Source organism: Nyctibius grandis, chromosome 2 (assembly GCF_013368605.1).
Source record: "Nyctibius grandis isolate bNycGra1 chromosome 2, bNycGra1.pri, whole genome shotgun sequence".
Lineage (NCBI taxonomy): Eukaryota > Metazoa > Chordata > Aves > Nyctibiiformes > Nyctibiidae > Nyctibius > Nyctibius grandis.
This window is the reverse complement of record NC_090659.1, coordinates 95,700,720-95,809,595: the sequence shown is the minus strand read 5'-3', so window position 1 is coordinate 95,809,595 and position 108,876 is coordinate 95,700,720. Positions and strand designations below refer to the sequence as shown.

General features: G+C 42.8%; 2 protein-coding genes across 2 annotated transcripts; both read left to right on the top strand.

Annotated features, from left to right (window-relative positions):
- The first annotated feature begins 2,281 nt into the window (after positions 1-2,281).
- SPRYD7 (SPRY domain containing 7) lies at positions 2,282-13,519 on the top strand. The gene is made up of 5 exons (XM_068425297.1): positions 2,282-2,408; positions 3,739-3,855; positions 6,893-7,059; positions 8,708-8,810; positions 12,302-13,519. The coding sequence occupies exons 1-5, from the start codon at positions 2,303-2,305 to the stop codon at positions 12,397-12,399; spliced, it is 591 nt and encodes a 196-aa protein (XP_068281398.1). The 5' UTR covers positions 2,282-2,302; the 3' UTR covers positions 12,400-13,519.
- Positions 13,520-47,408: 33,889 nt separating this feature from the next.
- Positions 47,409-103,154, top strand: KPNA3 (karyopherin subunit alpha 3). Its single transcript, XM_068419977.1, has 17 exons — positions 47,409-47,638; positions 66,739-66,783; positions 82,166-82,255; positions 82,459-82,488; positions 82,583-82,635; positions 82,721-82,816; positions 85,130-85,215; positions 88,179-88,265; positions 88,659-88,828; positions 91,621-91,665; positions 94,245-94,376; positions 95,551-95,679; positions 97,503-97,607; positions 97,732-97,803; positions 97,901-98,063; positions 99,017-99,111; positions 100,574-103,154. Exons 1-17 carry the CDS (start codon positions 47,555-47,557, stop codon positions 100,670-100,672), a joined length of 1,581 nt encoding a protein of 526 aa, XP_068276078.1. The 5' UTR covers positions 47,409-47,554; the 3' UTR covers positions 100,673-103,154.
- The last annotated feature ends 5,722 nt before the right edge of the window (positions 103,155-108,876 follow it).

Sequence of the window (108,876 nt, the reverse complement as noted above, 5' to 3'; positions counted from 1 at the left end):
GTCAATGTGCTCCAAAGCAGCATTGGCAACTTTTCCAAGCTGTGGCATGCACTTTACTGCACAAGTGCTGCAGTCTGCTGGCCTGTCAAACCAGCCTCTCAAGTTAAGAAAGTAGTGGAGCAGGAAACTGGCAGGAAGGCACGGCCAGCCACTGCTCCCCAAAGGCCCATCCGCTTGAGTCCAACTGATTTGGAAATGCTGACTTCATGTGGCGAGATGCGTTTGTATTCCCAGTGCTCATTTTGGGGAAGAAAGGACTTACTGAGGCACAGAGAAAAAAAAATGGGATGGGGAGTAATTTGGAGGTTGAGTCTCTTTCTAACGTTTTTGTTTTTAACTACATTAACATTTCTCATTTAGCATTTACTGTAACAAACCCACAGCGTGTGACAGACAATAAAAATCCCGCAGTGACTTAAATGGGACTAATTATGTGAACAACAAGCTACCAATGAGAATCATGATGCCCTCCATACGACAGAAATAAACATCAGTTTCCACCTAATATTTACTTCTTAGAAGTTCAAGACTAATCCCATTTGGCATATTTTAAGGAAGTGAGCTCTTGACCCCAAATGTTTATGGGCTGTAACAGTAAGTCCAATAAAAGAAAGGAAGCATATTTTAAAGTTGCTCTTAAAATCAGATTGGTTTTAGGCACAATTTTGAGAAAGACGGCGGTTCACCTCATGTTTCAAGTAAAGGGGTAAGTGTGACTGATACAGCCCATCCAGACCAATAAGATATTTCTTGCTATGAAGATTTCTTTTAACAAGGGTTTTTGAATATCTGCTTAACACACCCCCCTCCCCAAGGCAGAGCACGTTGTACCACATGGGTTACATTAGTTGCATCATATTATATACTGTAATAAAATGTTAAGGGAACTTTCTAGGTGAAATGCCACGAAATAAGATACCAGCTGAAAATTATGAGAAACAACAATTTCATCCCACATTGGTTTGGAAATAAATAAGCCTTTAAATACAAGTATTTAGATTATCTGCTGTCTGCAAAACATTCTAGATCAGCAGTTCACGGCACAACATTTATTGGATATTTTTCTGTAGATAAATAAAAATGTAAAGTAGATACAGGTGGGCTTCTATAGCCATATTATCACTATTTACTATATTAGTTGGAGCTCAGTTTGCGGCCCCTGTTCTGGATGCTGTGTACTGTAGGGACAGCTCTAGGGCTTTTGCTAAAGGAACACTTGTGTAGCCCAAAGGCCACAAGTCAAGCTACAGCTTTTTCAATTCCATGACATTCTGCCTCTATGAAAGGGTCACAAAGCTGGTCCCAAAGTGTGCTTTGCAATAAAATGCTAAGTGCGATGATAGCATGCTGGATTTTCACTGTAGCAGTCTTTACAGTTGGGTTTGGCCAGTCCTGAGTAAATCAGGAAACACCACTCTACCAAAGCTTTTGAGCAGATGAGAAAACACTTCAGAAGCAAATGGGACCCAAAAAGTTCAGAGTTAAGACTCACTAGCCGGACAGGTCTGGAAGATGAGGAGAAAGGGTGGCTCATAGGGAGCAAACGGCATGGAGGCAGGCGGAGAGCCCCTGGGCAGGAGAGGCGGCCGTCCCTGCCGGGCCCTGTTGTGTGAACCTTTCACTTCAGAGAGTCCTGTCTCTTTTGACTTTTCCGAGAAAGTATTTTTTAAAAAAAAGAAGGGAAAAAATAAAAAAAAAAAAAAAAAGAAGGAAAGAAGATAAATGGGGCTCTTGTTACTTGGAGCCAGGAATAACTGACCAGTAAATTTCCACGGAGGAGTCCCCACACGGCCCAGCACTGTGAAGTTGGTTGATGTGATACCTACCATTTGCCCATCATGATCAGCGTCCTCTTTTTTATATATATGAAAAAACCGTCCCGTATATATAAATAGATATATGAACTGCCGTTTCGGCGGCTGCCTGCTGAGGCTGCGGGCGCCGGCCGAGTGCGGGGCCGCCTCACGCCACCGCCACATCCACACGCGGTTCCTCAGCTCTGGAGGAGAAGCAGCACGGTTCCGGCTGCACTCGTTTTAATTTTAATTTTCACTTCCTGAGGAAAGATGGGGGGTTTTAATGGGATTTTTTTAGACCGTAGTGGATTTCCCGACACGGCGCTGCCCGCCATGTCCCGCCGCCTCCCGCCATGTCGCGCCGGGGCTGGCAGCGGGGAAGAGACACCCGCCCGCTGCGCCGCGGGGCGCCACCTCCCGCCCGCCAGGGGGCGCTGCCCCCGGCCTCGCTCCCCGCCTGCCCCCTCTGGCCGCCGGTGCGTCTGCGCGGCGCGGTCCGGCCAGTCATGGCCGCCTCCGTGTTCTGCTGCTTGTCCTGCTGCAGGGATGGCGGCGCCGGGCACATCCCGCTGAAGGAGATGCCGGCGGTGCATCTCGACACGCAGCGCATGGGTAAGCGGGGCGGGCGCCGGTCTTCTCTCCCTCCACCGCGAGCCGCCCGTGACAGGCCGGGGCCGGGGCCGGGGCCGGGCGGGCGGAGGCTGAGGGGCGGCTCGCCGGCGGGGAGGCCGCAGGCCCGTGAGGGGGGCGGGTGGCCGGGGTTGCGTGTCCCCGGGACGCTGTCGGCGGGAAGCTTGTGGGGCTGGGGGGTGGTTTTAATACGGCGTAATCGTACCGGCCGGAGGGGGAACGTGCGCCTGCCCTTAAAGTTTATCCTCGGTTCTCTCAGTGAAGCGCGCGGGAAAGTCGCTTTTTGGCCACTTCATTAGAAGGATTTGGCAGTTTTCAGGAAGAAAATCTCACTTTGATTTAAGTTCACTTGAAGCTGATTAGCAGAATGAGTATGTAGGGGTGTGCCTCAGTCTCAGAGAGGATGTCTGAGGGGAGAGGGCTGCCTGAGGGGGGCTGAAGGTCTTGGCCAGGTTAGTCGAGGGATGGTGGTTCAGAGCAGAGGGGATGAGTTACAGCAGTGAAGACGCAGGAGACAAGCCATACGGAGTCTTGTCCGTCCTGCTCTTTGAGCGTCATCCTTGGGATGAGCTAGCCACAAAACCATGCCCAGGCTTTGTTGAGGAGAGAAGTGATCTGGGTCAGCTGCAGCATTGCCAGGGAAAGCACTAGGAGGAAGGCGGTGTGGCCGATCCAGGGTCCCGTACTCAAGTGCAATTATTAGCCTGGTTTTATTCAGTCGTATTGGTGGACCTTGACTGTCTTCCATATTCTTGCCCATGACAACAGTACCTAAAGATGAAGTCTCCCACTGGAGAAGGAAAACTTAGCAGAGGTTTTTTTGCTCTCTGTATGGGCAGGCATGTTTCTAATGAAAGGATTTTTTCAGAGAATAATGGAACACCTTGCAATGCCATCAAACATTTCTACCTGATCTGCCTTTCCTTCTCTTTGCAGAATTTTCTCCAGTGTATAGAGACAGGGTACAGGGCTTTGGTCTCACAGTGAACCCTTTCTGACTAAATTGTAAGTTATGCTTCTGATGTGACTGAGAAGTTGTAATCAGCATGATGTTGTAAGACCCAAGAGGCGAAATTAGAGCAGCGTATAGATTTTAAATAAATAAACCCTAGTTGAAAGATGAACTAGCCTGTAAACAGTATTCCATTTCTTACTTCAAAGCATGGCCCATCATCATAATTCTTACAGACTAATGAAGCTCTTACTTGGGGCTGAAAGAACAAAAACTGTTCTCAATGTATAGGACTTTTAAGGGCTACTTCCAGACTTCTAAAAATTTTTTGAAGTTTTGCGGATTTTTTTCTTCTTGCAGGAACAGATGTCGTCATTGTTAAAAATGGCAGAAGAATATGTGGCACGGGAGGCTGCTTAGCCAATGCACCTTTGCATCAGAACAAGAGCTATTTTGAGTTTAAAATCCAGTCCACAGGTTAGTCAGCAAAAATGTACAACTTTAAACTTGGAAGGTATGTCAGATTGCCTGCTGGTGGTCATACCTCGAATACTGAGCATATGCATCTTTCTAATTGCGTCCTTGAACTTGTGAACAGTGGAGAGTTTTATACGTTGTCATTGTGTAAAAGGAAATTTTTTTTTTTTTTTAATTATGGCTCTGAAATATTAAAAAGAATGGTGAGTATGTTACTAAAGGAGTCAAATGCTAAAGCACCATATTGTTTGTATGCTGTTGTATGCATGTTTTTCAGTTAGCATACTTTAGAAATGTTTTTTGGTAAATAAATGCTTATGACCACATAAACACTGTAGCTATGAAGTATTTTTTTAAAATAGCGCAGTTTATCCAGCAATATTTGTAGCTATTTGTCTACCTTCATTTCCTTTTAACATGCACTGTGTTTGCCCAAGTAAGGTTAAGAGTCCTTGTGCTACACTTTGCTCTTCAAATCAAACGTGCAGCACTTACTCCGACACTGCCTTATCAAGAGGAGCCTTTCAGCACCCCGTTCGTTATTTGTTTTGCACAGATCTAATGCAAGACAGCTCAAAGTGAATGAAATTTGAAAGCATTATGCTTTTACTAATACAGTCAGCTTCACTAGTACAGAGTGCACTCCAGGCTTGCCTGTATTCTAACATCAAAAATCAGCCTGTATTTTTAAAAACAACAGACACTGTGAAAATGAACCTGTTCTTTCCCTAAGTGTGTAGGGGGAGGGAAGAAGAAGGGAAGTGTTACTCCAGAGACAGGCCTTACAATACCAGCTGGAGCTTGAACCCAGCGCTTTTTGGGTAAGGGTTGTTTGCATTCAGTTGGATTGGAGTGCAGGCAGCGTGAACACAGATCTGTCCAAAACACCTTGCAGTCAAACCACTTGTTTAGTTTTAAACTACATGTAAAACCCAGCTCAGTCTTAATTTGGCGATTTTAGTATCCTTTCTGTTGAGGGAAGAATCTACTGCGGCTGTTGTTCATATATGGTCATTATTCACACAGACACAGTACCTGTGTTCTTATACTTCGAGAAACATAGGAAAAAAACTCTCCTGGTCTCTGTGAGCTGTGTCGCGTGTATGCCTGTGCCCGAAGACAGGAAAATTGTAGATCGCTTAGCTTAAAACTTTGGTTCCCAGAAGCGTCCTTGTGTGATCTATTAAGGGCCATCTATGGAGTCATCCTGACTATTGGAAAGTTTTCTGAAGTCTAATCTGAATCTTTTTCACACTCTTGTTCTTTTCATTCTGGGCATGTAAGTATTGAAATAAATTGTTCTGCAATTTTGTCTTTTGAAACTAGTTTTCTTATATTTTTGCCTCATTTTAGTCTTCTGTAGATTAAACAGTCCCAGTTTTTTCACTGTCTCCTTATAGATGATGTTTTTACAGTTTTGATTGGTTTTGTTGTTTCTTCTAGAGTATTCTAATTGACCTAATTTGTCTTGAAAGTGCTTAAAATGGACGCTCTGCTCTAGCTGCAGCAGCAGTAGACGTCCTTCATCTGCTGTACGTACAGTATATCTGCTTTGTACGTGCCATACATCCAGAAGTTTTTAACAACAGTAGGATACTGACTTATGCTCAGCATGTGGTCTGTGACAACCCCCAAATTATATTCTATGAACTGGTTGCCAAGCCACTGTTGTATTTGTGCCACCTACAATACCTACTTACCTACTGTTCTTTGTAATTCAGAGAAAGGAAATGCATTTTCCTTATTTCAGACCTCTTAACCAATTTGTCAGGATCATTTAAAACTTGAGGGGCCTCTAAAGAGCTTGCAGTCCTGTCAGGTTGGTATTGTTAGCATGTTTAATAAGCACATTGTCATGTTATCCAAGTCATTGATGTGAATATGGAACAGTATCTGACCTTGGGCATTCAATGCAAAACCTCAAACCCCACTTGAGTCATCTTTTTTGATTTGACAGGGTGCTACTGATGAGTAAGTAGTTCTGGAATACAGTTTTCTAACCAGTTGTGCATTGGCATTGCTGTAACTGTATAGACCACGTTTTTGTAATTTGACTGTTTCAATGTTGTACGAGTTTCACAAACATTACCACATCAAGATCTATCATATTTACAGTTTCTTCTTTTTCCCTAAGGCTAGTCTAACCAGCTGAAAAAGGAAATTGTGTTGTTCACAAATCCATGCTAGTTGGATTTATGTTTTGCATCCTCCTACATTCTCAGAGTTTGTTTCCAATATTTTTCTGGGAATAAAAGTTAAGCTAAGTGATTGCAATTCTCTGGGTCTTTCTTTTTCAGGATAGATACTGTTTATCTTCAGTCTCTTGTGACTGCTTGTACTGGGTCTGGCTGGGATGGAGTTAATTTTCTTCATAACGGCTCCTATGGTGCTGTATTTTAGATTTGTGACCAAAAAAATACTGATAACACACTAATGTTTGTTGCTGAACAATGTTTGCACAGCATCAAGGCCTTCTCTGTTTCTCAGTCTGCCCCCCTAGTGAATAAGATTGGGGGTGCACAAGAGGTTGGGAGGGAACACAACCAGGCGGATGACCCAAACTAACCAAAGAGATATTCCATGCCACGTAATGCCATGCTCAGCAACAAAAGAGGAGAGGGAGGGCATTTAGGAAGGTTAGCCATCTTTTTCTTGGGAATTGGCTGGGCATCAGTCTACCCGTGGGAGGTGGTGAGTGATTGCCATTGCATCACTTTGTTTTGTTTTGTTTCTTTCTTCCACTTCTCCTTTGTTTATTAAACAATTTTTATCTTTACCCATGATTTTTCTTAGTTTTGCTCTTCCTTTCCTCTTCCTTCGTCCCTCTGGGGACTGTGGGGGGAAGTGTGTGAGTGGCTGGGTGGTGCTTAACCACCTACCAGAGCTAACTCACAACAGTCCTGGTATTTCCAAGGCATATTCGCTGGTAGTAGTGCCATGGCACTAGTTAACAACACATTCTTCATGCTGTCCTGCTTCAGTCAGATAGTCTTCAAAATAATGGTTTTTTTTTCTTACCATTAATGTCACATTTTAGGGATTTGGGGTATTGGAGTTGCAACCCAGAAAGCAAACTTGAATCAGATTCCACTTGGTCGAGATGTGCATAGCCTGGTGATGAGGAATGATGGATCTCTCTACTACAACAATGAGGAGAAAAATAGACTACCAGCAAATAACCTTCCTCAGGAGGGCGATGTGGTGGTGAGTTTCTTAAGGCTTCTTTATCTTCCCCAGCTGTTCTCAGATTCCTCTTATTTACAGCCCTGTGGTCAGACTGACTGTTTAACTCAGATTGTTGGGCTTGCATCTCCCAGTTTGGAAAGAGCTGATCCAAACTCCTGTTGCGTTTGAACGGATCAGCAGCCTGGATATGAGTGAACTTCATTCTCAGCATTGATATGTTTCTGAATGAGGGACAGACTTTACCAGTGTTTGAAAAATAGCCTCTAATGCTCTGTTGCAGTCTGGTTGCTCTGTCTACCTGATGGATAACTCCCATCACGAGGATCATACATTGTTTGCGATGGACCTTCCTGAACAAATACTGTGCTGGAATGCTTTGCATAACTACGCACCATGCCCAGCTGGACTCACGATCCCATAGCTAACTGGTTAATTATTAGAAGGACAGAGCTGAGGAGAGAGAGGTCCTGGTTGATAAATGAATTGTATTTTTAGGCAAACTTTTGTAGGGAGGGAGAGATGCTCACTGGGAAAATGATTAAGAATGACAGCAAATGGAGAATCTAAAGATTTCTTGTACCTTACTATTCCAGGCTTCTTGAAATATCTTTAAGTGACTTTGAACAAAGGGTTGTGTTTTATTGCTGTTATTTTCTCAGTGTCCTGTTAGAGATTTATTTTCAAAAATACAGGGGAGCAATGCAATGAAATTTAAACCATTTATCACCACTACTTTTTCTTGCTGGGTAACCTTGCCTCTACATAGCAATGGTTAGAAATTTCATCTTTAGAAGTCCAAAAAGCTAAGGTTGACTCCTCCACCCTTTACCCTTAGATACTGTATTATTCTTTTAACCCCTTTCTGAAATTGTTTTTTTTTTTGAGGGTTGTAGGCTGTTTCAGGCTTTGGTCAACCTATGTAGTCTGAACAGCTTCCACTGATCACAAAAGAGTAGCCAATGTGTTACTTTGCAAACTCCCCAGTTTTCATAAATTTCAATTTATTTTGTTCTGTCACAAGCACAGGTTTCTGAAGTACTGACTGACAACACAGATTGTCACACTCAGCCATACCAAAACAGTGAGAAAAATAATTTAGCTACCAAATAAGTAATTTATTACCTTGCTAGTGTTTGCTTTCTGCTCTGTAGTCAGCATATTTATAGCGTTGTGTATGAAACCGTGGTCTGTTGCTGCTGGCAGAGTAAATGAGCTGAGAGAGGTTTCTGTATGGAAGTATGGACAGATAAACTTAATTCATAGCATCACTATTTATTAAAGTTATTTCCATGAGGCGATATAAACAAGAAGACTGCAAACTGCATAATATTCAAAATCTTTGAAAATTTTGTTTCTTTAACGTGGTGAAGAATAGTTTAGAAATTTGTTTTGTAAACTGTCCTTAGTAAGCATGCAGTATGCAGTACTGTGCTGCATCCGAATTGAGTGAGCGTTAAGGAATCCTGAGTATTTCAAAACACAAATGTCACTGGTCATTTATTAACTTCTAGTCCTTTGCAGGAATATTTCAAGTGAGGTTTTCTAGGATGCTGTGGTTTGCATAATGGTGTTAAAATTTGCCTGTGGCTAAGAAAGCTAAATTAAGTAGCAATCTTATGTGTATAAACTTGTTGATGCTTTTTTGTTAATTTTCTGTACTTTGTAGGGCATTACATATGACCATGTAGAATTAAATGTATATTTAAATGGGAAGAACATGCATTGTCCAGCTTCAGGAATCCGAGGGACTGTCTATCCAGTGGTTTATGGTAAGTCAGAGATTTTCAAACTGTTTCACAGTATGGACAATATTTTTGTACCAAGTTTGTCTTGGGCGCTATGTATTCTTCTCACTTAAATGGAACACACATCAATAATTTATTTTTGGCAACTACAACAATAAATTGCGTGAAAATACAAACCTAGGAAAATATAAAAGTATATTTTCACCTCATTTTTAATGCTGCTTAATAGCTAGGAAAAAAGTACCCCTTACTGACTACTTACAGTGTCCGCACACAAAAAGCTGGGGAGTTACTGCACTCAGACTAAAAATTGCCAGGTAAAAAAAACTGTGAAACAGATGAAAAAAAGAAAAACAACAAATTCAAACTAATGTAGACTTGTGGGGTAATCTGATTTATCTCTGAAGCTTGGTATTTATGCCTATTCATTTCACATACTTCAGAAATGCCTTCAGTGTTAAATATGAATAGGTACTGAATTGCTGTTTGTATTTTCTTACGGATTTAATAACTTTAACGTAGTACTAGAACAGCTGCTTGCTGTATAGTGGTACAGCTCTTTGCTGCTGTACCAAATTGATGCCCAGTTTTGAAATCCAACAATTGATGAGCGAATGGTGGGAGCTGTTTTCCCAGCAACCATCAATACAACACAGCAGTTCTGAACAGGAAACAAATACCGTATCCAATTAATCCCTGCATAGGCAGTTTAAGAAAGAGTTTATGAATTATAGAAGCTGGAATTTGGCCAAGACATGTGTTAACAATTTACTCTTCCAGAACTTGGTAGTGGTTTTGTACTTCCCAAGTAGTCGGAATTCTGTGTAACGCCTCATCTGAAAGGCAGCACTTCCCCTAGCTCAGTGCGTAATCAACGCTCCACTCTGGGTTGGCTTATAACTTACAGCAAATGATAGCTGCTCATTGGATTCCCTGTGTTACACCTACAGCCATCTCCCGTTTATCTTTATTCCTGTGTGAGCTTCATCTAAGTAGTAGCCTTTCCCAAAATCATTTAGTTCTTGAGATGCCATTAGCTATGTGATGTGGGTAATTTTTTAATTTCATCGTTGGTTCCTAATGAACTGTTGGCGTGTTCCCATTTATATCTTGATACATTTGTAATAATGAATTTTATGAACAGGAAGAAAATACTCTAGATGTGTTGTAGAGCCTTTGAAGTCTATAAGCATAGCTGAGGAATTATATCTTTCCAAGCTATTGGAGTGGAAATTGGTTTGTGTGGTCATTGTGGGATGTGTTCATAAGCCACATGATGGCGCTGCTAAAATGCTGTGGCCGACAGCGGCTGCCGGGCAGCACTGCGGGATCTCCGTGTGCGAAAGCCTTGAGCAGCAGACAGAGAGGTGCTGTGTGATAATTGACTGTTGCATCTTCCCTATATTTTGGAAATGGTGTTACGTAGCATGGAGCATGCAAGTTGCTTTCAGAAAACATTTGGTGGTATGTTAGCCTGCTGTAAATCATCTTTTTCTCTGACTAAAGAAGTTCCCTGCCTGGGGAATGCAGTGACCTTTTATTGCCAGGCTCTTATTATCATCTTCCACAAGTGGGCATAATTTCTTCATAATTATCATGTATCCTACCTACAGCTATAACAATTGCAGCCTGCAAATTGCTTTTGCATGGTACTCATTTGGTATAAACTTTAAACTATAAATGTCCTTAATTTAATGTGAACTTCTAGTCATGTGAAAGGATTTGACAATATAGAAGAGAGTTTCTTAAGCATTTACCCTATCCATAATTCGGACTGGAACTATAGATGTATTTTTAAAAGAAACATGATAGAGAAGGCAAACACGGTGTCAAGTATGAGAACGTATAACAGAAAAGTGAACTTAAAGATTGTTCCCTACAGCAAGCTGAACCTCAGGCGCTTTTGCTTAAGTGAGATGCAAACACTGCATAAGTACTACAGAACTGTACTGTCCTGGTTTGGCCCAAACCAGGCCAATTAGTCTTAGAGAAACCAAGGTCACTGCTAAATTCCTCACTGCTTACGAGTGAAGAGCCAAACGGGGGTCGCAGCTGCAGGGGGGAGCAGACAGGGCAGGTGACCCAAGATTGACCAACGAGGTATTCCATCCCACACACGTCATTCTCACTTTCCTATTTATCACTAACCCACTGCCTCCTGGAGGTGGGGCCCAGGAGGGAGGGGCCCTCCTGTCTCCCACTGATTGGTACCAGCTTTGCCAGTTTCCAGTTAAAAGCCTGCAGGTGTGATGGCAGGGAGCTATTGCATTTTGCCCTCTGCCCGTGCTGGGTGGAGCTATTGCATTTTCCCCTCTGCCCGTGCTGGGGGGAGGTACTGCCTTTTCCCCTCTGCCTGTGCTGGGGGAGCAACTCTGCCTGAGGAGGATTTCCAAGCTCTCAGTCTTGGCTTTGTATATATTTGTATATATTTGTATATATTTGATTATTTCTATTATTATTGTTATTATACTTTTTTTTCATTATTATAGTTTATTAAAACTGTTTTAACTTTCCAACCCATAAGTCTCTCTCCCTTTTCCCTTTCCCTTTCCCTTGGGGGGGGGGGGGAGAGGGTTAACAGAGAGCATCTGCCACCTGGTTAATAGCTGGCCCAGCTTTAAACCGTGACATGTACAAATATACTAATAGGAGTTTTAATGAGCCTAGGAGGGAAAAATTCCTATCTGGGCTCAGAGATATCTAAATTCCCACCCAGAATATGGAGATGAAGCTTTTCTATTTTGATCTAATGTTGCTAGTGTACCAGGTTCATCTTGGAAGAAGTTGTCTTTGAAAGAGATTTTGCTTTTCAGACTGGTTGGGTATTTCAGTTTGCTCATGTGATACATGAAAGCTTTGCTGTGAAAATCCTCAGCAGTTTATTTTTTATATTCTACATTGGAGGTAGTAACACTCGTGTCTCAAATTATGAAGGAAGTCCAAAACTGGGAGAGGTATTGTAAAAAACCATTAGCTTCCAACTGAAAGAAGCACTGTTTGTATCACATGCTAAAACAGATGGTCTGACACCAACCATTGCAGGCATCTGAAACCTTGTAAACCTCCAGAAAAATCATTGCAGACAGCTGACACTCCAGCAGAATTAGGAAGTGGACAGAGAAATATGCAGCTGAGGAGGTGACAGCCTTGCAATATGTATCTGGTAGTAATCTGTAGATTTCCAGAGAAGCAGGAGAAAATTTGGAGGGAATTGCCTGAAGCCCTGCTAACACTCCTGGTGAAATCAGAGGTAGCATTCTCATTGCCTTCACCAAGGACCATTACCAACTAAACTAAATAGCAGAAAAGAGAGATGATTTGCTGTCCTTGGGTATGTGTGTAGGGCTTTAGCAGATTTGTTGAAGAGATTTCTTTTAGTTGTATTGTATATATGTAATGGATGTATTGGAGAATATTGTTCATGGTTTGAGCATAGTATATAGCCTAGTAAAATGGTGTAATATAGGATCAAATTTCGTTCCTTCTCTAACTCCTTCTGTGGTTCTCTTCTGCAGTCGATGACAGTGCCATTCTGGATTGTCAGTTCAGTGAATTTTATCATACACCTCCACCAGGGTTTGAAAAGATCCTCTTTGAGCAGCAAATCTTCTGAATGTCTTCATACCGAAAATCTGCACCCTGCACTGTTACAAAAGCTTTGTCATCTTAAATTAAGCTTCACTGTACTTTTAGGAAACATATCTGTATTTTCAGTAAATATTTGTGACTGTCGTCTGCAGAATTAATATGTTAACTGCAACACGAGGTAACTGTGAATATGAGATTTCTGGCAATGTTTTGTGGTTGAAAATGAGTGTTTTGGGGCAGGGTTTTTCTCTGATTTGTACTTGATGCATAAGGAGACTAAGGGACATTATTGTCATCAGTATTACATTCAGTATTTTGAATAAACTGTAGCTCTGTAAAGCCAGTAGTTCTTATGCATACGATAGCTGCGGAGGTGGATAGTTCTCCTGATTTTTTTCCCCACTTTCTTCACACAGAATTTACATACTTTGTTTAAAGGAAACACTGTTTCTAGTCTGTGATTTGGAGTTGCGATGTCCCAATTGTGCACGGTGACTAATAATACAATGGCATAACTAGCAGCTAGATCCTTTTTATTGCAAGGTGTCATTTAATCCATTCCCTCAATCTTTGACTGGCAAATATAACTTACCTATTTCTCCTAACTTTTCATTTGCTTTTATTGTGACAAGTAATAGGACACTTTCTAGTAATACTTTTTTGTTGAACCTTAAAAAGTAAACCTCAAAAGTGTTTTTGAGGACTACCATGCTGTGTTACTCTGGTAGGAGAGTAAGTACAGGTCACTCAACTTGGGTATGCAAAGAGCCAGGTGAAGGGTATGAGATGTTATGGTGAAGCCTTACATCTAAACTGTAAATTAGATTATTCTTTTATGGAATAGTGTATTTAATTTCTTTGTGAATCATTTATAAATGATTAATGGCTAAGACATTGTTCTAAAATGTGATGCCCTTGAATATAAATTGTGAGATGCTTTTTTCCCCTCTTGTCATATTTAATATGCTTCCTAGAATAATTTTTATTGTAAAGAAAATCTTCATACTGGATGTTTGTTTTTTGGTTTTGGCTCTTCCTGGGTTAATGCATTTGCATAAATGAATGATTTTATTTAAATATTTTTAGAAATTGTCTGATTCTGAAATTTTCAAATACAAACAGCTTTCTCAAAGCCTTTCACCTTATGATTTTCTGCATCTGTTTCTTCATTCTGACCGGCTGGTGTTTTCCTTCATTTTAGCCTTGCTGTCACATAACAGTGTGGGGTAGAACTTTTCAGCCTGAAAGGAATGATGCCCTGGTCAGCATTATGGTACAAAGCTCAGGAGATTAGAGTTCAGTTTTATCATCTCCCCTTGAAATCTGCTCTGCTTTGGTGTGGTCAGATATGTAATCTCAGTTAAATGAAACATTCGTATGTTTTGTTTCAGTTTACCCAGTAGATGTTTTGAGCAGTTTCCCCAGTAGATGTGGGAGCAACTCTCCCTGCTAGGGCAGAGGCTTTTGTGGTGGGTTGACCCCTGCTGGATGCCAGGTGCCCACCAAAGCCGCTCTGTCACTCCTCTCCTCAGCTGGACAGGAGGGAGAAAATACAACAAAAGACTTGTGGGCCAAGATAAGGACAGGGAGAGATCACTCACCAATTACCGTCACGGGCAAACCAGACTCGACTTGGGGAAATTAATTTAATTTATTGCAAATCAAATCAGAGTAGGGTAATGAGAAATAAAACCAAATCCTCAAACACCTTCCCCCCACCTCTCCCTTCTTCCCAGGCTTAATTTCACTCCTGAATTCTGTTCCTCCTCCCCACTGGTGGCACAGGGGGATGAGGAATGGGGGTTGTAGTCAGTTCATCACATGTTGTCCCTGCCATTCCTTCCTCTTCAGGAGGAGGACTCCTCACACTCTTCCCCTGCTCCAGCATGGGGTCCCTCCCACAGGAGACAGTCCTCCATGAATTTGTCCAACATGAGTCCTTCCCACAGGCTGCAGTTCTTCACGAACTGCTCCAGCATGGATCCCTTCCATGGGGTGCAGTCCTTCAGGAACAGACTATTCCAGTGTGGGTCCCCCATGGGGTCACAAGTCCTGTCAGCAAACCTGCTCCAGCATGGGCTCCTCTCTCCACAGGGTCACAGGTCCTGCCAGGAGCCTGTTCCAGCATGGGCTTCCCATGGGGTCACAGCCTCCTTCAGGCATCCACCTGCTCCAGTGTGGGGTCCTCCACGGGCTGCAGGTGGATATCTACTCCACCGTTAACCTTCATGGGCTGCAGAGGGACAGCCTGCCTCACCATGGTCTTCCCCATGGACTGCAGAGGAATCTCTGCTCTAGTGCCTGGAGCACCTCCTCCCCCTCCTTCTTCACTGACCTTGGTGTCTGCAGAGTTGTTGCTCTCGCATATTCTCACTCCTCTCTTCCGCTGCAGGTGTGTTTTTCCCTTCTTGACTGTGTTATTGCAGATGGGCTACCACCATCACCGATGGGCTTGGCCTTGGTCAGCAGTGGGTCTGTGTTGCAGCCAGCTGGCATTGGCTCTATTGGACACAGGGGAAGCTTCTAGCAGCTTCTCACAGAAGCCACCCCTATAGCCCTCCTGCTATCAAAACCTTGCCACGCAAACCCAACACAGCTTCCACACAGACTGAACTTCAGATGGCCGATGCAGCCCTCCAAGTTCCAGGTTGCAGGGAGTGCCTGGGACCTCTCTGAGGCCAGGAGAGATGGCCTTCTGTCCTTCAGGAGGCGTGCTGTCTTGGAGAAGCTATGCTACCAAATGGAGGAGTTACAGGAGGAAGTGAGGAGGCTGCACCACATCAGAGAAGACGAAAGTGAGATAGACAGGATCTTCTATGAGATTTAACAGCTTGAAGAGCCTCAGACCCCACCTGCAACAGGGAAGCAGGCAGTGCCTACCTCATGCTATCAAGGTAAGCAAAACCTCTGGAGAAGGGGGAGGATGGAAGCTGGTGACTTCTGGCCTCAAAAGGAAGGTTCCTGCTCACCTAAGGGCTTACAACTGCAAAATAGATTCACTGCCCTCAAAGTTGAAGAAGAGCTAGATGTGCCTTCAAGCAAAGAACCTGGTCCACCTAACCCTAAACCATGCAAGGCTTACCAGGTATAAATGGTGAGTCATCATAATGGGTGACTCCCTGCTGCGGGGGACAGGGGCACCCATCTGTCAACCCAACTAATCATGTAGAGAGGTTTGCTACATTCTGGGGGCCAGGATCTGGGATATTGTGGAGGAACTACTGAAGGTCATCCAGCCCTCTGACTACAACCTCAAGCTATTACTCCATGTGGGCGCAAATGATACTGCCAGGGGAGACCTGGACAGTATCAAAAGCAAAGTGCCTGCAAGGCACCATTATGGAGAAATCCACCGACTTTTTTTAGGAAGTCAACATGCTGGGGTGCCTCTCTGAAGTGTCTGTAGACTAACACGCTTGGAATGGGGAATAAACATGATGAGCTAGATATCTGTGTGCAGTTGCAGGGCTACAATCTTACTGGGATCACGGAGACTTGGTGGGATGGTTCCCATGACTGAAGTGCTGTAGTGGAGGGATACAGGGTCTTTAGGAAGGACAGGATGAGAAGACAAGGAGGGGGAGTTGTCCTTTATGCAAGAGAGCAGCTGGGGTGCATGGAGCTCTGTCTGGGCATGGATGAGGAGCCAACTGAGATCAGTTTATGGGTTAGGATTAAAGAGAGGACAGTGGCTCTTTGCCACGAAAGACTACTGAGATGAAAGTGCTTCTTGTGGGATTATATTTCTCATGTTCCTGGGGAAAGGAGGAAGTATTTAAAGAAATTCTTATCACTTCATCTAACTGCATCCAGCAAACAACTTTTTTTGAAGTCTGCTGTGTTTAAGAATACTTAACAGTAAAAGCTGCTACCTTGAGCTTAATGTAGACTTGCTTTAAAATACAGAGAACGTTGTCTTCTTCAAAGCTGGTGTTTGAAATGGAAAACATTTTGGTAAATATCAAATATTCAAAATAGCTGCTAAATTCACAAAAAATATGAAAAGAGCCTGCTTTTATAGCTCTACATTGCTGATTTCTCATCTTAAACTGAGTAAGATGCATTTGTAATACCATGCACTGTAACTACACCTCTTATGATAAAAATCAGAAAACTTCTTGTTCTGTCACTGGTGACACAGGGAAACTGTATAACATAAGGGAGGGGGTGTGAATAAAAGATTATTATCATCTATTTATCAAAATGGAAAGAAAGCACAGTTTTCACCTGAAAATAAATTTTGTGATGATAGTTTGTAAGACAAGCAAGGGTACAGATACTTCCATTGCACGGGTAAGAAGATGGGCCACAGAAATAGAATGTGAATTAACCTGTGTCTCAGCATGTCATTTAAGCATCTGGCAATAAACCCAGGTGTTTTCCCAGATGTGTTCCCAATCCCAACTTCGCCCAGAGAAATGAGATGCAATACCTGTTTCTAAGAGTTGCACTAGAAAGTAATTTTCAGTTAAGGTTTAGCAATGTATTTGCTAGTAGCAAATTCATTTTAATAAGAATTAATCATGCTTCCCAGTGAAATGGTTGAGGTATTTCCACTAATTGTTTGTACCCAAATGTTTTCTTAATCTTTGAATGTTACCATTTGAACACCCTGTCTCTTTGAGTGCAAAACTTTGTATTGACTAATCCTGTATGTTTTCTGAGCCCTTTTGAGATTATGCTGTGGCAGCAAGAGATGAAGTCTGAGCCAGACCTCCTTTGTGCACCCACAAATGAATAGAACTGACAGGGCACATAATACAGGTTGCGTATAGATCAGTCGGGTTGTTATTTTTATAATACTGTAAATGTTTATGGTGCTTTGGGGATAGATGAAGTCAGGTAGTACTATTCCAAGGAGCTTAAAATCCTAACAAGATAATATAAAACTAGAAATACCTGTCAAGAATTGCTTGAAAAGGTCCTCTTCCACAAAAGAATCATGCCAGGACACGGTAATATAGATGCTCTGCAAAGAGAAACTTTGTGGTGTGCATTGGATCCCCTAAATCCCACTGAAGAGCAGTTCTACTCCCAAGCCTACAAAGAGCATTCAGAGATGACAGGACATGCTACTCAGGTGAAAATGTTCATGAGAATACAGACTTGCATGAGTATTCACGCTGTTTTTTCCTTTCTGCAGGCTTTCTTGGGAATGGTCTCCTGTGCATACAGCTGTGTGCAAAAAAAATAGAAGGAACAGGGTCCTAGTAATTGATGCGAATTTCTTGACCTTACGCGAGTTCTTAGATTATTTTTGCAGAACTCACATCTTTGGTATCAGTTTGTGTTGATGTTGCTTTGTACACTGACAACTGATCAAGCTCGTGGCTGAGATAATTTCTCACAGAGGTCCACAAGCAAATCAGCGAAACATAGATTCTTACACGTGTCTCTGAATCCAGGCTTTAAGGCCCAAGGATCTAGCTCCCCCCAAGAAACATAATGTGTTAAGAGCCAATGTTGCTTTTGGAAAGGGATTAACTATTACCTCTTGCTGTAGTTAGGAACCTGGTTACATAAACGTGCCCAAAACTATGCTGCTAACATATTTGCAGGAAGCTGTGATGGAAGATTTGGAATAAATCTGAATGCCAAATGATCCTCTTCACTTTTCCTTCCCCTACCTAGTTCTACAATAAAGTACTTTTCAGGTTGCTGACAACTTAGATATGGATTTCTAGACAAAAACTCAAGGGGTTAGGGAGAACTCTCAGATGTACAGTGGCAGACGTTTTGAGTGCTTCATGTAAGCTCTCTGTTGGGGCAAATCTTCGTGGCTTGAATGTTGGATTTTTGCAGGTTGAGTATTTGCAAGAACAAACAGGTGGTAGGGCCAGTTCCTTCCTGGCTTAGAATCATAGAATCATAGAATGGTTTGGGTTGGAAGGGACCTTAAAGATCACCTAGTTCCAACCCCCCTGCCATGGGCAGGGACACCTTCCACTAGACCATGTTACTCAAAGCCCCATCCAACCTGGCCTTGAACACTGCCAGGGAGGGGGCACCCACAACTTCTCTGGGCAACCTGTTCCAGTGTCTCACTACCCTCACAGGAAAGAATTTCTTCCTAATATCTAATCTAAATCTACCCTCTTTCAGTTTAAAACTGTTCCCCCTCGTCCTATCACTAAGCTTGTTCAAGAGCCTTTTTTTTCCTTTTATTTTTTTTTCCCCATCCAGACATTTTAGCTTTTCCTAGCCCCTTTTCTAGCCCTATGTTGAACCTAAGGAAGCCCACCTGATCTGGCTGCCAAGATGAGTCAGCAGAAGAGCTTTTTATCTCCCCATGTGGTCCAAATGTCTGACACTTCCAGGGAAGAGAAATAGTTGCTTAGACACTGGAATTTCCTTTGCTGCAGTCAAGAGTGGTGGGCTGGAGATTAAATGAGATGATTGAAAGAACATTCTCATGGGGAGTCATCTGCTAAAACACCAGAAATATGGTGTGAAGAGAAGTGCATAAATAAAACTAATGTCACTTTTCCCTAATTCCAGAGCATGTCAAGAAAAAAATTTATCTCTCTGTGTATATGTATTTAGGTTGCATTGTGCCTGCAATCTAATTCAAGATAATACAGGGAGAGCAGAAATAGAAGCCAAGTCACATCCATGGAAAACTCTGGCACGTTTAGCAGACAAGACAGTTCCTAGCTTCAAGAAACATGACGACTTGAGTCATTTTTCTTGGATGCACTCATTATATTGGCAAGCAGTACATGTTAAAATCCCCATTGTTGAGAAATCTAAATTCCGTTTTGCCTTAAAATATCTGTACTCAGTGTAAGATGGCTTATGACCTTTTCATAAGTGGAAAAGTATTACACTGAATAATGATTTCAGTAGATTGGTGAGGATTTTGTGTGGAAAAAATGCAGCTCTTGGCCAAAGTAAACTCTGGCAAAATTGAGATAAGCTGGTGGAAGTGGCTTGTTTCATATAAGTTGGTAGCATAACCAGATAAAGTCATCTTTTCCTGTATGTAGGATGAAAATAGTGCTTCCCACTTTGGGGGGACGTCAGGAGAATGCATCTAGGGAATACGAGGCAGCTGGGACCATGTTCATACTGCTCGTACCCTAACGCCTGTCACAACTCCATCTCTCCATTGTCTGAGGAATCAAGTCTGAACAGTCTGAATCACTCATGACTAATCTGAATGTAGTAGTTATAACTTCTAAATTAAGCTCCCTGAGTGGGGGGTGTGAACACACCTTCAGATGTTACAGTAAAGGGAGGGCCATCTAATTATCTTAAGAATCTATTTTGCCAGAGATTTCTTTAGGAGAGGATTTGGCTGCTTATAGCCTGTTTCCTCGCTTTTCATCTAATTCACCATCTTTTCTTCATCTGCTCTAAAGGCCCATTTTCCCACTAGTATTAAAACAAGCGATACGCCAGCCATTTATTTTTCCAGGCTGACAGTTCCCAAATTCTGGGAAACTTTGTCCCTACTTAAAAAGTGATGGTCAACATAATCCTGTCAGCTAAACCTCCTGCGGGAGACACATGTCACGCAGCAGAAGAGCTCTGCTGATGCTGCTTGAATCATTTCCTCAAACAGAGCGAGCAGTAGTGACAGATGGCCTTTTTTTCCAGTGTAACTCCACGTATTGCTGAAGCTTTTCCTTGTAGAGCCATGCTGGTTGGGGTAAGGAAGCAAACTGAGCTGCCTGGAGGCTTCTCAGCAGCATCAGCACATTGAAAATTGGGGCTCCAGGGAGAGGAGCCAGAGCTGCACCAAATGGTGAGGGCAAAACCAAAATCCACTGCATTTGCTGTGTTCACTGCTGCTGCTGTCCTGGTGGGGTGGGAAGGGAAGAGTCGGTGACTGTAACTGGTGGGAAAGCACACCTCTCCCGCTCCAGAAAGGCTCTGGTAGAGCTCTACCCTAAATATTTTAAACTGTCAAAAATGCTTGTAGCTGCATCGCTGTGCACTGCGTTCAGGAGGGTGTTACTCTGCTAAAAAAAAATTCCAGTTTTACTGAAATAGCTCTGTCCTCGCTAGACGTGCTTTGCAGGACAGCACTCCGCTATTGTGGCTCTGATGAAGCTGTCCTGTTGTGCAGATAGCCTTAACGCTGCCACTGCTATTTGTTCTCCTCTGTAGAATGGCAATCTTAACATCTCTGTTCCCTCACCCTTCGTCTTCATCCTAAGAGCCAGGGATGTCAGATCCATCCTGGGGACACGGCGAGATCCCCCAGGTTCGGCTGTCAATTTGGCTCTGCATCCGCTGCTCCACAATGAGCCTCCTGCTGAGGGGGGCTGTGGGGGAAGGTAGACTGTGACCTTGTGTAGCAACGAACCACTTAGCCATGCTTTATTGTTTAGTACCTTATTGTGGCTTTCAGGATTGCTCTGTAAGAAAGTAAGTTCCCTTTTAGGGCCATCTCTGTTTCTGCCCTTTGTTTCTCTTCCTTCCTTATTTTCCTGTCTCTGAATGCAGCGGCGCACATGATTTATACCAGTGCAAACCCTGTTGCCTTGACGTAGAAGGATCTGCAGCTGCTGGTGTTAGCCTGACTGGTGAATTGCTCGGTGGCTGGGGCTCCTCCTAGAGCCTGGAGCCATTTTGCATTAGAGTAAGTTACGCTGCAGCGGTCACTGCCCAGTTCCTCTCTCGATCTGTGCAATCTTGTCTTCACACGCAGTTGTGCTGGCCTGCAGCCAGGCTCCACTTCTTTGTGTCCCTGTGCTCCAGAAAATATATCTATATCTAACACATTCTCCTAGTTAGCTCGATGCCCTACCTAGTCACAGTGCTTTCACCTGGTCCTGGTCTCCGTATCCTCTGAGGTAAGGAATAAGCACAAGTCCTGATTTCTCAGCAAAACTGCTTTGACCGTATACAAAGATGCTACCATTGCAATGACTGAGGAGAGCTACAAGCAGGAGTCGTCAAAGCTGGACTGCAAGAAGGCTGAAAACAAAACCCTGAGGCAGCTGGCCTCCCACCCAGTTAGCCTCTTGCCCAGTGTGGGCTTCCTTTCCCTGTGCCATACTCATTTTCCCAGTCACATCAGGTTAAAATGAGGACAGCTTGCTCTAGAAACATGGTGACACAAATCCAGGCATGCCATAGCTGCGTTATGAAGCACATGATGTATTCTGATCCCATGAAGAATGCATTTAGACAACAGCATAAATCAAGAATCAATAAAAGTTCTAGACACAGTTTCTATTCAGTATGTCTCATCGAGGCCTTTTGTTGTTGTTTTAATCAGGGGAACTTTAGCAAGGCTTTTTATTTTCAATCTCTCTCTCTAAGTTTGAAAAAGGTGCCTTTTATCAGCAACCTTTATCTGTGCTATCTCCCAGTCTGTTACCAAAACCCATATTACAGCAATATACAAAGTCCTGAAAGCAGTGCCCTGCACAGCATAACGTTCAGGCACTAAAAATTATTTTGAAAATTGCCTAAAATGCATTGCAAACCAGCATTAATTGCATAAGGAACCTGGATGGTGCCATGAGGCAATGGTTGGTTGATGCCAGCTAGAGTCAACAACTGGCAGCAAGACTGCCTTTCCCCAAGTTGGAAAACTTGGGAAAGGCACCCGGAGTGTCAGGGGGTGCTGCTCCCCTAACTAGAGGTAAGATGTATTTGTTGAGTCACTCTTAGCCCGCAGTGTGGAATTGCCTGCAAAAGTTAAAACACACTCATTGGCTTATTTACACTGATGGCAGCACGTAAATCATGCGAAACCGTTCTACCAGGCTGTCAGCGGGGCAGGATCTGGCATATACTTGTCCACTCATTATACCTTTCACCCAGAGCATGGGTGGTTCTCGCTTAGGACATGGTGCCTGCAGGTAGCTCAGAGCATCCTGAATTGCTCTGACTCTCCTTTTAACTACCAGTAGCTGCCCCATGTTCTTTTAAATGATGTGAAGAAGACTTTTTTAAAAAAATAAAATGTCCATATTGGGTGAAGCCAAAAGTCTTCTCAGCCCAGCATGCAGCCTCCAGCACACTGTCCAACGGGAGCCATAAACACAGCAGCCAAAAGTGGATTTGAGGGGAAGACCACAGCAGACAGCAGGCGTGTGATGATGCTTTCCTGAATACCCTGTAATTATCCAGCACTTGTGTAGTGCAAATCACAAAACAAGTCTCAGCACGAGACCTGAGATGTAAAGTGACCACCTCACCCAGAGAAGCAGCTGGTTGTTAATGGATTGTCCTGGAGGCAGGTGGTTTGAAACTCAGCAAGCTGCAGAAGAGCCTGGTTACCCATGTCCGGGTCAAAAATTGTGAGTGCAGAGCCAAATTATAAATAAATAAATAGTGCAGGTAACATCGAAGAGGCATCACCACAGCATTTCCACCCCAGACTATCAGCAGTCAGCTATGATCCATGCAGCTTTCCAGAAAACATGACTCAGCCTGCAGCCCGTTCCCAAGGGAGTCTTTGGAAAAAGGTATTCAACAGTAGCAGAGGGAATAACTCTTTCAATCCCCATTCCTGGAAAACAGGCAAGGGCATATAGCACTTGGTGCAGTAATTTCAGGGTCTTTGGAAAGACTCAAGAAATATTTGCATAATTGTCTTCAAAGTCCACATTGGCACAAATAAGGGTGTCCATGCTCATCCTCTTCCTCGTGCTGGTACTAGGCTTCATAAAGTCTCATGAGCTGTCCAGACCAGCAACAGATTCAGCTGCAAAACACTGGGGAAAAGTACGTTCAGCAGTTATGCTGGCTCTGAGGGGAATGAGGAAAGAGAAAAATGTCTTTTTTTCTAGACAGAAGCCCAAAGCTCAGTCTGTACACTGCTTTTCTGTTGTTCAAGAAAAAGTCTACATGGTTTGGGAGAAGGGTGGAGTTTTCCTTCGAAACACAGAGGTGTAATTCAGAGTGGCATGCACATGTACTTTGGCTTAATAATGTATTTCCCCCTTTTTGGTGTACATAAGTTACACTGCTAATACTTTTTGGCTGGAATATCTGCTTCCATGCTTGGCGAGGAGAGAAAGAGGCATAAGGATTATACAGTACTAGAAGAATGAAAGTGAAACAACTTTTGTGCTTGGACGGGGCCTGAGTGTCTATCGGGAGCATCAGTACAATCTAGGAAATCTTTTACAGAGCTGCATGTTTCAGACTAATTCTAGGCTGTCAATCTGTAGCAGAGACAGCTTTTGAGATTTTTGGTAATTCCTTTTCTAAAACGTTTTGATGGAGCGAGGTCCTACAGTTGGAGGCATTTTTCTTTTCAATCTATTGAGAAAGTAAAATGTTCCTAATTCCAGTTCCAAGAAGCCTAGCTGTACGGCCACATCTTTCATCTCGAAAAGTGTGGCCAGCAGGTCGAGGGAGGTTATCCTGCCCCTCTACACTGCCCTAGTGAGGCCACACCTGGAGTACTGTGTCCAGTTCTGGGGCCCCCAGTTCAAGAAAGACAAGGAACTACTGGAGAGAGACCAGTGGAGGGCTACAAAGATGATCAGAGGACTGGAGCATCTTTCTTACGAGGAGAGGCTGAGGGAGCTGGGTCTGTTCAGCTTGGAGAAGAGGAGACCGAGAGGGGATCTTATCAATGCTTACAAATACCTTAAGGGTGGATGTCAAGAGGATGGGGCCAGACTCTTCTCAGTGGTGCCCAGTGACAGGACAAGGGGCAACGGGCACAAACTGAAACATGGGAAGTACCATCTGAATATGAGGAAAAACTTCTTTACTTTGAGGGTGCCAGAGCACTGGAACAGGCTGCCCAGGGAGGTTGTGGAGTCTCCTTCTCTGGAGATATTCAAAACCTGCCTGGACACAACCCTGTGCAACCTGCTCTGGGTGAACGTGCTTTGGCAGGGGGTTGGACTAGATGATGTCCAGAGGTCCCTTCCAATCCCAACCATTCTGTGATTCTGTGAAAAGGTGCAGGGGCAAGCTGCCCACCTTGCAGATTTGAAAAGTGACTGTGATAGGACATATAACGCATCCATCTGTCTTGTAAGCCACGTAAAATCATCTCTCCTTCACTGACAAGTACCTGGTTTTTTTCAGTGCATAGGTGAAAACAAACCAAAAACCACACAAAAAAGAGGGACTCAGATGCTGGCACAATTACACCCTTTAAAAAGCTTGTAAAACTTGGAAACAAAACTGATTATATTTTTTTCAGTATCGTTTGAACACTGGGGCTGTGAAGGATAAGGGAGGTTCCAGCTCTGTGGAGCACCTTCAGTCCTGTAGCTAGGAAGAGCTGATCTCGGTAATGACTTTCTGGACCCAGCATAGAGAATGGTCCTACTCCCCTCCTCAGGAGTCGCCCGTACGCCTGCAGATGACACCGAGCCTTTCTCCTGCACTGCAGGCAGAGGCCAGCTGCCTGCTTCTTCCTGCCAGCTTCACAAGGAGATGAGGAGCAACAGCACGGAGCAAGGGCTTGCTCCTTCTCCAGCACTTTACTACTATGTAAGCCTGCAGCAGCCAAACCACCTGAGGCCCCAGCTCTATCCATTCCTCGAGCATTGCTCCTCCCGTGCACATCTCCCTCCACTGCATCTCCTTGTGGGGCCACAGCAACATGTCCTACCGTGCATAAAGGCATTATTCTAAATAATTTTTAATAGCCATAAATAGTATTATGTAAAGATCTGTGGTGCCATTTGAATATGTAGCTGTTGAAATCTGATTTCTAATGCCATTAGTGATGTTAATGAAGAAGAAAAACTATTTTTTTTTAATTGCAGGAAACAAATAGTAATCCTGTCTGCTTTCTGATAGGCCATAAGACCCGGGAAAAAGAGTTATTAGCAACACTATTTGCATTTGCAAGAAGCATTTCTGTTTTTTTCCTGTATATTCTAATGAATTTTTCTAATGGCGGTAACCCCTTCGTAAATATCCCACAGTGTGGCAGCAGCATTTTAATCAGCAGGCTTTGGTGGAAAGTGAAATATCAAAATTAAGTGATAAGCTTGAGTATCAAGTGTTCTGGGGAATATTCTGTTTTGGGACAGGGTGACCTTCACAACCACTTTTTGAGATAAGCCTCATAAAAACCTTTTTAAAAACCTCTGCAAATGAAATGAGTTAATGTAACAGTCTGCAGGAGAGGACAGACTCGCAGTCAGATGGGAACGAAGGCCACGTGAGAGGAAATACAACTTAGCGGATGCTAATTCACACCTATAAACTACTGTGAGCAAAAGCAGCTGGGCTTGAATTCGCCATCCCTTTTCAACACAAAAAAAAAATTGCAGCAATATTGGCTTAATCACCCTTAGAGAAAGGCTCTCAGGGGGAACTGAACAGGGGCAGGGAGAGAAGAGGAGATCCAGGATTTAAGTCTAGCAGCACCAGGAAGTCTGGATACAGATGCCCAGAAAGGTGGTATTGCCTCTGCTTCTGCTCCCACCGATATTATGGTAGTGCAGCTGTGTGGCAGAGCACACTTGTCCTTCAGCAACGAAATGGCACGTAATCAGTGAGGAATCTTGCTAAAACTTTGTCTATTATTATTGTTGTTGTTACTGTTATTATTATTAATTATTATTATTATTTATTATTGGGGTTGCTCTCAGATAAACCTATGTTAAGCATGCCAACCTCTCCAGTGTGCACGCCCAGAGAACGCACTCAATGTTAATCTTAAGTGATACATTCCTGGGTGTGCTTTGAGTCTTCACACCAGTTTTTGCTTGGAAAGGAGCGGGACACTTGAGAGGGTCAAGCTGCAGCCTGCCCCAACCTTTCACAAAGTTTAGAGGAGTTGTGGTGCCGGGGTTCTTACCTCTGACGTGTAGATTGGCTCACCAACTCCTCTTCCCTCACAAAATCTGGCTCATCTTGGGCAGCAGTCAGTCCTTTCCATTTTGCCTTGCAAAATTCCCTGTAACGGCTTCAGAGCTTGGATGCAAACACGTTTGTTCGAAATGCAAAATGACAGCAGCAGATGCCTTTATAGGCAGCAAAAGGCTTCAAGAAGGGCAGAGTAAATAAACAGCAAAAATTAAATACATAATATTGCCGCACAGAGAGGAGCTTTCTCTTCAAAACGAAGCAATTAACATGTACAGACTCATTCTGCCGGGCTGGAAGGAAGCAGGAGGCACGTTATTTAAACGAATTGCCGTGTAGCCCGTGATTATCATTAGGATTCATTCAAACCCAGGCATTCAGTAAAGCTTCTGCTCTGTGGCTGGCTCCGGGCTGCCCCTCTATCAGTACCTATTGTTTCATAATCTCGCCATACTCGACATTTTTTTTATCCCAACCAAGTCTGCCTTGTTTATTACCCTCCCCAGTGACTAAGCTGAAGCGCGTTAACAATGCACGATTTCATTCGGCTCTTTTTCTCGTGTTAGCTGAGAGAGAGAGAGATGTCTTCTCCCCTAATTGCAGAGGATCTCTTCAGCTTTGCAATTTCTGTATCGAAAGCTTGTTTAGGGGAAGGCGCGAGGATATACATAAATCTGAGTACTCGCTGACAGGGGAGATAATTGCCCTCTCCCTCCAAGCATGGCAGAGCCCTCCTAAACAGCTCTGCACACACAAGTTTCTATGAGATGGGCAGGAACCCAGCATGTGGCTCAGCAGCCATGGGTTCTCTTCCTCCATCCCAGCCAGATGGTTTCCCCCTGCTAACAGCAGCCCAGCTCAGATGGGCTCTCCAGGGCCAGATCTGCCCGCTCCCAGCTGTGCTTTGCCCAGGCAGCTCCCATGTGGGGTCTGCAGTCGAGCGGGATGGGGATGTGCTGCCGAGGGCAGAGCTTGCCACTTGCACAGGCAACATCACCGCATGCTTCCTGCAGGGAACGCATCACTTTGGGGTGATTCCCCCTCTCCCTTGCGAGAAGATGGGGCTTGTTGAAAATATTTTCAGGTTTTTAATTTTTTTCTCCCTCTGTTCTGATTCAGAACAGAACCAACATCTTTTTGTTGCTTTGGGAGCTTGGACCTGACTGAGGGGGAATCTGGCTTCCCAAACATCACAGGGAGCAGCCTGGTCATCTCCAAGCAGCCCCAAACCTTGCATGGCCGCCTTCCCTGTGGCACCTCCGTGACACCTGCTGTGCTCGCAGCGTTCTGTGGCAGGTGGGTTGCAGCACCAGGAATCCCATCCCTGCCCAAGCCCCAGCATGCTTAAAGCTCCCTCAGTGTCTTCCCTCACCCTTTCTCCTCTTCCACGAATGTCTGCGCCTCCCAGCATGGGCTGAACACATCCAGCGCCCTGGCCACCCCACCGCATGGACATGTAGACTTGCCATCGCTCATCTCCCTCCTTCTGCCAGGAACACGCTGAAAAACCGCCCCTCCTTCCTGCAGAAAGCTGGACTGTCATCGTCCACAAAACCTCTGCATCTCTCCTATGGAAACCTCAAAATGGCGTTTTCAAGAGGAATTTGAAGCATCTCTTGGGGCGGATTAAACCGACTGGAGCTGGGTTGTGTTTTGACTTTCTGCACGCTGTGCTTCAAAGATGCACTCTTCCCACCTTCAAAGCCTCTCCACCCATGACTCAAAGGAAAGCGCAGCACTAGGTATATAAAATATAAAACGTAACATAAACAAATGCATATTCCATATATAACATGTCTATATAAACAAAAATTATATAGAATATACAAATCTATATATACACATGTAGAGCATTTCTATATTCCACATATATTAGTACTATATAATAACAAATACAAATCTATACTTCTATACTATGTCCATACATTGACATTTCTAAAGATATATTATGGTTATGCAATGTACTTGAGTCACTGTTTTTAGCTCAAATAAGATGTTTTTCAGACTAACCTTTCTCCCACATGTCCTTTAGCAATTGCAGGCCCAGGGCTTTGCTTTAGATCACATCCCTTATGCGAGGGGAGAAGGTGCTTCCTCAGTTTACCCCACTCACTGGTGCCTTGAGGCTGCCACGGGATGGGGATGAGGTGGGCTGCATCCTACCTGTTCCCAAGGGATCCCAAAGGGCTTCCTCCACCCTACATCCAAGCACCATCTCAAGGGCGGACACCCTCTGATGCTGTCCCCCTGCAGATTAGGGTAACCTTGTAGCAGCCCAGATCTGACCAAGACAGGAGGAGGACCACGTTCAGTGGGAGAAGAAGCTGCGCTCGGCGCGATGAACTGTGACCCAAAGCAGAACTCTGTGCCCCAGGCCCTCCACGGTGGGCTTGGCTGGGCTGCAGGTCACTGGCTCTTGTTGCTTCTGCTTTCTAAGCATGAGGTGCCTCGATGCCATGTCCCCAAGTCTGAATTCTCTCCAAGAGAATTCAGCAGCAGCTTGGGCAGGATTTTGAGGCTCACCACTCCAGATTTAGGTTTGGGAGCTGTGGCCTGAGCTAACCACAGCCGCTAAATCCTCCTGTGCAGTAGGACCTTGGTGTGGTGCCCCCCAAAGGTACCTTCCACTGCAAAGCAACTGCTGGGGTCTATGTGACCCCAAAGGGACCTGGGATTGTGTGCAGTGTGGCAGCTGGCCAGATGTGCTCACCCGTGTTAAATCAGCAAAAATGCTGAGTCGTGAGAATCAAAAATAAACCCAGGTATCTAAGAAGGGGTTTTACCTTCAGTTTGAGCCTTGAGAGCACAGCCAGCTGTGCTAACCCAGCCTTCCCATTCTAAGGCTGCTAGAATAAATACAGGCAGATGAAACACCTAAATAGAGAGTGAGAGAGGAAAACATAAGAACCAAAATAGCTACATTTTGCAATTTCTGTTTTCTGAAGCATACAGACATATTAACAAGGATGTCTTAAGTCTGTACTCCCTCCAGAAGGGGAAAGCCATAATAAAATATTAACAAAAGTGTCTTATCTTCACTGAATTTTGATTTGCCCACTCCTCATTTTCTCATCTATATCCCTTGTGAATTTTTAAGTTCATTTCCATATTTTCTGACATTTCTACACAACATCTGTAACTGAATTTCATAGCAATTAACTCCCCAGGACATCTCAGTTGTGGAAGGGAAGCCTGAGAAATAAGCTCAGGGCATTCCTCAAGATGGACATTGCACAGATAACGATTAATCATAATATGCATAATAATAAGGATAGTGATGGCTGTGTGAAGAGTAACATATGGCAAACGATAGTGTAAATATTCTTCACTCAGCCTTTTTGCTTTTTGTCTTGATGTTCGTTTTGCTTCTTGGAATGTCAATATTGAGAAAGAATTAACTGACAGATTAAATTACAAATCCATCAGTGCAGAAGTATTGTGTTATGCAATTAGGATGTAAAAAGATACAAATAAGTTCCTAGCTAGTTATTTTAAAATATTTAAAGTAAAACAGCAAATAGGCATTAAATCAAACACTCCAGTGCTGATTGACTGACATTAGCTTATCCGGGCTCGAAGAGATTTTTTTCTTCCTTGGATGAAACGAGCACTGCGATGTGGCGTTGCCGAAGCGGGGGTTGATTACGGTTTCTTTGGCACAACTGATGCCACCTGAGTTCAGCTTTCAGCTTCTCAAATTACCTGCGCAATCCTGACTCCCGTAAGGGATTAACCTGCTGCTCCATATCCCGACGTCTTGCTTGGGGCTGGCTGGCTCCTGGTGTGAAATCCACAGCCCTACACACTGCAGCGATGCCCCTCATACCTGCACAAACCCATCGGAGCTCACCTGACCCCGCGTCTTGCGAGCTGGCATGACCCAGTACGTCGGCTCAGGGTATCCATATTTTCCCCTAAGACCTGAGCACTGCCCGTCGTCTCCCTTTGCAGCAGGCCACAGCAGCGCCCTTTGGGGACAGGCATGTTGGCCCAAAACTGGCTGTCCCAGAGGGTCGGCCCTCATCCCTATCACGCTGGAGAGGACAGACAGCATTGTAAATCCTTGGGGTGGAGGTACCCAGCTCGGGGCTCCAGGGTGCAATGCTCTATTGCACCCAAATAACTGTGAATGGGAGGGGATGGGGGGACCAGTCATGGGAATAAGTGGGGCAGTGTGGGGCTGTAGCTGCCACCCCACCAAGCACTAAGTGACCCCTGTAACCATCAGCCAGGCAGGGGTTGCTCCAGGCTCCCTGCCATGGCAGAGGCTACGGAGACCCTCCTCCAGCTTAAACCAGACTCGCCTTCTCCAGCACAAGCCTGACGGGGACGTAAGCAGTTAAATCCCTGTGACTTGCACAGACAGAACATGATTTTAGACAGCCCTGCTCTCTCCTCCTCCTTTCTACCCTACAGCCTTAAGATCGTACAGTTTTGTTTCATTTCAACTTGGGTTTATTCAAAAGAAAAACACTCTCCAGCCAGTTTAAACAATTGTCAAATAACCTGCCATGATCAGGCAGAGAGGAAAAAAGTGGGGGAAAAAATACCCTGCCCTCCCCTGCCAAGCCACCTTCCAAGGCAATATCTGCTCCTCCAGCCAATTACAGGTGTCAGGTTGCCTCAGGATCCCTTGGTGATTTTATAGGATGATCCATCAAGGAAACACATTACACGACTCTGAGCTCATAGGTTTATCTGGGTGGCTGCCAGACACGTGCATGCAGAGATAACAGCCCAGGCCACAGCCCCTCCTCCCCCACTCATGGCAGGGTGACTTTGCTGGACACCTGGGATGGGCTTCATGGTCCATGTCTTGCCTGGAGACTTGCACAGCTGGAGCCTCTGCCGAGGCAGAGCTCCTGGCACTCATGGGGATAAAACCTTGGAGGTCACTTCAGAGGAGGAGGTGATGCTTTTTAGGGCAGCATCTAAGGAAAGATGTTAATCCATGGCAGCATGGAAGTTCTGGAGGAACCTGGGGAAGTTCTCAGCATGTAAGAGAGAGCATAGAGTTATCAGATTTCATTCTTTTGGAGAGAGGGGATAAAACTCAAAATGTGATAAAATGTCATTTTTGTATAACTTCACTTTTTGTCACCCAGAAGAGGCACAAAAATGCAGTAGCTTTTCTCCGCTTTCTTTCCCAGACACACTGATATTTGCTGTGCACCAGAAACAACCCTTGTGCTTCTGAGTCTTCCTTGTAAGCTCACCTAAAATCCAACGTTGTCAGCAGTTTCCCGTGTCCATCACCAGCAGACACTCAGCACACTGAAACAGTCATGCTGTTGTGCAACCGCTTTGGCATATAATTCAACGAGTGCTGCTGCTCATTTAACCTTTTCATCCTGCGTTGCGTCAAGACCCATGAATGCTTTTAAGAGGGTGACTCGCATCCCTCAGCAATTTCCAAGGACACTGTCTTCTCTTTAAAATAATGAATACGTGATTCATGGCCAATAATTTAATCGTTTATATGTGCTTCTCTGCTGGGTGGAGGATATTTAAAAAGTCTTTGGCCCCAGAGTATGTGCATCTGCGTTAAGAGGCTGAAGGTGATGGGCACAGCCTGTACCACCCACACTCGTTGCTCACATGGGCTGATGTGCAGTGGCTAAAGGAGACAATTTAATCTTTAATCTCGCTACTTTCTCCCCAGTTTAAATCAATACCAAAAGCAGAGGGGATACTCTTGTGATTTGGCTTAAATCCTCTTCTGATCTGGGTAAGCTGAGTTGAGATCAGGCATTTTTATGCCATAGCATGTGGTTTCTTACATATAACCCCATCATTTCAAGGACAGGTTGGAGAAAGGAAGGGAAGGCAAGGGAAAAGCAATAGTCCTGCAGCAATAAAGCCATCCCCACGTTTCCTGGGGAAACATGGGGCCCACCAGAGTGGTCCAAAAAAAAGTACACCAGTCAAACTTGCTGTGAAGAAGCCCAAGAGCAGCAAAACTGGCCACCGGTGCTCTTTACAGAACTTATGCCTGCTAAATCTAAAGATGAAGGATGATGCTTGGAAAATGAATTACTCAAGCCTTAACTGGGTTCTTTGCTCTCCCCTGAGTTGGCTCCCTGATGCTCAAGAAGAGATTTGTAGGACCAGGGCATGAGCTTTGCTGAATGCTGCAAGCAAAATACTGCAGGCGAGAATGATGCATACATAGGTGACAAGGAAGGATCCCTGGTGCCAACGAGTGCAAGGCAGATCATGGAGCAGAGCAGATGCCATGCCTTCAGAGCCAAACTGTAGTTAAAACTCAAGGGACAGTGTTCAGAAAGGGACTGACACGGCGTTACCCATTACTTGAAGAGTATGTAGGAGAGGAAAGGTGGCGGACAGTCTAGGTCTGAAGCAATTCGACTTGTAGCCCCTGCTTTGTTAGCAGTAGGCATCTGCTCTGGGTCCCTTCCCCAGGTTTTGGTTCCTCACAGGTGGGTTAAAAAGATGATTCCTTGAGCCATGGACAGGGCTGACACCTTGGGAAGTCGCTGCTGTAATAGACTGGTTTGGACCTACGCTTGTGACAGTTATCCAGGTTGCTGCTCGTGTTTCACATCCCCGTCACCGTGGTATCTTTCATCACTGTGAATGGCCTTTGCAGAGGTCTGCTGCCGATCTGCCAGAAATGCAACCTGGGCAGCAATTAAGGAGAGCTGATGAAAGACATCTGCCCTCTAATTCATTGTTTCACTTCTTGACATCCTTTTGAGGAATGAACTGAAATGTAGATGCTAAATAATACTCGCTATGAGAGATTTATTGCTATTTTAATGCTATAAGTAACTTCCAAAAACTACAGCTCCAAATAACATGTGTATATTGGTCAAATATATCTAAGATGTGAAGTTTTAATAGCTGCATTCATCTTCCTGAATTGCATTTCTACTAGATTTACAAAATACATTCATATTTCACTCTCTCCCTACCAATACAGGTTTCTAAAGATCTGCATAGAAATCTTATTATTTCTGCCTTAACTGTTAAATATAAAAGTTAAATGTAAAGGGAAGGTGAAGAATGAATGGCCTTCTTCCCTCCTCATAATCCACAAGGTTTTCCCCTCCAGCCTCAGGACCCCCACGTATATTCCCAGTGCTTCATATCACTCAAAAATGTAACTGTAATTATTAGCAAACCGCCACCAGCACCTAGCGAGAGTCCGGACAAAACCCCAAACATGTTAGTTACCAAGGTATTTACATCTGACTGCATCTCAGTCTTTTGAGCCTCTGTAGTAAGCAGAGATGTTTATTCTGGCACTTTCCCCGCAACATCCTACGAGGTTCCAGATATAACAACCATCAGTCAATGCAGGTTGAGCATATTTGGAGCAGAGAGACCCCCTGCACTGCTGTCATGGCTGTAACCTTAAATTAAAAAGCACAGTTATCTTTTGTAGCCTGGAGGACTGTTATCTCTTCAAATACAAGAAGCCCTATTCCTTTTACACTGATGGAGCAATGCCAGGGATTAACCATGTATGCTCTATACAACATTTTTTTGTATAGAGCATACAAAAATTTTGTTGTAATTTTTTTAAAATTAAAGTCTGTGGCACTGATATAATTAACTGAACTCTCACTTATTACCTGGAACGACAGAAATCTGTCAGTAATTTTGGGAGAGCCAGCGCCGATTTTCTGCCAGGGAAGGAATTCCCCGTAGCCAGGAGGTGGCTTTTAGTTTCTCTTCCACTTGGCCTCCCTCTTGTTTTAATACCAGCTTGCTGAGTGCTGACAAGGGACGTGGCAATGTGCAGAGCAGAGGGGGACGGCAGATCAGCATTTCATATAGCGATCAGCGCTCCCACCAAAGGGCGAGAGGGAGCGCGTGGGTCTGAAGGGGACCCACCCAGGAGTCCCTCCAAACAGGGGGCCCTGTCGCTATCGTTTTTCAAAGTGGATGAAGAAGTCTCTCAGGGTTTTGGGGTTTACCGCTGTTGTTTTTTCCTCCCTGCTTGTATTTACCTTGGCAGCAGGGGAAATACCGAGTCGCGTTGCTGCAGGTTGGCTGGAGGGCTTCTGAGAGGTCCCGGTGGTCTCTCACTTAGTAGCTGACCAAGGGCAGAAAAAATAGCCTGGGAAAAGAAAAAAAAAGTAAACCTCTCCCCCTCTGGATCCGTTCTCCAACCTGGTTCACCACCAGCCTGCCAGCCGCCCATACTGGCTCGTGGTGGGGGCCCTTGGGGAGCAGAACCAGCCCTCAAGGCTGGGCTGGCAGGGGGGATGCCGACCCAGAAGGTAATACCTCTCTCCTCACCTAAATAAATTGGTATAAAATATCAATTTCAGCTAAATTTTAGTAGCCACACCAGGCTGGCTGATACCCAGTTCAACTCAGCCAGATTTTACATCGACTGTGTTGGATCACCATAAAACTATCTCCAAACAAATGCTTACAAAAAGCTCCCTCCCCTCTCAGTTACTCCACACTCACATTTTTTGTTCGTGTTATGTTGTCATTGTCATGCTTCAGCTCAGGCAGAGCATTGCCAACACTCATGCTGTTTGAGGTTGCACTTTAAATTCACTACAGCTTGAGACAAACAGTGAAGTAGGAACTACAGTGCTTCTTATTAGTCCTCTCCTCTCCTCTCCTCTCCTCTCCTCTCCTCTCCTCTCCTCTCCCCTCCCCTCCCCTCCCTTCCCTTCCCCTCCCCTCCCCTCCCCTCCCTTCCCCTTCCCTCCCTTCTTCTCTCCTCTCCTCTCCTCTCCTCTCCTCTCCTCTCCTCTCCTCTCCTCTCCTCTCCTCTCCTCTCCAAATAGTGATGGACACCCACTGTGCTTCTGTACAGCACACAGAATCACAGAATCAACGAGGTTGGAAGAGACCTCAGGGATCATCGAGTCCAACCGTTGCCCTGACACCACCCTGTCAACTAGACCATGGCACTAAGTGCCATGTCCAGTCTTTTCTTAAACACATCCAGAGATGGTGACTCCACCACCTCCCTGGGCAGCCCATTCCAATGTCTAATAACCCTTTCTGAAAAGAAATTCTTCCTAATGTCCAACCTGAACCTCCCCTGGCGAAGCTTGAGGATGTGTCCTCTTGTCCTATCGCTAGCTGCCCAGGAGAAGAGGCCGACTCCCACTCCACTACAACCTCCCTTCAGGTAGTTGTAGACAGCAATAAGGTCACCTCTGAGCCTCCTCTTCTCCAGGCTAAACAACCCCAGCTCCCTCAGCCGTTCCTCGTAGGTCAGACCCTCCAGACCCTTCACCAGCTTGGTCGCCCTCCTCTGGACTCGCTCCAATACCTCAACATCTTTCTTGAAGTGCGGGGCCCAGAACTCTCCTCTCCTCTCCTCTCCTCTCCTCTCCTCTCCTCTCCTCTCCTCTCCTCTCCTCTCCTCTCCTCTCCTCTCCTCTCCTCTCCTCTCCTCTCCTCTCCTCTCCTCTCCTCTCCTCTCCTCTCCTCTCCTCTTTCTCCCCTCCTCTCCCCTTGCCTATTGTTTTCTTGCCTCTGCCTGCTTTTTCCTTTGCCTTGCCTTGCCTTGCCTTCCCCTTGCCTTGTCTTGCCTTGCCCTCCTTTCTTTTGCCTTGCCTTGACTTATTCTTCCCTTGCCCTGCCACTTAACTTTCTCCTTTTCCTTGCACTGATGCAGAAAAGCTGAAAAATCCCTCCCGGGCTCACCCTGAAGACAAAGCCAAACTCAGAAGTGGCTTAGCTCAACATCCACTACTGGAAAACAGCAGCTGGTGAGTCCGTTTCACCAGTGGGTTGGATGTCCCTGCCCTGGGATGACAGCATCTGTCGGTGGATGCCGGGGACAGGAACGGCAGTCGGCTCAGCGGTGCCTCAGGGCTGCAGCCAGATGCCCCATGCCTTGCTCGGAGGTGACAGACCCCGATCTCCTCTAGCAGGGCCCTGTCAAGTCTGGCATGGTGCCTGGCATAGTCCCATCCTGGCCAGTAAGCCGTGGGGCCTCGGTCACCTCAGACGAGTCCCACGGGGATGCACCGGGGTGCCCTTGTGCCAGCTGGCCTGCGACAGCCAAGGAAGGAGCTGAAGACACTTGCATTTAAGCAAGCTCGCTCACAGCTGGTGAGATGCCATTGTAGCAAGCGGTTGTCGTCACTCACTCTGCTGGTTGTGATTATAAAAAGAGACAATTTAGAGCTGAACAGCTCTGACTGGGAGCATTTCCCAGCTCCTGGCTCTGCGTGTGCTTCTCAGCCATTCTCTGGCTTTGCTCCGTGTCGTGCAGAGCCTGAAGTGTCTCAACCTGTGCAACATTAAGGGCTCCTGTCTGCAGCTCTGCAGCCTCCTCACCTCTCCGTGTCTCCCTCCCATGCTGCTGAGTTCTCTTGAGCCCCTGGGTGGTGGTTTTCCCTTGTCAGCCCATGTGGTTTTTGTCTTATTCTCATGGCTCTGCACCTGCAAGCCATGTTACAATGGTCTCCCATGAGAAGTGATGGCCACCATCGTAAGAATCACCTTCCTTTCCCACCTCTCTCCCTGTTCCTGGGCTGTTGCTCTCAGCTTCCATTAGGAGACCTGACAAAACGCACACACCACACAAAGCTTCACAAATAACCAGTGTGCCCCATCACCGTGTGCTCCCATCAGCACTAACAGCTTTGTAAGCAGGAACAACCAACAGAGAGTTTGAGGGGGTCAAAAAAAAAGAAAAATACATGTAGTTACCATAGGAAGTTTGTCTGCAGGGAGAGCACCCACGCCACCAGAGAGGATGCCCAGGGGAGGACACTCCTCTGGGGACCTCCTGTTCCTTCTCCTCCCAGTTAGGCATGCAGGCAATTTTCCTTTCCCTTCTGTTTCTCTACTTTTACTTTTTTGTCTTTCCCAAAAAACAGCTATTACCTCTGGAGTCAATGCACGCCACCAGCTACAGACCCCTGTGAATAAATGCGCAGGTCCATCTTTCCCAACTTCCTCTGCACAACAACCTGGGGGGGCTGCAGACAGCTGAGCACCAGCCTGCAAGCGAGCATCAAGGGCAAACAGTGCCTATCTTCCTGTGGGACACAGTGCTCACCAGCCCCTGGCACTCCTGCGTTGGGATCACACAGAGGGCAGGCTCCAGGAGTGATGCAGAGCTGGGCAACCAGGAGACAAGGTCCATGTGATACCTGGTGGCCTGCAGGAAGAGGTCCATCCAGGCACAGCCCTGCTGGAGCACCCTCACAGGACCAAATCAAGTCCCTCAGAAAGGCAGAGAGCTGTGAGCCTGTGTAGTTGATTCTTCCTTCATCGTACATTATCTTCAAACACTTAAGGCAGCATCAAAGATGAAAAAAAATTCTTGTTCTTAACCAAAACAAGTCACAAGGCTTCCTTTTTTGATTAACAGCTCCAGTCCAAAGGGGGAATACATGACTATACCAAACAAGGTTAGGATCCATTTTCCTGCCTCTCCTCTTCTGTGGCACCATTTCAGTGGTATTTTGCTGGGAAGAGCAACCCTAATAGGTTCCCTATGCATGTGAATCACATCAGGTATCATCATAAAGTCATTCAAAAGGAGGAATGCAGGCCTGCTTTAAAAAATGACAATGTAAAAATAGCACTCCCTCACTTGACACATCTGACCAAGTACAGCAGATTTCTACATGCACTTGGAAAATAGCTATTTACTTTCATGACTGAAACGAAACCCTTTCCCTGCAAGCACGCACCCATATGCTTAGCCTTACGCATGTGTGGTGTCTGGTTTATTCAGTCAAAATAGCTGCGCACATTGTTATTTTCAGGATTTGAGAAGCTATTGCCATGGGGACTGAAGATCCAAATAGATCCTGAGATCAAATCACAGGACGTTTTAAAATAAAATTGGCATTTCTGCCAATAATCATGTGAAACCACCTTCAATGTGTAAGTGGGGGGACTCGCTGCTTTGGTGACTTCTTACAAATTGAAGTTACTGAAACAAGAAGATTGTATGTTGTTCATAACAGCCTGGTACCAAATATATAATTATTTGCAAGTTTTAAATATCATAGAATCATAGAATGGTTTGGGTTGGAAGGGACCTTCAAAGATCACCTAGTTCCAACCCCCCTGTCATGGGCAGGGACACCTTTCCACTAGACCAGATTGCTCAAAGCCCCATCCAACCTGGCCTTGAACACTTCCAGGGAGGGGGCATCCACAACATCTCTGGGCAACCTGTGCCAGTGTCTCACCACCCTCACAGGACAGAATTTCTTCCTAATATCTCATCCAAATCTACCCTCTTTCAGTTTAAAACCATTACCTCTTGTCCTGTCACTACATGTCCTATGCAAAACATCTCCTAAAATGAGCAGGAGATGGTGGTGGTAGCCAGCTGTAGTGGGTCTGAGTTGGTACCAGAAGCATAGCTACACTTCAATTTTCTTCCATCAAGGTACACAAAGGGAAGGGTCTCTTGTTCCACATTCACATAGCACCTCATCTGTGACTTTCTCATCTCTGCAGCAAGACAAGCTATTATACAGAGAGAGAGAGAGAGAAAATAAATAAAAATACATATATATTTAAAAAACCTTATTCCGGAGTAGAAACTAAAACTTGTTTTGCAGAACAGAAGTTATTGGAATCTGCCTCTACTTCTGTATAATCTCTGCAGTGAAGCGATCTCAGGCTGTGCTATCAGCTCTGGCAAATTAAGTGATGTCAGGGCAGGTTAATACTTGGATATGAGAACATGAAAGAAAATCTGCCTTTCTGAGGATGCTGTAATCAGAGCTGCATTAACCAGGGACAGAGACAGCCTGCTCTGGCTGAGTGCGGGGAGGTGCTGGTTGCACAACATGCACACAGCGTGGAAATGCACGTTGCATTGCTGGGACCGAGGTGGGTGGGGGAACCAGAAGCCCCCCAGATCCACCTCAGTAAATCTTTGCCTTGTCTGTCACAATTATTTGCATTAAATTGTCTTTGCTTATACAAAAAGTTGTTAATCTGAGTTAGTGAAATCAGATCAAATCCAAGTGAAGGCTCCTGGTAACGTTTAAAAATGTGAGCACTAAAGATACTTTGGTGTCACTGCAACTCCACTTTGAGATACTTCTGCTAAAAAATGGCTACTTTCTGCAGTGCAGCTAAGTCCTGCAGCTCTCAGCAACTGAGAGTTCAGGAGAAAAAGTGTATTGCTAACATGTGCCAAAATCTGCTACGGGTCACTGTGCTTTGTGACAGTGTGGTGGGTTGACCCTGGCTCAACACCAGGTGCCCACCAAAGCCGCTCTATCACTCCCCTCCTCAGCTGGACAGGGGAGAGAAAAATATGACAAAAGGCTCATAGGTCAAGATAAGGACAGGGAGAGATCACTCACCAATTAACGTCATGAGCAAAACAGACTCGACTCAGGGAAATTAATTTAATTTATTGCAAATTAAATCAGAGTAGAGAAATAAATGAGATGATAGAGAAATAATGAGATAAAGAAATAATGAGAAATAAAACCAAATACTCAAACACCTTCCCCCCACCTCTCCCTTCTTCCCAGGCTCAACTTCATTCCTGATTTTCTCTGCCTTCTCCCTCCTGGTACCACAGGGGGACAGGGAATGATTGTTGCAGTCAGTTCATCACACGTTGTCTCTGCTGCTCCTTCCTCCTCGGACTCTTGCCCTGCTCCAGCACAGGGTCCCTCCCACAGGAGACAGTCCTCCATGAATTTCTCCAACATGAGTCCTTCCCACAGGCTGCAGTTCTTCACAAACTGCTCCAGTGTGGGTCCCTTCCATGGGGTGCAGTCCTTCAGGAACAGACTGCTCCAGTGTGGGTCCCCCACGGGGCCACAGGTCCTGCCAGGAGCCTGTTCCAGCATGGGCCTCCCATGGGGTCACAGCCTCCTTCGGGCATCCACCTGCTCCAGCGTGGGGTCCTCCACGGGCTGCAGGTGGGTATCTGCTCTACCATTAACTTCCATGGGCTGCAGAGGGACAGCCTGCCTCACCATGGTCTTCACCACGGGCTGCATCCTGAGTGGTGCAAGCCAATGTGTTATAACCCTGGGGGCATGGTGTAGGTAGCCCTGTGCCACCTGTATGATCACATGTGACCTCACACGTGTCCCTTCTGGCCAGGGAACCAGGCCCATCAGTCACAGTGCTAGGCTGTGCCGTTGCCACTGGGGGAACCCTGTTTTGGTGCATCCTCTGTGCAAAAGGCCTTGCACCACTAAAGATATTACCCAGGAGCATAGACTCTCCTCTCCTCTTTGCCATGACGTGGTACCCCACACCCTGTGACCAGCATGTTTAAAGGAGATCCTTATTACCCCTGCAGTTTCCCAAGTAGGATGACATTATTTACCTGGTCACAGACTACTTCTGCAGTTATCTCCCTCCCAGACATGCTTCCCTCTCACTGTCTCTACTACCGTATTCTGTGCATCCATAATGAAGAGAAGAAAGAAAACTCCCAATTATGCCAATTAAATTATCCACTTTGAAATATAAATTAAGACAGCCATCCTGCGGACAGTCACTCCCAGGTCCTCAGGGACCTTTCCTGTAAACTGCATCCCTTTGAAGTCTCCTTCAGGTGCAGCATGGTCTGCACCAGGGATTTCCTTGCCCTTTTTGGCTCTGGGGCTAGGCTTCAACCGGTGCATCTCTGGGCTGCCCATGCCAAAGGTTCTGGGCCATGGAGCAGACCACCCAGAGCTGTTCCTAGCAGAAAAACCAGCGAGCCCATCAGGTTTTGGTGTTTGTGGCAAAGGCCAGCACAGCCCAGCCTTCTGAGCACCTGCATTCCAAGGCCAAAGCCTAGGAGGTTGGTGGACCCATGGCTCTGCAAACAGTATCTCAAGAGCTTTGCTTGGATCAAAGCTCTGGGCAGGATGGCATTCTGGCTCCTGATTATCATCTGCCTTAAATTTGGGAAAGCTGTCCAGGCCCTGGTGTAAGTCTCCGTGATCCCTCTGGTTCTGCGGCAGCCTGGAGCTCAGACATCAGGAGAAAGGGATGCCTTCAGCTTCAGGTGGCTGCCCGGGCCCTGAGCACATCCCCCTTCTTCTGGGGCTTGGGCTGCCTGGGTCCGGGGCCAGCTTTGACAGTGCAGCTGCCTGGCCTTGAATCAAAGAGCTGTTTGAGAACAAGCTGTGAGGAGCCTTGGCGGGGACTCACTCCCCTTATCTCAAGAACTACTTTTAAGCAGGGCTCTTGCCCTTGGTCTCTGGCTGAGCTACATTGCAGCTATCCCTGTAGCTGGCCATATAACTCATCGGTCTGGACCCTGACATGACCTGGGACCTGCCTCATCACTATGGATTTGTCTGGTGATTGGGCTTTTGACTGTCCTCAGCTACCGTCACCCAACCAAGCTCTTATTGCTTGGGTACCGTGGCAGCAGGCCCTTGTCCATGAAGCTCCTACGCCATGCCCACCTTGCTGTCATCCTCAACCCCCAGCACACCTTCTTGTGTGGAGTTGCCTGACAGCAGGAAACAGCAGAAGATGAGGAATCGGTGTGTACTTACTCTGGGGTTTCTTGTGAGAATAGTGGAGGAGGAAAGTGATGCTCTGTCCCAGGAGGAGCTTCCTCTAATTCTCCTCCCGGTCAAAGCGTGGACAAAGATGCTGAGACAGCAACTTGGCTCAGACTGAACACAGAGGGCCTATGAATAACCAGAGGTTTTACGGTTCCTCCTTCACTAACAACATCCCCCAGATTCTGGAAATGCTAGCAGACCAGTCAGCTGCTCCCTCAATGCTTCTGTTCCTGGTTTACAGATAATGAGACATTTACAAATCCCAGCCCTGGGCTGTTCACCGGTTCTTCCAAAGCCAGCCTCACGACAGCTCCTTCACCGGCTCTTTGTGTTGCCCCCAGAAGCAACTTCTCCCAGCAGCAAGGGCAGCTCTCTGGGACTAGTCCTGGCACAGAAATATTGAGGTGAGTCCTCATTTCCCTGAGCCCTGCACCACACACCTCCTGACAGCCCAGTGGAGCTGTCTGTTTTTGCAAAGTGTCCTTGAGTGTGCTGCCTGTGGGTAGCAGGATATGGTGCACTGCTGCAGAGGGGTATTTAAGACTGCCAGGTCTGTTGAGACACTGTTGAAGGACTGGGAAAGGCCATTGGAGAGCCAAATTTGATGAGGTACATATCCCCACCACGGCCAGGGCAGGGTTTCCTTGTGTGCACCATCCTAGCCTGTGGCTGGAGTTTTCTGCCAAAAGAGCAGCTGTTTTCATCCCAGACTGGTGGCTGGCACAAGGTAAGCTGCCCCCAGGGTGGGTGACTGGAGGACCCAGACCCTGGCATGAAAGGAGCAAAGCAGCAACAGGACAGACATATGGTGACACCCATAACCTACTGCTTTGAAACTGGAGGACCATGCTGTATCCTGAGGGTATTCGGATGCCAAATTCATAGTGATGTGGTTCACTGAGCACTAATTTCTGCTGTAAATATAAGGAGTATTGTGGGTCAGACCAAAAGCCTGTCTTATTCAGTATTGCATCTCCAACAGTCACCAGTAAACAGATGTCTTAAGAAAAAGCATAAGAACAGGAAAAAAAGTGATGCTTCTTCCAGCACTTTCCCAGCTTCCAATTAGGGGTTTCCTAACCTGGGGGTGTGGATCTTTGTACACAGCAACTTTCCCTCAGTTCAAGAAGGACAGGGAACTGCTAGAGAGAGTCCAGCGCAGAGCCACGAAGATGATTAAGGGCGTGGAACATCTCTCTTATGAGGAAAGGCTGAGGGAGCTGGGTCTCTTTAGCTTAGAGAAGAGGAGACTGAGGGGTGACCTCATTAATGTTTATAAATATGTAAAGGGCATGTGTCATGAGGATGGAGCCAGGCTCTTCTCAGTGACATCCATTGACAGGACAAGGGGCAACGGGTGCAAGCTGGAACACAGGAGGTTCCACATAAATATGAGGAAAAACTTCTTTACAGTGAGGGTGACCGAACACTGGAACAGGCTGCCCAGAGAGGTTGTGGAGTTCTCTTCTCCGGAGACATTCAAAACCCGCCTGGACGCGTTCCTGTGTGACATGATCCAGGTAATCCTGCTCCGGCAGGGGGATTGGACTAGATGATCTTTCGAGGTCCCTTCCAATCCCTAACATTCTGTGATTCTGTGATTCCATGGGCTTCTCTTCAGTGGACTTACCTCACCTCTCCTTGAGTGCGTGTTACCTCTTAGCATCCACGGTATTTGATGGCAGCCTTTGACAAAGCCAGAGTCTTTACCAGGATTTACCTCACGTTCATTACTAAGCCTTAGCTACCATGAGGTAAGAACATAACTCTTTTCCTATGAAGACAAATTTTTACTTCAGTGATGGAGAGACCTGCAAACATGCATTAATAGTCTCAACGAAATGATACATGTATCTTAGGGGACAAGGAGTGTCAAAGGCATTGTTCGTAGGGGACTTTGCCTTAGCTTACTTATGCGTTACTCATCCCTTTTTGTCAGAGAGCAACACCTGATGAGACGCTGCTCAGCCGGTTGCTGGAGAGCTGTACGTACGGTGGGGAGAGCTGCAGATGATCCAGGCAGGAACCCTGGCTGCGCACATGTCTGAGCCTGCGCCAGTCACGCTGCTTCTCACAGACATGAGAAAGCAAAGTATGAAAGTCAGCGTCTGCTGGGAGTTAGAGAGCACACGGAATTTTGTAGGAAAAAGCTTTCTCTCGCTCTGCCAAGCCAATGGTAATACACAGTTACAGCTGTCATGCAACCCAAGTCAGAGATGCTTAGGCATCCCATTTTGAGGTTGGCAAGCACAACACGAGACCCGTGAGTGGTTTAGGTTAACTTAACAGCTTAAGTAACAATCCTTGTACCTTTCTGTCATTACAAGTTGCAAGATTTTACAGACTGTTCTTGACATGTGGTTTGTAGCCAAGTCAGCAGCGGTGGCTTAAGATGATACCACCTCACCAGCTGCCCCGCTCCTCTGCTGGGAAGGCATCCACACCTCTGTCACCCCACAGGTCTTGGCTTCAGCTGCTCGTGGCTGTGAATAGAGAGACCGAGGAGCTGACACGTTTTATTTGCCTCTCCTGCCTCGCCTTCTAACATCCACTAGCAGGGTGGGACTGATACCAGGTAGCACCTCAAAGCACTGCACCTAAATCTCCCCAGTCCTTCTTGGAGGGACTGCCAGCAAGAGCATGACTCAGGTTCATTATATTTCTTTTACATGCTGGTTTTCTTGCGGCTGTATTGACTGGTGGATATAGACAAAATCACTGGCTGCAAAAGAACAAGTGACTGACTACCACAGGGTGAGTGGCCTCTGACTCTGGAGCTGCAGGCAGGTTCCTGAGCTGGTCACGTGCACTTCCCAAAATATGGCAATATCACCTGCTGGGTTCATTTTGTTTTGCTGAAGCCAACAGGTCGTCCCAGAAACAAACACAGCTCAACTCTGTTCAGTAATGGCACACCTGAAGAGTTGTTATTGTGCCACGTCTTTGACTTATGAAGGATCTTTCCTCCTCATAGCTCTTTAAGCTACAAAGTTTATGTTGTCGGGGCACTGAAGGTACCCACAGACCTCACTGGTCCTAAGCGGCCTCTTTTCCTCCCCTTCACCCCTTCCCATCACCCAGGAGCCCCATTTCAGCCCAGCCAGGACATCAGTTTGCGCATCCAGACCAGGGCTGTGGTGGAGCTGGAGACTGGCACCACTGCAGCGTCACTGGGGCAGAGGGATGAAATGAAGTGCGAGGAGGCTGCTCAGGGCCAGTAAATCCTATTAGTGTGCTCAGGGTCCTGACATATATCTTGCAGGTCTTGGTGACAAGAACACATTGAGATGAAGCTCTTATAGTGAGGAAGAATGGCCACCCTGAACCACATGGTTTGTTCAGTTTTCAAAGCAGCAAAGTACTCATTCCTTATATTTTAGTAGTGTCTGTTAATTGCAGTGTCAAAAAGTAGTATTTGCTTAACTATATCAAAATGTTTTCTCTCTGAGTACATGCAATTTCAATTATCCAGTCAAGAGCTCCACCAAGAAGCTTTATTCAGGCAGTAAAACTAATCAAACTGCCATGTAGCTCTGTCTAAGAGGCATTCAATTCCTGAGTGTCTACTAAGACTAATGAAACGCACTACAGAAACTCTGAAAGGCTTATAGCATGGATAGGAAGAACTGGGAAAGAAAAGACATTGCCACTGTTGTATCTATAAATACGATCTGGTGGAATGGGTATAGATTAATGGATTAGTGAATTGAGTTGTCCCAGGCTGGAGACACTTTTATTTGCAAGTGTTCGTTTTACCTCACAGACTACACTGGATGGAGCTGAACAAAGCTCTTTTTTTTTCGCGGTAATGGTGAGCAACTACTCCAGAGGGTAACTGCAACACCCCTGCCTGGGAAAGATTGGATTTGCATTGCTCTGATGTCCTACCAGGCCTGAGTAAACCACAGCTGGCAGCTACGGCCACCTTCCCTGGTGGGTAAAACAAAGTTCTCAGCTACTGAATCTGCTTTAGCAGCTCTCTTGAAAACAGCTGGACAGCTGGATCCAATTCTCCTTCAAAAGAGCAAGTGCCAGAGCCTAGAAGCCACCTCTGATATTAGTGACCTTGACAAACATTGGCCACATTGGTCATGCCATTTGGCCTTTGCCTGCTCCTGGCTCCTTCTCTTCCATTGCTAGCCATGATGCTGCGGCATGGCCAGACAAAACCGTTGGGAAAAGGCACAGAGGAATGTGCATTGGGAGCCGAAACTACTTGGATACAAGAGGGATGGAAATGCTACATTGATCACTCAGATAAGAACATTTGGAACACAGCTGAACAACAGTGAAGAAGAGCATTAGTCTTCCAGATTTTTATTCATCTCCATCAGGCTGCAAGCCTTGTTTTGCCAGAACTCTGAGTTACAAGTTACAGTCATTTGAATGATATAAAGAGGGGCTGGGGGAAGGCAATTAAAAAGCTGAGCTGTCAATTAGAGAGAGAGGCTCTGAAAGAGGTCTGTGAAAAGCTTATATATAGTTATAAGGGTCTGTTGCAGAACCTGATGTGGTATAAGATGAACTAGATGTGAATGTTAACACGTTTTTATTATTTTGGAGTTTTGTTTTTTTGGATATTTTTCTTCCAAAGAAATAATACTCTGCTTTATGGAAGGTGTTAGATCACTGCTTTATGGAAGGTGTTAGGTCACTGCTTACCACTGTCTACCGTTACCTTACATCACCCCCACACGTCCTCTTTTCTAGCCTGGAAATACTAGGTGAGACTTTGAGGTGCTGTATTTGACCCAACTTGCTGTGCCCAGGCTACTATTGACCTGGAGGTCCTGGATCTGTTTGAGGTGCATACAACTACCACCACAGCTGCGCTAACGACTCGAGAGGGATTGCAGTAATTTTGACAGTTTGTGGAGAATTCGTTGTACTGGCAGAGACCATTTGTGCTCTGCGTTATGGTAGGTACAACACCCCGGGGATGCACACAGCTGCCATGTATATGTGTGGTATGAAGGGCGTGTTCACAAAGTGCTGGATTTGCTTTCCAGGTAGGGCCTGCTTGCACAGCAGGCGAGCCACAGGAGGCTCAGTTCTTCACAAAACGTCTGGATTTGCTAGGTGCTTGTTGTGCAGCATTTCCCAGGCGACATACAGCAACGTCAGTGCAGTTGTCAGGAGCAGAGGGAGGTGCGGAGCAGACCCCCATGCACCCTTGGCTGGCGGAGCTGTCCGAGGCCGGCTTTGCGGGTGACCCACGCCAGCGAGGTCACTGCACAGTGCGTTTGTGGGAACAAAACCGCAGCTAACAAGGCTGCGGGGGCTCAGGGAGCTTCCTGGAGGCCGAGGCGACCCTGAGCCCACCGCAGCCCCCCTGTCAGCGTTGATCCCGATCGGGCCTGCGGGGGCCCTGGGCCCCCTCAGAAGCACGAGGCCACGGAGGAGTGTCCGCGCCCCACTGCCAGGCCCTCCCCACCACCCTCCGGCTTTTGCCGGAGCCCCACAAACGCTCAGCATTGAGCTGGAACCCCCCAGCGGCAACGGCGCAGGCCCGGGCCGAGGCGTGAGGCCGGCGGCGCCCCCGCCCGCCCTGCAGGGCGCGCTCCCACCCGCTGCACGTGCCAGGCCGCCGCCCGCCGGCACTACACGCCCCAGAATGCAGCGCGGGGCCGCCGCGGTGCAGGGCGGGCAGCGCAGTCCCCGGCCGCCGGTCCGTTACGCAGGGAGGGCGGGGCCAGGCGGCGCGAGGCGGAGGGGGGGAGGGGGGGAGCGCGCAACGATTGGCAGAGCCCTCCCGCCGCGTCACGTGCGCTCGCGGCCGCTCTCCCAGTCACTCAGCAACGGCGCGCGCGCTCGGCCCCTATCGCTCCTTTCCCCCTCCTCCCTCCCCCCCCTCGCGCTCGTCACGGCGCGTCCCGCTTCCCCCCGCCCTCCCCTCGCGCGAGCCGCCGGGAGCCGCCGCCGGAGCCGCCTCGCAGGAGCTGGGAGCAGCCGCCGCCGCTGGGAGCCGCCGCCATGGCCGAGAACGCCGCCGCCGCTGCCGCCGGCCTGGAGAACCACCGCATCAAGAGCTTCAAGAACAAGGGCCGCGACGTGGAGGTAGGTGCGGGGCCGGCGGTGGGCCCGGCCTCCGCCTCCGGCGGGCGCGAGAGGAGGGGCCGGGGCCTGGCCGCGCTGGCGGAGCCGCCGGCGGGCGGCGGCGGGAAGGAGGCGGGGAGCGGCCTCCCGGGGCGGACGGGTGGCGGCGGGGAAAACGCCCGCGGGGGTTTTTTTCTTCTCCGTCATGCGGGCGCGGCCGGCGGGGGGCGGAGGAGGCGGCGGCGGGGGGAAGGGTTGGCGCTGCCGGGCTGAGCGTGGCCCCGGCGGGCGGGCCCCGCCGCGCCCCCTCCCTGGTTTGCCGGGGTGCGGGAAGACCCCGTGGGCCCCGCGCCGGCGGCCGTGCTGGGGCCGGGGCGGCGGGAGGCACCACCCCCCCCACCGCCCGCCCCGCGTCCCTTCCTCCCTCCCCTCTGCCCGCAGCGCCCCTTTCTCCCAGCCCAGCTGCCTCCCGGTCCTGCCCCCGCCCCCTCCCCCGTGCTCGGCGGGATCGGGGCTCCCGTGGGGTGGACAATGGTGCCGGCTGCCTTTTGTGCCAGCCCCGCTGGGCGGTAGTAGCCCTTCGGCCGGGGCGAGGGGCTGCCCTGCCCCTCCTCCCGTGCCCCGCTGCCGCACACGGAGGCCTGCGCTGGTGGTGGTAGAGGCCGCTCCCACACTCTGATCTGCCTCTTTACGGCGTACTGTGCTGCCCGATTTTGCTCCCTGTGCTGCCTTAAATCAACCTCTTTTTTTTTTTTTCTTTTTTTTTTTTTTTTTGTTTTAAGTGCTGGTACGCACATAACTAATCGTCTGCCGGGCGTCTCCATCTAAATCGGGAAGGAGTGTGGTGCTAATGGGGTAATAGTTTACTCCCCGGAATTTTAGAAACGCAGAGTGATTAGAAGCTTATTCCCTGGAGGTGTTCCGAAGGTCTTCTGAATGTCTGTGTCATTACCGGGGACATCTTCAATTCTAGTCGCAATTGAAAAGGGAGAAAATCCCAAATCTTGTGTTTAAGTTTCTCTAATAGGAAAGGAGGTGGGAGGGGGTCGTTCTGGAATCGGACTAGGATTGAAATCGGATTAAGATTCACTGGAGTGAAAACTTAAATATATGTCAGATTACTTTGACTTCACCTGAGGGTGTTTTCCGTGCTTCTGTTGATTTTATCACGTAAATTCACTTCTGTGATCAGTAAGGGCTGGAATTTTAGTCCTTTGAAAGCACGTTTTGTATCTTAGCAGAATTCACACCTCTGCTGCTATTGTTCGGGTGGAGACAATTTTATGCAGGTCAGGCTTAGCAGCAGCAGTGTCTTTAAGATGACATTCACGGTGTAAACTAATCTTTATCTTATTTTTTCTTTAACTTGGTGACAGTGAATCTTTCTCACAGAAAATATTGTATGTAAAAAGTATAACTTCACCACTTGTGGCTAAGGTTAGTAAATGTTAGAAAGTAACTAAAAATTGCCCATCCTTCTGTTTAGCAGCTGCTCTTCAGGGTAAGGAGAAGGGGTGGTGGGTTTCTTTTTCCCCTTCTCATCCACTGACACTCTTCCTGCTGCTCCTCATTCATTTTGTCCTTGTCTCATCTCCCTGTATTGGTTACTGGCTTTGTTGCTGCTTTCTCAGCCACTGGCCTGAATCCATCAGAGCTCTAAACAGGGAAAGGTTAGGTATGTTCGTGCCTAGTGTGAACTGATCTGTCATCCATACTTGCTTACATTATAGCATGCCTGAGACTAGGGGAATTAAATATCTGCCTCTGTAGGGAGGAAGAAGGGAACTGACTGCTTAAGCTTTACTGAAATTAGTTATACCAAACCAGCTGAGGTAGCTTGTCTCTCATGTCTTCCTGAAGGGGAGTAATTATTTTGGAACAGGGTATTTGCTGTTATAGAGAAGTGTGTCCTCTAGGGTTACCTTCCAGTATGCTGACTGACTTCCTTTTGTGACTAAGCCTAAGACTGTTTGACAGATAGCTCCATCGATGTTAATGTGGTTAAAGCTTTCACCCATGCTTCTGAAAAGAGTTAAAAATCTAAGAAGCATCTTTCTTTTGGGGGCAACAAACAGATGAAATGTGGGAATATGTAAAAGTTGTATACCCATGGAGATATGCTAAAATGAAATTTAGATTCATTGAGTGGACTGTAAAAATTTAGAAATGTGTCAGCATCTTTCAAAACAACTTAATTTGTATTAAATGTCTGAATTTTCTACTATGTCTCCTTTTTGACTCTCTTCTGATCATGGTACTTATTTAAAAGTTCATGTTAGAAGTACTCTTCTAAGTAAACTGTATTTAACTTAATTCTCTAGAAGTAAAACAATGTAAGTTAAGTTTATAGTGGAGAATGAAGGAGCACAGCAGTGCTATATAATTGCCATTACTTACTGTGCTTCTCTTGAGATACTGGTACACAGACTGACCTGCTGATTTGACAGTTTGTATTTAGTGAAAGTTATCAGTTCTCCACAAAATATTTATTTTCTAAATTGAATATTTATGTAATTCCCAACTGTCAGCAATTAAATACGCTTGTTTCGGTTCCTGTGCTGCAATAAGGAGTTTTACGTAGCGATCCTGCCTCCAATTTTCTGTACATAACTTTGGAAACCAGGAGGCATCAGTGCTATCGTTGGCATTGATCTGCATCTACACATTTTGTTAGATTCCACCAATGACAAAGTAAGTGGTTAGGATGACGGATTTATAAATCATGGTCTGATATCTAAATTATATCCTTTGGAAAATCTAAAATACTCAAAGCTGTACACTCTCCAGTTCAGTTTGAAAACAGTGATGTTTGAGTCACCTTTTGCCTGGAGACAGTCACTGCCTTTGAACTCATCAGGCTTGAATACATTCTTTAGTAGTCTTCATTTGGCTTCTAATAAATACTGAAGAGTTATTTTATTATTGATCCCCTCTGGGTACAGACTCTTCTGGCAGACCAAAATACTTACTCCTTTAATTTGTAGTTAACTCATATTTTATTACTGGGTTTGGTAGGCCATATAATTGTCTTTGCTTTTTGTTAATGCATGCAACTTTAAGGGAAACAAAGGATGAGTAAGTACTTCTGTTTTTGTTAAGACAGACCTCAGCACCCCATGCAACTTCTCACCGTGCTCCTTCTCTAAGAGCAAAGAAACAGATCTGTTGAGCAGAAATCAAAGCTTCTGAATCCGTGACCTGCACAGGTTCACTCTGCTTTTCCTAGTTTCAGGTTTGGGTGGTAGTTTCTTACATTTTTTTGGCTTCCTCTGTTAAGGAGGTAGAGTTCTGTATATAGAACTGGAATTCTGATTTTGAGGTATTAATACTTCCAAAGTATTTAGCCCCCAAAAGTGATAATAGCAAAATCAAATGCCAGAAACGAAGCGTTACTTAATATGAGTTTGCTTTTATTAGTGAGACTCTTCTATTTTTATAGGTAGTGACATGTGATTAGCAGCAGACAGAGCTAACCTGAACCTGCAGAGCTGAGTGATAAGGAGCCAAGACACTAGTGGCTTCGTCTGGACAAACAACTGCCAGAACAGTTTCTCCTCACAACCTTCCCAATTTTGTATTCTCCAGACATGTGAAAGGGCTTTTAAAATTGTCCCATATATGAAGAGAAAGCTTTCCTGTGTTGATCATAGGCATGTAGTCTTAAATCTCAGTGGGTTTCTTCTACATGTATGGCACTCATTATTCTAATACAATTGAGGCTTTACAGGACAAGATTAAACAGTTGCAATCGCTTAATTTGTAATACCCCTTCTCACTGCTGCATTTATTTGCTTATATTGATATCTAAGCTAACCGAGCTTTTAGAAAACCTAATTTGACCCTTCTGATTTTTCTGTTTGCAGTTCTTCAGCTTCATTCTTTGCCTAGTAACATCCTCCTTAGACTTTTTTACTTCTCCAACTTCATGGACCAGAGGTGTTACTTATTCTTTATTACAATAGCGGGCACCCATATGTTGGCTCACTGTTCTGATGTTTTAAGGTGACAGATCAAACAATTCAGCCCATTTCTTTTTGTCAGGATTAGACAGCGTCCCTGACTAAAACTGAGAAAAAATTCTTGATGAATGGAGGTGTTATAATTTGTAGCGCTGTCTGCATGACTTTACTGGGTTTTTTTGTGTGTAGTGCAATGAGATTATGTGGTCATGCAATTAGCAAAATGCATACTGCATCAAAAGTAAAGCTCCATGGGCACTCATTTAAAAAAAAACTCAACAACTAGGGAGGAGTTAGTGCGTTATAACCTAAGTAGCTTTCTGTAAAAACACTTTAATGACTGGGATTAAAATTTCCTTTTTGTGTACTTGTCATACCACTCATCATAAGTCAAAAGCATACAAGTCCTTGAGCTTTTGCTGCTTAGGCCGTAGGATTAACCTCCTGAAATCTGTTCAAGGCTGTTTACCACAAGGAGACATAGCCACTCTGTTGTCTTTCACCCGCTCCTGCTCTATTTGATTTTAAGCTTCAGAGGTCCTGGCCACTGATGTCTTTTCCCCAGTTACAGGTTTTTTGGGCCAATTTTATCACCTTTTGGTCTGTATCACCTTTGGGTCCAGGGGCTTTGAAGGATCCATTTTTATTCTGTACCTTCAGCATCCTGACCCCAGATGAGGCAGAGGAAGAAACTGGGCTTAACCCAGATCTCCATCATCAGCTCTGGCAACTTCAGTGTATTTACTGTTGCTGCTTTGCTAACTGTGTGGATCTAGTTCTTGAGGATGCTTGAATTTATTCACATTTTTCTGTCATGGTGCCATGAATTTTCTTTCAAGCAGAGGAATACCGTTCTGGGGAGGCCAAATCCTACAGTCTCGGCATCTGAGAAAGGTGTAGGTTGACTTACAGCCATGTTCCCGTCAAATGTCAGAGGCTTGTTGCAGTGGAGGTACCATAGCTGTGCAGCGTTAATGAGCAGACATGCTGCTACCAGCTCATTTCTTGATATGTTCTGTGGACTGACTAGTGGTTTTGCTGTCTCCTTGTACTCCCCTCAAACACTACATGAAACAAATAAGGCTTGTAGCAATCCTGGAAAACCTACTCCCAGCTACTTCACAACAACCCAGTTTCTTTCAGGAGCTCACTTTTACAGAGTGATCAGCTTTCTGCCTTTCACTTTGCTGGCACAGGAGCTGATACTGGCAAAAGAAGAGCTGGGAGGGAATAGGGCTGTAACAGCTGATTTGGGTTGGTTTAAGGTACTGTGGACCTGCTGTCTTAATAGCCTCACTGGCTTAGTGGATCTCAGTAGTTTAAGTGAAAACACAGGTGTCAGGTAGCTTCCTGTCGGATTTAATACTCTCAAGCAGAGTTTCTAAGCTCTGACTCCTGCAGTTTCTTTGTTGCCCTTTCAGGCCAGTGTACTCTTGGGAGAATACAGGTGTACATGTTTGTACCTTGGAAAGAATTACATGGGTAGGAAGTAAGAGGTAGATGTGGGAAGCCTCCGCAGTTGCTATTGCTACAGAATTCTCCAAACTTAAGTTAGTCTGCAAGGAAATGGTACAGTGCTGTGAAATGTTTGTGACTCTTGGCAGAAAACAAACACCTAATAAGTCCACTTAGATATGCTGTCTTATATTTTCCTTGTGAGGGTCAAAATCAATTGAATGCATTGCATTTTAAAACTTTTAAAGACACAGATACCTTAGGAAGTCATTGTTTATTTCAGAAATACCTGTGGAGAAAACAATTCGGAGATGCCATCTCGTGATGAACATAATCTTCATAAGCTGATAGGGATCTGTGCTTGCTGTATTGAGGCCCAATTATTGCTGTTTATTCTTGTGACATACCAAGCCTTAGCTAATCTTCCTGAAATTACAGAATTTGTTTTTTGTCATTCTTGTGTATTTCTAACACTACAGCAGCTGCTCTGGTATCTCTGAAGCTGCTTTTATTAAAGAATTGCTTTTTAAACTATAAACTGGCAAAGCCTGGTCAAAGTTGTTAGCAGCGTAACTCTCATGCTACTTTTAAGAGCTCTTTAACTATTTTTACCTAAGTTCTTTGAAGCTTTCATAATATTTATGCAGTTCCAGCACAAATCCAAGCAGAACGTTTTGTCCTCTAAAACTGTGTTATCTGAAAAGACAACGATTAGGAGGATGTACCAGCTACCAGTGAGTGATCAAATTTGTATTTATTGTGGGGTTGGAAGTGGAAAGAGGCATCTAATTTATAAGATTAGGCCAGAAAAGGCAATGAACTGGTTGGAGCTGTTGGGGCACGTCATTGAGTAGTAAAGACAAATTGCCAAGTGAACTGACTTAAAATGATGAAGAAATGTAAGACTTTTATATTTTCCAAGAATAGGGCCTATCAGATGTTTCCAAAATACCTGTCACTGTGGAACTCTGATACTGAATTGATGTTCCTGGATAATTCTGTAATAGCAGAAGCTGTGGGCTTTGCATTCTGTTTCACAAAATTTGATATGGATAGTCAAAGAGCTAGTTTCTTCCACAGAGTTAGCCCTGCATCAGAATTGCCTGTGCCTTGGAGTGAACTGGTTGCAAAGCACTTCATGTTTCTTTAATTTTTCTACTCCCCTCAGCTTCCTGAGCCAGCCCTTCACATCTGGAGAAGACCAGTGCTGGCTCAAAGAGGTCACTGTGAAGGGGAGGAGGTATACCTTGTCTAGTGATATTTAAGTGTTAGGTTGTTATCCCTTTGCAGTCAGATTGACACCATTAAATCTGCAGGGGAAGTTCCATATAATTTCTTCTGGGTCAGCTGATACTTGTCTTCTTTCTCAGGTTAAGCAAATGTTACAGTCAGTTTTAAACTTGATTTGTGCATGTTTAATAAATACAGCAAATACAAAATAGGAATATATACTGTACGAATGGCTGTAGAACAGGAGACAAAATGAATATGTTCCCCATTCAAACACGTATTACTGAATTACTTGTTTCCCTCATATTCTGTCATGTCTGACCAGTTGAAGGATCTCTTCTTGTGCATTTTTAACCTTGGTGATTGTCGGATTCAGTAACAGGTGGACTTTGGAGGTAGTGACAGAATAGGTGATTTGCAAAATCAACTTGGAGAAATGGCTTCCTCGTTGTTTGACTTGTTAGCCTTGATGGAGATGTATTTTAATGAGCGCTCAAGCCCCATTGCAAACTTGCTGGTGTGGAACACAGTCAAATCTCGTTTGCATGAGGAGAAGGTGGTTAGAAGGTGGTCAGGGTGCTAGGGCAACTCGTGGCCAGGTTTTCAGAGATACAATAAGGCGATTCCTGGCCAGGTGCAGTGTGAGATTTCAGGTTTGCAGTTCTCAGAATGTCCTAGTCCTTGCCTTTTCTTAGTCAACTCTAGTGTAAGTCAGAAAGTTAATGGATTTATGCAGAGACATTGTAGCTCACTCCCAGGTAAGCTAAGGTCACCCTAACCAGCAGATACTGTCTTTGCGTGCAGCTTTTTAGCATCAGGGTCTCTTGCTTCTTTTCATGCACACAAATGTTAGATGCAAAGTCAGTGGTAGTGATTTCTCTGCACCAAAAGTCTGACTTGCAGCCAGATATAGAAGGCTGTCCACATCAAGAGAGAATCCTGAAATGAGAGAGCCCTGCTAGGAGTCAGCAGGATCCTGTTAACCACCATTCGTCAGACGTGCCAGAAGAACGTAGGCTGATAATGGATAGTGTTATGCAACATGCAACAAACAGCAGTAAAGAACAACCTTCCAGACAAGAAGAGACATTTAAGGAGCTCTGACAGGCAGTCAATGTGATGGCAGCTTTGAGCATCATGAGCTACCAGCAGCAGTTCAGAATCTGGTAGTACCCTCTTCCCATGCCCATTGCTGGTGGGGTATGGCCCACTATATCCCTGTGCTCAGTGTAACCTGTGTTTTGGTGGGCCCTATAGCTGGGAGGTTCGAAGGGGTTTTGTATTGGTTCTTGTCTATCAAAACCAGTCCAATTCTGGTGATGTAAGTGACTTATAAGGGCTAACCGATACTCTTTTTATGGAAGGACGTATAAATTGGAATTTTCAGAAACTGAAGGTATCCTCAAGGAGAGAAGTATGATACCCAAAGTGTTCAAACGGCAGAAACATGGAATTAGGGCTTATGTCACGTTACAAAGTGTGGTAGAAAGATCTAGAATTCATGACACTGAAATGATTAAATCAGAATGGTTGCTGACAGGGTTCATAAAAGATTGTGGGATGTTGCTGGAGTGTATTTACTAATTCCTAACGCTCTAGCTTCTTCCTGGGTTATCAGCTGAGTTTCTTGTTTTCTCTTGCATCTTGAGCAGAATGATCTCTTCATAGATTTAATTAGGCAGCTAGCACATGTTTAATCTTTTTTTGCCTTTTGATAATATCTTTCAAAAAACAGAAAAAAAAATCTGATTTCATTTGAGCCACATAATATACCAAAAGAGCTTACTGTGGTTGAATATAGACTAGCTCTCTAGGGACTTGATTTGTTTTTTTCCATGGCACCTGTGAATGTATGCAAATTGCAGTTATTGTTTCCCATTTTATAGGTGGAATAATAGGACTTTTTTGCTCACTTCACAGGGAGGTATTTTTAAATATATCATAGAATATGAGGTACTTTGATACTACGGTTGAAGGCTGTTTAAGTATCTGGAAAGGGAGTGTCTTTGTTCAAACATAGATTGCAAAAGAAGGTATCTGGCTAGTATTTAGCCTAGTAGATTTTCTTTCCCCCCCCCCCCTTTTTCCTAGGGGAAACTAGTATAAATATTTGGCAAGCTTAAGAATTTCTGGTCTTCTGTGGCGTTTACCTCAGAAGTCTGTGAGGCCTTTCTGACCAAACACTTCATTTTGTAATTAGGTTCTTGAAAGTGGTTATCTATGATTTTATAAAAGCTTTTACATTTAAAAGGATTCATTTCAGTCTTTATGCTGATCTAAAGATCAAAATTTTAATCTGATGTTTGCCTGTTACCCTGGCAGTTAACATGTTACCATGAACAGTCATTTTAATTTTGCTTTGCTGTTTTCTGTTTGCATGTCCTGTAAACAAGTGAAGATGGCATTTTGGCTCTCAATTATGGCATTAAAAGTGGTGGATTTCGTTTCTGGTAACATCTGTTAGAAAAAACTGAACCTATACCTCTAAATTGGGGTCTTTGAGACTATAGAAGAGGAAAGAGACTCCTGCTCTTTTGCAATGGCAAACAACTGTTCTGCTTGAATAGACAGGTCGGTGTAGTTTCCCTCCTCGGTAAGGGAATGGGAGGGACGCTTGCTTAGAAATTCTAGGAGAGGACAGAGGTGGTGTCATGTCTTGGGAGGGACCAAGGAGTCATGCAGGTGCTTCGCTTGTTCTCCTTCAAGGACAGGGTAAGTTTCTGTTTCTAGGAGATTCTAAAACATCTGCTACACTGTTCGTGCAATACAGGAAAATAACAAGTATCTTTTTAGTGTTCACACATCTGAATAGAAATTTGTGTGCTGGCAAAAGCAGATTCCTGCAACATAAAACTGTACCAAATTTCAAATCCCTAAACGTATTTAGAGTGTGTCAAGAAGCCTTAATCTTCTAACGTTTTTAAAAAGTGTGAATAGGGATCACTTGTAATTAGGCTGCCTTGGTTATCCACTGCTCTTGGTGTTTATATGGCATATCACAGTATTCAGATAAGGCAGAGCTGGCATCATTGTAAAATTCAGTATGCTCTTCTGTCTCCAAAAACTACAGGAAAGAAGAAAGACTTGATGCAAGTATCCTTCAGACCAGTAGTTTCTTTTGGGCTGTAGCATAAATGACAAAACTCCATAGTTAAGTTCTTCAAGGAGGGCCCCGTGTCAAAATGGAAATATGAGTGGCTGCATTGCCGCCACTCTTGGGAGCACTACGTGGTCAGGTTCCTTGCCCTGTGAGGACCACAGGACAAAACAAATACTTTGAATTAGTTGGTGATCCTTGCTGCCTGCCTGTTGGTCTGCGCAGACCAACTGTTGCATGGTGATGAGTTAGCTTGGGGTGCCGTGGGATTACCTGGAAACTTCAGTTTGACTTCCCCTAGTTGAGTTTTGATGTTGAATAGAGAATTCCAGCTCTGCTTCTGTATTAAACCAGCAGATAATGTTTCGATTGTATTCTGGACTGCTTTGTGTCCTTCAGTATTGGTGCAATTTGTGTTGAATGCAGCCAGCTAAATTGCTTCAGGTCCAATCTTCTGAGGATTCTTTGATAGGTCTGTACTTGTAAACTGCATAATTGCTATATGGAAGTTAAAACATGAGTGTCGTGTGTTAACATCTCACTACTTTGCGTATAGTAGCTCAGTATGCAGGTTAAACAAATGCAGAGAGAATATCGGGACCTCGAAGAATATGCTTACAAAAGAGCTGGTAAGAAATAAACTTAGCAATTGCTTTTTTGCCAAGATCTTTTGGAGCAGTAGAAGTGGATAACATGGATGGGCAGCTTTGTCTGCTTCCATAGGGCTTTCAGGTGAGTCAGCACCGTGAGCAACAATAATTGGAGACTTGTGGCTTTCCGTATTGGCATGCATGTCTCACTTCAGTGAGTCATTACCCGTCACTAAGTAAAAGAGTCACAGTGGATATCTGATGCATCCAGTTTGCTGAGACTAGCCAGGTTCAGATATGTGAATTATATTGCCACAGACTGGCTAACAAAAAGCAGCTGGTATTCATTTTAGGGGCCCCAAACTGGGGATTTTTAAAAAAAAAATAGTATGTCAGCTCCAACTACAAAATAACTAGTTTTCCTTCAGTGGCCTTTATTAACCCTGAGGAACATGGGTCCCAGACAGATTATGGCATAAAATACAGTAGCATAAATACTGCACTCTGCTCCTAATGTACCTAGTACTGCATCAAAGGTTACAAGCCAAAAGGAAACTTTATACTATTAAGGTTCTGCAGTGCACAGAGAATCTGAACCGAGTTCTAATACTTTCTGCAAAATAATAGAATGTTTCCCTAAAAGAGGAGCAAATACCTTTCGGATCAAACAGTAATCAAATGAAATAAAACTCTCTTGGAGTCTCAGGTCAGGGTACAGGCACATTTTAAGTGTACTTGTCTGCTTTGGTAGATCTGTTACTTGTACTGTGGAATTCATGCCCCCTGCCTGCATTTCTAACTGGGTCAGCATAATTTAATACGGAGCTATGATAACAAAGCCAGGGTGAAGTTGTTCTAACTTTGTAGTCTATACGGCTGAAAAAACATCACTGTTTTTTTTAGAAGGACAATTTGGAGCTTTATGGGAGTCCTTGATAATTAGGTAAATGTCAAAATTGGGTGTGGGGAAGAAGAGTCTGCCCAGAACATACACTGGGTGGAGGAAAAAGGCTGGGTAATAATCCGTGATGCTTGTAACTAAAGGAATAAACCGAGCAGGATGGTTTAATTTTGACTAAACATTTGATTTAGTTTGACATGGATGTCAAATCTTTTTGCATGTCCAAAAGAAATAGAGAGGATCAGTATGCACAATGTCATTGGTTTTAGTTCTTTCAGCTGTGATTAAGTAGCTGCATTCAGACCATTGTGGTGATGTCCCAGAATTTTTCCTTCATCTATTGTGATTTGCTTGTGATTCTTGGAGTAAGCTATATGCACTTTGAAGGTGTGAACGGGTAGAACAGCAGTATCAACTTCTATGAGTGTCCCTTTGTCTCTGTTTTTGGCTGAAGCCAGCTGTGCCAGATCAAGTAGAACAATATCATCTGTCTAAGCCTCAACTTTACGCATACTAACAAATCATATTCCTATGCGAATACAAAATATTTGACTTCTAATGTTAACCAAAGATAGGCAGCTGGCAACCTTAATAACCTCAACTATTGTATACAAACAAGCACATGATTTTTTTTTTTTTTTTTTCCTGCCCAAAACCAGCCCAGCTCCCCAGGCTTCTGCATTTTCATGTGCATTGCAGTATTTCATGCTTGTTAAAAGGTGTCAGAGAAGGAATAAGGAAAAAAGGCTAGTAAAGCAATTTCTAGGGAAGAACAGTGTTTACTTCATCAATGCAAACACCTTCTCCTTTCACTGTATTGCACCCACACCTACATTGTAAAGTATTTGAACTATACTCTAGGGTATGCTCATATGCAAGAGGGGAGGTATTAGTTAAATCCAATCCAGCTGTTGGAACTGGGCCAGTTTTTTTCTGTCAGTTAGGCAGGTGGAAGTAGTCTGGAATTGACTTGCAAATGTTAAGCTCTTCTGGTACCCTGTATGTTTAATCAAGCTACTTTACTATCCCAGCTATGTATTCAGAGTAGCTCCTTTGTGTAAGCGTGTATCTTCTGGTTTTCTGAGACCAGTTTCTGTAATGTTGAGAGGCAAGAGCAGAAATAAAGAATTTAAATGACCAGTTATCTTTTAATGAAGTTTGTAGATACAGAGAAATTAGAATCGGTCAGTGACTTTGTTCTCTCTTTTCTACGTACTAGCTGAACTTTGAAAAGCAGCTAAATGCACATCTTACCAAAGTCCTGAAAACGTATCTTTTGTATGCACAGAATAGCCAAAACTGACATTGGTGTGTGGTGTTTGTCTTGCCAAAGTAAGCCTGGCTTTCCCACTTCCATGGGCTAGCTGGAGGATGATGCATGCTGGTTGGCCTGCAAGAGAGCAGGGGTAGCTGCCAGGCCAGCCGCACTGGTGATATTGGTATGCTGGCTGACATAAAAACATATGTTTCCTGCCTCTCCGTCTCTGATATTTTCTGGACTTCGTCCTGTTGCAAGGAAAGTGGTGTAAATGTGTTGATTAAGAGATGACACTCCTCAGGTATCCCGCTTAATGAGGTGGCTAGTCTGGGTGAGCACCACACTGAGCTCCAGATCTTGTTACAGTGGTAGGTAGATTTTTAGTCATTAAATGATGGTTATGCTTTAATCTTCCCTCTGACACAATTGGCATAGCTAAAAATGGTTAAAATGTTTAAAATTCATACCACTTACTGTTGCAGCATTTGATTATTTTTTTTCTGTATGTATGTTACTAAACACCTTGTACATGAAATTTCATTTTTAATTTCTTTTAAGAAATCTTTATCCCAGCATAACAAAGGGAATGTAATGACTTGAGCTTCTCACTAGTTGTATCATTCACACATTTAAATAGTTTTCATTTTCTGATTTGTACTGTAACTGGGGATGAAGTAATCTTATCAAGCATCCAGAATTTCTTGCTTCTGAAAGTAATATACTTAAGGGACTTTAAAGTGCTTATAATCAATTAAGATTGATTTTTAGATATGAAGTAGAAATTTCAAATTAACAGAAACCCTAAGACTAGTTCCGATACTTCATTGTGAATGAGATCTAATTTGCATAAAATAGTAGCAAGGTTTTTAAATCACTCCTTCACAAATAGAAGGACTATTCTGACTGATGTTTCTCAAATGTGGTTTTGTCCTTCTGAATTAGCCTGAATTTTCTTCTGGTAGTCTTGTGTAACTTTGGTAGAGTTTTGTTTTGTTTTTTTCCCCAGGAAAAACACACTACATTATGTATTTGCTACCAAGGGTTTTGGAAAATATATTATCTTGTTCTGACGTATGTTAGGCAGGTACAACTGATTGGTTTCAGGATTCTTTGATTTTTCTTTTTTTAGTTTACGGAAGCTATATGAGTTGCCTTTTCAGATAGTTTAATGTATTATGCAGTTAAACATTTTCTGTTAAACAAAGGTTCAAGAAGCCAGAGGAGCTTGCTAGACTTAATTCTATCCTCTAGAATCTCAGTGCTATTCAAAACTTCAAACTAATCCTTTTTCTGTTTGCCAGGAAGGTGCGGATGGGCCATCTGAAGACGTCAAGTGGTAGTGTTACAGCAGTGATACTTGTTCTTTAACATGTAGTGAGCATCTTGTGCACCTTTGTGCACAGTCGGTTCTTGTGAAGTATGTGTGGTTGAGCCAGAGGGTCCAGATGTTTAATCACTTAAAAATAATTCTTTGAATTTGCTGGTGGTAAGCATTACTCTTAAACTGATAATACAGAATTGCACAGGGTTATCTTTAGCTATTGCTTATTGATATCAAGAGTTTTATGTACAGTTTTGTCTTCTGTCATAAACCAAGTATCAACTGAAAATTCAGGAAGACATTTCCCTTCTCCACAGGTTGCTCTGAAATTAAGCTTTGTGTTTCTCATCAGCTTCTTGTTGGAAGAGAGATACCAGAGCTGAAACGCCGATCTGATGAGGATGGTTGTATTCTGTATCGCTTCTGCCCATTGAGTGTGTCAAAGGCGGTTTTACAGGGACTTAGGCATTCTTTGAAGCCTTAATGTTGGGCATTGACTTGGGGATTGCTTTATTCTCAAGGTCTAGTGTCTCTTATATCTCTTGTCTTTTGTCAGCTTAGTATTTTTGTGTTTTGTATTGACCTGAAACAAGGATGCCTTGCAGCCCATAACACAACAGCCCTAATGTACGTAGTGATTTTCTGTATTGGCATATAAAATTAATTTCAGTTTTGATACTTTGCTGAAACTAGGGATTATTTTTCTTTGAAGTGGAAGGTGTTAGGGAGAGACTCTTGGCACATAACACTTGGTATCTGGCTTTGGAGGCGTATTCAGAAATTCAGGGTAGAAGTGAGAACACTCATTTATCTAACAGCATCTAATAGATCTTTTGGGGGTTTTCTCTGGTTTATTTTATAAAATAACAAAATGCCAGGGAAATTGAAATTAGAAATATTGCTGAACATCTACTTTTGGCTTGTTACAAGACTTAACGGTACTTGGTGCATTACTGTGGTTGTTTTAGCCTGTCAAACACACTGGTAAGTAGTTGCTCTTCACAGATGGTGAACTGGGGAGAAGCAATCTCTTGTTACAGAAGCCTTATGAACTCAAGTCTGACTTCAGTCATACGTAACAATTGAGATGTAATGTTGTAGCACAACTTGGTAAATGTTGTATGTTCTTGTTTCTCAGTAGTTATCTTAGTAACTGATAGTTACCATCCTCAATTTTTGCTTTCTGTGCCTTGCATGTGGTGCATTAGTACCCCTGTGTTTAGGAGCGGCCTCACGGTGGAGATTCTGCAGGAATAAACTGTCATCATTTTTGTGATTTGTAGGATTTTGCCTATGCCGAATTTTCCCTTTCTGAGATTTGGAGTCTGATTTTTTTTCAGTCAGTGAAACTATTCAGATTTGTCTTGGGGGGTTGGTTTTGGAATGTGCTGTTTCTGTGTGACATGAAGTTACTTGTTTGAGTACATTAAGCTGAAAAGTGACCATAGTCAGTCACTGTAGCTGTCGAACACTGTATTAGATCCATTGGTAACATCTCACTAGGCTTCAACTGGTATTGTATATATAGACGAGTCTGAAAGCTGGTAATGAATCTGTGAGGTTAAGTTGTGGAATAATTTTGTCTCTTCTCTCTGTTTTAGCTGACCTATGTTAGCTGGGGAAAATGTTTAATCTTTCTATACTGTAGAAATCTCTTGGAAATGCCTATCAGTTCCCTATGTGCTAGAGCTTGTGGGTAGTGTAAAAGTGTGGTATTCTGCTCACGGTGGTAATACTTCCTTAAAGGGAGACTTGTAGTGGTACTTAAGACTGCTTCTTTTATATGCTCTTGGATTGTAGTATATTTACTTCTTCTGAGGCTATATGAAGGTGCTGATAACCTGCTGTATTTCTAAAATGCTTCATCTGAAACACGAGCTTTAAATACCTACCTTTCAAGAAACGCCAAATCAGGACAAAAAATTAACTGTATCACTTTTTTGGGGAATAAAATTCGGGCTTTGCCAACCTTTCCCCCCCCGACAGATAAGGTTAGAAATTGTGCCTATTGGTCTGCAAGTTTTAAAATAAAGCTTACAAAAGCCCAGCAGGGGAGTCCAGTATATAGCGTGGTGCTATAGGTATACTTGTGTTCCCTGTAATCAGATGAGGTTGAAGCATGGTTTTGATCTTAAGACTATGGTCTCTCAAGGCAAGGATAGCCAAATTTTAGAAATTCAGAGGTCTGTCATAGAGCAGTCCATCACTAGTATATCAGCTCCTGTGGTAAAGAGGAGAAAATCAAGATGGGGAACAGTCTGAACAAATCCCAGTTAAGTAGCAGACGTAAAACTAAGAAATCGGGCCAATGTCAAGTGCATACATGTTTTTCATGTATAGTCTATACTTGCAACAATTGGCATGTATGAAGTGGAATCCCTGGTCTTAAGTATATCGGTATGCAATGGTCATCTCGTATGTCAGGGACATGAAAGTGGAACACTAATATAATCAAGTTAGAAATAATGTCAACATACATCTAGCTGAGAGCACTGGTCATGATCCGACCATGGCAACCAAGTTTAACTGCCGGGAGGCACCACAGGCTCTTTGGGAACTTCAGTCCCATATACTTGTAGGAAGACTAGCCCTAACACTGCACTGCTGATTCTTGGATGATCCTGGTGACCCCGATATGCTGAATTTTTAAAGATACTGTGCCAGCAGGAAACTCTGTGAGACTGGGAGCCCTTAGTTCAGTGGGAGCCAAATAACACTCATCAGTTCTGTGAAGTTAAGGCTACGTGATACCCCCAGTTATCAACCTACTTGCTCTGTGAATAGAGAAGCAGCTCTGGACATAGTGGTGAGTACTCCCTATTTTGCCTTTTAAAGGAGGAAGGAAAAAAGAGAAAATGTACCAGAGCTGCTTTGAAAGAGAAACTACATATAGTAAGTTTAAAAGGAAATACAAAAGAACAGCTGAAAGGGTCAAACCCAGGTAGTATGGAGATTGCCTTAGGAGGAGTATTAAAGCTCAGAAAATGTATGCTACTAGTCAGCAAAAGTGTTTAAGTAGTTGATAACCTTTTTTGAGGAATCTTTCTAAAGAGTCGTGGCTTCATAAATGAGGAAAAGACGGGAGATTCTTGCACATTAAATGTAAAACCATAATGTAGTTGTCAAATATTTTGAAGACCAGATTGATAAAAGCAAAAAACGAGTAAAAAGAATATTGAGACAGAATTGTGATAGGCTAGGATCAGTGGGGCTGAAATAATGGAAGTATGAAACAAAGCTAAAACCCTAACTGAAAAGCTGAGTGAATTATTTGCCTTTAGAAAGAAGCTTGGAGTCTCCCCAGTAGAGCCTTTATGGATGGATGACTCTGAGTAACTGTCTTTAGTCAAAGCATTGTTAGAGGAGGAGGTTTTAGAGTAAATTGATGAAATGAATAGTAATGCCTTTCCTGGGACTGCACTGTATTTGTTTTTTTTTTTTCTAAAACAAAAATATTAAGCTGCTGAACTGCTGAATGCAGCATATAGTCTTTCTTAAATCTGCCTTGCTTCCAGAAGAATGGTAGGTGGCAAATGTTATGGTTGTCCACTAAAGAGCTTCAGATTTGGTCTGATATTTCTACTTAATAGAAAATATTCTAGAGTATTATCAAGTAGATAAATAAAAAAATGTAGGAGTAAATTTTAACTAGGGAGCAAATCTAAGACAACCTTGTTTAACTACATTTTGCTATTGAAATGCAGAGTTATGGGGAAGAAGTATTGAAAAACATTTTTAGGCTATTTAGTGCCCTTAAATTTGATGCAGTTTTTAAGATAATTCGAATATAAATTTCTAATATAATGAGAAACTTGAATGACTGGTCTAGCTAGTTACATGCAATGGCTTTTCACATTCGTTATTTGTCCATTCCCTGCCTACCCAACGTTCTCCCATTCCTCAGCGATCCAGTCCTATCATACTGAGCTTTTGCAGAAGGCTCAGATGGTCACAAAAATCAAATGGTTTAGCAAAATAATGGGGTACTGGGGGGAGTGTAGCTCTGGTAGACACTCTAGAGCTAGTGTCCTCTTACTGTAACGAGGACTTGCTTTGTTTAAAGTAATATAGTTCATGCTTGTAGATGTAAAAGGAGAATTGTATCTGTGTTTACTTGAGTGAGTTGGTTAATTAAGCAGTGGACAGGAAGACAAGCCATCCTCACTCTTGAGTCAACCTAAAATAATTAAATGAACACTGCTGTGCAAACTAGTTGAGGACAGTGAAGCTAAGATAATGTTCTAAGCACTGAGACTACGTCATGTATAGATTCATGGTGTGAAGTCTGCTCATTTCATTTACCCGTGCTTGAGCTTTAGCATGTTCGGTATTTCCTCCAATGGATGATGAGGAGTGTTGGTGTTTTCAGTGTGCTGCTGGGCTTCACTGATACTTTTTAGCTTAGGGAAGTTATTTGCCCTAACTCATAAGGAACGTGATAGTAGCAGTGAAGGTCAGTAGCAAGGATAGGACATATAAAGTATTTTAAAAGGCTAATTTTAGTTAGTGTGGGTGATCTTTCTAGGCTGCCAGCAGTCATCCAGTCCTGTTTTTCTCTGAATTGCGTTCTCATGGTACATGTCTTTTCCACTGATTGTAAAACGAACTTAGGGAGATTGCCTTCACTAGGCTAAAATTGTTCTTTCTCAATCTTTTGATCTCTTTTAGCTAAGAGGTATAGCAGCATTGTAGGGAATGTGTCCTGAGTGCCCAGGATCTTTAAGGAGCTGAAATATTTATGGGCTGATTTTCCTTTATAGTGTTTAGGCTATAGATTCTAAGTAAACTCAGTGCCACTGTACTACTTTGTTTCCTTTTGCCACAAGCCTAATCTGTCTTGTTTGCATCTAGCTCGGTCATCTTCTGTCACTCATGGTTGATCTTGGCCAGATAACTGCATCGGTTACGTGTTTAGGTTGTGAATGTGATCATATGTGACTATGAGACAGTCTAACCTGTGTTTACTGCTTCTTTTGGTGTGCACATATAAACGTCTGGAGAGTCATTCCAGTGAAAATCCATGGGGAAGTCAGTGTTTTCTGCCTTTGGGATACTTACTGTGGTTTATGACAAAGCTTTCTGTAAGGTGTATAATCTTTAAAAAAAACCCAAAAAACCCCAAAAAAACGATAAAAAAAACCCCACAAAAACCAATTTGTGCATCTTGCTAGGAAAGATTGACTTATAAATTATGCACACGGTTGTCCTTATCTTTTGATGAATAACTGCAGATTTGACCTAGAGACAACTGATTCCAAGATAGAATACTACTTTCTTTACATAGAAATAATTTTTATTTTTTATTTACAGACTATGAGAAGACACAGAAATGAAGTTACAATTGAATTGCGGAAGGTGAGTCTGATTTTGTTTACCAACTGTGTTACTTCGCTAGTAATGCTCTGGTGTCTTAGCTAAAAATTTTGCCATAATCTTTGCTTTATGGCCCCAAACTTATATAGAAAAGTTGTAAATTTGCAGATTACTAAGTGCGGATTCTAATGTTAGTTTTACTCTCCCAACTCCTTAAGCTTAGTACAGCAGAACAGTACTGCTTTGCTCCAGTGTATTGCTTGGAAATAATCCATATTCAGTTTCTGTACCAGTTCTCGTATCATTAAAGTGAAGCTGTCAGCTGTTCAAATGTGTAAAGTCTCCAAATGGGAAAAGAGAGAGTTTTAGCATTTAGAAAGTGTGGATGTTCTTTTATTTTGTTTTCTAGAAATTACTGCTTCTGTGCTGTAGAGGGAGTTAATTTTAGGGTCAGATTTTGGTTATATTGGGTAAATGACAATATATCTGGGAAGATCATGACCATGAGATGTGATCAAGTTTAGTGCTCTGCCTAAATACGGGGTTTGTTACACTCTCGTCATTCATAATGCTTCCAACAGCCTTTCTACGCAGCTTAGAGGCTTGCTTGCTTTCACAAGTTAAAATACTCTTGGGCTATGTGTGTAATGAGAAGGGGTAAACTTTTCTCTGCCTTTGGGGTGCCTTCAATATATTTGAGGACTGATATTGGCCCCTTTAGTTTTATCCTGTTGAGACAAATGCAGTTCTTCACCCTTTCGTTGAACATGCTGTTTCCTAGATTTGACTTGTTACTGCTCCTCAGGTCCAAATTCACAGAATCACAGAATCACAGAATGTTAGGGATTGGAAGGGACCTCGAAAGATCATCTAGTCCAATCCCCCTGCTGGGGCAGGATTGCCTAGACCATATCACACAAGAACGCGTCCAGGCGGGTTTTGAATGTCTCCAGAGAAAGAGACTCCACAACCTCTCTGGGCAGCCTGTTCCAGTGTTCGGTCACCCTCACCGTAAAGAAGTTTTTCCTCATATTTAAGTGGAACCTCCTGTGTTCCAGCTTGCATCCATTGCCCCTTGTCCTGTCAAGGGATGTCACTGAGAAGAGCCTGGCTCCATCCTCATGACACTTGCCCTTTACATATTTATAAACATTAATGAGGTTCCCCCTCAGTCTCCTCTTCTCCAAGCTAAAGAGACCCAGCTCCCTCAGCCTCTCCTCATAAGGGAGATGTTCCACTCCCTTAATCATCTTCGTGGCTCTGTGCTGGACTCTCTCTAGCAGTTCCCTGTCCTTCTTGAACTGAGGGGCCCAGAACTGGACACAATATTCCAGATGTGACCTCACCAGGGCAGAGTAGAGGGGGAGGAGAACCTCTCTCGACCTGCTAACCACACCCCTTCTAATACAGCCCAGGATGCCATTGGCCTTCTTGGCCACAAGGGCACACTGCTGGCTCATGGTCATCCTGTTGTCCACTAGGACCCCCAGGTCCCTTTCCCCTATGCTGCTCTCCAACAGGTCTGCCCCCAACTTGTACTGGTACATGGGGTTGTTCTTGCCCAGATGCAGGACTCTACACTTGCCCTTGTTATATTTCATTAAATTTCTCCCCGCCCAACTCTCCAGCCTGTCCAGGTCTCTCTGAATGGCTGCGCAGCCTTCCGTTGTGTCAGCCACTCCTCCCAGTTTTGTGTCATCAGCGAACTTGCTGACAGTGCACTCTATTCCCTCATCCAAGTCATTAATGAATATATCGAATAGAACTGGTCCCAGTACCAACCCTTGAGGGACTCCGCTAGACACAGACCTCCAACTGGACTCAGTCCCATTGACCACCACTCTCTGGCTTCTTTCCTTCAGCCAGTTCACAATCCACCTCACTACCCGATCATCCAGACCACACTTCCTCAGTTTAGCTGTGAGGATGCTGTGGGAGACCGTGTCAAACGCTTTACTGAAATCGAGATAGACCACATCCACAGCTTTACCATCATCTATCCACCTGGTTACGTCCTCATAAAAGGCTATCAAGTTGGTTAAGCATGACTTCCCGTTGGTGAAGCCATGCTGAGTGCCCCTAATGATCCCCCTATCCTTGATGTGCCTAGAGACAGCACCAAGGACAAGTTGTTCCATCACCTTTCCGGGGATGGAGGTGAGGCTGACTGGTCTATAGTTCCCCGGGTCCTCCTTCTTGCCCTTTTTGAAGACTGGAGTGACATTCGCTTTCCTCCAGTCCTCAGGCACCTCTCCCGTTGCCCACGACTTAGCAAAGATGATGGAGAGTGGCCTAGCAATGACTTCCGCCAGCTCCCTCAGCACCCGCGGGTGCATCCCATCAGGGCCCATGGATTTATGGACGTCCAGGTTGCTTAATTGGTCCCTGACCCAGCCCTCATCTACCAAGACAGATTCTTCCTCTATCCTGACTTCTTCTGAGGCCTCAGGAGTCCGGGGCTCCTCAGGACAGCCTCCAACAGTATAGACAGAGGCAAAGAAGGCATTCAGTAACTCCGCCTTCTTTTTATCCTCTGTCTCCAGGGCCCCCACCTCATTCATCAGTGGGCCTACATTGCCTCTAGTGTTGGCTTTACCTGCAATGTATTTGAAGAAGCCCTTTCTGTTGTCCTTGACCTCTCTTGCAAGGTTTAATTCCAAGGAGGCCTTAGCTTTCCTAGTTGCCTCCCTACATCCTCTGACAACAGACTTATATTCCTCCCAAGTGGCCAGCCCCTCCTTCCATGATCTGTACACCCTCTTCTTCCACTTGAGTTTGCCCAGCAGTTCCCTGTTTAACCATGCAGGTCTCCTGGAACCCTTCCTTGACTTCCTACTTGTTGGGATGCTCTGATCTTGAGCTCGGAAGAAGCAGTCCTTGAATGCTAACCAACTATCTTGGGCCCCCTTACCTTCTAGTACCCTGTCCCATGGGATTTCCCCTAGCAATTGCTTGAAAAGGCCAAAGTTGGCCCTCCTGAAGTTCAGGGTTGCGATTCTGCTAGCTATTCTGTTCCTGCCACATGAGATCCTGAACTCTACCATCTCATGGTCACTACAACCAAGGCTGCCCTCAACCTTCACCTCTTCAACCAGACCCTCCTTGTTAGTGAGGATAAGATCCAGCAGCGCTCCTCTCCTAGTTGGCTCATCCACCATTTGCATCAGAAAGTTATCATCAATGCACTGGAGGAACCTCCTGGACTGAGGATGGCTGGCTGAGTAGGCCTCCCAGCAAATATCAGGGTAGTTGAAATCCCCCATGACAACCAGGCCCTGTAATTGCGAGACTGCTCTCAGCTGCCTGTAGAAGGCCTCATCACCGTCCTCATCCTGATCCGGTGGCCTGTAATAGACACCCACAACAGTATGACCCCTGCCAGCCTGCCCCTTAATTCGCACCCACAAACTCTCAACTCGCTCCTGATCCGCCCCTGGACAGAACTCAATACATTCTAGCTGCTCACTCACATAAAGAGCAACTCCACCACCTCTCCTTAGCGGCCTGTCTTTCCTGAACAGGACATAGCCATCCATGACCACATTCCAGTCATGCGAGGCGTCCCACCAAGTCTCTGTAATTGCCACTAGATCATAGCCCCCCGACGGAACACGGATTTCCAACTCCTCCTGTTTATTCCCCATGCTGCGTGCATTGGTGTACAGGCATTTCAGGGAGCGAGCTGAGCACACCGATTTCACCCGAGGGGGATGGGAGGCCTCCTGGTCTACCTCAACACTAGAGCGTTGCCCCAGTGGTGCAAGCCCAGATGCTTCCCCATCCCCCTTCGAATCTAGTTTAAAGCTCTCCGAATGAGCCCTGCTAATTCCTGTCCCAGAACCCTTTTGCCCTTACGACATAAACCTTTCCCATGTATTACCGTCACGCCTGGTGTCTTATAAAACCAGCCATTGGGTTCTTTGATTGGGTTCTGGGACAGGAATTAGCAGGGCTCATTCGGAGAGCTTTAAACTAGATTCGAAGGGGGATGGGGTAGTAGCTGGGCTTGCACCACTGGTTTTGCACCACCACAATTTGCCTGTATCTTTCTGGAAGCGTGGAAGTCTTGAAGGATGCAGGCCACAGCTGAGGTTCAATTGAGACAGTGAAAAACAATTCTTAACACAGTATTCCTATTTATGTTATGTTGTTGACTTGCACTCAGTCTGTGATCTGTTACATCTTTCAGACACTTCCTACAGTACCACAAAGCAGGGGTAGTTGTTTACGTTCTCTATTTGCATAGTTAAGTAAATGTAGAAGTTTTAAACCTGATTGCTTCGTCTTTTGAATTGCATCTGCTTTTTCCAGACTTTCTTAACCTGAATTCCCATTCTGTTCACCAGTATGTTTCAAGGCCTCCCCACCTTGGTATCACCCATGTTTCCAAATATTTTCATTAATGACTTGATGGAAGCATGTGCTTTCAATATTCTAGATGTAGGCCAAGCTCCTCTGGGTCTCCCATTTGATGAAGATTTCCAATTTGCCAGTTGAATCATTGGCAGTCTAAGTGGGGCTTGCTTAGGAGTGCACACCCACCCAGTTTCATCTACTTTTTTTTCATTATTTGCAAACTTGAGAAGACAAAAGCCTTGCTAAAATCAAGATGAAGGATTTGTAAATAGAAGTTATGTTGATAGAAATTAGCTTGGCTTGTTTTTGAGAAATTTTGTCTGCACTTATAATACTGTGTCACCTCGAATACTGTGTTCAGTTTTGGGCCCCTCACTACAAGAAAGACATTGAGGTGCTGGAGAGAGTCCAAAGAAGGGCAGCGAAGCTGGTGAAGGGCCTAGAGAACAAGTCTTATGAGGAGCAGCTGAGGGAACTGGAGTTGTTTAGCCTGGAGAAGAGGAGGCTGAGGGGAGACCTTATTGCTGTATACAAGTACCTGAAAGGAGGTTGTAGCGAGGCGGGTGTTGGTCTCTTCTCCCAGGTAACAAGCGATAGAACGAGAGGAAATGCCTCAAGTTGCACCAGGGCAGTTTTAGATTGGGTATCAGGAAAAATTTCTTCACGGAAAGGGTTATGAAGCACTGGAACAGGCTGCCCAGGGAAGTGGTGGAGTCACCATCCCTGGAGGTATTTAAAAGACAAGTAGATGTGGTGCTTAGGGATATTGTTTAGGGATTTTGTTTAGTGGTTGACTTGGTAGTGTTGGGTTGATGGTTGGACTCGATGATCTTAAAGGTCCTTTCCAACCAAGACGATTCTGTGATAACCTGATTGTGTAGGAGCTACCAAAAATCTTGTGCAAGAATTTTCCTGGGATCCTTCTGCTCTTAAAAAAAACCCAAAAAAACAAAGACTTTTTTCTTTTTTTCAGGTCTTATAGAAAAACATCTGTATGTCATTACAATATCAAAAATAGATATTTGTAAGAGTCATCCTGAGACTATAAGAATTATTGAAGAAACCTAATTGGGTCCAGATGACTGGAAAAAAAAATACTTACATGAACATGATGTGTCATCTAAAAATTGTTTAATGCTTTCATATTTTCCTAATCAAAGAAACTAGCTGAAGATGTCTGAATGTGTTGTGTAGCTTAAGCTGGCTATGGCCTCGTCAGTAGGAAGCTACTTTTAAATATAGTGGCAGGTACCAAGTGAAAAATGAAATTAGCCAGTTTTTGCTTAAAATGGGTTTCAGGTAGTTAATTTTGATATCTGAATTGTCAGCAGTTGAAGTTTATGCTGACATGTTAGAGGGCCTCTTTGTTCAGAACTAGTGTCTTGACTCAGGGTAAAACTCGCTGTATATCTGTGACATCTGTACTGGGAAGAGTCATTCATAGCACTTGGGCAGCCTGTGCCTGCTAGTAAATCAAAGCTGTAAAAGATGGCTTAGCTAATGCAGCATATCCTCATACATCTCATTAAATTGAGACTGCATGCAAGCATTCCAGTCCAGTCTTTGGAGAGAGCTTTGCAGTGCAAAGTGAAAATTTTAATTATAATTTAATTCTCATAATTGGTTTTTGTAACAGGTCACAATTTTAAGGCCATTTTATTACAGAAGCATGGTGGGGAGGAAGTCATAGACTTAAGGCAACATATTGTTCTGTGTGGAAGGAATCTTGTGTGTGCCAGTAATATCTGAGTGAAAATGAGGAAGAGGAAGCCTATGAGCTGCTAGTGACTTTTCACTGAAAACTGCACATGCAAAGATCAATTACGCATTTAGAGAAGCCTTAAGTGCTGGATGTAGGTCAGACCATAAATCAAGAGTGAACAGCAGCTGCAGAACTCCTAAACGCAGGAAGTTGTGTTCTACTGGAGTGTTTGATGAACATCTTCCACTGCAGAGACCAGAAGAAATCTGCTTTAATAAGAGATATTCAGCATGTGTCTGAATTGTTGGTTTGCAGCAACTGAACTGATGCTGGTGGGCAACTGGTTTGCTGTGGGAACTCTGTTACAGTTGTGAGGCCATTGCTTCTGGTACAGAATTGAGACTGAAATGTAAAGGGATATATTTTAATAAGCTCCAGCAGTGGAAAGGTTAAGCTGTAATATTATTGCTTCAGTCTTCATCTTTACAGCTAACACTGCTACCCTAGTATGAGTATGCCAAATTCAGGAAATGTATGTTGGCATGACCTTAGTAATCCACCAGTGCCTCTTCAAAACAAAGGGGTGTCTTCACTTTATCCCTGTTATCCAGATGCTGAGTCTACACCTGGCTTTTGAAGAAAACAGGCAAATTGAGCATATTCTTGATCTGTACAGTTGAAGCACTACGTAGTCATGGGTTTATCTTTTGAATCAACGTGTGTATAAATATTAAATGAATGGATCTGATGAAGTTGCTTACATCTCTGTTTTGTAAGATGGAATAAATCAAAAAAAAATCACAACTTTGAACAGTAGTAAACAATTTCTGCATGCATTAGTGTGAGATGTTTATTCTTTTGAGATTACAGACATCAAGGTGCATTTGCAACACATTCTGTGTTTCAAAATATATTATCTCTATTCACTATCTTCACACCACACTACAGCTCTTATTCAGAAGGAAACTTTACTTGTTTTTTTTCCTTTTTTTTTCTTTTCACAATCACTTATTGGGAATCACTGATTAGCAATTCAGCTAACAAAGCCATCTCTGACATAAAAGGGTAGCAGTCGTCTGGCAGAGTCCTGGCCGAGGCATGGGTTGGCACCGTGAGCCAGTCAGATGACACTCCTGATGGTCAGGTGCCCTTTTCTGATTCCACATTGGCCTTGCTGAGTATGTGTTTTACACATTTTGAGAATGGACCTACTACACTTCTGGAACGATGGTCTTGGTCTCTGGCTATATTGTTAGTGCAGCAAAGGGCCAAAGAGCTTAAAAAGTAGCACTCTCTAGACAGACAAGATAATGATGTCAGTTTTGGTGATGGAGACTCTCTCGGGATTTAGCAATGTAGTGTCTTGGCGAAGTCTGATTTAGAATGTTTATCACTTAATTTCAGCATCACAGAAACCCAAAGGCTGCTTTGTTAGCAATAGGGACCCTGGAATTAATTGGCTAACCTAGCTGATTAGTCTCACTCTAAGGGGGAGTGGGGTGGGTGAACAATGGTTAGGATTCAGTCTAAGGTTCCATACCTGAATGAAGCCTGTAACTCCATTGGTGTGAGAGATCCTTTGGTTCTGGGTGCTTGGCTTTCTCTGAGGAGAAAGCTTGACTTAGGCTGCTTGTGTGCTTTAAGAAAGGTAGTACTTAGCCAGGTCAACGCTATGGTCATTGCGTTAGATGCCACCCTTCAAAGGAAGCCTTAACACTCCTAACCTCAGCAGAAACAGAGGATCCTGTCTTCCTTCAAGGCCTTCTAACTAATTGGAATCCTAAGAACTTCCAGGATCTCTCACAAGGTTTATTTTTCACTTTCTTGGCAAACTCAGCTGCTTCTGAGAGCTCATAGACATGAGCTTATGAAAGCTCTAATTGTCAATTAATTTTGATGCAAAGCAATTATTTGCTAAACAAGTGGTGGATTAAGGAGCCATGGGTATATGTCTTTTTTACCTGTTTCTCTGGCATACTGTACTTGTCCCTACTCTGATCATTCTTAAATAAGATTGCTTGTGTCCACAATAGCTCCTAAATAAAGTAGTGAGCCTTGAAGAAAGGAGTCTGTCTTCATCTTACTGGGAGAGCTAGGGTGGGAAGAATCTTCTTTTGATTCTCAGGAAGTCTGAGAACGCAAAAGAAAAAAAAATTACATTTTCAGACTGAAACACTATTAGTATGTTCTTCTGGAGGCTTCCCTATCCTGTGTTAGTAGTGCAAATTCTTGGGAAAGAACTTGTATCTACCCTGCCTTTACTGATTCCTCAAAAAAAAAAAAAAGACCCTAGGAGGAAAAGTACATTCTCAATGTATCGTTCTGGAGACTTAGCTGAAAAGGGCTATGAAGAAGTTCCTTGGAGGCTTGCTTGAACCCATTTTAGTAAGAGCATGCTTTTGCCTAACTTAACAGGCCTCAATCTTTGCAATCTGTGCTTGGGGCTGTTGGGCCTCATGCTGGTGTACATGTATGTGTCTACTTATTTTTAGTCAACCTGCTCATCTTTTGAGAAAGATGTGCACTACCCAACAGGAACATTGTGACTGCTGTCTGTTGTCACAAAAGTGAATTAGCAGAACTCAAATGCAGAGAAGTTGCCTTTGTCTTCTAACCGCATATCTGTAGCTATGCTCTTTATCTGAAGAACAGTCTTGGAATCTCTTTGACCGCCTTTGGAAGGAAGGGACCTAGTTCACTAAGCATGTAGGATGTGATTTAGATATCCATAGATTGTAGGTTCATCAGATTGATGCGTTCAGCCTTCTTACAAGTTTACAGGTTTGGTTTTTTTTTAAATCTCTCTAGGTGTTAATGAGTTCTAAGACAGTGAGTAGAGCCAACTAATAGTCCTTTTCTAACCATTAAAGAAATCTAATCTTTCCCCAGGTTCATATCCAAAAGCTGTTACTAGAAATTCACTCAGGCTAGATAGCTCACATAAGAAAACTTTCATTAAGAGCATATTCAGTAAAGGTTTTCAGAGCATCCCCTTGTCACAGTGAGGTTGAAGTGGTGGGCATTGTCTTTTTCTTCATGATGGTCTATGGCAGGTGCTCTTACCCCACAAAACCAAAATTGGATATTACGTGTGATAGAAGTTCAGCTCAGTCTGTCACAACAGTGGTAGCTTGAAAGGGACATCCAGACAGCCTGAACCTTACCGCCATCACTGGCCTGATCCATTAGTCTTTCCTAGGATGTAAGAGCAGAGGAAAGAGCTGCCTGTTGTCATCTGTGAGTATAGATAATGCTGGCTAGCACTCCAGTTCCTAATGTTGAGATGTTCTTGAAGTTCTGCTCTTCCTTCTAGCTGCTGAGTTCCTAAACCTTTCCCTGACCTGAAGAAGCATTTCATAATGGTGTTTGTTACCTGATGGCAAAGATGTTCTTGTTTGTTTATGAAGAGTTGAGACTCTTCATAGACTTTTCCTATGTGTTAAATGCTGAAAAGCATGTGTAATTTTATATTTAACACCTTTCACAGCTCCATTAGAGTATCCTATTGGCCAAGTACTGTAGTACTAAATGGAATGCGGCACAGAGCTCGATAGACATCCTCTTTGCCCACAAGAATTCTTCTTCTGTTAATCATGTTGGCTTTGAAACTTGTTTGCATTTGAATCCTGTGACCATCTTAACAAGAAGTACTGGGATCTGCAGGATTTGCGTATTTACTGTTCATGCAGCCTGACCTTCCCACTGTCAGTGAAGCAAATGATGAGTATCTGTTATCAAAAACTTTTTAACAGATCATCACACTGGACAAGAAAGTACTTGTGGTATCATTACTGTTGTTTCTAATAATTTGGTATTTTTTGCCTGGCATATGTGTCCACATACCTTTTGTTCATACAGAAACCTCTGTAGACTGTTGTAGTGGGATCTCTACCAAAAAGTTGGCATGCTTATAACCAGCAGTCAGCTGCTGTTTATAAACTTTCAGACTTTATTGTACATAACACACGTGGTTCAGGCAGTGGCTGAGGATCTTCCCTTTTGAAGGAGACCTGCTTAGTTTTGTTGGTGACAAATTCTTACCCTTCAGGGACTCCAGTCTGATGCCTTTCCCTTTGAAAGGGCTCTCTCACCAGGCTTTGAACAGGATGGCTGTATCCAGGCATGTGCTCATTTGTCTTCATTTTCACCCCAGGAGCATGCAGAAGAGGCCGGTGCCGATTTAGGCAAAAACTTCTGAGTTTGTCACAGTATGGCAAAATGCAAGCATTTTCAGGTCATGCCAAGCTGCAGATCATGTTCTTTTACCTTATGCAGGGGAGTGATTGGTCTGTCAAATTACTGTATAGAGTAGTTTAGCTGTCCAGGAATTGGACGTTTTTGCAAATGGACAGAGCTGATTGAAATAGCCTTAGAGCCACTTTTTAGGACTGGAAGGTTCCACTTTGACTTTATAAGAAATGCTAGTAAGAATAGCTTTTCCTTAGTAAGAAATTCTAGTGCTTCCCAATAAGTACTAGCTTCTCTGCTTCAGGCTGCTGTGGAAGCTCCTCTATATTTGTTCCTCACAGTTCTTTTTCAGCCCAATCATCTGCAAACAGTGAGTAGCTACAGGAACATTCTTGCTTGCTTTTACTTTCCCTGGCTAAGATAGAGTTTTTTTCTGGAGCCCATTGTGCCACATGACTGACAGCCTGAAGATGTTACCTGCATTCGCAGAAATTCTAGCGTCAAGTTGCAGTCAGTTACGTCATACGTCAAAGTTCAGCTTGCTTTCTTAAGGAGGGTAGAATATCTTGGTATTAGAATATACATGCTTACCCATACTTATTTTGGTTAACATGAACATTAGGAAGCATTCTCTTAGGCATACTTATGTTGCCAAAGGAATTGGATAGTTGTGTATGCAGTTATAAAAGGTTCTCTAAGGAGCTATTAACTTGGTTACTGGAACGGGAGAGAACCAGGCTCTTGGTTAGCTCAGTTATGGTGTATCTTACGGCCATCTTTAAGATGCAGCTACAAATGGAAGGCTTTTCAGTGTTACTCAGTCTTACTGTGCTAAGATTTCTAATTAGTCTCATGCAGTTTTGCTCTTGTCAAGATACCCTGTCCCATAGTGGAGTTTAAACCTAGATTATATATTTTTGATGGGCCAGAACTTGAACCCTTGTTCCTTTGTTACAATCTTCACCATCAGTGGCCTCCCAGGGGGCTATCTCCATTCCTGACAGCTGCAGAACAGTTAGTTGGAGCTTTGTTTTATTTCACCTCTCAGCATGCTGTTGCCATTAGGAGAACAGTCCTTCAATGTCTGTTCGTCTAGGGATTCATGGGACTCTTCTCCATGTAAATGGAGTTTTTGTGAGGAGTACTGTTTGGAGATATCCACTACATCAATGTACGCATGGACAATTGCTTGATGGTAAGAGACAAGTTACTGTTCTGTTACTGTTCTTCTGTAACTGTGTGTTCATTTGCAACTTGCCCTCCTTTCCTCTTTGTCCAAGTCCCTGAAAGATTTCTAGGGAGTTGGAAGAACTTTAAAAAAGTGTTCATCACCAATTCTGTGGCTACAAGAAGAGAGTATTTGTGCATGACCCTCTAAATAGCACTGAAGTAAATTATTTCAGCTAACGGTACTTTTATAGAAGCGCACTCACTGTGAATAAGCATCAAGTGTGTATGGAGTAATGGTTACAGGCAGGTGGTCTTTCTGAAGTTCTTCGGGTGAAGTGGCATGGAATAATCCAGTCCTTTGTCCATTGGCATGCACTAGACTTACTGCCTGGTGTTTATGTTTGTCTGTTAAGCTACTGAAGGCCATGCAGCTCATTTCTGCCCTTCTGTGAGGATCCTGTTCAGTCACCTACAGTGGGACTCTTGCTTTGTTCCAGATATATTGTCTGTATTGTATCGGGGGGTTGGACTAAATGACCTTTAAAGGTCCCTTCCAACCCAAACCATTCCATGATTCACTGCTGTATTCCAGCCACTGCCATCCTGGTATTTCAGGATGTTTGAGATTGGATCTCAAGATACGTCTTCATTCTTGCTTTCTGGAGTAACTGGATACCATAGCCCTTACGTTACAGTCCAGTAGAGGCACAACCCTGACAAACACTGATCACTCAGAATGATGTAATTGTATATGTTGAAGAGACACACACATCTATCTGTAGAGGGATACACATTCAGTACCACAGTTCTTGCAGTGTGACTTTGCTTTTTGCATCCAAAAACTTCTAGATCTTTCAAGCTAGAAAGTGCATTATGTGTTTTCAACTGTTCCTGGTTAATGTCTTTTTGGGAGGAGAAGTACTGAGGGTGGAAGTGATGTGCATGATAGATGCGGCTCACATGTATGTGAATATCTATATTCTTTCCATTTTAATAATGTGGTCTTCATTCTGAGTGGATGCCATCTATTTAATGTCAACACAGTTGAGAAGACTCTGGCCTTATTTAAGTTTCCACTTACAACAGGAGTGACGTAATGTGACTTTAAATGGCTCTTGCATACCCTCTGCGTTTTGGAGGAATTTCAGTCAAAGGTCTCTGAGGTGCATCCATTCTGTGCCAGCGTAGATGCTTTTGTGGGGAGCAATGTGGAATGGTGGTGTACCAGTTTCTCTCCCCAAAGATAAGGACAGTTCCTTAAGGTCAGAGGATTCAACCGTGGGGGAATCTGCTAATACAGTGATGTGAAACATCTAAATGGGAGAATCTACTGTTTGAGCTCTCAAAAAGCTTTATATTTTTTTTTTTTTTTACTGACAGAAGAAACCTGAAAATAACAAATGAGATAATGTGGCATTTACTAACTAGAGTTTTCTTTTCAGTAAGTTCAATAAAAATACATTGTTTGCTAAATTCTTGACTGTTCTAGGTATTTAATCATCTTTTGAATCAAAAAATTTGCAAGACGCCTGGATCTAAAAGGCTTTTTCAGATTCAGAAATTTAAAAGTAAATACCACCTATCTTTATTGCAAGATCTTGCAAAACAATAGTTGAGCACCACTGATACCAAATAATTTGTTTGAAAAACAAGTAGATACCACCAGGTGAATCAGTGTGGTACAAATTCTTACATCAAACATATTTTAGAAAAACCCTGCCAAGACTCTTTCCCTGAATTTTTTGAGCATGACATGTAGAAAATCCAACCAAATAGTTGTAGGAGGAACAGAATCAGAAAAACCTGCCTTGTACCACAGTAGTTTGCTGCCAATGAGAAGTAACCTGGATCCTTCCCAGTATGTGATTTAATATGAAACATTTAACTTGCTCCAGCAGACAGTTGGCAACAGTTCTGCACTAAGACCCCAGTTCCCTCAGGCTGCACCTTTTCTGCAGACAGGGAATGTCTGCTGGGCCAGTGTCTGCCACACTCATAACTAAATATATCTCCCTGTACATTCATACATGTGTGGACTCACCGCCATGAACTGTGATGGTACCTCTGGGTGGGAAGAGAAGGACAGTAGGACTGAAGACATCAGGACATTCCTTCAGCTTCAATCCCTTCTCCCAGGATTGGCTTGTTTTACCGTAACAGCACAGCTGATCCTGTAAGAGCCAGCAGTTCATCCTGAGACAGGAAGGAGGCTCTTCCTCCACGTAGAGATGTGTGTAGTAGCTGTGCACTGAAGCGAGCTGACTTGCGTGTGGAGAAAGCCTCTGGAAATTGGGTCCGGTCCCTGCAGTTGCCAAAGCATAGGCTATGGTTTAGACAACCAGTAGGAAAAGTAACTGCACTTGAGCAAAGCCAGATTGACTGGGGTTGAATGATGTTTGCTCTTTACTTAAAATGGCAGTGCCAAGTACTTAGTGTGGAAAAATAAGAGAAATATATTGTAGGTCTTCATGGTGAATGCGTCCTTCAGTGTATACCTGCCTGATGCAGTTTGTGTAACAGTATTTTCTCAGCATTTAGCTGCCTGCTCGTTTCCATCTTCCTTATCTCTAAAAAAGCTTGACAACGAAATACCTTTAGTGCTTGTCTGTATGGATGTGCTCCGAGTGTGCTGGCATTACTGCACGGCTCTGGAGAGGCTGCCGTAGCTAATCTAGGTGATCTTGTGCGTTCTTTGGGGATTTAGTTTCTGTGCTTAGTACTTGACAAAAATTAAACTATGCTAAGTTTGTGGAATGTTATCTTCTGCTTTAAAGGGCTGTTTAATTCTGGTGCTTGTTTATTGTTTTAGTGTTCTCTTATCTGAAAAAAAAATTTTAATGTATTGCTTGGGAGCCTTTCAGACTGAGGCTGGAAAAGTTGTTTTAAATTATTTTTAAAATGTCTAAAAAGTAAGCAAGTCCCAGAAATTTTGGACCCGAGATTGCTGTTTTTTCTAAAATATAATAAAATAAAATACTGGTGACTCCTTCAAAGCATGGTTCTGTTTGGAGGCTTTTTTATGTACTACAAGCAAAGGATGATATAATACAATCTCTATAGTCAGTACTGTTTGGTTATCAGATAATTGGTTGGAGACTGAAAAGCCTGCCTTTCCTTGCTATTATAATAGAGTTGGTTTAGGTGTTATAGCTGTTTGTTACACCTTTTCAACGCTTTGCTTCCTTAGAGATTCAAATCTTAATGATTAATAATTAAAAAAAATAAACAATAAAAAGGTGTTCAGATATACATGCTGCATCGTCATCTTTCATTGCCCTTTTCTATCTGTGTACCTCTAGACATAGCAAACAAAAGATAAAGTCTAAAATTTAGAAAAGACCGCTCCATACTTTTGGAATAACACTTTTAAGACATTCTAAATTTGTAAAAAAGTGCATTTAGATACAGTTACAATTGATGATTTTGATTCCTTTCTTTTTAATTTAGGTGTTCAATTATTCTAATTAAGCAAGGTAGAAATGTTAAATGGGTACTTAACCACTGAAAAAGTAATTTCTTCTTCAGTAATTCCTTAAAGGAGCTAAGGCTGGAGGGTGCTTTAAGTCTGAAATTAGGCTAACTGTGAGTGGGAAATATTACAAGTGTCAGTGTACACAGAGCATGCTGCTTTACACACAAGCTGAAAATACATATAACCAGGAACTTTGAAGTAGGTTTAGCTGCAAACTAATCTTACACTGGAAAATAATTTATGTGTGGCTAAACATTAATGTCATGCAGATCTATGTGTATTGTAAATGTCTGTTAGAAAATTGATCCCCAAACTGCTAGTTTTAATTCATTCAAATGTCATGGATTGTCATAGTTCTGTCTGTGATCAGCAAGCTGCTAGATTCTTACAGCTGAAATACTGTAAGTTCTATTTGCAGTTACAAATGCCTTTGTGAAAGCAGTCTTACCTAAACTTTAATTTTGAAAGGGGCCATTACAGCTTCATCCTGTACTAATAAGCATTAAGTGTCTTTATTTTTCATCATTCCTTTACAGAACAAAAGAGATGAACATCTTTTGAAAAAAAGAAATGTTCCCCAAGAAGAAAGTTTAGAAGATTCTGATGTTGATGCTGACTTCAAAGCAGTAAGTTCCTTGAATTATTTTTAAAACTTTAGTGGTGTCTCAAAAAATGGATTCTGTTTTTACTTCAACACTGAAAGTCTTGCAGTTAGTTGAAAGCAAAATTATGAACTGATATGCTGTTAAAATTCGTTTGATTGTATTAAATGTTTTAACAGAATATGATTTAGCAACAAAATTACTAAAACTCTTTTTTTCTTTTCAAGCAAAACGTAACACTAGAAGCTATACTGCAGGTATGTTACATTTAACTTTTTTTTTTTATTAGAAGTGCATGTTCTGTGCGTTTTTAGGTTGTACTGGTTTTGTTTGTTTGTTTGCTTTTTCCAGAACGCCACAAGTGACAACCCAGTGATCCAACTGAGTGCTGTCCAAGCTGCAAGGTAAAAATAAAGGCACAGAAATGGATTTCCTATGCATTTTTCATGATGAAAGTTACTTATTTTACTTTTACATTTAATTTCACAGAAAACTCCTATCCAGTGACAGAAATCCACCTATTGATGACTTAATAAAATCAGGAATTTTACCAATTCTGGTAAAATGCCTAGAAAGGGATGATAAGTAAGTATACTTTTAAAAATGTTCACCCTTACTGAAAATCTGCATCCAAAAAACCATCTAATTATTTCACATGAAACTGAGGATTCATAGCACCATATAATCTGACACGGTGATCACATTCCATCATGATAAACCAAAAATTCTCCAGGAGTATTTATCTGCCACTGAAATGTCATTTTAGCTTGTAGAGCTTGCATGACCATATCCAGCTAATGAAGAAAACCTTACTAAATTTCTCATTGGTTTTGAATATTTCAGACTTTTTTTGTTAACTGTTTTTAAGAAACTTGACTCAGACTAACTGTATGTATTTGTGTGAAGGCAGAGGACATGCTCTTCTCTTTGCTAGAATACACGTCTCTTTCATTAAGGTTATTAGCTTAAGTTTCTAGCTTCTTGCATTCTCACTGCAAGGTGGGTTTCCTTCTGGGTCTGTGCTGCTCCGTCATGTGATGGTACAGCACAGTGAGCATGCTCTGGGTGATGATTCTTTGTTGGAAAACAGGGTCTTCAGTAATGGAGGTAGAGAACATTGAGCATGTAGTTGCAAGAATTTAAGGACATATGAGAAAAATGCCGTATTCCACCATCTGTGAGCCCCTTATTTAGATAGATGGGGATTAACCTATTTGAGGTAAATGTTTTAGACTATCTTTGGTCTCAGGCAGCCATAAATACATTTGCAGTATTTCCATTTTCAAGGTTATTTCTGCAGCCACGAGGGCTAGAAACTTCAAAAATGCAAATTGGCATTTTGGGTATAATCTGGTGGTTGCAAAAACATGAAGCGTGAGTAGCTTTGTTTCTAGCTTGTTTAACAAAATAGTTGCTTAGAAGGCAGCTGGCAGTAATGTTCAAATCAGGACAGCATTTTAAAATGGGTCATGAGTGCCTGTCTGCTCTAGAAGTAGGTGGTTCAGTGCTGTGAAAATTCTTTTAATTTGAATTTTCTGTCTAGCTTTTGTATGATTTACCTTTGTAAATGTTTAATAAGCCTTTTGAAATTGAACTCCACATTTTCTTAAGCAGCCCTTTTAATTGTGTTTGCCATATAATATTTAGTAGAGGTAAATTCTGCAAAGACTTTGTGTAACAGATTGTTAAAGCTGTTCATGTTATAACTGAAAGCTTATCACAAGAGGAAGAAAAGAAGGACTGACCTAAAACTAGAATTTTAATGCATTTGACCCTAGAATGTAAAGGTTTATAGATAGATACTGACAGGTACTATTTGTTTTTACAAATCCTTATTTACACATCTTGGGCCCTCCTATCTAATTATTTTCCAGACTCATCCCCAACAAAAGCTTAAAATGCTTTGGAAACAAATGTAGAAAAAAAGCTTAAAGGAAGCAGGTGCTATGGCTATATACAAAACATAATTGATAAAGACCCCAAAAAGCACAGAAATTAAAAATAGTCACCTAACAGTAAATATTCTCTGCTCCTCCCAAAGCCAGACACCTTACTGTTATACTAACCACTGTAAGCTGTAAACTCTTTTATAGCTTTTAGAACTCTTAACCTCTAGCATTTTCTTGAACAACAGTTTTCATGCAAACTGTTTTATTAAACTTCTCTTTGGCATAGACAACAGTTGACAGACACCTTGGAAGATATGTTCCCCCAGCTTTCGTAATATTTGTACCTAATTTTATCTGCATTTAATAAGTCAGTTTTAATACAGGTATGATGCTGTCTTTTGATACTGATGCTAGATCTTTCCCTTGTCTGTGATGGAGCAGAAAAATGTCATACCAGCTTACACTTGATCTGGGATGTAATGATAGAAGGGCCAAGTTTTTACTAGTTATGGTCAGACATGGTTAATTTATTGAGAACTACTAATGGCAGCAAAACAGTTGCACTTTCTTCACTAAATATGAATCCTGTTTGGGTAAGTTGGATGTGGAGAGGTCTCTCTTACCCATTAGAGAGGCATAATTAAATTTTTTGAGGAGGGGTGCTAGAAATCTTTCATATTGGAGATAATTGTTTTGACTAAAGTGGTGGTCAGCTTCACTGGTTGGTATGTGCTTCAAAAAGTATTACTGCTTTTATTTTTTTTTTATTACTAATATGAAGTCAGAATGATGGGTGGTTTACAAAAGATCATCTGTAAAAGTTTTTTTTCTTATAGCTTTTCCTCTGAAATGTCCAGGCTTAGAGGGTTTTTTTTAAAACTTTTAGCCAGGTGGCGCTGCTAAAATGTAGAGTGTCTCAGAGTGGATACAGCTAGTAATGCTGAAATGAACCATAAAATAATCTGCAGATCATGTTTCAACTTATTACTATAAAATTATTTCATTACAGTCCTTCATTACAATTTGAAGCTGCATGGGCATTGACTAACATAGCATCAGGCACTTCTGCACAGACTCAAGCTGTTGTACAGTCTAGTAAGTATTACAATTTGTTTTTTGCAGGGTGGTGGATATTTTGGGTAAAAGGGAAAAGGGGATATTTGGATAACAAATGTCATTTGTTATCAAAACCATTAAAATAATAAATGCACGTCTGTCCTCTTTCTCAAAAAAATTCTATATTTGCTCTTAAACATTGATCTGTTTGTCACTAACAATTAATATTAAGGATCCCAGACCTGAATTTCCCATAAAGAAGATAGAGAATGACAGATGATATAACGAGTATGACAAAAAAATGTTAGTCCTTTCTAATTCTTGGGTTGATTTACCATTAATTCCCCTATGGCTAAAACTTATGTTAGGAAGTAATTCTTTCTGCCTCAAAGGTATGTTCATAAATGTTATTAAAGTTGTTAAATACATATAGTTATGTAAGGTTGCCCATTTAAAGACAGTTAAGAAAATTACCATCCTTTCCTTCACCATATGATTAGTGTCTCCTATACACACCGTGTTTGTTGTGCAGCCTTCATTTCTTGCTTAACCAGCCAGTAAGACTTCCATTATAAAAAGAGAAATATTAACTCTGCACTTAATTGAAGATAAATTATTCAAATTAATTTTTCAGGATTATATATATAGCTTTTATGTATCAACACGCTTATCTTAAACCAATCACCTTTATGCTAAATACAACATTTTGTCGTTAAAAGGGAGACTATAGATAAGCAATTATAAAATAAATTGTCTTGGCTTATTCATATTCAGTGTTTTTATATGGGAAAATAGTGACGTAGTTATTTGATTTTTTTTTTTTTTTAAGTGTATGAACCTGCATTTCAAATCAAAATGCTGTTTTGTATGCTTTAATAGCTAATAAAATGTCTCACTAATTGTTAGATTCTACATAGATAAGATATTGGATCAATAGAACAAGAATGCTTGTCACAATGAGCTTTGGATAAAAATCCAAAGCCTTCTAAAAAAAAAATAAACATCTTGAATTTGTTTCAAAAAATCCTGACGTGATTTGGGCACTTCTGTTTTCAGATTGCTTTTCTGGTGTCTAAATATCTTTGAAAATCTATTCCCAAGTTTTTTTTATCCTTCCCAACTTGTTCACTGGTTAATCATTGTTTTCTTCCTTTTTCAAGTCCCACAATGTTATCATATTTGAATGAATGAATGTAATTAAAAGGCTGTTTATAGTATTAGCTTTGCAGAAAAAAATCTGGAAAAAACCTTAAAGTAAAAATGAAAATGAGACTGGAAATATGTACAGCACAACTAAAAGCAGTGCTGTTACCTGAACAATTACTAAAAGTTCAGGATGGGATATGTCTCTCCCAAAATCTCTTTAACTAATGCTTGAAAAGAAGAAAATGTGATAAAACGACTTTAAAGACACAAAAAGCATTTTCCGAGATTTAATCCTGAAGAGAAAATGGAAGAAGTTTAGACTAAAAGTCTTGCTGCTTTGACTGGGAGATGACTAAGGAAAAACAGCCGCCCAACTCCCTTTCGATAAGGGATGGTTTGAGGAAACAAAGCGATAGGCCCTTGCAGGTGTAGAAGAGGCTGTTGCAGCCTAAATACAAAAGAAGATGGCCTCCTGCAATCGAGAGGGACAGATGGCAGTTGGAGGGCCCAGCAAAAGAGAAGTACTACACGCACAGAATAGATCTTGGCAGGAGCCAATTTGGAGCAGAAGTATTTAATTTTTTGAGAGCAGTAGATCAGATAACCTGCAACTCGCACTTTCTCAGACTGTCCTCCTGCCTGAGTGCTGATATGAAATGATTTCATTCGTGCTTTTGAAAGCATACCAGGATTACAATCTAACATAAACTACATACTTGAAGGTCCTCTCTGAAATATGTTGAATACACATATGGCTGAAGTGTGATCTCAGTAATCACTGAGAAGGAAGCTAGAATATTCCACTTGAGCTAATGGAAGTGGGATGGTTGTTACAAGAACAGAGAGAGTGTTCTTAAGCAACGGTGTGTTGCTGTCCCTCCTAACTTGTCAGTTGTAGGCAATTGCTGAATTACTCATCTAGGGCGGGGAAGGAATTTTAGGTTGTCTTTATTCTTCATCGCCCTGTATTTTTCAGGAAAATACATCAGGGGGTTTTGGCTTATTATCACATGTTAAATTATGAACAGAATATTGATTCACAGTTGCTCACAAATTGTGTTGCATTTTTTTTTTAATTTCTGAAGCTATTCCTACAAGAAAAATATTCTTTCCTTCAACACTATGTAAAATGATCTGTTTTACTTTTCTCAGAAAGACTATAGGATGACTGTGATCATATATAGATTTTAAAAATTGCTGCAAGAATTACTGTCTTTCAGACAGTATATACTGTATGAAGGGAAGTAGTGCATGGGAATAGTAGAGGGATGGTTTCTTCGCTCTATTGAATTTGTTTAATTCAGCAGGGACTGATATCTAAAATCAGTACCACTTCCTTAATCCGCTATGTTGCATCTGTTATATAAGAGCAAATTAAAACATGTCTTAGGACTGGCAGATGGATGTAAATCTTCACTGCATATGGAAACTAACTATAGCCACCTCTTGGGAGGAAGCTATTTTCTTAAAGTCAAGATTTGAAGCACGTTTGCACAAGTAGGCATGTCATCTTCCTGGTACGTATTGTAATCTTGGATAACTGGAAAATCTGAATTACCAAGATATTAAACCTAGCGCCTACATACTTGAGGCTCTTGCACATCACTTTGAGAAACAAGGGGAAATGTTTAAATGTGGGGAGCATTGTTTTAATAGTTGCTTGTTCTCAAATCTATTTTTTTCTCCCTCTCTGGATATGTATAGAAATGTTTAACTGAGGTTTTGTATGTTCTTCATAATAGAAACATGTATCTTAGTACAAGGCATGGTAGCAAAAGTGTTTTATATTAATCAATGAAAGTATTGTGCATATACCATGTTCCAGTAAAACCGAATCTCATCTTTGCATTCTGCAGATGCAGTACCCCTCTTCTTGAGACTACTTCATTCACCACACCAGAATGTTTGTGAGCAAGCTGTCTGGGCTCTCGGAAATATTATAGGTAACTCTTCTTGTTGTAATGATTTGAATTCAGGGAGCGTTTCATTTTAGAATTTGACTTTTTGAACATTAGCATTATCATATGAGACTATGTTTCCTCTAAATTCTGTGGCTTAATATAATTTTTCATGTGGCCAGAATAACATATGTACATCCTGTTTTTTTTTCTAAGGAGTAGTATCACTTGCTACACAAAATATTAACAGGATAAATTTTGTCTCGTAAAATATGCATACATATCTGTATGTATGTATATTTAATTGAACACAACCTTTTAGTAGTAGAGTATTGGTGAGGAAACATAGAATTTCAGTATCCCAACATGTCATTGCATACATTTCAAGATTTTCCATTTTTAATGTAATTTCTTTTACAACAATTTTCATTTCTGTAGGTGATGGTCCTCAGTGTAGAGATTATGTCATATCACTGGGAGTTGTCAAACCTCTTCTGTCCTTCATCAATCCCTCCATTCCCATCACCTTCCTTCGGAACGTCACATGGGTCATTGTAAATCTCTGCAGGAATAAGGACCCCCCACCGCCTATGGAGACAGTTCAGGAGGTAAATAAAGAATTATGAGACAGATAATTTTTTATACTCTGGGCTAGAGGCCAAATGTTTTACATTGTCATACTATGAATTAATGCATGTTTTTTGCCACTTTGTGCCACTTACCGGTTGTTAAATGAAGTAATTAGACCAATTTGATGCTTCTTACTAAAGCTATAATAAAAGTATTTGTAACATCTGAAACTGAGTAAGACTAAAGACTGTTGAGCCATATGTTAAAATGGGCACAACAAAAAATTACCACACTAGAAAGTGTTAACATACTCAGCATTTCATGTTTTTATTAAAAAAAGGCTACAAACGTGATACTGTGTCTAGAAGTATTCAAATGTAATTATTTTCAGTAAGAGGAAATGCAGGTAAACTCTAGCCTCACCACCCAAGTTGCAGTAGGTAGAGGCAGGGACTGGAAGGATGAAGAACCGCCCGCTGTAGAAGATCAGGTTCGAGACCACCTAAGGAACCTGAAGGTGCACCAGTCCATGGGAACTGATGAGGTGCATCCACGGGTCCTGAGGGAAGTGGCGGATGAAGTTGCTAAGCCGCTATCCATCGTTTTTGAGAAGTCATGGCAGTCTGGGGAAGTTCCCACTGAGTGGAAAAGGGGAAGCATAACCCCCATCTTCAAGAAGGGGAAAAAGGAAGCCTCGGGGAACTACCAGTCAGTCTCACCTCTGTGCCTGGCAAGATCATGGAGCAGATCCTCTTGGAAACTATACTGAGGCACATGGAAATTAAGGAGGTGGTTGGTGACAGCCAATATGGCTTCACTAAGGGCAAATCATGTCTGACAAATTTGGTGGCCGCCTATGACGGGGTTACAGCACTGGTGGATAGGGGAAGAGCAACTGATGTCATCTACCTGGACTTGTGCAAAGCATTTGACACTGTCCCACACGACATCCTTGTCTCTAAATTGGAGATACATGGACTTGACGGATGGACCACTTGGTGGATAAAGAATTGGCTGGATGGTCGCACTCAAAGAGTTACGGTCAATGGCTCGATGTCCAAGTGGACACCAGTGACGAGTGACATTCCTCAGGGGTCGGTATTGGGACCGGTCCTGTTTAACATCTTTGTTGGCAACATGGACGGTGGGATTGAGTGCGCCCTCAGCAAGTTTGCTGACGACACCAAGCTGTGCGGTGTGGTCGACACGCTGGAGGGAAGGGATGCCATCCAGAGGGACCTTGACAGGCTTGAGAGCTGGGCCTGTGCAAACCGCATGAAGTTCAACAAGGCCAAGTGCAAAGTCGTGCATGTGGGTTGGGGCACTCCCAAGCACAAATACAGGCTGGGCAGAGAATGGATTGAGAGCAGCCCTGAGGAGAAGGACTTGGGGGTGATGGTTGATGAGAAGCTCAAGATGAGCCAGCAGTGTGTGCTTGCAGCCCAGAAGGCCAACTGTACCCTGGGCTGCATCAAAAGCAGCGTGGCCAGCAGGTCGAGGGAGGTGATTCTGCCCCTTTACTCTGCTCTTGTGAGACCCCACCTGGAGTACTTCATCCAGCTCTGGGGGGTCCAACATAAGAAGGACATGGAGCTGTTGGAACGAGTCCAGAGGAGGGCCACGAAGATGATGAGAGGGCTGGAGCACCTCTCCTATGAAGAGAGGCTGAGAGATTTGGGGTTGTTCAGCCTGGAGAAGAGAAGGCTCCAGGGAGACCTTCTAGCAGCCTTCCAGTACCTGAAGGGGGCCTACAGGAAAGCTGGAGAGGGACTTTTTACAAGGGCAAGTAGTGACAGGATGAGGGGGGAATGGTTTTAAACTGAAAGAGGGTAGATTTAGATTAGATATTAGGAATAAATTCTTGACTGTGAGGGTGGTGAGACACTGGCACAGGCTGCCCAGAGAAGCTGTGGGTGCCCCCTCCCTGGCAGTGTTTAAGGCCAGGTTGGATGAGGCTTTGAGCAACCTGGTCTAGAGGAAGGTGTCCCTGCCTGTGGCCAGGGGGGTTGGAACTAGATGATCTTTAAGGTATCCTCCAACCCAAACCATTCTATGATTTTCTATGATTTTTTTCTAAACTAGTGACTGTAGCGTAGTTTGTGTTTCGACTAGCTGTGAACATGCAATGTCACATCCCGACTTGAGCAGAGAAGCATCTGAAAATCCTTTTAAACTGGTGAACAGAGCAAATGTGGTAGGCACAGCTAGTAAAGTGATGCTATTTGACTAGAACTCTAGTTGTAATGTACGTAAAGTTCTTAATTTGAAGATAAATTCCGAAGTATAGATACAGTTTTTAAAGCCATGTGAAGTATAATATTGTTAGCAACTAAACTTTAATGAAATTTTTAAAATGAAGCAGAGAACAGGGAAACTTCTACAAGTACTACTTTACCAAATAAAACCCCTTGTTCTAGGGAGTCTTATCATGGCTCAATTTTATATTTTCTCCATATGTGATTACAAAAATAAAATTTGACTTTAATCCAAGAGGTTTTTATATATTGATATTAGGCTAATGATTTTTATTGTATTGTGTGGTAACAAAGCTTCCGAAATAGCAGGGGGATGTCTTGGTTGTTTTCTTGTTTTCCCTCAAAATATAGTCTGCTCCTATGTGTCTTTGAAGTATAGTACTGTCTTGTATTTTTACAAATTTAAAATATAATAGATATATTTTTATACATACTTTGAGAATGACCAGCTGCTGGAAAGTGTGTGAATGCAATGTTAATGCAGTCTTAAGCTAAGCTTTGTGACTGCAGTACTTGAATTCATGATTGTACAGACAATTTTATTCTACTGTAATGACTGATGAACTTCTTTTCAGATTTTGCCAGCATTGTGTGTTCTCATTTACCATACAGATATAAACGTAAGTAATTTCTAAAGTTTTAGATATTTAGATTTTTTGTTTTCCCTTGAGAGAAAATGCTACAAGACTGTGTTTAAGGGGCAAACTTGGTTTTGTGTGTTTATTTATGTATAATTAAGTAGTAAATGCACAATTAACTATGAAGATTAATATAATTGCAGTCATTCAGAGCATGAAAAGGAAAGTGCAAACACCATTTCTGAAATATCCTTTCTAAAAGTTTTTTTTATCCTTTAGATGAGAAACTACATTAAAAAAAAAATCCCGTCTTGCGAAATTGAACACTAGAAATTTAAAGTGCCAGCTTTACCATCAGCTTGACTTTAATTCTGCCCCAATTTATAATTTTGCATAGATGATATATAATGCATGTATAGAAAAAATATATCTAATTCTACATATCAGTCCAATCAAGTATTGTGATCATATGGGTAAATCTGACTTTTGTAACCTGTTGGGTGCCTGACTTTGCAACCTGTTTAACTAAGGAAATCACATACAAAAATATACTTAAATAAACAGCAATAAACTATTGTTTTGTGGCACCTTTGACAACTTTTCTTCAGGTTTTTAATATTAGACCTTCAGTACTTCCCACATTCCTGATCCATGGGTTTACATGTATTTTCTGAGTAAAGTCCTAGAGGGGTGGACTTACTTCCTGAAGTCCTGTGTTGGGACTTAAGGAACAAAGATCTATGTAACTAAGGGATACTGAGCTGCTCTTCTCCTCCTTCTGTCAGGACTTTGTAATGTCATTGACTCTTGCTCCCTGTAGTGATCCTTCAAGGTAGGGAACCAGGAATTGAGCCCTTGTGGTGGGTTTGGGGATAGAGCATAAGGCTGGTGGAACTGTCTTTCGTTAATTCCACGATGTGGTTGTGGTGTTTCTGCTGCTCTTTTAATGGTGGAGTGGGCTTGGCTCCATAAAATACTTGCAGACAGTTTAATCTGGGATTTTGCCAGGGTTTTCCCAGTGTAATGTGAGTGGGAGACAGCACGTGGTGACTTTCCAATTCGTAATTTGGACAAACCTGAATGGAAATTCATAGCAAAACCAATCATACTTCTAACCTATGGGCTTTTATTCCCTGCCAAATTTGAAAGCTTCTGCAAGCAATGATTGTGTGAGCGCTTCTTGAAGTAGATATGAGACTATGTGATGCCACGTTTTGATTGATCTCAATTAGGGTGCCTGTCTTTTTGATCCTGAGAGTCAGGTGCTAGTTTGGAGGTACCAGTTTGGTCCCAGCCTCTCTGTACTGGAGCAGCAAACCTATATTTGGAGATGAGTCAGTGATGCAGGTAGCTCAGCCAACAGTCCTGTAAGCGCTTCTGGCGGCTGCTACTCTCATCACCAACAGGTCTGTGGGGCAGCAAACTGGTGAGGCACCATCTCTCACTGCTTCTGCTGCGATACTGGCTCCACTGCAGCACATTCTGCTGTCCCCGTGGCATTAGCAGGTGAGGGCAGCAGCAGGCTGTGTCAAGAAAGCATTAGGTCTGTGCTGTCTGGTCCGTGGAGCTGGGTAGAAGCAGCCTGTGGGTCAGGACTTTAAAGTCCTTCCTATGTTTCAGAACTGTAGTATTTAGCTATCTTAACAGCTGGAAATTTTAAAAGCGTATCTTTTTTAAAAGTAGAATAGACCTAGGTACCTCAACTAGTGATGTCCTCAGTGGGGTCCAGATTTCTCTTCCTGCAGTTCCTAACATCATCTCTAAGCGATGCGATATCCCTCTTTCTGCTGGCTTTGTTTCTGCTTCAGATACTACCTTTCAATGGCTGTAACTTTTGTACCTTTCTTTTCTTGAGGGCTCTCAAATCATCCTTATCAAGTCATCAGTGACATTGTTTTCTTTAAGATACTAAGATTGCCCTGCATGATGGTCATTTCTCTATGGGTTTTTGCTTTGCTTGAACAGTTGCCACCTTACAATAGTTGCTAGTCCTTTAGTTGGTATAAGAACTCCTTTCCTTTGCTGTGGATTTTAATCTTAATATGAAGGCAGAAAAAGGCATACATCCAGAATAGTTTGCAGTTTCACTTCAGAACTGCACTATGGATCAGAAATGCTAAGGGGTAGGTAGATTGATTAGAGACTAAGGGAACTTATTATGTATTCTGTAATCAAAAGAGAGCACAGCTAACAAATTATAGCAGTGGTGCTAGGAGGCTGGTATTTTCTTCAGAAAGTTAGTAGCACAACTACTTATCTGAACTGGTTGTCTATCTTTGAAATGCAAATCAAGCCCAACAGTTTACCTTTGTGAGATCATGTATGCTGTCACTTTATGCCCCAAAATGTGGTATTTAATTAAAAAAAATTTTAAGAGAGAACATACAGAAATTATTATTATGGAACAAATGGCCCCAGTTTTCATAGTTGTACATAATAATCTAACATTTTACTACTTAGGTCTCATCATAATTTTTGAGTTTTTCCTGTAACTAAATTGAATGCTCTTTTTTTTTTTTTTTTTACCCCCCGAGACATGTGGAATGTTGATCACTAAATTAAGCCTCCATTATATGGATTTTACTGTTCAATGTATAAACCGTGTTCTTTCCAATTTGTAGATTCTTGTGGACACTGTTTGGGCTTTGTCCTACTTAACAGATGGTGGAAATGAACAGATACAAATGGTGATTGATTCAGGAGTTGTACCTTTTCTAGTTCCCCTTCTGAGTCATCAGGAGGTTAAAGTTCAAGTAAGTCTGGTTCTGTTGCTATTGAAAAGTCCTTTGTAAGTGATTTTCTGAAAAATGTGCCTTAGGGTATTTATTAGTGGAGTACTGAGATGAGCATTTATAACTACACTTTTGCAGGTAAAACTGAACAAAAAATGTTACCTACACTGGGGAAAGAAGATTATTAAAATGAAAAAAAACTGAAACAAAACAGTTCTAATGGTTTTAAGTAAAGTGACAGGTTAAACATTAACTTCCATTGTGTGATTACCAGGGGCACCTTCCTTTTGTAGTCCTAAAATATTTAATGACAACGGATTTTGCATTTTCCAGAATTCAAGTTATATGCACTCTTTTCTGTTGCTGCTTACATGGTTGTGCATATTCTGTCTGAATAGCTCATGGAAATCAGTTAATATTTTGGGACCTTTTGAATGTTAAAATATTTGAAGATGCTGAGTCCTTTACTTAGTAAAGTGAATTTCTAATTAGCTACAAAACATTAGGTTAACTGAGCTTGTTTGATTAATTACAAAGACAAAGGGAAACTAAAATTAGTTAATGTGTGCTTGATTTTTATAAACCAACCGTTATAATTGGGAGCTTTTTTTACATATCTGTGCATTTGTTGTGTTTCTTTAGTTTGTACTTTGGATGAGACTTGGCTGTCTTGAAATTTGTCAGACCAGTTCACTTGATGAAAAGGAGTCTCTCCAGTATTCTGTCACTTGTAAAGCATTTACTGACCAATACATAAAGATATAAAAGTCCATTTCTGAAGGTCAACTGAGAGTCAATAAGAAGAAAAGTAGTCGTGGGTTTTTTAATTCTGTAGTGAAGAGCTGAATGGAGAAGTAAGCAACCTTGGCAGACATAGTTAGAGCCTAGAAACAGTTAATATAATTGTAACTCAGATCAGATACATGATAAATTAACTCTTCTATTGTTTTAATATTCTCTTTGCACTTTTTGAGTTGAGCTGCAGTGCATCTATTCAGTAAAATGCTTTGCTGTGTGTTTCTGTTTTGATGACACAGTACACGTTTTTGGGCTGTAGCTCAGAGGATGAAGTGCTAAATTCTATTTTGCAAAGTATTTTTATAAAGAGACGTCTTGAAATGATCTTTGTTTTAGCATAAGTAACAGTAATGTCTTTAACATGCATTTTTTTTTCCTTCCCACTTTGGATATTCAGACAGCAGCACTGAGAGCAGTAGGCAACATAGTAACTGGTACTGATGAACAGACACAAGTTGTTCTCAATTGTGATGTTTTGTCTTATTTCCCAAATCTCCTGACGCATCCAAAAGAAAAGATAAACAAGGTATGATTTGTTTCTTCCTAACTTAATTTTTTTGTTTAAGAAATAAAGCAGTAGTCTGTAGATTATTACAGAAGAACTTCTTATGGCTGTTATTTCTGGCATGTGAGCAATTTCGTGTAAAGACACAGCCTTTGAGGCTGGTGTTCAATTAGGGCTAATGCTAAACAGCCATAGTGAGGATCCATGCATTGGTGTTGGTGCCTGTTGCTTTTTGGGAGGACTGATGGAATTTGCATTGGAGAATGAGACCTTTTTTTCATTTGCAAAGTGAGTAACTGACTAACTTGAATTCTAGTTTTTCATAACTAAAGAGTGTTACTTTTGGTTGAGTCCAGTGAGTTGAGTAAGACTGATCTAGTTTTTCCACTCCACCTTTTCGTAGTGGAGTTTGTTCTCTTGTCCATCTTCACCTTAAAGGAAGTAGGGGGTACCACTGTCCTTTTCTGAAAACGGTCCCTGCATTTCCTTTTCTTCCTTTTGGCAGAGGTAACTTCACTGCTGCAAGGACTGGATAGAATAGGGGGAGTTAGATCAAAGTGATCAGTGCCCTCTTTTTCACAGCTGTATTTCATAGAATCATGGAATCGTTTGGATTGGAAAGGACCTTTAAGATCATCAAGTCCAACTGTTAACCTAACACTGACAAGTCCACCACTAAACCATGTCATGTTATTTGCATGTTTTTTTTAATCATCAAGCCATCTTCCACCGCAAAGATGGGGCTGGCTGAGGGGAAGGCTTTTTTGTTTAGCTTACACGATTCCCTCATTTAGTGTACCATTGAGGGGAAGACTATTTGTGAGGAATCTCTGTTTCTTCAGGCCTCGTCAACTGCCAAGAGCTCTGAAGAAGTTACCTTTGACAGTTCAAACTGCCATGATTTGTTTCCGCCTGCCCTTCTAGCTGTCAGAAAAGAATGGTGAAGAGTTCCTTTTGAATGCCAAGAAAAGAATTATTTTTGTGTAAGGGGAGTCTATGAATGCTTTGAATTTTGAGTGTATGTTGTGAGGGGCAAAAACAAATAAAAGCCAGATACACACCCCTAAAAATTGGAGCCCATTACGTTTTTTTCCTGAAGTACTTCATAATTGGCTGCTTGCCACATCTGTTTGTTTATTACTTAAGATTGGAGCCTTTTTAAGATGTTCTGGATTGCCTTGACAAGTATCCCCCTTTGTAACCAGGAATTTGTAACTGCCATTAGATAGATGTTAGCTATGCTGATGAACCACCTGAAGGACATAACTGCTGAGTGGGGTGTTAGGACTGAGAGTCCTGTCCGATACTTAATGGGAGGCCTTGAATGAGCTTTCTGAGCTTCACTTCATGTTTCAGGAAGAAAACAGGAGCTGGAGTTGGCCTTCCTTGTATCAGCACCTAAAGCTACTACTGAGCTGTTAAGTCAAATATTGCAGGATAAGTCCTTTGTTATATGAGGTTTTACCAGTTTTCCTATTTTCTTTGCAAAACTGATCTCAAGTTTAAAACATGGCTGTGACTCCAGCAGTGCAAAGTAGATATAAGGTTTAAGTCGGTATTGCTCCCAGTGTATGGAGACATTCCTTGTCTGAGTAATAATTTGGCCCTATGAATTAATCATATCAGTTTTACATTGATCCCCTGCATGCTTGGCTTTCATAGTGCAATAAAAGTTTGTGTGCTAAAAGTGCTGTTGGGGAGGAAACCTGGAGGCTCTGTTTAGTGATTGGTCATGGTATGATTTTAGGTTTTGAGGTTGTTTTGTTTGATGGGGGTGGGTTTTTTTTTTCATCTATTGACTATTTTTTAAAAGTGTTTTGCTTTTTTATTTTGTCCAATTGTAGGAAGCAGTTTGGTTCCTTTCCAATATCACAGCAGGAAACCAGCAACAAGTTCAGGCTGTAATAGATGCTGGGCTAATCCCTATGATCATACACCAGCTGGCTAAGGTCAGTCAAACTATCAGCTATGCAAGTTGTCATCCTCTTTTTATAAATCGGACACGAGGAGCCTGTGATTTTTAATAATAAGCTTGACAGATGTTTCCATGCTGATTTTAATTTTGTTTTTCAGGGGGACTTTGGAACACAAAAGGAAGCTGCTTGGGCAATTAGCAATTTGACAATAAGTGGGAGAAAAGATCAGGTATGTGTAGTGGGATTTGAAATTGTCACTAAAATGTTGCACATGCTGCCATTTGTAGGAAGCACAATGTTGAAAGCATGTTTTTTTCATTATTTAGGTTGAATACCTTGTACAGCAGAACGTAATCCCACCATTCTGCAATCTACTCTCAGTAAAGGATTCTCAAGTGGTACAGGTGGTGCTGGATGGTCTGAAAAACATCCTGATAATGGCTGGTGATGAGGCTAGCACAATAGCTGAAATTATAGAAGAGTGTGGAGGTAAGCGCTTATTAGGCTTTTTAAAAAATTTAATTTGCTGGATATTAATTTGTCTTCCCTTTGCTGCTGTTGATATTTATTACAGCATTTCTTTACCGTGGGCTATTTGAATAAGCAAGTGAGACTTTTGTAATGAGAGAAAGGACATTTTTTTTCTGTTTAGTTCAGTTTAGGAATTATCATATTGGAGGCAATCATTGAAGGAGCTTTCTGTAGCTTAGGTATATTTTTAGGTTTAAATGAGAATTGTACTTCATTTAATTATTGCATATAATTCGTTCTGTGGTAAAACACAGAGTTCTTGCTTTAGTTTATTGCATTGGAAGCAGTTATTAGGATCATAATTTCATTACAGAACAAAGCAGGATGAGAGGATTCAGGCTTTTGGATCTTGCAATCCAAGTTTTAACACGTGCTAATTAATGTAATGCTAGCAGTAAAGGGATGTTTGAGAACTTACCATACTGGAAGTTTTTCCCTTGTATTATACCATATCCAGTTTGAAAATGGAACTAGGGTTTTAAGCTGCTCTTGGTTTCAGACTTTGTTGCCTTGTTGTTTTAAACTCACATGCAACACACAAATGAAACCACTTCCTTTTGGTGATATACAGAAAGCACAGTGACTGGAGCAAAAACTGTGTAGAAGCTTATGTATGTAGTACGTACTCTGTATGTAGTTTTGTCTAAAAAGAGAGAAGATTCTATTATTCCTTCTTCATAAAATGGAATGTTCCATGGCATGCAAAGGTTCACAGACTACTTTTTTTTCCATCTTAAGAGACAAAGATACCTATTGTGTTAGACAATATTTGCAAACTGAGCTACATCTTTTCTAGTATGTTTCCATAGTTATGTTTCATTATTTTTCTTAGTTTAGTTTTTTTTTCAAAATAGTCAGTAATTCACTTCAATTTAAATTTATAAAACTCTTCTCCATTTTCTTTTATCCAGGGTTAGAGAAAATCGAAGCCTTGCAACAGCATGAGAATGAAGACATTTATAAACTAGCATTTGAAATAATAGATCAGTATTTCTCTGGTGATGATGTAAGTATGCTAAAGATTGGAGAGTGTATGTGCTGTGCTGTTAGCTTAGTAAGTACATTGTCATTGTTCCTCAGTACCAATTGTCATGAACATAGGTTATCTGGGAAGTCGGTTTTCCTGCTCCTTTTTCAGTACAGCTTCCTTTAATTGAAAGCCTTTGAAGAGTTTCTCAATACCAAGAATTTTCTTCAGCAACGTCAAGATGACTGCGCTGTTTTTGCATAGTAAATTGATTGACGCTGACCTAATTTTGTCACCCAGACATGTCAATTGACATGTAATTACTTGTGATTAGAATCTAAACAGTTCTCTGGCTCTCCTTTTTACTTTTTCATACATCAGTCTTTGGAATGGGGAGGTAGATCCGTTCTTTCAGATAGATGACTATATTTCAGCTCTGTTAATTCTTGATCTGGGTGCTGCATTGAAAAGAGTCATCAAAACCATGACATTTTCTGCAACTGACTGATCTAGACCATCTGATATTTTGTTGCACCCTGATTAGATATTTTGACCCTTCGAGTTCTAGCTCTTCCTGCTACTGGCTGCTTGCGAGTCCCTCAGAAGCACTTCAGTGAGCAATTTGAAGATGAATAATAATTGCCTTTTCTAGGCCATCCAGGATGTGTGCAGTTCTGCAGCCTAGCAGAGCTATGTCTTTAGTTCTTCTTCTCTTAAATCTAACTCTCCAGATACCAACTCTAACTTTAGGACTCTTTAATTTTCATTTCATGGACCCTTCATGTGACTGCAAAGTTAGTCACCAGAAGTTAAGATATGTGATAAGAATGAACTTGTGCGTATTGAGGCTACTGACCTGTTATTTGCTGTTCCTAGAGGCAGTAAATACCTAAACTTGAACAGCTGTGAGGAAGCTGGGTGAAGTTGGATACTGGTGCCTTTCATTCTGTATGGATAGAGTAATGAAGTACTTTCGGTTAAAAAAAATATTTCAGGTTGCACTTAGGAGAGCTATATAAAACCACTCTGAAATGAGTAATTCTAAATCCTTCAGATTCTGATAGGAGATACTGAGTACTCTTTTAAACTTTATAGAAGTATTTCTATCACCTGCTGATAAACATGATTTTCATATTGAAAGAAAATAGAGAAAGCACAAAACTAATTTTGGAACCCACAACTTGTGATTAGCCAACTGCAGAAGTATTAAAAGTCAGCATTGAAAATGAAATTGCACAGCTAAAATAGCAACGGCTTTAACCAAGCAGCAAGCCAGTCTCTAACCATTAATTTTCTGTTTCCCTAATGGTATTAGGACAGAGTTGATGTTTTGTTCTTTTTAAACATATTTAAGGAATTGAATTGGGAAAACTGATACAATTTTTTTGCAATAATATTTTTTAAAAAAAAAGGAAAGATGAACATTTGTGGATCTCTTCTATGTGTACAGAATTGTGCAGGGAATTGGCCTCTTATGTATTTTTGTTGTTGTATTTTATAGATCGATGAAGATCCCAGTCTCATTCCTGAAGCCACTCAAGGAGGTACTTACAACTTTGACCCAACAGCCAACCTTCAAACAAAAGAATTTAATTTTTAAGTTCAAAAAAGTGCAGCTTCTCTGTCCCACACCAGTATGAAGCACCACCAGATGGCTACCAAGTGAAGAAACAAAAGGCTCCAAGACACACATGCCTCTTCGTTTTGATGCTTCTAAAGCAAGCCATGTATCGGTCACTTTGCAGTTGCCAAACGTCACTATCACATGGACTGTAAATGCATATGCATGATCTCTTAAACTGTTTCAGAATTCTTTTTAACAGTCCCAACTACCTTTTTTTGCCTTTTTCCTGGTGCCACATGCTGACAACCGCAATCTGCAGTTTTGTTAAGAATATTCCATAGTGGTGGCACATTGGCTTTCCACGGAAAAGTAGCTTCTTTGGAAAATGGTGCGCTGTGGATCAAGACACTTTGGTATGATGTGTACATTCTGGAAGACTTTACAGGAGCTCAGTTTGCTCTGAGCCTCCATCATCGTCCTCCACAAACATATTTTCATATACTTTATGTGGAAGAATAGATTAAAAAATGCAAGCCAAATGAATTTCATTGGTGAAACTGAAATAAAAGTAACTTAAAAAAAACACTTGGCAATTGATTAAACACTTAAGTTTAAAACAAACAAAAAAAACTACTTCAGCTATCGGTAATTGATGTGTGTTCATTAACTGCCTCAGAAACCAGGTTTGGAGAATGAACTGTAGATTTGGACTGGTAAAGCTTTTGCCATTATACCTAATTTTTGAGAACAGCGAGCCCTATTTGACCACTCACTTCAGCCTGTGTGTTCCTGCTGTTTTGAAGTAATCAAATGCTGTGCATGGTATTTTACCTGAGCTACAACCTGTTATGGACTTGAACTTCTGTTTAAGCTGAAAGCAAGAGTCCCAGACTGTAGGAAAAAAAAAAAAATCTGTCCAAAAATGTATTAGTTAAAAAGAATCTTGCTTTCAACTTTCAGTAGTCAACATACTTTGTTTTAAATTGATAATTGGATATGGTTGATTTATATTGGGTTTAAACTGTGGAGCTTTCATGTTTACTGTAATTTAGTCTTAAACTATTTTTTATTTAGTAACCAGTGCTTATGATGATGTGGTTGGCAACAAACCAGCAACTACTTAGAAGCGTCATAAAAGCTTCATTCTTGGAGTATTGGAAGAGTAATTCAGAAATTAGTCTCAAATCTTATTCACATGATTAAAAAAGATACAAACTGGTTGATGTGTGAGGCTGTATGGAAGCTGCCGTTATTCAGCATAAACCTGACGTGCAGCGCACATAAAATAACTTTACATAAGGTATGTGAGGCCATTGCTTTTGGAAATCGTCTGACCCAGTTGTTTTCAAAGGGATTTCGGTATTGCTGGGGTGAAGATCGGTGATTTTGAAATTCTGTAAGCTATCACACAAACTGGTTTTGTTGCTGTTGTTTACTGGGTGTAATTTCCCAATGCATTGATGTGAAGGGATAGAAAAATCTAAACTAATTTAGTTCTTGGATGTGGGTTGTATTTACTGTGATGAAGATAAGGACAGGTGCCATCAGAGCTTTGTGGATCAGCTGTTTTTCCACTGATGAACCAACGCGTAGCAGGTGTGCATTCATTAAATATATATCTGCCAAGGTGGAGCCACTTTAAAGAGTGAGTTGTCTTGTATCTCAGCTGGATACAAGTGTATGTTTAAACTGCAAGATTTTTACTTGCTAGATAATCTGTTTTAATATAGTGGTTTGGCCTCTGATTATTTATAGGTTTTATAAATTTTAGAATCAATTTCTCTTTAAGGTGGCTCAGATTTTTCAACTCTTGTGCACATAAAATTGAGTTGAAGTTCATTGTGCCTTTTTTCTTTTCCCAGAAGTTGAGTTGAAGCTTCATATGGTAACTGCATCCTATTCACACACTATAGTCTAAAATCTTGAAACTGTGTGGTGTTCGCTAAAAAACTAAATAATAAAAAGTCAAAGTTAGGTAAGGTCACAAAGTTTTTGTGAAATTAGAGTTCCAGCAGATGTTATTGTGAACAAACATTTCCCCCCCCTTTTAATTCAATTTAGTCTCCCTATATGCCATATAGACTGACGGATACCCTGTTCAGCCTGCGCTCACTATTATCCTAGAGATGACATACAAATTGATATTGAAACAACAGTTTTCCACTACTGTGAAGATTTGATCCTTTTCTTGCACTCAATGCATTACTTTAAAAGTGAACATCGGAGAACTGGGTAAGGCAGGACAAAGCGTTTGCTCAGTTCTTTCTGTTGTGACCTTATCAGCTTTTGATTGGGATTGCACCATTTCATAGTTAATAAAAGGAAACAAAGTATATTGCTGCACTTTTACGTTTTCAGAACAGTGTTTAAAATTGCATTGTTTTTATTATTTTTTTAAACTATCAGTTAAAATAGACTAAAACGTTCTTTCAAAGAGGCATCTAAATGTGTTCCTAATTTTGTATATGGGCTTAGGTTTTGTAACCAATAAAAAGCTGCTATCAAATACTACAAAAAATTCAAGAACTTATTTTGAAGATTATAAAACTGCTTAGTCTTCATGGATTGACTTAGGGGTTTTTGTCTTTGACAAGATATTAGTTAGCAGAACTCCACATCAGTGTTCAAAGTACGTTACAAGAATGGATAAAGTAAGCTAATGCAGTCATCTCTGAAACTTTGGATACTGTTCCAATACACAGTTTTACACTTTTTAAGGAGATGTTATCCAGACATGTACAGGAGGCTGTGGTAAGTGGGCTGCAGCTGATCCGTGTTAACTATATTAAATCATGACTTCAGTTTAAAGGCTGGAAGGTGCACCATAGTGTCAAGGAACTTTTACAGTCTGTTCCTACCTCCAGAAGCATCCTTTATAGGTTCACAGTGGTAGGCTCTGATTGCTGAATCAGCACTAATTTTAAGCTCAGGATGCTGTACAAGCAGGCCCTGCTCCTTCTGCCCGGAGTGCCTTGGAAGGGGCTATGCACCAGGAGAGGAGACTAGCCTCCCCATCACTCTCCATAGCTGGGAGGGATGGCCAGTGTCCCTCACCTCAGGCACAAGTGACCTCTTTGGGGTGCTGCTCAGGGATAGATTGGAGCCAAGTCAGAGATTTGCATTGTCCAGCAGCCCCCTAATTAGTACAGTCCTGCTTTAATTACGTGACAGCACCAGTGGAGAAAAACTTGAACTGCTTGAGAGGTGCCTGGAACTCTGCAGCTGTGGCTTTGCCATCCTTGCTCCATGTCAGTCGGGTGATTGAGAAACCCCTGGTAGGTTGATGATGGAGATGCATTTCCAGTGCCTTATTTAAATCTTTGCAAATGCTCTTCTGTGGGGATGTAAAGGATGAAGATCTCAAATGAACCGAAGACCCATTTCCAAAAGCAGTTTCATCTCTTTGGTTCCTTCATCTTTCAGTTGACAAAATTAAACTCTTGTGTGGGTTTTTTGCAACCTGTTAGTCATCCAGCAGGTCCTGCCTGGATGACTTGAAAGACATTACAATGGAATAAAGAATGGATTATTTTACAGGACATCTCATTTAAAAGAATAAAACCTAGAGGGTATCTTAATGTTCCCCATACTTCTAAAAATATGGACACTTCCATTCTGTTTGCTTGATCTGCTGAACAGAGAAATGAGTAAGAAGATCCACTGACAGGCGTAGTTTTAAAAAAATTCTTACAATCTCAGTGGACTGAAGGGTAGTTCAGGCCCATTTTGTTATTCTAATCTGATCTATAATGCCTTCTGGATTCTAAGCGTGTTTCAAACTAGTCTTTTCTACCAAAGCAGCCTAGTTACGTTGTGTTCCTTCTATTTTGTTGCATAAAAAATACTTTTGTGACATAATTATGCTTCTATTCAAACCTATGTAGGACAACAAATTATGCCAAGCCAAGCCATTAGGAAGCACTTTTCAAGAAGAAAAGGAAAAAACAGCAGAAAACTGTGGGCTCCAACAGGCAAAGCCGTGGAAGATTTTGTTGCAGGGTGTTGTCATGATTGCTGCTGTCTCTCCGTGGCAGAGTGAGCCGTAACTGCCTGAGCTGCTCGGGTCTGCTCCAGGGTGGTACGTTACTTCAGACTTCTCAGGAAAATAACCTCGTGTTAAGATGTGGAGTTAGGAACTGGAGCAGCTTTGCATTTTCCCGATGCTGGTTTGTGTGTATGTTGTCCTGCCACAGGAGCGGTAATGGGCAGGTCTGATCTGTGCTGCTGGCTTAGACCCAGAGGTCTCCAGCTGCTGCTGCAGCAGCACAAGCAGCTTCCTTTTCAAAGGTGGTTGTGATAAACCTTTCTTGAGCAGCATACAGCTTTATAAAGGAATGTGTAGGGGTTGGTTTTCTCCAGCCTTAGTTTAAAAAAGTATGTTGAGGACATTACGGCCTTGTGTATCACACCTAAGAATATTAAAACCATGATTCTTGTGTTTTGAAATGAAGGCTAAAGTCTTTACTGCTCTCTGCCTTCACACGTCAGCAGTAAAATAGGGCGAATGTCACCACGCAAGCTTGGAGGAAAAATTTTGTAAAGGATTTAGATACCCTGCAGGAAGGCCCTTCCCTGGACACAGTGCGGGAGCTGCAGGAGGGAGCGAGTTTTCAGTTTGCTCAGTGTACATTAAGTAGGGCTCAGGGACACAAGAGGATGCGGAAGATGGACTAACTGTCCTCTTTACTAAATGGGGTCCTGCAGAAGACGGTGGTGGTTGAATCTTTCTAATGTGCTGAAATGAAGCGTGAGGGAGCTCATGTCTGCATCATAACTATTCGCAAGCTGATCATCTTTAGTGGCTTTTTTTCCCCGTTGTATTTTTTTTTTTACCGTACCTCATGGAGCCAAGTGATCCCCACACACAAATCCTCTGTACGTAAAGGAAAAGGGAGGGTGAAACTGAAATATTTTCCCAGTGGCTTCACTAAGTTCAGTTCTAGGTTTGTGCAGGGAGATGCTTAGAGAAGCTGCACCTCGTGCCCTGGGATTAGGCTCATCATTGTTCCTTTCTGTTTGATGTAGTTTACAGCTGGTTTCCCTGCATTTTGTCCTTCTGCATCCTGGGGGGGCTCCCTGAAATCTAGATACTGCCTGCATTTTATAATACTGAAAATAAGGGATAAAGTCTGTCTGTTCTCCTTGACCCTAGCTTACGGGAGAAACAACTGCAGTGTCGTCTGGCCCCATCCCTGTAATTGTGAGAGTATTTGACATTAGTTCTCTGGGAAGGGTTTGTGTGGTCTTGGTTTTTGTTGTTTTAAGCACGGCACCACATAGGAAATCTCAGGGAATTAAATGTTTTTGTAGGGAGAGTCTTTGGACTCATCAAATTCTCATGTTTAAATCAAACACATACAAACCTTTCCAAAAATGTGTAGCTTTGTCAAAAAAAGGTAGTTTCCAGTTTGGGCATCACTCGATCCCTGTCATGTTTCACTTCTCTGAGCCATTGCCTTTACTGGTTTAGAACAAATATTAAAAATAAAAATTAATAATAAGAGGTTAAAACCCCATTTTTTTTCTCCATGTTTGGAAGTGAACAAAAATGGGTGAAATGCTGCTAAAACATGTGCTGATGCCTGTGTCTCGCATGGAAAAATTTCCTTCGAAAGGGCTCATTTGTGAACACTTAGAAGGAGCTGGATGTGCAAACACTGTGTCAGACACTTAGCAATAATACTTCCAGGCCTGTCTGTAATCTCAGCGTTTCAGGGCTCTGTGCTGAAATGTTTAACCCTTTGCTGAGTAAGGGGCGCAGTCCAAGGGGAGTATTTAGCAAGGTGGCATATTGCTTCTGCAGCAGGACCGTGTTCCTCCTCTCCTTGCTATCAAACTGCTGGTGTCAGCAGCACGGAGCCAAGTCTGCACTGAGCTTTGCATGGCTATCGATACCCAGGGAGGTGTTTTTAGGGGAGCTCAACCAGAGGTCTGTGCTTGAAATATTAAAAACTGAAAAGGGAAGAAATCACTGCTTGTAGTGGTCACAGTTTTCTCTGTATTTGGTATTTTAGTCAACATCTGAGCTCTTGAAATACTCCAGGAGTTTCACTGACCTAAGCAGTTGCATATTAGCCTAAATTTAATAGAAGAAAGATTTGGCCTTTATAGATGGGAGAGAAAATTATAAAACGTGAATCCTACAGGTTTAGAAATGGAAGTTTATTAAACTCCATGATTCTTCTTAACGTAACCTGGGGACTGCTTCTTGTGCTTCTGGTTGGAGGAATGCTGCTACAGGTGTTCCTCAGAGCCCTTGAGCCCATCAGTTTCTTACTCCAAGCCGCAACAGAAAGGGCTTCTTCAAATACATTGCAGGTAAAGCCAACACTAGAGGCAATGTAGGCCCACTGATGAATGAGGTGGGGGCCCTGGAGACAGAGGATAAAAAGAAGGCGGAGTTACTGAATGCCTTCTTTGCCTCTGTCTATACTGCTGGAGGCTGTCCTGAGGAGCCCCGGCCCCCTGAGGCCCCAGAAGAAGTCAGGATAGAGGAGGAATCTGTCTTGGTAGATGAGGGCTGGGTCAGGGACCAATTAAGCAACCTGGACGTCCATAAATCCATGGGCCCTGATGGGATGCACCCGCGGGTGCTGAGGGAGCTGGCGGAAGTCATTGCTAGGCCACTCTCCATCATCTTTGCTAAGTCGTGGGCAACGGGAGAGGTGCCTGAGGACTGGAGGAAAGCGAATGTCACTCCAGTCTTCAAAAAGGGCAAGAAGGAGGACCCGGGGAACTATAGACCGGTCAGCCTCACCTCCATCCCCGGAAAGGTGGTGGAACAACTTGTCCTTGGTGCTGTCTTTAGGCACATCAAGGATAGGGGGATCATTAGGGGCACTCAGCATGGCTTCACCAAGGGGAAGTCATGCTCAACCAACTTGATAGCCTTTTATGAGGACATAACCCAGTGGATAGATGATGGTAAAGCTGTGGATGTGGTCTATCTCGATTTCAGTAAAGCGTTTGACACGGTCTCCCACAGCATCCTTGCAGCTAAACTGAGGAAGTGTGATCTGGATGATCGGGTAGTGAGGTGGATTGTGAACTGGCTGAAGGAAAGAAGCCAGAGAGTGGTGGTCAATGGGACAGAGTCCAGTTGGAGGTCTGTGTCTAGCGGAGTCCCTCAAGGGTCGGTACTGGGACCAGTACTATTCAATATATTCATTAATGACTTGGATGAGGGAATAGAGTGCACTGTCAGCAAGTTCGCTGATGACACAAAACTGGGAGGAGTGGCTGACACAACGGAAGGCTGCGCAGCCATTCAGAGGGACCTGGACAGGCTGGAGAGTTGGGCGGGGCGAAATTTAATGAAATATAATAAGGGCAAGTGTAGAGTCCTGCATCTGGGCAAGAACAACCCCATGTACCAGTACAAGTTGGGGGCAGACCTGTTGGAGACCAGCGTAGGGGAAAGGGACCTGGGGGTCCTAGTGGACAACAGGATGACCATGAGCCAGCAGTGTGCCCTTGTGGCCAAGAAGGCCAATGGCATCCTGGGCTGTATTAGAAGGGGTGTGGTTAGCAGGTCACGAGAGGTTCTCCTCCCCCTCTACTCTGCCCTGGTGAGGCCGCATCTGGAATATTGTGTCCAGTTCTGGGCCCCTCAGTTCAAGAAGGACAGGGAACTGCTAGAGAGAGTCCAGCACAGAGCCACGAAGATGATTAAGGGAGTGGAACAGCTCCTGTATGAGGAGAGGCTGAGGGAGCTGGGTCTCTTTAGCTTAGAGAAGAGGAGACTGAGGGGTGACCTCATTAATGTTTATAAATATGTAAAGGGCAAGTGTCATGAGGATAGAGCCAGGCTCTTCTCAGTGACATCCCTTGACAGGACAAGGGGCAATGGGTGCAAGCTGGAACACAGGAGGTTCCACATAAATATGAGGAAAAACTTCTTTACGGTGAGGGTGACCGAACACTGGAACAGGCTGCCCAGAGAGGTTGTGGAGTCTCCTTCTCTGGAGACATTCAAAACCCACCTGGACGCATTCCTGTGTGATATGACCTAGGGAATCCTGCTCCGGCAGGGGGATTGGACTAGATGATCTTTCGAGGTCCCTTCCAATCCCTAACATTCTGTGATTCTGTGATTCTGTGATTCAGTCACCTACTCAAAGAGAAACACATGCAAGCATTAAAGTGTTAACACTGGGGACTTTTCTTCTCCTCTCTCACTTAGAAATCATCAAAAGAACAGGTTACTAAACTGCATCAATGTTCCTTCCAAGCTAAGTTTG

Excerpts from the sequence above, each read along its gene's own strand:
- SPRYD7 (XM_068425297.1), top strand. The coding sequence starts at position 2,303 with ATGGCCGCCTCCGTGTTCTGCTGCTTGTCCTGCTGCAGGGATGGCGGC. Across the intron at positions 2,409-3,738 it reads TCTCGACACGCAGCGCATGG|GAACAGATGTCGTCATTGTT; the intron begins GTAAGCGGGGCG and ends TTCTTCTTGCAG. Across the intron at positions 7,060-8,707 it reads CTCAGGAGGGCGATGTGGTG|GGCATTACATATGACCATGT; the intron begins GTGAGTTTCTTA and ends TGTACTTTGTAG.
- KPNA3 (XM_068419977.1), top strand. The coding sequence starts at position 47,555 with ATGGCCGAGAACGCCGCCGCCGCTGCCGCCGGCCTGGAGAACCACCGC. Across the intron at positions 82,256-82,458 it reads TTGATGCTGACTTCAAAGCA|CAAAACGTAACACTAGAAGC; the intron begins GTAAGTTCCTTG and ends TTTCTTTTCAAG. Across the intron at positions 98,064-99,016 it reads AATTATAGAAGAGTGTGGAG|GGTTAGAGAAAATCGAAGCC; the intron begins GTAAGCGCTTAT and ends TCTTTTATCCAG.